At 39.2% G+C, this 119,025-nt stretch overlaps 2 protein-coding genes across 2 annotated transcripts in view; both read right to left on the minus strand.

Moving 5' to 3' along the window:
- Window positions 1-34,955, minus strand: part of PLA2R1 (phospholipase A2 receptor 1) — a gene marked incomplete at both ends in the record, with an annotated part of 79,257 nt that extends 44,302 nt beyond the window's left edge. The window contains 11 exon segments of the mRNA XM_083367369.1: window positions 4,303-4,472; window positions 6,376-6,485; window positions 20,257-20,355; window positions 21,404-21,564; window positions 22,812-23,000; window positions 24,895-25,038; window positions 27,423-27,536; window positions 28,682-28,855; window positions 29,256-29,429; window positions 30,946-31,326; window positions 34,850-34,955. Coding sequence (XP_083223495.1) covers window positions 4,303-4,472; window positions 6,376-6,485; window positions 20,257-20,355; window positions 21,404-21,564; window positions 22,812-23,000; window positions 24,895-25,038; window positions 27,423-27,536; window positions 28,682-28,855; window positions 29,256-29,429; window positions 30,946-31,326; window positions 34,850-34,955 — 1,822 coding nt within the window.
- A 17,423-nt stretch (window positions 34,956-52,378) lies between these two features.
- On the minus strand, window positions 52,379-99,178 carry ITGB6 (integrin subunit beta 6). Its single transcript, XM_083350824.1, has 15 exons — window positions 99,007-99,178; window positions 98,432-98,511; window positions 89,783-89,987; window positions 86,574-86,820; window positions 84,978-85,143; window positions 84,245-84,406; window positions 82,931-83,026; window positions 78,209-78,298; window positions 76,550-76,684; window positions 73,257-73,683; window positions 71,215-71,437; window positions 67,505-67,605; window positions 59,488-59,607; window positions 56,659-56,825; window positions 52,379-53,700 (listed from the first exon to the last, which is right to left on the minus strand). Exons 1-15 carry the CDS (start codon window positions 99,065-99,067, stop codon window positions 53,602-53,604), a joined length of 2,379 nt encoding a protein of 792 aa, XP_083206950.1. The 5' UTR covers window positions 99,068-99,178; the 3' UTR covers window positions 52,379-53,601.
- Window positions 99,179-119,025: the final 19,847 nt, after the last annotated feature.

Raw genomic sequence — 119,025 nt, forward strand, 5'->3', positions numbered from 1 at the left:
AGTCCCAATACCACAGATCTTCAAATACAGTTCCTGTATAGGCACATACATCAAGTATTTGTCATAAAAATCCCTATATAATAATGTGACTTGCGCACCTGAATCCAAAAAGGCCTTAGTGTAAATACCTTCCACCTGCACTGACACCATTGGAGAAGGGCCCACCAGCTGCTGGGAAGCCCCAGTAGTAGGAAACCCAGTGTCTGGTTCAACGATCCGCACCCGATTCTCCAAAGACTGTCGCTGGGGCTCCATGGCTCCAGGTTCTGTCAATTCAAGGGGACAGAGATTCCTCACTAAAGGGGGTACTCCCGTCACTCCCATTTCCGATGAGGGTTTCCAAGGGAACCCTCTCTTGTTGGGGCTGACTGATATAATCAGGCACCTAGCTAGCTCCCTCATTGGGGCCCTTGACGGTTTCCTGACTGCACTGGGTTCCCTGATCTTCTGTATGGTTTTGTACATGCACGCCTATAATGCCCCTCACCCCCATAACTGTAACAAACCACTGGTCTCGTTGAATTATTAACCAGGGTAGATGGGCCCATTCCTCCATCAGTTGGCCCAGCCCGACCTCTGTTCGGTGGCGGGCCACCCATTACTGTCTAGGAAGCCATTATGTTAGTTAAATCCAGTATCTGGGCTTGCATCATTGTTAACTGATCATCATCCTCCCTAGCCTTTCCCACTCCTGGACCTAAGAGCCATCCCACCGGCAACTCGGCTGTTGCCTCCTTAGCCTCCTCCACTACCTCAGTTGCCCGCACTCTCCTTATAAGCTTGTGATACCCCCAAACATTCCCTCTAGCTTCGACCTTTATTTGACTCCAGACAGGGTCCAAAGCCAAAGCACTCCGGGAGACTTGTTCTATCCTGGCTTGTTCCACTTTGGTTGGATCTAATACCCCCCTCTCCACAACCTGATATAATAGTCTATTCAGGTGCCTTATATATTCAGACAGCTTCTCACCGCTCTTCTGATACAGGTGTTCCAAACGAAACAGTAAGCTAGAGACCGTCTCAGCAGATCCAAATTCATCATGCAATTAGGAGAGATAGTCACGCAGGGTAAAATGTCCCCGACTCAATGTTAAATTTCTAATAGCTTCTGAAGCAGGGCCCTTTAAACTCTCTCTAACTCATTGCCTTTTCTGGGTGTCCGGTATATCCCATTCCTCAACTGCTTATATTGCCTGCTCCATCCAAGCTTCATACTCTTCTTCCCCTTCTGGCATTGGTTGCATCCCCGAAAAAGTATGTAATTTCCTATATCTGGCCCCTATGCAATAACCCCCCATCAGGTTTTGGATGGAAGTCAAATTTCCCCCTGCCTGTGTGAATCCTGCTTCTGCTATCCCTGCAGGTAAGGAAGCATGGCTCTCTTTCTTCTGACCTAATGGTTTGCTCGAAGGTGTACCTCATACAGTTGGAAGAATCACCCCTACTCTGACATCTTCTGTCAGTTGCAAACCCTCAACCTGGAAGTACTCCGGAATACTCTTCTTCCATTCCAGCAGTACATAAAAATGGAGGGGAAATCCCGATCCCCCATTGTATCTATCACATATACCCTCTAATCTGGGACAAGAAGCCTCAGTATCTATAAAATTCACTTCTCTGACCAAACATCGCAGGAACATCAATTACTCTGCTTCTCCTTACTTCACTATTCTGCTCTTCGCACCACCTGATAGCCATGTTAGAGTCCATTCTGTTCACCTGGCTCATATCCCTACACAAGACCAACCCTCCCTTGCTGAACGGGGGGGGGGAGGCAGGGAATCCCGGATGAGCCCCCCCCATGCAGCATTACTCCCTCAGAGGCCGCCAAAGCCCAGGCCCTTCCAGCCCCACTCCCCTCTATTGCGCTCAGCAGCTGTGCTCTCAAGGCGTTAATAAAGTGCCCTAAGAAGAGCGAGACGAGAGCAAGAGCAAGACCAGCGGAAAGTTATGGAATCTTCAAAGTGTGCTTACAATGAAGATGTAGGAGGAGAGCGGTCTAAAGAAGTTTTGGGGGTCATGACAGAGGTGCTCCAAAAGTTTTGGGGCGTTAAGATTGCTGGTTAAATTTTTAGATTAGAATGTCAATGGAGTAAAATTATTATAGAGGAGAAAGAAAGTTTTTTTTTCTTTTTTTTTAATATTTTATATAATTTAAGATTGATGTTATTTGCTTGCTAGAAAAGTATATTAGGGTTACGGACTTAAAGTATGTGTTGAACTAAGAGTGGGTATGTAAGCACCTAATTAATAACAAGTTGTCTTAGAGATTGCTTAAAATTTTTTTTTTATATATACTCTTTTTATTTGAACTTTTATTTGAACTTAAGGATGATTTGGAACTGTGAGACATTTGGCGTGATACACGCAAGAACTATTTTAGATTATAGTTTAGTTTGGTTGGAGATTATTAAGATTAACAGAGATAAGCGATTTTGGTGCGTAACTGAGAATTTGTTTGGAAATTAGAGAAAGGTGGGAGAATGCAAATAGCAGGTGAAAGTTTTTTTTTTCTTTTCCCTTTTTTTTTTGAAATTAATATGAATAAGGACTGGGATTAAGAAAATTTATTTTGAGTAAAGATCTTTTTTTGTTTTCCTCTTTTTCTTCTCTACTTTATTTGTAATATTAATATTGTTTGTATTCATTTTATATGAGCTAGAGAGAGATAGAATTTATACTTTATTGTTGATAATATAGGGGTGTTTATGTTTGTTTTTTGATTTTATGCCCTGTATTTAGCTCTGGGAAGTCGGGGGGGGGGGAGGAGGGAGTGGGGGAGAGGGATAGGGGTGGGGGAGGGGGGGATTAAAGTCAAAATGTATTGTAAAACTTTTTAAATAAAGTGCCTTTTCCAGTGGTAGCTCATGCGAAGTGAGGTGGCAGATTCTCATCAAAGGGGGGGGGGCTTGCATGAACGAAGATAACCAGCCCCTAACCCTGATAGTTATTGCCTGGTGGTGTTTAACAGCCCCCGGCAGTCATAGCAGCAATAGTCAATTATTTTACAGCAACTGTTTGGAAACAAAGGGGCAGGGAAAACCCTGGCTCCAGGCAGCACTGGGAACACGAACAAAGGTGGTCAGCATTTGGCAGTAACAGTGCGCCCTGTGAGGGCAACTCCCCACAATGTTTATAACTTGCACAAGTAACAGTATTCAAAGTCTGGGTGGCCGCTAGTCTGCAAAGCAGTAGCGACCAGCCTCTCCTTCTCTTCTATCATCACTCGCAGTCCCAGGTCTAGTCAGCGTCAAAAACCCCTCCTCCCTTTTCTTTATTGTTAAAATCTGAATTTAGCAACCCAGCAATTCTCTCTCTCTCCCCCTCCCTCCCTCCCTCTTTCTCTCCTCTGCTCAGAATATCTCCCCCGCGAAAAAAAGCAATAAAATTCCACTTTCTCACTCTCTCCTTCCGTCTCCTTCAAAGAGAGGGATCAGCTAAAACCTAAAATCCCTCTCCAACTTCACCTGGTCTCTCTCTGACAACAGCAACCACCCCCACCTTTCTTTCCTTTTTTTTTCCTTCTGCCTGATCCACACCCACCATGCCCCAAACCGGCAGCAGCTCTCCAAGCTTCCTTCTCCCTGGGCAGGCTCCCGCAAAGCCTTTCAGCCAGGTTTTTATACCTCTTTCTTCTACCTTCAGCAACAATTTACCTAACGTTCCTTGCTTCCATCTATCAAAATGATGTCAGTAAATTACTGAAGTTCTTGAGTTTAATTTCAATTTCTTCTAGTCCAACATTTCTCTGCATGTAAGTTAGATTAATAAAAAAGGTGACAGGATACAACATTCTCACACACACACACACCCAATTTTGAGCAATTCAGGTGTTACATATTCTTCTCTAACTGCTGCTTTCTGATCTTTACACATTTTTTTTCAATAGACAGAAATGGAGCTCAAGTACATCCATGTTTTTAAGAGTTCTTCATATATACAATTAAGAAGAGGTAACTACCACCCTTCTGATTAACTTGCTTAGAAACACCATTGTTTGTTCTCTTAGCTAATATTTTTCTTAAGTCACAGCTGGGCTGAAAACATCTCAGTGTCCACTTATTGCTAGAGTAAAACTCCCCTCAGCTATCACAAAGGGGATAATAATCAGGAATGACAGGCATTTTGCTTCTCACCTTTGAAGTAAAAAACAAAGCCAAGGCTGTCAAATACTTAAATCTGTTGTACTGTATAAAGAGAATGCCATTTTCTTTTAACTGTTGAAACAAAGTATTTTTTTGAATATTTGAATACTCATTTGACTATTACTTTAATTACCAATGGATAAAAAGTTCAACTCACTGGGTTGATACTTTCTCCAGTTTGTATAGATTGCAAGATGATGTTTTCTATCTTCAGTGAGCCAAGTATATTCCCCTGTATTATTTAAATCTTGAAGTGCTATCCAAAAATAAGGACTGTCAGTGTTCCCTTGATGATGAATCATACTGTTCAAGAAGCCTTGTTCAAACCTTAAAGGATTCAATATTATTAAAAGTAATTGAATACCTTGTATTATAAGTAGCTTTTGTCATCTTTTTTAGCAATAGAAAAGAACAGCAATTAATGGAATAACCTTTCTGAACAGCAATCTACTGTAAGAGACTAAATTCCATAGGCACAAGATATTCCACATACAAAAATATGATTTTAAATGGCATTTAGTACTCGAGCCATCCTGCTGAAATAAAACATGTTTCTAGTTACTCCAAGCAAGGCTACTAGATAGGAAAAGACCTAACCAGTCTGCTGCTATAAGGAACATCAATTAATACATGGCACAGACTTTCTAAATGTGTTTTGGAATATAACCTCAAATGGCAATTTGCCTACTATACAGTAGTATGGCTTCCCTTGCTTATTTTGATACTTTATTTGTAATATGTTGCTTTGAATCATAAAGCTTAAAGGACTTACTTATTACTCGTTAATAGACTATTTATTTCTATATTTCATTTCATTTCATTTCATTTATTTGATTTCTATACCGCCCTTCTCCCTGGGGACTCAGGGCGGTTCACAGGGCATATATAAATAACTATACAAAAATTAAAAGAAAATTAAACCAATGCCCAATACAACAATAATAGAATAATAAAAACCAATTAAAAACCCATATTCCCCCATCAGGCCAGACCAGCTAATTCAAATAAGTGGGTCTTCAACCCGCGACGGAAGGATCGAAGGTCCGATGCCATCTGGAGCTCAACCGGCAGTTGGTTCCATAATGCCGGAGCACCCACAGAGAAGGCCCTCCCCCTGGGGGCCACCAGTCGACACTCCCTGACCGGAGGCACCCTGAGGAGGCCCTCTCTGTGGGCACGCACAGGGCGGAGGGGAGTTGACGCCGGCAGCAGGTGGTCCTCGAGGTATATATCCAGTAGTAATCCCCAAAAGTTTTAAATAACTTGGTTAGTTTAAATTGTATTCTTCCACTCGGAAATATATAGATAGCAATTATTTCTTTGCACCCAGTTCTACTCTAGATAAATGCAAAAGGTCTGATTGGAGCATAGATCTGGGGGCACAGGTGTATTTAGTGCTTTGTCCAGCCCTACAATTCTGATCCAGATTGAGTCTCATATGCCTGACAATCACAACAGCAAAAAATGAACGATTAAAGTTATAAAAAGATTAACTTAAACATTTACTGGTAGACGCGCTCTGTATAATCCCCAAATTGCTAACTAACTCAATTTTCAATATAATACAAAATTAATTCAGTCAGAAGACCCCTTTTTAATTTAGATCAGGGGTGTCAAACTGGTGGCCCATGGGCTGGATGCATCATGTGCAGGCCACGCTTACCCCAGCTCCGCCAAGGCAAAAAATGTCGCAATACGTCACATTATGTCATGTGACGTGATTGAGTTTGACACCCGTGATTTAGATGACTAATCAAATGGATTCTTTCTTTGATAAATAAGTGAAAATTGTTTGCTTCCCTGCCCCAAGAGAAATCATATAATTACATCTAACGTAAGAATGAACATTCTTTCTTATTGCTTAAAACTAGTTGTTCATACACAATTTAACCATGTAAACAACTTGCATAAAACAGCTGCAACTGGAGAGAATAAGGATATATTTGTTAGGATTGTTAGCAAACATTGAGAAATTTACATAATGAAGATTTTGAAAATCAGCATTCTAAGAAGTGAAATATCAGAATTCTTTCATGGATGAATAGTTGCTTGTCACTGAATAATCCAATCCAGGTGATAGGTGATTCATGAATTCTATCCAATTCCATCTTGAGTCAAATAATGGCAAATTTGAGTATTTGTCTTCAGTTACTCTTACCCTGTAAAATAATTATTTCACCTCTGTTTCAATGCCACAGGAGTGTTTCTGTTGTTGATTAAATTTAGCTACCTGCTCGTTATTGTTGCAAGTGAAGGACAGTAATAGCCATTCGACGCATGTTCAAAGCTTCGAGGGATGGTATCAACCTTGTAGCAATATCCACCATGTCTTTCCCATCCCTTCAAAAATAAATTTGAAGTAAATATTAATTACTGTTATGTATACTGTAGAGTACTATTTCTGCATCTCTATCTGTAAATAAAATTTAAATATCATGCAGAGATTAAATCAGGAAGCTTGTCAGGCAAAATGTTCAGGGAAGGAACATAGCTCATTTCTAATGCCTATGCTCAGTTATGCCTAGTTTTCAAACCTTTGAGGCAAGCCTGATAAGGAAACAGACACCATAAGAAATGCTAGAACTATACTACATTGATATTTTTATAGAGTCTTGAAAACATGACTCGCCATGTCATGTGATGTGTCACGACGTATCGTGGCTGTTTTTGCAGTGCCGGAGCTGGGGTGGGCACAGCCTCCGTAGGATGCAACCGGCCCAGGGGCCGGCAGTCTGACACCCCTGTACTAAAGAGTCAAGGCAAGCAATGTTAAGCTTATTTCTTACACTTTCTTGTTTTCCTGGCCTAAGCTCATGTTTTGCTAATGGTCCCTGCATGTCTTCTCCAAGGTCACTTCTATATCAGTTCCACCGCTAGTGAAATAGGCAACAGCAGAACAGTTGGACACCAGTTTGTTTGATATAAGCAATTTTTGTTTCCATGCTGCATATCCACTTAATCATTGATTAAGACTGGAGAGAAGAATTTCTGGATTTTCTGAAGAGACACAGCAGGCTATCTAGTGATAGAGTGACTTCAGTGGAAAAGATAGAATCAAAATGTTTGGGCCTATTTTATGGAGAGCTTAGTAGGTAGGAATGGGAAGTCTCTTTAATTTCTACTTCTATATGTTCAGAAGATAGATTAGGCTACAGGTGTCAAACTTGCCATGTCACGTGACGTGTCATGACGTATCATGACTTTTTTCCGCATTGCCTGAACTGGGGTGGGCGCAGCCTCTGCATGAGGCAACGAACTTGCGGGCTGGCAGTTTGACACCCCTGAATTAGGCAATTTTAAAGAGATGGCTTCCGTGCATTTTCAACAACTGAGGCACCTTTTGGATGCTCTGTTCAACCAAGAAAGTAATAAATCAATACACAGGACCAGAGTGTTGAGACCCACTGAACGGTGCATATTTTATTCCATTGACAATCTGACTCATTTAATTTGTATGCTACCAAATCGTTTCAGAGAATCAATGATAAATTATATTTCTAAAAGGAAACAATCATCCCCCCATAGAATAATGCATAAAAATACAAAATAACAATAAATTGATTAATGTAGACAATTTATTGATTCAGATCTGCTACAAATATAGAAGTAGTTAACCTGATCATGGTTGTATGATCATGTGAAAAACAAAATTCATGCTAATTCATTAACCAACAAAATTTGGTACCTTATTTTATGGTTTGGTAATTGGTAAAGTATTTCTCAGCTATTTTTTCTCAATAAAGTTTATTTACTGAATTTTCAGGGAAATATTTGAATGATGCTAAAACTTAATCTGGAATTTTTCTGAATAAGCCCAGCTCAATGTTTTTTTAAATTTTATTTAATTAATTATGGAGATATATGATAGTTTAACATTCTGGGAAGCCTATCAAGCTTTACATATGCCAGTCAAGATATTGTTATGTAATTATATAGCACAAATGAGAATACGTTACTAAAAAAAAAACACACTGATCTTTTTAAAAAATGCAGAGTTGCATAATATTTTGGGTTAACAAAGAATGCAAATTGTTAAGTTCTCCAGGATTCCTCATTAGACAATATATAATTAGTACCCATGGGTTTTGTATTTTCAACATGTACTTAGACAAGAAAAAATAAGCACATTTTTGTTATGTTAAAAGTTGTAATAATATCTGGATATTATAAACCAAAAAGGGACACGGTGGCTCAGTGGGTTAGGACGCTGAGCTTGTCGATCAGAAGGTTGGCAGTTTCATTTTATTTCATTTTATTAAATTTATATGCCGCCCTTTTCCCTGAGGACTCAGTTTGGCGGGTCGAATCCCGAGTGCCGCGTAGAAGAGTGAGCGCCTGTTACTCGTCCCAGCTTCTGCCAACCTAGCAGTTCGAAAGCACGTAAAAATGCAAGTAGAAAAATAGAGACCACTACAGTGGGAAGGTAGCAGCGCTCTGTGCACCTTTGGCATCTAGTCATGCCAGCCACATGACCACGGAGACGTACTCAGACAAGCGCTGGCTCTTCGGCTTTGAAACGGAGATGAGCACCGGCCCCTAGAGTTGGAAACGACTAGCACACATGTGCGGAGGAACCTTTACCTTTATTATAAACCAGGCAATAGTGACCTGCTTCTGAAGTTAATCTACCAATATTGGTAGATTGATGCCCTGTCTCTCTGGTAATTCAAATTCTTTCAGGGTCTTTAATGCCATATGTATTGCTCTATATGGCATAAATGTTTATAGGTATCTAGAGAATGAGAATTGGGGACACTTACTTATAGCTTAAGTTTTGGAAAGAATCATTCAGTTGAGTTAGCAGAAACATTCTCACTCACTTTGAGATGAGAAAACATGTGTATGTTTGTTTGTACTGGCAATTGTATAAAAGTTAATTCTAAATATAAATGTTAAACCTGAGGCAACATTCTATGGTAAAGTTCTGTCCAGGAGCATTTTATAAACATGGAAACCTGAATTCACACATGCTCGTTCAACATGAGTTAACGTTTATGTTCCTTTTACTATAGGTAAAAGATGAACTAAATAGGTAATCATGCCTTTCTCAGATACTTTTATTCAACTGATGTTTTAGTGTTTTGAATTAAAATATTTGTGCAAAAATAATCAGTTAAATAGAAAGATGTCTCCAGAAAAATATTTAATTACTTAAAAAAATTAGTGTTTTTTTAAAAATAAAAAACGTGAAGAAGAATCATTCCCTTGTCTGGAAATTGAATATAGTTTTCTATTATCCATTTATTATCCATGTAGTATCTATTATTTGAAGTTGAATTTTATATTGATCCAATGTCCCATTTGAAGACTGGATTTTGTATTTTGATTAGGAGAGTTATTTAAAGTTATATTTAACTTTGGGAAAAAAGCAAAATAATTTTAGGCCTGTAATATTGACATTCTAAATTGTAATTAATATTACCAGATTTTTTTTCTTTTTCTCCATTTTCAATACTTTAAGCTATCTAAATAATTAGGATGTTATCCCTAATCATATCATATAGACATTGTTGTATTGAAACAATACTATGTATCAAGAGTTATAGCAATATAATAAAAAGGGAAAAAATGAAAACATACTTTTTTATTTTGTAGTTTTAAAGATACAGTATTTCTGAGTTACATTGCATTAGAATCTGTAGTGTTGCTTTTGTGTGTTCACATGTGTTTGCTATTGGCTGTTCTATGTTTTATGTGCTGTTTTTATTAGCCTATTTCTATAAACCAACTGACCAATTTCTTATTTGGTATTGATGATTAAGAATGACCTTCTCTTGCCCACAAAAAATCAAACCAAAGATGGTCAGCAGAAGAAAAGCTATAGTGGAGACATAAAACAGCATCAATAAAAAAACAGAAAGACACCAGTAAGACAGAAAGCTAACTGGACTAACAATGTTTAAATGAGCATTTAATTTCAGATGAAACAATGATGTAACTTTCAGGGTCAGCAACACATTAAAATAAGATTTGGAATGATTTAAATGCAGCATGCCAAGGATGATTTTTAGAGAGGTTGAGTTAAAAGATACAGTTCCATTTAATATAAAACAAAAGTAAATGAGGATAAAAATGATGAACATTTCATACAAACATTTCCTGATTGTTATAGAGGTAGTCTAGCATTTGGCCATAATGCTTGTGCAGAGATTTTCCTTTCCGTTTAAGATGCTTTGTGTTTTAGATTCAGAACAGCACCATGTATATCCTTCAGAACCGCAAAGCATGTAAATCATAACCAAATTATTTCATTTATTGGCTCTGTTTAATTAACTAAGATCTGTGGATGTTGATAGGCTTAGCTGCCTAGAGGCTGTGCTTGTTGTATGAAATACTGGCATTTCAAATGATGCTGTATAAATACTGTGACCTTCCATTTAACCCAATTTTGTTAGGTTTGTAAGGAACATTTCTTCTTTTCTTCTTTGTCAGGAAAGTGACAGCTTCATGATATAATTCCAAAATAAGGCTTGGGGGAATGGGTTGATCATCACTGCTGTAGTGTTTAGACAGCTAGCTTAAGGAATTTGACCTCAGTAACAAAACATTTGCTCTCTGTTAGCAGTTTATAGATTAGAAGGACCCAAAAAAAAGAGGAGTTGTTGAATTAGTAATAACATCACATGGCATATGGCCAGCTGAGCAATAAGCCCTTTGCTTGCAATATTTAAGAAAGATATGGGATCATCAATTCATTAGAAGTGTTGTAAAGACAAATAAAGCCTGGCAATTCTCTGAAGTCAAGAGCAAATGAAAACAACCACATATTATGAAGGAAGGAATGACTCTCATCATAGGCAATTAATTAAGGCAGGCATGTCAAACTCCCGGCATTACGTGACTTTTTCCCCATTGTCAGCAATGGGGTGGGCGCTGTTTCAGCTTGACGCATCCGGCCTGCAGGCCCGCAGTTTGACATGCCTGAATTAAGGGGTATCTAAACCTGATGGTTGGTGTTTGAAATCAAAATTAACTTTCAGCCAGTTGTTTGTTGACGTTAAAGTAGAAGGAACCTTGTGCAATTTGATATACAGTAATATTCTTCTCATTTTATGAACCAGAAATTACATAGCCCAGCAATGGCAAACCTTTTAGAAACCGGGGCTGAAAACCACCACCGCCCCACCCCACCCTGCCTGCAGGGCCACCCACCACCTCCACTGCCTGCCGCAGGTCGCCCAGGCGGCCCAGCAGCACCATGGTGGCCACACCCTCTGCCTGTGCCCCACATCTGCGTGAGATGGGGCGTGAGAGCAGAGTGTCCCCGCTGCCCAGCTGCCATGTCCTTGGCTGTATTGCTCTGTGCAGGCGACGCCCAGGGGCGACTCTCCTCCAGGGGGCTGCTGGTGAGGAGGGGGCTGTGGGGGAAGGCGTGGATGGGGCAACGGCATGTGTGGCCATGGAGAGGGCTCTGAGTGCCACCTCTGGCATGCGTGCCTTAGGTTCGCCACCTCTGACATAGCCCATGGACTCCTTGGGAAGACCCATTCTGCCTCTTTTATTAGTGAAATGCAGTTCACCCTTTCTCAACAATCCAAACCTTTCCCAAAATGACTTTGAGGGAAATTTGAAAAGCAGCAATTGGTTTGAGAAGAATTTCCCCATACATGGGTGTCAGCTCAAAACACATGGTTGTGTCACAAAACAGCACAAAATGTTTGCAGCTGGAACATAATAAAACTGTTTTTATACTTGTTTATTAAATTTATATGCTGTCCACCTCATGTCCCAAAGCAACTCTTAAGATTTGGAGTGTTCAGTAGGGGGGGCACTTTGCTACATTGGTTAGAGACTTTACTGTAGCAGACACAACATTTAGTAAGGGATTTGAACTAATAAGGCAACGTTGGTCAAGTGATATTGACAGAAAATGTGGTGAGAAATATCTGTGGTGATATAATTATTGTCAATTGTCACATATATTATTTAAATTAACAGTGATTACTTGAGCTGTTAAGTATTATACCAGGCACACTGATGGACATGATTTTAGCAGATTGTGTATTACTAAAACCTTAATATGTCAAGCTCAGAGCTTTAGTTAATAGCAACCATATGATTTTTCTTTCAAAGAGAAAAATCAGCAGCATCCTCAATCATGAATGTCAGTGCAACAGTGAAAAAGTTAATTTACCATATCAAAGAAATACTTTGTATACTGACATTCTCTAGAACTAAAACAAGTATGAAACTTTATCTAAAAGTTATTATTTGTCCAGATGGTCTACAGAAGTCCTCCCTCTTTTTTTTATTGAAAAGTTTTATCATACATTTTATCTTTAACAATCCCCCCTACCCCTCCCCTATCCCTCCCTCCCTACCCCTCCCCCCTCCCCTCCCCCCCCCGACTTCCCAGAGCTAAGTACAAGGTATAAAAAACCAAAAAAAAAAACAATCATAAACATCCATATGCTAACAACCATAAACTCTAAAATCTCTCTCTCTCTAGCTCATATAGGATAACTACAAACACTATTAATATAAGATATATAAAAAAGAGAAAAAAAAGGAGAAAAGAAAGGAAGACTTATTCAAATGCTACATGAAACTTCTTAGTCCCATATTTGTTCTGGATATACACAATCCATTTTCTCCACTCCATAACATAACGTTCTTGCGAGTGATCTTTCAAATAAGCCGAGATCTTTGCCATCTCTGCCAGGTCAGAAACCTTTAAAGTCCATTCTTCTATAGTCGGCAGTTCCTCCTTCTTCCAATATTGACCTACTAAGAGTCTTGCTGCCGTAATTAAATTCAACATCAGCTTAGTGTCCACAACCGTAGCATCTGTAATTATTCCCAACAAAAAAAGTTGCGGACAAAACTTTATCCTTTGCTTAAAAATCTTCTGCATATTCCACCAAATTTTTATCCAAAAAGCCTTAACCTTTTTACAAGTCCACCATATATGAAAATATGTTGCATCTTCTTCACCACACCTCCAGCATTTAGGCTGATAGTTCGGATACATACTTGCAAGCTTTTTAGGATCTAAATGCCATCTGTAAAACATTTTATAAAAATTCTCTCTTAAATTTTGAGCTTGTGTGAATTTTACGTTCCTCACCCAAATCCTTTCCCACGTGTCCATTGTAATAACTTCTTGGATGTTTTGGGCCCATTTAATCATACAATCTTTAACAAGTTCTGTTTCTGAGTCAATTTCTATCAAAGCAAGATATATCCGTTTAATATGTGCTGGACCCTGATTTCTGATTTGCTTTATCAGATTTTCATCAGTCATTGTAAAACCATTTTTCTGATCTTCTTTCCACCTGGCCCGTAGCTGAGTATATTGAAACCAAGTTTGAACAATCTTCTCATCTCGCAAGAGGCTATATGGTTTCAAACACCAGACATTTCTTTCCAAGCTTAAAATCTCCTTGTACGTAGTCACATCATGTTTAAAACCAACATTTATATTTTCTATTGCATATTTTGGGATTGCCCACAATGGTATCTTACAATCTAGCTTATGTCTGTACTTCTTCCAAACTCTCAACAATGCCTGTCTTAAAATATGCACTCTAAACACATTATCTTCCTTCTTATCATACAACAAATATGCATGCCAGCCAAACAACAAATCGTGGCCCTCAAGATTTAATAATCTCTCTTGTGTCAAATTGATCCAATCACTTATTCCTGCTAACGCAGCAGCTTCATAATATAATTTAAAATTAGGCATTTTAAGACCACCTCTTTCACGAGTATCCTGCATAATCTTAAGTTTAACTCGCGGCCTTTTCCCTGCCCAAACAAATTTATTGATACCTCGCTGCCATTCCTCCAAATTAGAATCTTTCTTAAGAACCGGTATCATCTGAAATAAAAATAAGAATTTAGGCAGGACATTCAATTTCACTGCTGCGATTCGCCCCAACAAAGACAATTGCAATTTTTCCCAGCTCTCCATTTCTTTTTGAATTTTCCCCCATAATTTTTCATAGTTATTTTTATATAACTATGGATTTTAGTTTTTTGTGTATTAACTTTAAATCCAGAAACCTTCCCATATTGTATTATTATCTCCATCAGGTCCACAACAGAGTTCTCCGGCTGGGTCACTGTAACAACCAGATCGTCTGCGAACGCTCTCAATCTATAATCCTGATCTCTAATTTGTATACCCTTAATTTTTTCCGAATTCCGTATTTTAACCAACAATATCTCCAATGTTAATACAAATAACAAGGGCGATAACGGACACCCTTGCCTTGTGCCCTTCTCAATATTACATGCTTCTGTCAGGCTATTATTAACTATTATTCGGGCAGTTTGTTTTTGATATAATGCCCTAATTGGTTGCAAAAAATTATCCCCAAAATTCATTTTATCTAAAACTTTCATCAAAAATTGCCAATTCAATTGATCAAAAGCTTTTTCAGCATCTAAAAAAATTAGCGCCGCAGGGATCTGGTTGTTCCTTTCCAAAAACTCTAACACATCAACTATATGCCTCACATTATTTTTCATTTGCCTACCACTAATAAACCCCGTTTGGTCCCCATGAATCACCTGTTGTAGAACCCTCATCAGTCTATTAGCCAACACCTTAGCAAATATCTTGTAGTCTGTATTTAAAAGTGATATCGGTCTATAATTTTTAACTTGAGTAGCATCTTGGTCTTCCTTCGAAATCAAAGAAATAAAAGCAGTTCTCCAAGACGGAGGCACCTTTCCCCCCCTCTGAATTGTCTGGAACAGTTCCTTTAACGGTTTTATCATCTCTAATTGTAGATTTTTGTAATAAGCCGCAGTCAAACCATCCGTACCTGGCGCTTTGTCCACCTTCAATTCCTTAATTGCTATAAGAATTTCTTCTTCTGTTATCAATTGATTAATCCCCTCTTTTTGTGCTTGCGTAAGAACCGGGATGCTAGCATTCTCCAAATATACATCAATGTCTTTTTCATTAATCTTCTCCTTAGCATATAATTTAAAATAAAAATCCACAAAAGCTTCCTTAATAAGATCCTGTTGAAACACAACCCTTCCCTTATACTCAATTTTATCTATATTAGAAGCCCTTTGCTTTTTCCTCAGTCTGTAAGCTAGCCATCTACCTGGCTTATTAGCATTGCAAAAGGTGTTGTGCCTGGCAAACCGCAAATTAGTTGCCACTTGGTCAGCCATTAATTTATCAAATTGTCCTCTTAATAGCTTAATAACCTCCTTAGTCTTCACATCCGCTGGATTCAAAATCAAAGCCTTTTCTTTTTCCTTAATTTCATTCTCCAATTCTTTCCTCCTGGCTTCCAAAGTACGTCTGTGTTTGTTATTCATATATATCAACACCCCTCTCATATAGGCCATCCCAAACCATGTCCATAGAAGTATCCTTATTCATATTAATTTCAAAAAAATCCTTCATCCGCTGTTTACATTCTTCCACATTTCTCTGATTTCTAAACAAATTCTCATTTACGCGCCACGAGCGCCTATCTCTATTCTCCTTATTAATCTCTAGCCAAACTGGGCTGTGATCAGAAATAGTTCTTGCACATATCTTCACCTTCTTAATCCTAGAAAAAAAATCATTAGTCAACAAAATAAAATCGATCCTGGAAAAAGATTGATGTCTGTCAGAAAAAAAAGTATAATCCTTTTCATGCAAATGTATATCACGCCAAATATCTCGCAGTTTCAAATCATCCTTCATTTCAAAAAAGGATTTAGGCAGTCTAGCATGACTTGGAACGCGCTTAAAAGAACCAGCCTTGTCCATCTGTACATCCAAAACACCATTCCAGTCCCCCATAAAAATAAACGATTTATAATCCAACTGAGTAAGCTTTGTGTGAAGTAAACTAAAAAAATCAGCTTGTTGTTGATTAGGAGCATATAATCCAACTAAAAGCGTCTTTTTACCTTCTTACAGCAACTCTACCATAACGCATCTTCCATGCTTATCTGCTTCAATTAAGTCCGCTGTTAAAGCACTTTTAACATAAACAACCACTCCATTTTTCTTATTCATTGCAGAAGCAACAAATTGCGTGCCCAACCTTGAGTTCGATAAATACTTTTGGTCCATAACCCTAATATGCATTTCTTGCAAACATATAACATCTATCTTGAATTGTTTTAAATATTGAAAAACTTTCTTCCTCTTCTGTGGTGAATTTAGTCCATTAACGTTCCAAGTTAAAAATTTAGTCGCCATGCATGTCATCCCAAAGCTGTTGGAGCACATCTTTAATAGGCCCACTATCTCCTTTAGGCCGTGCTCCTCCCACTGCTTGGCTGTAAGTACGTTTTGAAAGTTCCATAAACTTCTGCTGATCTTGTTCTTTTATTTTTTTTGCTCGTTTTAAAGCGTCACGCGTCACCCTCTGCTCTCCAGGATCAGCCAAAGAAGTTGTAGCTTGATCTCCTCCAGCACCATTCTCCTCTGTCTGTCCAGCTTCAGCCTCTTGAGGTTTTCCTTCTCCAGATCCCTTTGCAGCTTCCAGAAGTGGTAGTGGGGTTGCTTTTAAAACATTATTGTAAAAATCACGCGCCTGTGTCACAGTAACCAGACGGTACCTTTTGCCTTCATGCATCGCCACCAATCCAACTGGAATCTTCCATCTGAACCTTATATCACGTTGTTTAAATTCCTGCACAAGAAATGCAAAATCCTTCCTTCTCCTTAAAATCTTTGGAGGAATTTCTTTTAAAACCAAAACTTCTTGGTCAGCAATCACAACTTTAGTATCATAGGCAGCTTGAATAACTTCATCTCTAGTTTCCCTCTTTGCAAAATAAACCACCACATCTCTAGGTAGCTTTCTCTGTCTAGCAATCCATGAATTTACACGAAACACTTTATCCATGCATCCCTTTATTTCAGATGCTGGCTGACCCAATACTGCTTCCAGAGTCTCAGAAATCAGCTGCTTTAGGTCTTCCTTAATATTTTCTTTTAAGCCTCTGATTCTAACAGCATACTGCATCTGATGATATTGAACAAGACTCAGTTCTCTGTCCATTTTGTCTCTTAAATCTTCATTCTCCAGTACCTTTACTTCTAATATGGCATTCTTTTGAGTCAGGTCTTCCACTTTTTCATCCAGATCTTGCACACATTCAGCCACACTATGCACTGTAGACAAAATGTCTACCCTCATCGCACTGAACTTCTCTTCCATCCTCTCTTCTATTCTCTCCTCCAATTTCTCCAATTTCTCCTCCATCTTTGCCAATTTATCACCCAGTGATTCCAAAATTACCTGGGCTTGTTTTTCAAGAGCATCTTGTAAATCCTTCGATGTCAATGCAGCAGGAGGAAGCAAAGCTTGCAACGATGTCTGTTGCACCGGGGAAGTTCCAGCACTCCGAAGAGTTTTTGAGGGAGGTTTAGCCGCCATCTTTTTACTTTCACTTGTTGCGCACTTTCACTTTAAGTTTATAAAGTCCATTAAGCTAGAGAGTAAAAATAAAAGTCCTCTTCACCTTATCCTCCTGTACCGCTCTGCCTGCTCCTTTTATTCCATGGTCTTTCCTTCTGGCACGGGTGGTCGCAAACGCCTGGCTCCGCTCCAAAAATCCCGGAGCAGAGACGCTGAACAGCTGGGAGCAACCCAGGCTACGGGGGAGTTCAATCCTTCAGCCGCCCAAGCTTTAAGCTCAGGCGGCCCCGGAGAACTCAACCCCTACCTGGGGCCTCACCCCCTCCTCTTCTCCCGAGGAGGGGGCTTCCAATCCACCCGAACAGCTGATCGGCACTGTTTCGGGTGAAAACAACACAGCTGAGCCGCGGGCAGCCCGAAAAGGCTGTCTCCGGCGCCGCGCCGCCACCGGAAGTCACCAGAAGTCCTCCCTCTTTTGATGCATAAAGATATAGCAACTTCAGTCACAACTGCTGATAAGGAAGTGATCCACAAAATGAGCGAAGAATGAGAAGAAGTCACTTTATGACTTCACTTCATAGCTTTTTAAATGATCTAATATGTTGAGCAATTCCAAATAAAGGGATTTTATTTGGAACTGCTCAACATATAAAGAAATTCTTTATAATGAATGTTTTTTTTCATTCAAGCAAATGAGCATTTCTGTATATGTAAGAATTCATGTACATGTTGACTGTCCTTATAGTTCAACAAATTCTGGAACTGGAACGTTAATTATGGAACAAATACTTTTTCTGGAGTGTGTATATATACTTATGCTAAGCAATTTACTTAGAACTGTAAAAATATTAAACAATGTTGTGCACATTTAAATTTGTTTTTTCACTGAGTGATAAAACACAGATAAATTTTTCAGGGATTCTGCCTTCACTTTGCAGCCTTCTTGCCTCTAATTTCATTAGAGCAGGGGTCCCCTACTACAGACCCACCAAGAACTGGGCCACACAAGCAAGCAAAGCCTCATCCACACATGCACATGAAACTGCATCCTCCCTGTCCACAGAAAAAATGTCTTGCACAGAACCAGTCCCTGGCATCCAAAAGATTGGGGGCCACTGGATTAGAGGCATGATCAGAAAACAAAAAGTAGCCAATAAACTACAGAATAAACTGAAATATTTGCATAATCTAATGAACAGCTCTTGTGGGTAAATAGTGGAACAAAATAAAAAATACTTGCCAGTTTTATCTTTTGTTTTCTAGTAGCACAAGTTCTGACTCTCACTAACTATTAGAATTAGTGAGAATTATACATCAATATCCACCATTTGGTCTCTTATGGCCTCTTTGGGGAAAACCCAAGGATTGCGAGACTAAGGCAGACAGACAATTGCTGTGTAGTTCTGTCTTGAAAGTCTTTTTCCAACATGAGTAAAAGTCATCCAATAGAATCAAGGAGGTCAGGCCCTCAGGGCAGATATTTTTAGCCAGCAACTGACTTTGCTGATCCCCATTTGTGCCTCTATTGCAATAGATTCTGCCTCCACATGTCAGACAGCTCTAGGTACATAATAAAGGACCACAAAGATAGCTTTGCTTCCAGCATAAAAAAAACCTTGTCCATGCAAATCTATTTTTCATAAAATAGCTTTATGATTGCCTTCCCCTGGAAGGCTCAAATTCTAATATGGTAATATGTAAATCCCCACTGAAACAAAAATTGCAGCCACATATTAGAGCAGAGTCTCTAATATACTCAATCAAGGCTACTAGAAAGCAACACCAACACAGCTGTATACTGTATTTCACTTGCTCTGTCTTATATCAATCTGCCAGCTATGTTTTGTTTAGAAAAAAAAACTAAGACTTTTGATCTTAGAATAAATGATGGCACATTTTTCTTCAAAGTAGTAAGAGGCAAATGCCTGAAGGACTTTTATCTGATCTACAGCTCTACGCAACTGAACATAGAAGCCCACCATCCGCGTACAACAGAGGTCACCTTTCTATAGGACATAACTGGAGGACAGAAACTGGGGTCACAAACTGCTTTGCTCAACAAATTAATATGGAAATTAAAGAGAGGGAGGCTTAATATATAGCCCTGCTTCATCCTGGGTTTGAAAAAAAAACAAACACATTTTAGAAGGCCCTGAGGGCATAATGATCCTTCCTATGATCTTTCATACAGATCCATAATGAGCATAAGAAGCCAGCAATCTTCCTCCATAATATATTCTTTGGAATTTAGTCACTGACTAATATAAAATCAGTAAATCCTTTTCTCAGTGGATTGGCGTGCCACTGAGATATTGGTTAACTGTTAGCCCAGCCTAAAAGCCAGCTTGCCATGGTGGCGCAGTGGTTAGAATGCAGTACTGCAGGCTAACTCGCTGCTCAGTCCAGGACTCCAGGAGTTCGATTCTGAGTGGCTCAAGGTTGATTCAGCCTTCCATCCTTCCAAGGCCGATAAAATGAGAACCCAGATGGTTGGGGGCAATCTGGTGGCTCTGTAAAACCGCTTAGGGAGGGCTGTAAAGCACTGCAAAGCGGTATATAAGTCTAAGTGCTATTGCTACGCCTCCAAAAATATGTTTTTATTTTATAGTGCAGCCCAAAATTTCCAAGAAAGATGTCTTGCACACCATTTATATTAAGCAGACTGATTAATGTCAACAGAGAAACAATTTTCACCTTGGGTATACATCCTACTGATCCCAGTACAATTTACTTTTGAATGTAAAATGCATATATTATAGATGCAAAAGAAGTATTACCTCTGGACAGCCTGATTCCACTTCAGAAATGTGATTGCCTCTTCTTTTACAAATATAAAAATATCTGCTTTTACAATTTTTAACTTTCCAGCGTCCTTCCTGGTCAAAAACAGTAAGAAAATAGAATTACAGCAGAAAAACAACTGAAATAGCTCAAGTATCATTTTTTTTCCAGAAAGGCTTACTTATTTGGGTGGCCAATAAATTTAAAAACTAAATAAATTTCAGATGCTTTACTCATACGCGTTAGGCTGAGAGTATTACTAATATCTTTAGATCTTCTGCAGTCTCCTATTATTTAATGCATGAATAGGCTCTGTTGCACAGCTAGGTAGACCTTTTAAATGTACTGTAAATGTATTAAAATAAAACTTTGTGTAATAAAAACTCTAAAAACTAAAATATGAATTCATCATCTTTCTGTAGTTTATCTAATATTGTTGACTGCTTTGCACTTCTGCTATATATTGTTCTCAATAATTCATAGAACTATTGTGTGATATCATAGAATATTTATCAAGATATCTTCCAACTCAGAAAAAACATGAACATCAGCATTTTTTGCAAATTAGTTTGGAAAAATTCAAACGTGCGAGCAAATGAAAGGCTGTGAAACAAACTTGCCTCAGATAATGTAGTATGAAGAAAGCAGTGAAATGAGAAATTGATTGTCCTTCATGGAAAAAAATGACTATACTAATAGAAATGGATCAGATAGGTGAGATAGCTGTGCAGAGACACTGTTTTGTTACTAATTGTTGTATGCACAAAAGTAATTGTTTAATATGGGTCGTGCAGGCGCAGTGGCACAGTGGTTAGAATGCAGTATTGCAGGCTAATTCAGCCCACTGCTTTGAGTTCAATCCTCAGCAGCTCAAGGTCGACTCAGCCTTCCATCCTTCTGAAGTGGGTAAAATGAGGATCCAGTTTGTTGGGGGCAATATGGTGGCTCTGTAAACCGCTTAGAGAGGGCTATGAAGCACTGAAGTGGTGTATAACTCTAAGTGCTATCGGTATGTTGAATACCATCAAATATAGAAGGCTCACAATATTCTGTAATATCCATAGCACAGAAACACACATGTAACATATATACATAACATCCAAACTCATTCACTGAATTATTTAAAAAATAAATAAATCATACATGTTGCTGAGCCGAAACGCAAATTTGTCCTTTCTTCTGAAGAATATTTGGTTCTTGTTTATTCCAGTAGGTGAAGGTTATGGCAGATCCATCGGACCATTCAAACTCCACAGGAGGAGTCTTATTACAGCTTAGTCCAATCCAAGTGTCTGTCACATTTTCTATAGAAGATAACTAAGTGCATCTTAATACAACTTGAAAAACTAAAAAATGTTTGAGTAATAGGATATTTTTAAAAAGTTGTGCACACTTTAATTAGGCTTAACAAGAGTAGATGATGGCCCTTTGGCTGGACCTGAAAAAAAATGAGACTGCAAAAAGATTGAAAATGATTCTGAGACTACCTGTTGCTTATCCCTCTTATCCTATACGTTCATGATATTGTAAATATTTGTTTTCTTGACAGCTCAGCATTACATGGGCTCTCCTGTATCTTGTCAAAGCTCAGTAGTATTCTGTTGGCCAAAATCATCAAACGTATGTCCCCAAAATGCCCACTGCAAACAAGTGCTTTATAGGACATCTCAGTGTTGTTTTTAATAGCAGCTATCCAAACAAAACAAAACAAAATTACACAAAGGCACCGTGGCTTGCAATTATTTTATGAACTACCAAGCCTACCTAGCTTTGAATCTATCAAGACCTCTGAGACATTACACTCACTAGAGGTAATTTCAGTCAAATTATTTTTTCTTTCTTTTAACTTGCTTCCAATGTGGACTGTGCAATAAAACTCAGGGCTCGAGAAACTGTGATTCACCAGATGTTGAACTACAGTTCCGAGTATCATGTTAACTGATCCTCATGAAAGCTGTGATTCTGCAGCATCTGGAGGTCTACAGTCTGCTTACCCATGGAAGTGATTCAAGCTGATATGTAAATGTGATACATAAAAAAACAAATATCCAGGGTGCTGGTTATATTAATATGTCCACTAGAAATAAATGGAATGTTAAAAATGATTGTGTATCAGTTGTCCTGGAGTTTTTCAATGACAGCTTGCTTTTTGGTACTAATACTATAATGGGTAATATTTTACACAACCTTGTTACTCCAAGTTTAATGGATCATGTTCTCAAGTTGTTATCATCCCCAATTCAAGCCATCTTCCTCAGCATTAAGTCTTTGCCTACTGTTACCTCTGAGAGTTGGAGAGCCAGTAATGGTGCAAAGCAGTTGGAAACTTCCCAGTGTGACCCTATCAGCTTACAAGAATGCTGTTCCTGAACTTTACAAAGCTGTCTAATAATACTAAATTTTGAACCTTGAGGAAAGTTCCAAAAGAACTTCAGCAAAATTCTAGTACTGTAGTTCAAGTTAAACCAAAACGCGCTCTTAAGAGCATTAAAAATGCAAACGGCCTATATCGTAAGACAATGTTCAATATCAACTAATTATAAAATTTTACCGTATTCAAGGAGGTTAATAAGCATCTCTGTATCAGCCAAAGAGGTTATGCTAATGAGTGTGCTATTATCATCCTGGCAGGAGAAAAATGCTTCATTCCAGTTCTTTTCTTCTTTATGAAGTTTATAGCAGTAATTATTATATGGATACCAATTACTGTCACAGATAGTAGGATAAAATTTCCAGGAACCTTTTAATTAAAATATATAAAAACAGCTATATTAATAGATTGAATAACATCCTACTTTTATATAATTTTATTCCATATATATTATGTGAGAACATTAGCTTTTTCACATTGTTTTCTATTTTTCTTTACAAAACTAAAAATGTATTAATATATAAAAATACAAGTGCAAAAAAGAATAAGAATGTGCAATTACACAAATAAAAACTGCAAAATAATCCTTTGGCAATTTGATCTTTCATTACACTGACTTGATCACGCTCTGTGAGGCAATGAACAAATTGAAACTTGATCACGACTGACTCTCATACCTTCTAAATCTTGTATAATTATCTTTCAATCACAAATATATTTAAAAAACATTTTAGTGAAAATTTGTTTAGATATGTGCATGATGAGTAACAATGAAAAAATACACATTTAAATGCAAATTAAAAGCCAGAATAGGGAACGCTGTAATATTCGAACAATAATTTATTATACTATTAACCTGCCTGATAATAATTAGTTCACAAATGTTTACATGACAGTAAATTCTTCTAGCTTTTAAGATACTTTTGTTGCAATTTCGTTTTAAAAAACCTACAGGCTTAACTATAAATCGTACTGGAGTTTGTGATTGAAAAATAAGTCCAAATTGCACATTTGGACAATACATTTGTTAAAGTTAAGTAGTTGTTATAGTAATCATACATTTAAATAGACATTTTTATTTTACTTCATATGAAATGAGGGTGGATTGTGAGTAAATGTACAGTACGTCCCAAAACAGGACCAAATGTTGTTCTAAATTTATATTAGGGAAATTATCTATATATCTCTTTATATAAAAGCCAAGACTCTCTCTGAGAAAATAATAAAATTGTGTATGATATGAAGTGATGATATTTTTTGGTTTAAATTTTATTTTTAGAATGGTTGCCATTAACGTCTATAGACCCAAGAAAACAGAGGTAAATAACAAAAACAAAAACAATAACATTTAACTGGTGATTATTTTTTGCAGCTGTTTGGTAATGCAATATCATTTGGTTCCCCAAAAATAAGACAATAAAATTGCTGAGACTGAACTTTACAAGATTTGACGGTTTTACATGAGATCTTATCACAATCTGGTGATCTTGTAAATCTTCAGCTTTTTTCCTCTCTAGATATTAGTTTAGGAAATTGTGCATTGGTACCCAACATTTAAAAAACACATTGACAAACCCAACATTATGGATTATTTTTTCATGGACTATACCTAATATTAGTCAATACCTAAATTACAATCACATGATTAAAAAAAATGAGGGCATTCATTTACTTGGAAATTTCAATATGTTTCCACTGAAGAATATTATTTCATTTCTTAGATATACCAACATATATACATATAAATCAAATGCAACATTCACTCTGAGCCCTTGGCATGCAGAATAAGTACCTCTTTGTTGAACCAAACATACAAAAATTCTTAGCAGAGTTAACTATTTTTTATGGATTTTCACTAAGAAGCTCAGACTCCTGGTATATTTCCTGTATGTGGAATCCACAAGTATATTTCACTAGAGTTTATGTAATATAAACATAGGTTGTTTACTCCTGAAATCTACCAGACTAGACGGGAAGAAAATCTTTTGGCAACATTAATTTCTGTTTGTAAAAATTATGTTTTATGCCTCCAAAATGGCACAAGAGAATTCTTAGATATTCCACCAGCATCAATGTTTATTTCATTAATTTAAAAATAAGGGGGATATACTCTGTACTTTTATTATTTCTTTGCATTCAGAGCATATATACCATATATCAAACTGTCTAAATCCAATAATGCACTAATGTATAATAAAAATGTCATTTTATTGCAAATAAAATTAGAGAGTAAAATTGCAATACATTGAAAGTGGTAACTTACCAACTGCTTCATGGTCAGTAGCATTTAAGTATTTTTTGCATACATATGGTAGTCCAGATTCACATGAGTAACTTGGCCAATCATTCTGTATTTTTAAATTAAAAGCTTTACAATGAGCTGGTCCTAGAGAACTGTCAATGGGATCTGCAAACACATTTATAATAATTTATATCCTTACAAAAAGAAGCAAAATAGTCAAACAAAATACTGCAGTGGCAGAAAAACGTCTGTAACTTTTAGCCCCCATTGACAGGGGACTCTCAAGCAATAACAAGTTTTTTCTGTGTACAGAACACACAGACATCATACCATCCCTCAGGTGTTCTTACAATATACCACTCAGATTTCTTGTGTGATGACACATGGAAGGGTGATTCAAGAATTCTGGCATTACTAGTCATTGGCAAACCATGTTGCCTATAAGAAAAAAAATTATGCCTGAAGTAGCTGGATCAGCTTCCAAATCAATTATGGGTTCAACTGTTGATAATAGATTGATATCAAAATTGAATTACTAGCTACTACTAAGGTAGTCAATTCCTAGCTTATTCTATGAATGTTGAACGGAATGGGACAACTCGCTGCAGCCAACTCGCCATAACCAACTCACCATGGTCAACTTGCCACGGCCAATTTGCCGTGGTCAACTCGCCATAGCCAACTGGTTGTGGGACAATTCACTATGGCCAACTTGCCATGGGACAACTCACTGCAGGACAATTCAACAATTCAATTTAATTATTTAAAGTAATTAAAAATATTGTTTTGTCATTCACATTTAATTTTGTCTCTCCTTTGGCGTCCTTTAATGATTCTATTCCACTATTTCTTCAATATAAGTGTAACTCTTGTCCTGTGGCAAGTTGTCCCAGAGTGATTTGGCGTGACGAGTTGGCTATAACAAGTTGGCTGTGGTGAGTTGACTGTGGCAAGCAAGTTGGTTGTGGCGAGTTGTTGTAGAACCAATGTTAAAGGTTAAATGCACAATGCCTATGGCAGTGATGGCGAACCTTTTAGAGACCAAGTGCCCAAACTGCAACCCAAAACCCACTTACGTATCATCGGGTGCTGGGTGGGTGTGGCCAATTTTGTGGGCATGGCCCATTGGGTGGGCGTGGCTGCAGTGGTAATGGCAGACTGGGTGGGACTAAAAAGTTCAAGCAAGCAATTCCAACTTTGCGAGAACTTTTTTTCTTCCCACGAGAAGTTGAAATTGATTGATTGACTGAACCTCTTTTTTTTGCACACGGTGGCGGAGGCCTAAAGCGAAAAGGTTTTATAAAACCCAGCTGAAGGCCTAGGACTGGGCCGATGGCATGCGTGCCTACAGAGAGGCTCTGAGTGCCACCTGTGTCACCCGTGCCATAAGTTCGCCACCTATGCATGTTTGTCTAGAAAATCTGTGAATCCAGCTTCTGCATTTTTTTTCTGCAGTCACGTCTGATTCTTGGAGACTGCCTGGACTAGTCTTTGCATTTTTCTTGGTAAGGTTTTTCAGAACTGGTTTCCCATTGCCTCTTTCCTAGGGCTGGGAGAGAGTGGCTGGTCCAAAGTAACCCAGCTGGTTTTGAGTCTAAGAAGGGATTAGAATTGAGGCTCCTGGTTTTTAGCCTTAACCACTATAGCAAACTGGTTCTCTCTTGCATATTAGCATGCATTTAAAAATCACATTCAAGAAATAATCTCACAAATTTGCTGTACAGAGAAAATGACAAAGTTTCAAATTAGAAATCTTAGTATGAATTTCAGAAAATCTATCATCTTGCCACAGCTTGTTTATTTTGTGAACTGTAATTCAAAGACTGTATGTGGCCTTAATTCAATAATACAATAATTCATAATGCACCATTTTGTTGAACAAATATAGCACATCTAATTTTTCAAGAATAGCAAGGAAGTCCCTCTTTCGCATGTTAAGATATGCAAATATTCTAACATGCTATTTCACATGTTCTAAGAATTTTTTTTTCATATTTAAGACTATGCAGTGCTCAGATCATACCAGTAGCATTCCTTTCATTGGCACTTTGTACTAAAAATGTGGTAGGGAGGCAAATGGTAAGATATTTTAAGATATGTATTTTAAAAGAGAGAAAAAGAAAAAAAACACTAAACAATATCAACCTGTCAGGTGGAATTTATGAGAAATATGCCTTTATTCAAAAAGCAGCCATTTTCCCCTATAATAAACAGAATTAGTTGATTCACTCTATCTATAAAAGGGGTCTGCAACCTCAGGCCATGGACCAGCACCAGTCCGCAGCTCATCAGGAATCGGGCAGCGCAAGAAAGCAAAGCACAATCTGTGCATGCACAGAATCAAGGCACTTGTAAAACATGACCACCCAGTCTGTGGAAAAAACGCTCTCCACAGAACTGGTCCTTGGCACCTAAAGGTTAGGGGTACTGGTCTATAGGACTGATCTTATGGTTTTCCTAATCCCTCCCCGCTGGTACATTGTCAGCTGATTACTGATGTTAGTTGCAATACGCAGACATAACAGTACTGTAATAAATCCAAGTGATACCCATTAGCCAGTTCACCAAGGCTAGAGGTGCACCATCTGACCACTGCCAGCCAGCAGTTTCATCCAGTTGATTTAAGCCTGTCCATATCATATCTTCTTTTGTGTTCAGTTGCTCTGTAAAATATATTAAACACTCATAAACAGGTTGCCATTCAGATACCATCACAGTTTACTCTCAATGATGCAAGTCGCGAATTTTTAAACCAATAGAATGCATGGATCTCCCTTGCCAAGTGAGATTTCTGCAGATGTAGAAGCCAGCATTCTGTAATTATTGTTTTCAGAAAACATCTGGATTGTTTCTTCCTTTCTCCTACTCTCTTTATCATGTCAACTGTGCAATAAGGAAATAGAAATTAGCCAAAGCAGGGAACTTCAGATGAATTCAAAAGAATTGTTTATTTCATGGACTTCAAAAGCTAACAAGCAATCATTTAAGCAGTGCTGCTCCAGCCAAAAAGTATAAGCCCTTTTCACCAGCTGACGAATAACCTATCCCAGACAGCTGTATGCAACCTTTTCTTCTAAATCACTGTTTTTCAAAATTGGCTACTGTAAGATGTGTGGATTTCAATTCCACACAATTTCACAATTCTCAGAATTCCCCAGATACTGTCTACACTGTCTTAAGGTACTTAAGTATGAAAAACACTGTTCTAAATTGTTCCCAGAATGTAATCCATGTGTCATGAACAAAAAAAAATCATAGAAGGCAAAAAAAAAGTAGAGGTGACAAAGTAAAGAGAAATGGCAACTTCCTATTAAAAATCCACTGTCTTCAGCTCCAAATAAGATGCTGTTGAGGAAAATGTCAGGAAAATGGAAAAAGGATGGGAAATCAGTTGAGAAAATTAAGAAACTGCAATGTGTCCTTTTGAATTAACTAGCAATTAAGACTTCTGCCCCAGTGGACCACAGAAGCTAGCTAGAAAAATACATGTGTTCCTTTCCATCACAAAATTCCCATAGCCACACCAACATATTGCAGGAAAAAAGAATTTGCAAATCTAAAAGTCTCTGTTGTTTATTCATGTAGTGTTAAATTTTGGGTTTTTTTTTCAGCTTGATGCCAAATAACTTTTCTTGAGATGATGCATCTCTAAATCCCTAACCGCTTTCCAAGCTGACTGGAGTCATAACAGATTGTTATTTATGAACTCAGACAACTCAGAGATTTCTTAAACAAGAATCAGAATAATTGGGGCTTCCTTGAACATTCTTATATTCCAGACTTCACTTATAATGACTTTTAAACTTACCAATTAGACCACCAATATACTTCTGTTCCCTCATATCCGTGATACTTAGCAGTTCTGCTCCTTGTCCCTGACATGCCACACGTGCCTCATTCCAGGAGAGAACAGAAAGAAGATTGATCTGGTAACAAATCTGAGTATCTGTATTTATCTTCCAAAAACTATCACAGCCAGACCCTGTGTAGAAAACACAGCGTGATATTACAAAGTCATTAAGAAACATAACACTCCTAATGTAACAATCTAGATTAATTAACACCTAGTGGAAAAGTGGAAATGCTAAAATGATATTATTATGAGCATACTTTCCATATTCTGATGTCAAAACTAAGTCGGGAAATAGGATGCACTCTGAAATTCAAAATTATCTTTATACTTCAAATAACTTTTCATAATATCAATGAATAATATAATTTAACAATTCAGGAAACATTATTTTGAATTGATAATCAGCATCCACCCATATACATACCTCTCCACCCCATGACTACCATCCCAGTTATTAGTCTAATAACCTCAGGCCAATGTATGTATCATTGCTACAAACAAGTAAAGGAGTATATTAATTGCTACATACCAGAATTTGGGCACAATCCCCATTTTTCATCTTGTTCATAGTGGCTTGTTGTGGCACACCAAGGATAGCCATCTTCTCTGAAATCTCTGATACATTCATAGTGCCATTTATTGTTGTGTTTAAATGGAAAAACACAAGGCAAACCAAGGGAATTTCCCAACAGGGTATACATTTCTGAATGGAATAAAATACTGCTGATACATCATTTGGAAAGAAAATTGAAAAGGTACAAAAACCTTTAACGGATATTCCTCCCCCCCCCCTAAAAAGAAGATCTGGTACATTCATAGTTTTGTGATTTGCAACAGTACATGGACTTTCACCGAAAGGAAGGATTCTGCTCTATCAATTTTTAATAAGGCTTACATCATGATAGCAACAACTTGATTTGCACTTGATAATTTTTGTAATAGCATTTGCCATCAGTCAGTTAATAAAGCTGTCCAAAGGAGCACCCATACAAGCCTGCTGTAGTAGTAACATCTTAAAGTCTAACAAATTCATTACAATATAAGCCCATTGCTTTGTAATTAATATATTTGCTATTTGTATTTTTGCAAGTTCAGGACATGTGAGATTCATGGATTTGCAAGTACAGTACAAATTGCCTTTACTAAGTTTTCAGAGTCAAGGACTACAATTAGAGTATTTCTCAAGTAAAAAAAACTGAGCAGGAGTTTTTCAAGCCAGATATATTTTCAAGCCAGATATAAAGTTTAAAAGCCATTCCCATGTTATCATTTTCATACTATGGAATTTTCCTACCCTTAAGTCTTGAGACATACAAAGCATTTGTAAATGTGTCTTCTTGTATCATTATGCTGAACTATTCCTAGGATGACTGTGTATTTTGTAATTCATCAAGTTTCTTGATAACTTAACTAAGGTGAAAGATAAAGCTGATCCATATAGAAATGTAGAATTGATCTAAAAAGCCCCACCTTGCATTATGACTCTTTTCTTCTGCCATATACATCAACACTGTGTAATTGCAGAAAATCCAAGCAGCCACGTAATGTTGCTGAAGGCTAACTACTGGACCTTCCATATTACTTATCATGGAAGTTATAAATCTAACCAATTCATCTATTAACTCTATAACCCAGACATGTCAAACTCGCAACATCACGTGACGTCACACAACGTATGGGGACGGTTGTGCCATTGCCGGCAATGGGGTGGGCGCAGCTTCTGCATGACGCATCCAGCCAGCAGGCCGGCAGTTTGACACTGCTGCTATAACCCATTATAGATCCCTATGTGAATTGAGCCTACTCAAGTGTTCACAACTTGCCTTCTGCTTCGCTCCTTTCACGTATCCAAGAGTAAGCCAGAATTCATGTCTGTTTTATCCCATGGCTTGTTTCTGACCTGTTGAGCAACTAAATAGGCTTTATAGACCACGAATGCTGATTCACATGGAAGAAATTTCACAAAATATTTAACAATATGCCAGGCCCTGGATATATGGATGATCGTCATGTAAAAGGCAAGAATTATGCCAGCACAGTGTTTAGCATTTGAGATTTTTATACCTTCAAATTCTATGCAGCATAGGTTGCTGATGCGCCCAGCTGATAGCAAACAGAAGTAATTATCTTAATCATATAGCAAGATGCTGTTCTTATAACTCCCATGTTTAAGAACCACCTGTATTAAGGGAAGCATGATTAGGAAAAAAAATATTTACCTTCAAATGCATGTTCACAAAGGTCATCATGTGACATGAACTGTTTCCATCCATAGTTGGAAATCTTTTTAACTACAATAAATTTGCTATTTTCAACTGCTAATTTGAACTGTGATGCCCCAATAAGCGCCTTCCCATGGCACTGCCACTGCAGCAAATATTGAGGAGAGTCACATTGTGTCATTAGTAGTGATGGCTCCGGGTTACTGAGGTTGAGCCCCAGGCAACTGCTTCTGCCTATGTTGAAAAGCTGCTGTTTCGAACCCCATTTCCACAACATGTATTTAGAAACTGGATTGCAGTTTTCAAGGATGAGCTCGGATGTTTCGACAGTAATACATGTACTGAAATTCTCACTTTGAATAATAAATAATCCTTTTCCTAGAACAAAGAAAGTTTTGTTTCAGATTATGCATACAGTAAGGGCAGGTGTGTTCTCTTGGCAACTTTAAGACTTGTGGACTTCAACTCCCAGAATTCCTCAGCCAGCAAAGCTGGCTGAGGAATTCTGGGAGTTGAAGTCCACAAGTCTTAAAGTTACCACGGTTGAGGACCCCTGCTCTAGCTGGTTTGGGCTGTGAGAAAAAGGTCTTAAATTTTTGCCCACATTCCATCTAAGCAAACTCTTACTTTTTCTTTTTTTCCTGCTTTCTCAGTAAGTTGACTCATCTAACCAAAACAGGAAGGAAAGCCCAGAAGGCATCTGATGAGGATTAGGGATACATGCAGGGCTTTTTTTCTCATAGAACGCTCAGAACGGAGTTCCGGCAACTTTTTTGTAGGGTAGGCAAGGCAGGTTTTATGACATGTGCAAGTTCTGGCACCTTTTTCTTTTACAAAAAAAGCACTGGATACATGGCAAAGCAAAGCTAGAACCCTGACAGGACTTCTGCACTCTGGGCTCTCCAGGGAACCTGCTGTTTGGAGGACAACTGGAAAAAGTCTGACCTTAGTTCCAATTATACTGAAAACTTTGGAACTCAAGCATACAATCAGCTTCTATAAGTTCTTTTCTTAACAGAATGAGATGTACAGATAGCCCTCGAATTACAGCCATTCTTTTAGGGATCATTTGAAGTTACAACAACACTGAAAAAATGGACTTATGACTAATTTTTACAGCCCTGAAACAAAAATAGTCAAGTTGCTAGGCTTGGGGACAGATTTGGAATTTTGAGAATATTTCAAAAAAAGATTGCTCTAGCTATTCATGAAACACTAATTTTCTTGTAGAAAAACTAATGAGATTGTTTCTTCTTCTTCTTCTAACCCTCAGATTAGAACCTGCTACCATCCAGTTAAACTGTATTGTTTTTTCCCTGGAAATTTTAACAAGATATAGGTAGCCCTTGACTTACAACAGTTCATTTAGCGACTATTTGAAGTTACAACAGCACTGAAAAAAGTGACTCGTGAACATTTTTCACACTTCAGCATCCCTATGATAGGTGAACAAAATTTAGAGGCTTGGCAACTGACTCGTATTTATGACAGTTGCTGTATCCCAGGCTCACGTGATCCCCTTTCGTGACCTTCTGACAAGCAAATTCAACGGGGAAGCCAGACTCACTTAACAACTATGTTACTAACTTAACAACTGCAATGATTCACTTAACAACTGTGGCAAGGAAGGTTGTAAAAATTCACTTAACAACTGTCTTGCTTGGCAAGGGAACTTTTGGCCTCAGTTGTGATCGTATTTTTAAGCCTATGCAAATCTCACAGGCACTCTTGTAAATAGAGATCATGTAGAACAGGCATGTCAAACTCGTGATGTCACGTGACGTCGTGCGACGTATCAGAACTTTTTCCCATTGCCGAAAATGGGATGGGCGCGGTTTCTCTGTGACGCTCCGGCCTGTGGGCCGGCAGTTTGACACCCCTGATGTAGAAGCTAATACCTTGCTATGCACCTGCAGCTTCCAATTAAAAATAACAATAGTATTTTAAAGATAATTAAAATCAGGATGGTGACAAGGGAGATGTCCAAAAGCAACATTTAGCACGTATATTTTCTAAAATCCTGATCTCATTCAAAATCACAACAAAAGTGTTTTGTGCACCATGGTTTTTTCACAGCCATTCATACTTAGCTTTCAGTTGGACAAATCAACAACTTACACTCAGTCATACTTAGATTAGGCTTCTTCAGGTATCAAAAAAATACAACTATGAAGGCAGACATGGGTACCATGCTCCACCTTCAACCCATCTATCTCCAAAGTTCTCATGTTGTCAGGGAAGTGCTGAAAGTAGTCTCAAAATCATTTCAACAAAATGTGTGAATTACACCTAATCAGAAACTCAACATAGTGTAATCACTCTCCCTGTCTGAAGACAGTGGCAGCCTGCAGCTTCCCTTCTCTAGAAGGAGAAAAAGTATGCCTGTCTCCCCTCCATATTTGCAGTTTTGATTACATAGAAAAAAATTGGGAATCAACTGGCTGGACTTCATGTAGTTTAATAATCCCCAGGTATTGTTTCAGCTAAAAAGAAAAGCACTTTCTCTGAGGAAAAACTCCCCAACTTCATCTTTTGATGCTATCAAAATAGAAATTGAACAATTCTACACATGCCTGCAGCATTACATGATTTGCTTTTTTTTATTTTATCATATGTAAATGAAAGGATGGCAAGGGTCACTGAGAGAGGGAAGCAAATAACTTATGTAGGCAGTCAGAAATTTGGAAACTAAGGCATTTAGGGCTCTCTACCTCAACACAGCAAGTAGTATGCCTCATGCTTCGAATAGACCCAGAGAAAAGCTTGCAAAAGATTTTAAAAGCGTCTATACCAGTAATGTGTTCTGGAACAATGATAAGTTATCACTAGTAATGCAGATAGGTTCACAGTAAACACGAGAAATCAGTGTTACAGTCATAGACACTGCAGCTTAATACAAACAAAATGACATTCCCTCACATGAGAAACTGCCTGGAAAATGTTAAGATGCAGTCACATATAAGCAGTTAGCTGCACATGCCGGCTACATGCATAAAGCAGAGTTAAAACTGGGAAATGGAAACTCATTTTGTGGGACTGAAGCACAAATGTAAAGAGCTGGCCATGCGCAGCACACCGAGTTTTGAAAAAGTACAAGTAGTCCTCAACTTACGACCACAACTGACCCCAAAATTTACGTTGCTAAGCAAGAAATTTGTTAAATGAGTTTTGCCCCATTTTATGACTTTTCTTGCACATTTGTTAACTGAATCACTACAGTCATTAAATTAGTAACACGGTTGTTAAGTGAAACTGTTTTCCCCATTGCCTTTGCTTGTCAGAAGGTTGCAAAAGGGGATCACATGATACTGGGACACTACAACCATCATAAATGTGAGTCAGTTGTCAAGCATCCAAATGCAAATCATGTGATTATGAGGATGCTGCCATGGTCATAAGTGTGAAAAATGGTCATTAAGTCACTTGTTTCAGTGCTGTTGTAACTTTGAATGGTCACTAAGCAAACTCAAGTAAGTTGAGGACTATCTGCATTGTAAATTAAAGCCAAATTAGCCAAATTTGGCCCCTCGGTTGTGCGCACTGGTGGTTAAATGGGTTTTACGTAGTCAAGCCTAGCATAGAGCTAGAACTGACTGGTAAGGTCTCTGACCGACATTTCAACCGGGAGGGATAGGAAGTAAATTCCTCAGGAGGTAGTAAGTTTTATTTCCTAACTTAAGGATTTGGTTCCAGCTTTCCCCCCCATCCCCGGAGTGAGAGTTGTATCAAGCTAAAAAGCATTGCTCTTTATGCTAACCCGCTGTATATAATCAGCTAATAGCAGGAAAGGAATGAATTCGAGAGAGGGAGAGGGAGAAAAAGAGCGGGAGAAAGCAAACAGCGAAATCTCCCTCGAGACGGCCGTCCGACTAATCATGGCTCAGCCGCCCATCCAACTTACTCAAGAAGTAGGGCAATTGGTCCTGCGTCAACGCTGCAAGTTCCCTTTCGGCCAAGCAGGAGCAAACTACCAGCATGGAGCAAGCGAGGAACATTGCCCCAAGCATTTTCCACCGGACTGAAAGGCTCTCGACTAGCCAAGCCTTCGCAGCGAGTTGGCGGGGGAATTACGGCAGCATCCTTGGGACCCAGAGAAAGACAAAGGGGGCAGCGGAGGGAGCCGCCGCGACAGCTCCTCTTGCTCTGGGGCCGAGCCGGGAAGGGAGGTATGCTGAGAGACCTTCCCCCGTCGCTGCCTGAGGGAGGAGAGAGGCGTTTCCCATTTCCCCCCGTCCCGGTGAGGAGAAAACGCAGATCATCTTTGCTCTCATGAGGGGGAGGAAGAGGAGCGCCGTCGAGCTTGTACCCGGCTCGCAAGTAGGCTACCCGCGTACGCTCCAAGCTGGCTAGGTTGACTCTGAAACAAACTACGAGAGGAAAGAAGCCACCGGGCTCCTGCTCCGTTTTGTTTTCATGGACCCCTCTCGTTTTTCAGGATCAGGGCGGTAGAGTGCAGAGGTGAAAGATTAGCCTGGAGCAGGGGTAGGCAACCTCGGCTCTTTTATGACTCATGGACTTCAACTCCCAGAATTCCTGAGCCAGCCAAGCTGGCTCAGGAATTCTGGGAGTTGAAGTCCATGAGTCATAAAAGAGCCGAGGTTGCCTACCCCTGGCCTGGAGCCTTGCAGCCCAAAAGGCCCTCGTAGGGCTGTAGTCATGTAATAAGACACAGCCACCGCGATGTTTGTGGTTTTCACAGAGGTAATGCATGCAGTTCTAGGAAAGATCGCAGGGAGGTGAATATGGCACGTTGTTTTTCATTTCACTTTAGGAGGGATATTCTCGTGTTGTTGCAAGCCCCATCCCCCCATATTGCAATTCCAGAAGTAAACGTTGGCCATTTTCATGTTTAAAAAGTTCCTGTAAATATATGTTTTATAGCACTGCAGATCTTTGCCGATAGGGTGGAATGTTGCAAGTGAGATTTAGGCCTGATTACCTGGTTTATACTAAGAAGCCTTACGTGAAAACCTTGATTGACCCAATCCATGGTCAGTGGCAGAGCAATTCAGTATATACAAGCCCATCTAGTGACAGTCTCAGGCTATGGAAGATGAAATGTGAAATGTTCGAGGAATGAATACTAAAGAGCAAGGCTTAAGAAATAGGTTGGAAAGAATGTGTGTTTGTGAGGCGAAGAGAATGGAAGCACCAGAGATTTGAGGGAAATGGTGCAAGATTCGGATGAATACAAATTATTTTGTAGTGGTTAAAGACACAAGGCTCCCAAAAAGTTGTCTAACATGTATCCTAACCTACAGTCTAAATGCTGGAGATGTGGTAGTTTAGATGCCACCTACTTTCATATGTGGTGGACTTGTAGAAATATAAAAGCCTTTTGGATTACAATTTGTTGGAACATTCAAAAGATTTTTAAGAGAAAGATAAAGTTTTCTCCTTTTGGTACTGTCCATAGAAGAGGTGGCAAAATTACACAGAAGAACTATACAAGAATGAGCTTAACGTCCCTGATAATCACAATGAGGTGGTCACTGACCTCAAGCCAGACATCCTAGAATGTGAAGTGAAGTGGGCCTTAGAAAAGCTGAGCAACAACAAAGCTAGTGGAGGTGACAGTATTCCAGCTGAGCTATTCAAAATCTTAAAAGACGATGCAGTAAAATTGCTACACTCAATTTGCCAGCAAATTTGGAAAACTCAACAGTGGCCACAGGATTGGAAAAGATCAGTTTACATTCCAATTCCAAAGAAAGGCAGTGCCAAAGAATATTCAAACTATCGCACCATTGCACTCATTTCTCATGCTAGTAAAGTTATGCTTAAAATTCTACAAGCTAGACTCCAGCAGTATGTGGATCGAGAACTACCAGAAGTACAGGCAGGATTTCGAAGAGGCAGAGGAACTAGAGATCAAATTGCTAACATACGCTGGATCATGGAGAAAGCTAGAGAGTTCCAGAAAAACATCTACTTCTGCTTCATTGACTATGCTAAAGCCTTTGATTGTGTGGATCATAACAAACTGTGGCAAGTCCTCAAAGAGATGGGCATACCAGACCATCTTATTTGTATCTTGAGAAACCTATATGCGGGCCAAGAAGCAACAGTGAGAACTGGACACGGAACCACTGATTGGTTCAAAATTGGGAAAGGAGTCCGCCAAGGCTGTATACTGTCGCCTTGCCTATTTAACTTATATGCAGAGCACATCATGAGAAAGGCAGGGCTAGATGAATCAAAAGTTGGAATTAAGATTGCCGGAAGAAACATCAACAACCTAAGGTATGCAGATGATACCACTCTAATTGCAGAAAGTGAAGAAGAACTAAAGAGCCTCTTGTTGCGAGTAAAGAAGGAGAGTGCAAAACTTGGGTTGAAACTAAACATTAAGAAAACCAAGATCATGGCATCCGGCCCTCTCAATTCCTGGCAAATAGATGAGGAAGAAATGGAGGTAGTGACAGATTTTATTTTGCTGGGCTCCAAGATCACTGCAGATGGGGACTGTAGCCAAGAAATTAAAAGACGCTTGCTCCTTGGGAGGAAAGCCATGGCAAATCTAGACAGCACACTAAAAAGCAGAGACATCACCCTGTCAACAAAAGTGCGTATAGTCAAGGCTATGGTCTTCCCAGTTGCAATGTATGGCAGTGAAAGCTGGACCATAAGAAAGGCTGAGCGCCAAAGAATTGAAGCCTTTGAACTATGGTGCTGGAGAAGACTCCTGCAAGTCCCTTGGACTGCAAGGCGATCAAACCGGTCAGTCCTAGAGGAGATCAACCCTGATTGCTCTTTAGAAGGCCAGATCCTGAAGCTAAAACTCAAATACTTTGGCCACCTAATGAGAAGGAAGGACTCACTGGAGAAGAGCCTGATGCTGGGAAAGATCGAGGGCAATAGAAGAAGGGGACGACAGAGAATGAGGTGGCTGGATGGAGTCACTGAAGCAGTAGACATGAGCTTAAATTGACTCCAGAAGATGGTAGAGGACAGGAAGGCCTGGAGGAACGTTGTCCATAGGGTCGCGATGGGTCGGACACGACTTCGCAACTAACAACAACAACAAAGTTTTCTCCACAATTGTTTTTATTGGGTATTGTTGCAGATTGTGATACTAAAGAAACCAATCTGATGTTGAATTTGATAACAGCAGCACGGTTATTGGTGGGACAATACTGGAAGAAGGATAGTTTGCCTACTATAGAAGAATGGGTACTTAAAGTATTGAATCTTGCAGAAATGTCTAAGATTTCTGCTTATTTGAAGGATCATTCACAAGAAAGATATATTTCTGTTTGGAGAAGATGGATAGATTATATTCAGAATAAATATGGGGCTAAAAAGTTTCACTTAGCTTATGAGTAGATTTTAGAGGGATATTGTTATTAGTATTGATTATATTTTTGTTTAAGTTATTATTATTATGTTTTTAATAATTTGAATGTATCTATGTTAAAGGAGAGTTAAAGCACATTATGAATTTGGTTAATTTTATAATGGATAATTTTAGTTAGAATATGATTATTATATCTATAACCCTGTATTCAGCTCTGGGAAGTGGGAGGGGGAAGGGGGGTGGTTTGGGGTGGGTGGGTTTTGGGGATATGTATTGTAAAAAATTTTTTTAGAAAAACTCTTCAATAAAAAAAGACACAAGGCTAGAAACTGGGACACACTGAATTCTAGTCCCGCCTTAGGCATGAAACCAGCTTGATAACTTTGGCCCATTTACTCTCTCTCAGGACCCAAGAAAGAAGGCAGTGGCAAGCCACTTCAGAAAAAACAAGAAGACTGCAGGTCCAGATCCAGGCAGGAGTCAACAATAACTCAGAGGCACAAAAACCAAAACCTCAAAAGATGAATGTGTGGAGGAAGCAAAATAAGTGAATACAGAAAATGTAATCTGGCCATTCATGACTTGAGGTGACTTGTGAGCATCTTAGAAAAGGCCTATCGATTTTGAATGCTATACAGAATTTAAGCATGAATATATTCATACATCGGGGCAATGTGATGGCTCAGCAGTTAAGACACTGGGCTTGTTGGCTTTCTAGCTGACAGCCCAGGTTCGAGACCTGAGCACCACACTCCCGTCCTCATCCCAGCTCCTGCTAATCTAGCAGTTCAAAAGCATGCAAATGTGAAGTAGATAAACAGGTACCTCTTCGGTGGAAAGGTAATAGCCCTCTTTGATGTGTTCGGACAGCAGTAGCTCAATGTCCTTGAAACTGAGATGAGCACCGCCCCCTATAGTTGGCAAAGACTAGAAGAGTAAAATCCACGGGGTCTCCTTTATATTCATATATACATGAAGAATAAATCAAAAAGGATCTTGAATTTGACTATGATGACAGATTGAGACAATTAGCAAAGGATATGAAAGTCTTGAATATGAGAGTTGATTCCAACATATCTATAAACTAGCACTTGGCAAAAGTTACCTTGGATCTGATGTGATTCCCCAAATCTTCAAAGTGCTGGAAGACCAATTTTGAAATCTAGGAGAAAATGATGAACAGCATTAAGTAGGATAAAATTATAAGATTGGGGTCATTGCCTGATTTATTATTTAAACTGGCCATGAAGCATGACGATTATTATGGGCAGCTTCTTTTTCTGTTGAGCTACTCTGTTGCATTTTTAAAATTCTGCTTCATGAAATAATTTAAAACGTAAGGTTTTGTTCAACTTGCTCATCTAGGTTATTAAACAATTTTATTTAATTCTTGGAGAAGAATGGACTATGATTGTCTTTTCTATACTAGTATACAGTGTCTATTAAATTACTATTTTCCTATGTTTTTTATTTTCTTTCTGCAAACGTGTATGTGTGTACAGTATATCTTCTTTCTTGCTAATGTCTTCTTGTGATGAAGAGCTTGTTCCTTCTCTGTCTTTGACAGAGACTACATTCCAATTCGATCATACTTCTAAAATGTGCCAAGAGGATCTCTGCTTATATTTCACAATGAGATGTGAATGTAAGCTGAAATTGATTTGGTTCCATAGAAGATATCTGTGGTGTGTAATTTTTAGCAGATATTGCCTAAAACCTGCCTGTCTGTAAATCTTCACTTGTTTCTTTTCCAGAAGAAGGTCTATATTTCAGAAAATTTGTTTTCTGTATTAATATTTAGCACAGATGGGTATATATCTACAGAATAACTATTCATGTGAACTATGTATTATATTGTCAAAGTGTTTCACAAAAATTTGAATGTGTACATTCTGAAGCATAATGCAAATCTTCACCTGGGCATATAAAATATAACCCATATCTATTCCACATATAATAAAGTATTTTACTCTGTACTATATTTTCTCTTGCTTTTATACTAATCACAATTTCAACAAGATTGAATATTTATAGTAGAAGATCTTAGGATCAATGTGTGCTTGAGAAACAAATGCATACAAATTCTTTTAAAATGAAAAGTATCTCAGCTGTGGAAGGACATAGTCTTCTACTTACAACCATAATTGGAACCAGAATTTATGCTGCTAAACGAGGTTAAATGAGCCATGCCCGATTTTATGAACATGTTTCCAATATAAAGTGAATCACACGGTCAATAAGTAAATCTGCCTTCCCCCATTGACTTTGCTGGAAACTGGCTGAGAAGGTCGCAAATGGCAATCACATGACTCTGGGACATTGCAATCATCATGTGGCAGTTGCCGAGTGCCCAAATTTTAATCACCCTCCGGGTGAGATTCAAGGTGCTGGTGATGACCTATAAAGCCTTAAATGGCTTGGGTCCAGGATATCTGAGGGAACACTTGCTGCCGGCATCAAGTTCCCTTCGTCCAATGCGCTCCCACAGGGAGGGTCTTCTCCGGGTGCCACCGGTAAGAGATTGCCAGCGGACGACACCCAGGAATAGGGCCTTCTCAGTGGGGGTGCCTGCCCTTTGGAACCAGCTGCCAGTGGAGCTGAGGACTGCCCCTGACCTCCGTTCATTCCACCGGGACCTGAAGACCTGGCTCTTTGAGCTCTCTGGCCCAGGCTGAGGATTAATCTTATTTTAACTGGGGTTTTATTTATACAGGGACAAATATAATTTCTTTTTAAACTTGTTTGTATTTTGGTTTTTAGTTACCCTGTAAACCGCCCTGAGTCCTTCGGGAAAGGGCGGTATATAAATGTAATAAAATAAAATAAATAAATAGTTGCAGAAGAGCAGTTGTAAGTTGCTTTTTTCAGTGCTATTTGTAACTTCAATCAGTCACTAAACAAATGGTTACAACTGGAGGATTACCTGAACCTCAGGAGAGACGATGAGACTCCTGCAGCTTGGGGGAAAAAGTGAGGCCTCAGTTGAAGAAAATGTTGAGACGCTGTAACGATTTAAAATTGCCATTTGGAGGCAGGTTGTTGGAGTATGCAACAATCTTGACAGAAGGCGTTTCTTGATGGTATAATTTAATTAGATTCATTAGGCTTTAGAATTGATTATTACAGGACTGAAACAGCCTTTGATACTCTGATAGATGACTTTCACTGGGAAATGGATGAAGGAGGAACAGCAATTATATTCTTTGGCTCTCAGCATCTTTTAGTATCTGCAGGAATAATATTCTCTATTCTAGGTTTAGGTCCTCCCACATTTACCGTCCTCAGGAATGGTCTGAGGAGATAGTCCTGGCAATATTTTTGTTCCATATCATAGTTACAAGTTTGTTTTTTTAATAGACTATGATTGTTTGTATTTTTATACCCTGTATTGAGCTATGGGAAGTCAGGGAGGGGGGAGGGGGAGGGGTGGGAGGTGTTCGGGAGGTTTGGGGAGAGGGGAGGGGGTTGGGAGGGGTTCTGTCTTTTTAAAAAAATGTATTGTAAAACTTTTCAATAAAAAAAAAGTTTGTTTTTTTTAGGAGCCTAATAAGATAATTGGGAAAAATAACCTGGCTGTTTTCTTTGAAGTGTCATCAATATTCAGATAATATTCTGCTCTACCATTTTTCATTTCTATCTGCTCAACGGAGACTGCAGAACTTGCTTCTATATATGGTTTATGATGAGTGAGGGAGAACAAACTGAAACTTAATCTAAATGACAGAAATACTCTTAAGATGAAGATTTAATATTTATAAACATGGAAAAGAACATATGATCCATATTATTAAAATGTATAGTTATTAATAAGGGAAATTGTAAGGATTTCTCTAGCACTTGCTTGGGCTTCACTATTGCAATGAAATAAAACGGCAATGTGTAACAACCTTATCTTCAATGCTTCATGGCAAATAAGGAAAGAAAATATTAGGTATTGATTAGATATCAGGTTGAAAATAGGAAGAAATATGTTTCTGTCTAAATCATTAATTCAACTGGTTATTCTCTGATGCTCTAAGTATATACAATGTAATAGGATTTATGGAGAAATGCAGATAAGGGAGAGAAAAGCAAAAATATATTATCTCTTGAGAGATAGCCCCTACCCCAAATCAAAACATTTCAAATAAGAAATGATTGTATAACTATATAATAGGAAATATAGAGAATGTATTTGTAAATATGATTTGTATTTAATTATATCGACCTGTAAAATAAAACCAGGTTGAATCTTTTACTAGAAGCCTCACATTACAAGCATTGATATATAATATGTATTAATATATAGATAGTCCTCTAGTTTTGACCAATCATTCAGCAACTGTTCAAAATTATTATGGTGCTGAACTAATGGACCTTATGATCCGTCTTTGAAGCTACAGCCATTGCAGCATATTTAATGATCTGTAAACAGTATGAACAATCAAGGCAGGAAAGAAAGGAACTGAACAAGTACATAAATAGATCGCCCGTGAAGGTATTTCTTAAGTCCTCATGCAGTTGAAAGAAATATTTCTAACTTTACTTATACATTTTTATTTCCACAGAGCATTTTAGGCTTTTGACCTGTATCCATGGGCCTAGTCGCATTACTGTGTGAAGTCATATGTATTACTAAGACCTGTTAGGCCCAAAAGGGCTTTTGGAGTTATGCCCGGCTGGGTTTCAAGTATGACTCTGGTTGAGAACCTGGAGCAAGATTGGCGGTTGCTTACAGCTTTAAGAGGTGTTGCCCCGCAGGTCATTGGATATGAGACCCTATTCATTAAGTTGGGCTCCAGGGATCAGTTGGGATTGTTGCTGTCATACCAGTCTCCCTGCTGCATAGCAGCCTCCTTGTCTAGGCTCTTTGACTTTATTTCTGGATTCGCAGTGCAGTTCTCCAGTTGTATGGCCTTGGGGACTTCAATCTGCCTTTCCTGGAATTGCGATCTAAGACGGGCCATAGCTACCGTGACAGCCATGTGCCTATCCCAGACCATCCAGAACCTGACAAAGAACAGTAGTCACACACTAGATCTGGTGTCCACATCACAGCAGTGGCTGTGTGACTTGCAATTGGGAGAGCCCCTTTGTCATGGTGGTATCACACCCCGATTGCTATGAGATTCTCTGGCACTGCAAACCATTGCAGAGCAGCTGAACCCTTTAGACTGCTGTCTAATGGACCCAGAGAGGTTTCAGAGGGAGCTGGGTGATATTCTTGTTGGTTTGCTGCATGGTTCTTCAAAGGCCTTGGTTGCCATTTGAAATAAAGGGGCAGCTGAGGAATTAGACAGGATCACACCTATGTGGCCTCTCTCCCTGTCATGGATCCTGTCACTCCCCATTTTTACAGAGAAGTTGAGGGAGATGAAACAGGAGAAGATATATCTAGATCACTGCTGGCATTCAACTAAATCCAAACTTGACCTATCTAGGCACCCTACTCATAGTCAATCCTGGTCATTTCCCAGTTGGACTACTCCAATATGTACTGTGTGAGGCAGTTTCTGAAGAATATGTGGAAACATCAGCATGTGCAAAATGCAGTGGTGTGAGCAGTTATATATATTTCTGGTACAATGCATGTTACACCTCTGTGCAAGCTGCCTTAGTTACTAGTCTGCTTCCTGGTCCAATTCAAGGTGCTGGTGTTGATCTTTAAAACCCTTGTTGTTTGGTTCAGGTAGACAATGACTCAGAGTGGTTCACAATGAAAGGAGTTTATTCAATACACATAAGTCAACTGACAACTGTCAAATGTTTCAAGCTTTTATAGTAGAACTGTTTAAACTGTAACCAATCATCAATCGCTATTTTCCCGCTTCTTTGCTACTTTAACCAATAGTTGCACCAGAATCTCCCGCTTCAAGAACCTACTTTTGCAACCTGCTATTTTACATGTTTGCAACTATTTACAGACACAACACCCCTTACCCCCCAGTTGTTGTTATTTATTGACATAGTCTCTTAAATATTTGGGTGGCCTATGGACTCTTGAAGGATATCTATTGCTTTGGATACCTAAGTCATTTCTATCAGATTGTCTGCTTGGCTGGCTTACTCTGGTGGACCTGGACTCTTGGCTAATTGGCTCAGATGCTTCTCTGCTAACAAGTTGTGGTTGTTGTTGTGTTGATGTTCAGCTATTGCTGGCCTGCTTACAGGGGGCAGCTCCCAGTCAAATTGACTGTGTTGTTGTTGGTTAGCTGTGGACGGACTGGTTTGCATTTCTGCTTCCCCACTAACTGGCAAGGTGTTATTAATAAGCCCTGATGCAATGTTCCCCCCATGTATACTTTGATCCCCCTCAACTGGCATACAACCAATAGTTCTCTTCCTTAGCTGATCTATATGTCTTTTGCTAACCCTGTTCCCTTCCCTCTCAATAGTGTAAGACAAAGGTCCCAATATCTCAGTGACCACCCCTGGGACCCATTTGTCCCCTTGTGCATAATTCCTGGCCCAGACTAGGTCCCCAATTTTGAATGATCTGTTTGGAATGTCCGGTTCCGCACTTGATGGTAGTCTGTCAGGATGTAACCTGTCCAGTTTGGTGGTTAATCTTTTCCCCCACCTCATTTCTGCTGGGCTTTTTCCGGTAGCCGTGCACGGGGTCGTATGTTGGGTCAGCAAGAATTCTGCCAGTCTTTGGTGCCAATCGCCACGGATGATTCTCTTTAATGCATCTTTAGTGGTCCTCACATTTCGTTCAGCCAAGCCGTTGGTGGACGGGTGGAAGGGTGCTGATGTCGTGTGTTTAATCAAGTTGGCCCTGAGGAAATCCTGGAATTCAACAGAGGTGAATTGGGGCCCATTATCTGACACAATTACATCAGGTAACCCGTGAGTGGCAAAGAGGCCCCTTAAAACTTGTATTGTTTTACCAGAAGTCATTGAACTGACGGGTACTACCTCTAGCCATCTAGAGAAACTGTCTACTACTACTAGAAAGGTTAACCCCTGGAAAGGTCCAGCAAAATCAATATGAATCCTGGACCAAGGATTCCTGGCTAACTCCCACTTATGAGTACGTGTGTGTTGCAGCTCAGGCCTAGAACATTGACACAAATAGCAATTAGAAACACATTCTTCAATGTCCTTGTCAAGTCCTGGCCACCATAAGTGACTCCTAGCCAATGCCTTCATACGTACTATTCCAGGGTGCCCCTCATGTAGTTCTAATAAAATTGTGGGTCTGTGGATTTCGGGAATGACAACACGGTTTCCCCACAGAACACATCCCAAATGGGATGACAGTTCATCCTTTCTTCTAAAATAAGGAATGTACTTGGCATCCGGGTTAGTACTTGGCCACCCACTAAGGACCCAGGCCATAATTCTGTTTAGGATATGGTCATTATTTGTTGCCACAGCTATATTGTTAGCGGTTAAGGGCCAATCAGGAATGTCCTGTAAAGACATTATTTGTCCCACAGGGGCAGGGTCTTCCTCAGTGCTATTTAATGGCAGTCTGCTAAGGGCGTCTGCATGTCCCATTTCCTTGCCCGGTCTGTGTTGAAGGGAGAATGAATATGCTGAGAGGAAAATTGACCACCTCAGCATTCTGGGTGACATTATTTGGGGTGTCTGTTTATCAGTGGTAAACAGTCCCAATAATGGTTTATGGTCAGTGAGTATGGTAAAGTTCCTACCATAAAGGTAATCATGGAACTTTTTTACTCCTGCCACGATTGCTAATGCTTCCCTATCAATCTGTGCATAATTCCGCTCTGCTTTAGTAAGCGTCCTGGAATAATATGCGATTGGCTTTTGAACACCATGACTGTCCAAGTGGCTGATAACAGCCCCCACACCATAAGGTGAAGCATCGCAAGCTAAATAAATTGGTTTATTTTCAATAAAATGGGTTACTGTTGATTGGCTAGAAAGAATGTCTTTTAATGTTTGGAAACTAACTCTATGTTTGTTAAGCCACTGCCACGGGGTCTTTTTATCTAAAAGTCTATGAAGAGGTTCTGCTATGGCAGCTTTATGTGGCACAAATGTGTGGTAAAAATTAACTAAGCCAAGGAAAGCTTGTAATTCAGCCTTGTTTTTTGGTTCTGGTGCCAATTTAATTGCCTTGATTTTATCAGGGGTAGGATGAATTCCATTTTTGTCTATCCTAAATCCTAGAAATTCAGTGGACTTAACCCCAATGCAACATTTTTCCTTTTTTAATTTCAGTCCAGCCCTCCTAAACCTTTCCAATACCTGTTCCAGACGCTCTGCTAATATTTCTTCATTTCTTCCAGCTATCAGGACATCATCAAAATAAGGGCATACACCAGGTATGCCCTTTAAGGTCCTCTCCATCACTTCTTGAAAGATGCCAGGAGCTGCTGCAATACCAAATTGCAGTCTGTGGACTCGGAACGCCCCCTTGTGGGTAACTATCGTCTGAGCTTCAGCAGCCTCTTCAGAAACAATTAATTGCAAGTACGCCTGCGCCAAGTCTAACTTGGCAAATATGGCGCCGTCCTGTATCGTGGCGAGGACCTGCTTCACCGTCGGGACCGGGTAAGCGTGTTTTTTCATTCCAAGGTTCAGGGTGGCTTTGTAGTCAGCGCAGATCCTCACATCCCCGTTAGGTTTAAGGGGTGTGACGATCGGCGTTTCCCACAAACCACCCTCGACTGGTTCTAAGACGCCTTGGCCTACAAGCTTATCGAGCTCGGCCTCGATTTTTTGCTTCAGGGCGAAAGGCACCCTTCGGGCCTTAAGCCTGATGGGTTTAACCGACGGGTCTAGATTAAATTTAATTGGGGGCCCTTTGTATTTACCTAAAGACCCATCGAATACGTCTGCGAATTCATCGCAGACTGATTCGAGGGTCTTATTTTTAATAACTGTGTTTGTTCCCCCTATCCAAATGCCCAGGGCAGGAAACCAGTTAAAGCCAATTAGACTAGTCCTCTGGCCTTCAGTAACTATTAAATCTAAAGCTCCCTTAAACCCCTTAAATTTAACACTAAGGGTAATTTTCCCTTTAATTTTTATTGGGGTTTTTTGGAAGTCGGTCAATTGGATTTTGGTTGAACTAAGTGGAATTTTTCTGCCACTTATTTGTTCAATCATTTTCAGGGTTTCACTGGATATTATGGACACTGAGGCCCCTGAATCAATTTCCATTTTGCAAGGAACCCCTTGCAATTGGACTATGATTTTTAATTTTCCTTCCGGAATATTATTAATTTTTCCCTTCCTACTATGATTGACTCGCGCCACCTCCCCACGGTTCAGAAATTTAGCCCACGGTCTAGGGGTCTCTTTGCCACTATAGTAAGGGGTTACCTTATCTTCGGGCCAAACGTCGACTTCATGTAGGCGATTGTCGCGTGCACGACCCCTGCAGATGGCTTGGATGTGGCCGGTCTTCCCACACGATCTACATCTGGCGGTACGAAATCTGCAAGTTGCGCGGGGATGGTTGCCCCCGCAGCTGCCACACCGGTTGTCGTTGTCGCGCGGTCTCGTTGCGGTGTCTCTCCATTGCCGTTGGGTCGCTGTCACTTGTCGTTGTGGTGTTGCGGTTTGGACTCGGCGGTTCGGTTCAGGCCCGTCACTTCGGGATGGTTTTGGCGCCATTTTCCCAAATCGTCTGGTGACCTCGGCGATGTCTTCTTCCCATTGCTGGTCCACCTCCCCGCAGTCCACAAGGCCTTCTTGATTGATTTCGGCAGACACAGCCATGCTACCACGGGGGGGTCGCGATACCCGGTGGATTCATACGTTAATAGTTTGTCCAGTACTTCTTGCAAATTGCCGGTGGGCTTGGCGATTATTCTATTTTGTAGATGCTCGTCTCGCAAGCCCAGTACCACTCGGTCCCGAATTCTGATTTCCAAGTTGTCATACTTGCATCGTACTGCGGCTTCTCTGACTGCCGCAACGAATTTTTGAATCGATTCGCCTGGCCTCTGGTTCCTTTTTTCGAAAATACGACGCCAAAAGAGTTCGGATCTCCTTGGCGTGAAATGTACTTTTAGTTTAGCTAACAGATCGGCATACGGAACACTTGAGAGCGGCTGTAGTTGACAAAGTCCTACAGCGATCCGATATACTGGTGTGCCGCAAATTGTCAGTAACGCCGCCGCCTTTTTCCGGTCGTCCGTTATCCCGTTAACAAGCAGGAAACCTTCGACCTGTCCTACATATTCTTCCCAGTCCTCTGGGAAGCTTGGGTCGAATTCTTTTAAGGACCCGATTTGCGCCATTCGGAGGATTGTTGATTCCGCTGCGGCCGCTTATGGTTGACTGTGACTCTTTTCAAATTTGCCGCCTTTGCGCAGCTGTTCCGCTGAACCTTCTCTGTCTGCCGTCTATCCCACCCTCGTCGCCAGTTGTTTGGTTCAGGTAGACAATGACTCAGAGTGGTTCACAATGAAAGGAGTTTATTCAATACACATAAGTCAACTGACAACTGTCAAATGTTTCAAGCTTTTATAGTAGAACTGTTTAAACTGTAACCAATCATCAATCGCTATTTTCCCGCTTCTTTGCTACTTTAACCAATAGTTGCACCAGAATCTCCCGCTTCAAGAACCTACTTTTGCAACCTGCTATTTTACATGTTTGCAACTATTTACAGACACAACACTTGTGGTGTGGGGCCATGTCTTAGCTTCCATAGGGACTTCACATCAAATATCTGATAGCAAACAAACTTCTAATTTCATTTCCCCCAAATTCTAATCCTTCCTTATAATAACACAGATATAACACAGATTACATATACAGAAGATAAAGTAGCTATGATTTGAGAATATTTAAAGGTCTGTGGCCTCTGAAAATCCATTGGGAATTGGGTGGCATATAAATGTAATAAATAAAAAGAATCCCTTTCACACACTGCAGAACTACAAAAAAACAAATATTAGATTTTTAAAAGTGTCTTTTAAAAGACCCTTTCCCAATTTTCCAGAAGTATAAAACAGGTCCATACAGCTTTCCAGTGTTGCATATAGTTCAAAGGGTCGTTAAAAAAATATCAGTTAAACTGTAATTTTTAATACCACAGAGAAATTATAAAGGGATAATATTTCATTCTATTTAATTGAATGGTTATAATTAAACACCTATAGTATATTTAGATTTTTGGAATATGGCCTTTGGCATGCAAAGTGGTATTTGAAGGAGGAGCTATGTCTTATGTTTCATATTTATAAAACATAAAAAATACTTCTGCTGGATCTATGAATATAACTCATCTCTGTCTCACATTAGCTGGCTCTCCCAACATACCAACAGTGGGTTTGCATAAAGCTAAAATTAAACCACATTATGGCTTAGCAAACACATGCAAAATGGCCAAGTAGAACACCAATTGCCTTTAAAAAGAGTAATATAACATTTATGTCACTATGGTCTTACTGGAGCTACTGGCATACTGTTTTTATAATTTGATATGTATAAAATTACAAATAGCATCCATAGATAATTCACTATGTTGTCTAATCATCCTGTTGAATCATCCAAAAAAAAAAGATACTTGAATGCTGAGATGAGAACTTCTGAGAATACATTTTGAGAGAGATGGTGACTTTTCACACTTGCTGTTTCTTTAGTTTTGCTTGGATGTTGGTGGTACGAACTCTTCTCATAACATGCATATACAAATTTTCTGTGTACACCTATTCAGAGGCATGTTAGAACTGTCAAAATATGGAGTTCCAGTGGAGGCATGGTGAACTAAGCATGCCTCCTTAGAGAATGGAGATGAAGACCACAGCAAAGAACCAGTGAGTAAAGTGGTTCTTTGGAGCCTATTTGGATAAAAAAAGGACAGAAGATCACCAACATGCTCCAGATGGCTGTTCCTCCTGAGGAGACCACAGGATAGATGTCTCCCATGGGTCTGAATGCCGGGAGAGGAAGTAAAGTAAGTAAAAGGAAGTATAACGTTATTTAGTTGATCAAGGTTAAAATAAGGTATGTTTTTATCAAATTTTGGCAACTGTTTACAGCAGACATGTCAAACACAAGGCCCGGGGGCCGGATCCAGCCCACAAAGTGGTTTCATGTGGCCCGCGGAGCCATCCTGGAAACAGTGAGGGAACGGCCCCCACTGCCTTGGCCCTGGCCCAGAGACCCTCCTTCTGCCAGAGACCCTCAGATCTGTCTCACTCCTGCCCAGGCCCCCATAGGCACCCTTGATGTGAACGATGTAGAGCTGGCCACGCCCACCCAGTAGGCCATACACACTCTAGCCACGCCCACCCAGTAGGCCACGCCCACCCTGGCCATATCCACCCGGCCCCATGAGGGCAACCGCAATGCTGATGCGGTCCTCAATGAAATTGAGTTTGACAACCCTGGTTTACAGGCTTGTTGTTGATACCAGAATTAAAAAGTTGATATTTTATGGATTTGCTTACAGATAAAGGATGAGTTAAGGGAAGAAGAAATATCTGATGGAAAACCTATAGGGGTAAAGAGCTACTGTCTTCCTTTCTGTGTCTGAGATGAGTTTTTATTACTATAGCTAAACGTTTTCAGTAAAATTGTGTGGGTTTCCTTACTATACACGTGCATAGAAATACGATATACAACGGATGTATATTACATGTTTCACAAAAGTGGATAATAATTAGCTCATAAATTTAATCACGTGTTTTTAAACATACGCATTTATTTTTATCAAATGCAAACTTAATAATCATGTTACAGAAAACCACTCGGGTAATGTATTTCTTCGTAGCATGAGGAAAGGCAGTCTGATGTACAACCCTGCTTTCTTCCCCCTCATCCTTCTGACTCATCAGCCTTATTTCACAAAATGTCTCTGAATCAGTAATCTGAAAGATAGCTCTGGGCTGCTGAGGAAAGAAAGACAGGAGCCCTCTCTGGGAAATTTACATTTACCCCCTAAATCAGAATCAATAAGTAGACAGTTTAGACCACAGGTTACCAGAAGAGAATAACAGAACAACAGAGTTGGAAGGGACCTTGGAAGTCTTCTCATCCAACCCCCTGCCCAACCAGGAGACCCTGTGCCATTGCAGTCAAATGGTTGTCCTGTCTCTTCTTAAAAACCTCCAGTGTTGGAGCACCCAGAGCTTCTGAAGGCAAGCTATTCCACTGATTAATTGTTTTCACTGTCAGGAAATTTCTTTTTAGTTCTAGATTGTTTCTCTCTTTGATTACTTTCCATCCACTGCTTCTTGATGGGCCTTTAGGTGCTTTGGAGAAAAGGTTCACCCACCCACCCCTCCTTTGTGGCAGCCTCTGAGATATTGGTACACTGCTATCATGTCACCCCTGGTCCTTCTTTTCATTAAACTAGACATACCCAATTCCAGCAATCATTCTTTATATCTTTTAGCCTCTGGTTCCTTACCAATGGGAACAGTAAGCTGACCAGAGGAGGCGGGTTTAAACATCAATTTCAAGGTGGCCAAATGGTTGTAATTGATGTTTAACCTTAGTGTAATAAACCATAGTTTACAGGTAGTTCTTAACTTATAACCACAGTTGGGACCAGGGAATTTGCATTGAGTGGTACATTTGTTATGTGAGGGATCAAATGATTGCACTTGATTTTACCTTTTTAGCCACAGTGGTTAAGCAACACACTGCAGTTGTTAAACGAGACCTCATGTGATCATAATTTGTGACATTCTTTGCTGGCTTCCCTATTGACTGCTTGTTGGAAACCAGCTGGGAAGGTCAGATATAGTGATCGCATGATGCCGAGACACTGCAGTGCTCATAAGTACCTGCCAGTTGCCCAGTGCCTGCATAGCACTCAAGTAGTACCGTGAGGCCACTGCACTGGACATAAATGCAGCCATAAATCACTTTTTTCAGTGCCATTGTATCTTCAAATGGTTGCTAAATGAATGGTCATAAGTCAAGGACTACCTGTAAGTTAATCATACCACCTGGTTCATATAACTTGCACAGGTAAAATGTAGGCTAGTCTCTACATATTAGGGTTTGTAAAAATTGATCTTAGTCAAAATATTTGACTTTCTTTTCTGTATCCATTTTATATCACAGAATCTATGTGAAAACAAATCAATTTACATATCAACAAATTAAAAAATGTAACAAAACATTCCTTTTTTTAAAAAAATGTGCCATTTGCATATTATAAAATAATGCCAAAGGACTCCAATGAGTAATAATAATATTATGGTACTGGAAATGTTTTGGCCTTGTTTTAGGTCCAGCCTTGGGTCAAAACTATTTCAGTAAAAATAACAAAAGACGTTTGCAGTGTTTTAAATTCACAGTACATTCATAGTAAAAACTCCCATCACCATTACCAAACATATTCTTCAAGATAAAACACAAATAGTCTGTTTTTTTAAAAAAATCTTTAGAAGTATGCGTTATTAAAAAACAGATTTGCAGCATAGTAAGACCCACTGTATTAAATCTTACTTATATATTTGGAAAAAAGCAACTCCATTAATCATAGGTCCCCAATGCTTGGGGTCATTAGATATATTGTAATTTGGGAAGGAAATGGTACGTATTCTGATTGCCCTGAAGGGCAAAATGTCTGTTCACCAAAGAGATGCCACTGGATACAGTACAAGAACCAAATGGGTGAGGAATCTGAAAGATACCAAAGAAAAAATCTAGTGGCCATACATATCATGTTCTTAGCAACATATTCCTCACCACCACCTTGATTCATCTGTAGTCAACATGGCCCTCCTCAATCCAGAGGGCTTTTGCTCCTCTAGAGGGCTAAACATTTCATAGGAAATTGTCTCATTTAACTTCATGGGACTTCAAAACAGAATACATAAGATTGCACCATGGTTAAGAATACAGCTGTAAGCGCTGGATATTTTATTAATAATCAAGAACACTTTTCTCTCTCACGTTTTCTTTCTTGGAAAACTGAAATCTGTTCCTTTATCTGGTAATATTTAAGGTGCAAATATTCTAAAGGTGTATCTTAAACTTGCAGTAAAATGCTGACCGGGACCGACAAAACTGGCTGAACTGTACTCCTTAGCAGAGATGGAGAAGATGGTTTGTTCTAACATCTTGAATTACTTTGAGATCAGAAGGAATACTTGAAATGGGTTTCTTGAAAGGTCATTGAGACCAATTCCCAAATCTCATTACAGCAAAATCACACCAGATATTATTTTCATGTCATGCTTAATTGGTGCATTCCTACAAGCCCAGATGTTTCTTTGTCATTCAATCTCCTGTACTGCTGCTCAGTTCCCTTCTTGATTCCAAAACATTCCAACTTTTAAAAGCACATATGCTGTCACCTTAAAACTTTCATACCAACTTAGTAGTTTTACTAGATCGATTCAAACAGATTTAGAAAAAAAAATAGAGCAAACTTCCTTTTTTAAATAAAAGTTTTCCAGAACTGTTTTCTTCATAATTTTGAATTATTAGTATGCATTGGCAGGACTTCCACGTTGCCTTTCTTTTTGCTTGTATGTAACATTCTTAAAAGTTGTTGTGGAGCCTTTGTAGAGGGGGTTTGTTCCCTAGAAAAGAAGAAAAACACTATATGTAACAGAATATTTCACATCTGATTTTGTAGCTTAATTAAGCAGACCTAACATACCAACTGATTTTGGGGGTGATATGATTCATTCATAATCTCCTGAATAATGTGGCTGTAAGAAAAAGCCTTTCACCGTCTTCACAAATACTTAATATTGATTTAAAAATTATTAAAACCAAACAGTAATATGGACGTAGCTAGACCTTATCTATTCCTATTATTCTGTCACAATAATTAAACAGCAAAATCTTAATCTGAGCCTCTTGACACTAAAAATTGTTCACAAAATGGATGCTGATCTTTCTTTTCATTCCATTGTTGTTTGCACACCATTGCCTGGGAAGCAACAGGTATAGGATGGTGGGAATCAGCCACTTAGCAATAGCAATTAAAAAAACAACAACAGTTGGTGCAGACTTTCATGTCCAGTATCTCTTGGGCAGTGTTGAGCTTCAGGGTTTAGTGCTTTGGTCTATGTAACAGATTTCCTGATGTTCTATGAGCAACCAGCTCCACTGAAAACCTGTCAGAAGTCAAGTTACAAAGACAGAAGCCAAGTCCGTGCCTGCATAACAGACCACTTTGCCTCTGAAGATGCCAACCAAAGTTGCTGGCAAAATGTCAGGAATTCTGTTGTCTAGACCAGGGGTAGGCAACCTCGGCTCTTTTATGACTCATGGACTTCAACTCCCAGAATTCCTGAGTCAGAGCTGACTCAGGAATTCTGGGAGTTGAAGTCCATGAGTCATAAAAGAGCCGAGGTTGCCTACCCCTGGTCTAGACCACAGTCACTAAACCCTACAGTTGTAGCAGTTGTAGCAGCTGCCAACACTTAAAGAATAGGAAAAATGGCCTTTGGGATCCTGGGGGCTCTTTAATCTCAGCCCCTTCTGCTGTGTAGCTAGATATGTGGGGAAGGTATTCTTGTGTGTGGTTGGAGGCCTTTGTTGGCAAAGACTACATGCATGTATACTAAACATTTACCAAGATAAAGCACTTTTTACAGCAACTGTGAATCCAAAATAAATACTCATTTTTTTAGAAACAACCTATCTCAGGTTTGGTTTCTATTAATACTACTGACTTTTGCCATGTGTGGAGCAGTTTTATCACAGTATTGCAAGCCATCTTACATGGCTGTGAAGTGTGAGGTAGACATAATAGCAGAATATTGAGAATTCAGTTTCTTGGGAATGATTGCAATGCGTTCTTGCATCTGTCCAGCTGGAGGCATTATATCACCTGGGACTCTCAGGTCTTTGAAAAAGATTGAGTGTGGGAGATCAGGTTCCAGGTTTATAAAACCATGCATGGCATAAAGTGGACAGGGATGTTTTTTGTCCTTTGTCATAACAATGGCCATTGATTACAGCAGATAGGAGACTTAGAATAGACAAAGGAAGTTCTTTGCATAGAACATAAGCAAACTTTGGATTTACCAGTATTTTGGTATTAAACATGGTGATGGCCACTATTCTGAATGACTGTAAATGATTATAGAAATTCATCGAGGACAGGTCTTATCGATGGCTACTGGATACCAAGGGCTCTACTGTGTGGCAACATTAAAGCAGTTATTCAGCATGGAACTGGAAGAAAGTTCTGCTGGCTTAAAGAAGAGTGAACTGTGCTTGCAAGTCACCCACTGTTGGCCAGAAAGCACAACAAAGCACAAATTCAGGGGTAAGAGCAGGGCTTTTTTTCTCATAGAATACTCAGAACAGAGTTCCGGCACCTTTTTTGGATGGAATCTTGTAGGGTAGGCAAGGTGGGTTGTATGACGTGTGAGTTCCGGCACCTTTTTCTTTTACAAAAAAAGCACTGGGTAAGAGAGAGGTAGGGCAGAGAATTCTTTCTTTGATACCAGTCCTATTGCAACAAAGGAGCCATTGTCCCCTACTTTTCTTCCCTTCTGTCTGTCCTCTGCTTCCAATTTCCTAGCCGGACAAATCTGTTTCTAAGGGAAATGTCTTTCTGTCTATGTCTCCCTCTGTCTTTCTCTCTCTTTCTCTCCTAGCATTGGCATTAGAGTTAGGGTTAAGATTCGGGTTAGTGTTCCTTGAAGTTCGGCCCAAAGGTCAATGGTAGATTAGGGTTAGGCTTCCCTGATGTCACAGCGAAAAGCCAACCTTAAGGATAGAGTCAGGGTTGGCACTGACAGTGTTAGGAATAGAGTGAGTGCTAGGTTTAGAATTGGCATTAGATTTAGGATTAGGTTTAGCCTAGGTGTTAGGCTTAATGTTGGCATTGGTGTTAGGATTTGAATTAGGATTAGTGTTTGGGTTAGAGTCAGATTTTGTATTGGCATTATATGAGTTGGCATTAGGGTAAAGATTGGGGTTAGTAATAGGGATAGGACTACTATTGATGTTAGGGTTACTGTTAGTGTTAGCATTGGCTTTAGGGTTAGGATTGGCATTAGGGTTAAGGTTGTGGTTAGTGTTAGGCAGGGCTTTTTTTCTCAGAACGCTCAGAATGGAGTTCCGGCACCTTTTTTGGTTGGAACCTTGTAGGGTAGGCAAGGCGGGTTGTATGACATGTGTGAGTTCCGGCACCTTTTTTTTTTTTTTACAAAAAAAGCACTGGTGTTAGGATTAGGATTAGAGTGAGCATTAGGGTTAGGGCTGGCATTAGGTTTAGGGTTGGGGTTAGCGTTATATTTTGACTTCCCTGATGTCACAGCCAAAAAGCAACATTAAGGTTAGGGACAGGGTTAGTGTTCAGGTTAGTGTTGGTCTTAGGGTTTCTGTGAGGTGCGTTGGACTGAGTGAGGGAGATTCTAGCCAGCTTTATGTCTAAATGGGGCTATGACGCATGGTCCCCTAGGCCAGCGCTTTCACCACTACACCAAATTGGCTCTATCATGGTACAGTAGCAATTTTTATCTTGCAATTGTCTACAATAATATTGTCCTGAATCTTGTTTTTTTTTAACATACCGTTTGCCATTTGGCCTTTGACCTCTCTGCTTCAAATTTAGCAACTTCTTTACGGTCTTCAAATGAAATAAACAATTTCCACATGGAAAGTAATACAATCCCGGTGACCACTACTGCAGTAGAGACACCCAACATAATCTTTGTAATATTTGGAGATTGTGGATAATCTGTAGAAAGAAAGTGTAAATGGTGAAAATTGTTAAATAAATAAACAGCTATTTCTATGGGGAGTGGGAAGAAAGAGACATACAGTATAGGTAATTGTTGCTTTCACCTATAATCAGAATTCTGGAAACGTTGGAATGCAAAATTTGGAAAGTGTCAGAAAAAGTTGCTGTGAACTTCTCAGTTTTGTATAGATTTTGTTTAAAGATGGCTCAAACACCAATGAGTTCTTTTGTACACACTTAGCATTGGCATGTATGAAAGCTGCCTTATTCATCTAGGGAGGGATGAGTTATATATAAATCACACATAAAAAGTAAGTGGGTCAGCCTTTAGGAGATCTAGAACAAATGAAAGATTGAACGTACAATAGCTCAGCATTGACTACCATGTTCTTATTCTCCTTTATTTTGCCATATTTATGAATGACCACACGAAAAGGCCTGCTTTAGGAGGCAAGCTACCTCTCACATTTCATTTTATTAAAATATTTTGACTTGGAATCTGGGAGCCATAAGCAGAAAGATACTGTAGAAGGAATTTGCTCATCAATCTTGAACTTTATGTGCCCAAACTTCTTAACAATATTAAATGAAACAGAGACTTAATATTCTACAGAAAAACTTTCAGGAAAGGAGTACAGGTAGTCCTTTACTTACAATCTTTCATTTAGTGCCTGCTCAAGGTTACAACAGCACTGAAAAGTGACTTAAGACTGTTTTTTACACTTATGACTGCTGCAGCATCCCCATGATCATGTGATCAATATTTGGATGGTGGCCAACTGGCTCATATTTATGACCATTGCAGTGTTCTGGGTTATGTGATCACCTTTTGTGATCTTCTGCCAGCAAAGTCAATGGGGAAGCCAGATTCACTTTACAACTGCGTTACCAACTTAAGAACTGCTGTGATTCACTTAACAACTGTGGCAAGAAAGGTCATTAAAAAGGACAAAATTCACTTAACAACTGTTGCTTAGCAGCAGAAATTTTGGGCTCAATTGTCGTAAGTTGAAGACTTTTTTAATAAAAGTTTTTATTGAATTTTATAAGGTTGGGGAAGGGGTTCGAACCAGAGTAGGGATTGAGGTTCAGGGTGGGGTTAGGATCGGGATTGGGGCAGGGGTGGGGGTGGGGTTGGGAACAACATTGGGGTTGCCCCCCAATAACATTTTCAAGCTGTAGCAAACAGACTATTGTCCGGGTACACATGTTCAGTTAACGCTAATTAATATAATAGTAAATAGCTGTAATATGATAGGGACGCGGTGGCTCAGTGGGTTAGGACGCTGAGCTTGTCGATCAGAAGGTCGGCAGTTTGGTGGGTCGAATCCCGAGTGCTGTGTAACAGAGTGAGCGCCTGTTACTCGTCCCAGCTTCTGCCAACCTAGCAGTTCGAAAGCACGTAAAAATCCAAGTAGAAAAATAGGGACCACTACGGTGGGTAGGTAACAGCGTTCCGTGCGCCTCTGGCATCTAGTCATGCTGGCCACATGACCACGGAGATGTCCTCGGACAAGCGCTGGCTCTTCGGCTTTGAAACGGAGATGAGCACCGGCCCCTAGATTCGGAAACGACTAGCACACATGTGCGGGGGAACCTTTACCTTTACCTTTAGCTGTAATATATATGCTAAACGATAATCATAAATGGTATCAGTTGGTCAATACATATCATTCTCCTTACTAATATATATTCAAAATAACAGATTCATTTCTCGCTAGTTCATTTTCCTAACCATTGGTAAAATTTATCCCATGTTTTAAAATAAATTGAATCCTCTCTCTTTAATCTCTAAGGTTAATCTATCCATTTCTGTACACTCTAAAATTTTCTTGATTAAAATCTCTTCAGTTGGTAAGTTTTCATTTTTCTAGTATTGGGCAAATACTATTCTTGCTGCTGTCAATACATGCAATATTAGATACTGATTCTCCTCATACTTAGCTCCTAATATTCCTAACAAAAACAGCTCTGGTTTAAATTCTATCTGTATTTTAGTCATCTTTTCCAACCATGTATGTATCTTAAGCCAGAACTTTTTCGCTTTAGGGCATACCCACCAGCTATGGTAGTAAGTGCCTGGCTTTTGTTCACATTTCCAGCAATTATTCAAAGTATTTTTGAACAGTTTGGCTAATCTTACTGGTGTCATATGCCATCTATAAACATCTTATACAAACTTTCTTTATATAAAACTGTTTTAGTCAATTTAATATTTTTATCCCATAATTTTTGCCACTTCCAAATCTATAAAATATCCAAAAAAATTTGCCCATGTTATCATTATTTCTTTTACTTGTTCTTCCATCTTCAAGTTTAGCAGAAATCTGTAAATTTTCTTAATCAGGTTTTCATCAGTTTTTAATAATATTTGATGAAATTCTGTCTGTTCTTTATAAAATCCCATTGTCTTTGCATCTTTTCTGTATCTTGTTTAAATTTGAAATATGGCCACCATGCTAAGTCAACACCTTATCATTGTCAAGTCTTGTCTGTCTTTCAGTGTAAATTGAAGACTACCTGTAGGTGGGACAATCTTTCTATAACTGCCATCCTAAACCATATTTCTGAAAGCCCTTTTTAGAACTAGATATACGCTAGGAGGATATAGATTCGTGTACACCAAAATTTCTTAGCTTACCAAGATTAAACGTCTTACCTGTTTGCTTTATGTTGTGAAGGATGACTTTTCCCTGTTCATTAGCTGTCATCAGAAATGTGATAATAGATTCATTTTTCCCTTGTAACACACAACGAATCCATTTATCCTCCATAGTATCTGAGGATGAGGAAAAACCCATTTTACAGTTCAGAGAGAAACATATCAAGCAGTTCTTACGAAGATTAAACAACATCAGGTTTTTTTTATTAAAAAGTTTTAGAATACATTTTATCTTTAACAAACAACAAAAACAAAAAAAAGAAAAAGAAACCCCCCCCAGCCCCCTTCCCTCCCACCCTCCCCAACCCTCCCCAACCCCACCCTCCTTTTCCCCTCCCCCCCACTTCCCAGAGAATACAGGGTATAAAAATACAAACAATCATAATCTAGCTTACGCAAACAATGCTGAACTATATATAAACTCCATATATATATATATATATATATATATATATATATATATATATATATATATATATATCATATCAATAATTATTCAAAAACAAGATAATACTTTTCAATCTACCCAATAAGAACAATCACAAATAAAACAATTTATATCAATTGTCTAAAGCTGTTCTTCTTCCCAACTAAGCTTTAAATTCATATTATCCTGATATATTATACAAATTAAAATACCATAGATTACTTCCAAACTTAAATTTTTTTTATATAATCACATCATTCTTATATTCTTATATTCTATTACCTACTCCAATATTGCCCATAAAAGTATTACAAATTAATTTCAATCACACATAAAACAATTTATATCAGTTTTATAAAACTATTCTTCTATCCAACTAAACTTTAACATACTAAAACCAAGTTTATACAACCTTTCCTTCTCCTAATATATTATACCACTTAAAATACCATACATTACCTTCCAGGCTTAAAACTTTCCATCCAAATAAGAAAGCATAACCTACAGAATATCAATAAACACTACTACAAATCTTCCCAATTAAATTTTCATAATCATCTTAAAACTAAAGCAACACAAAATATTATATAATTATTTTATAAGGGTGAAAAATGAATCCCCAAATACTTAATCCTTCTAGCATCCCAGGTTATTTTTAACAGGCACTAAGAAACAAAACTGGAAATATACTGAAAAATTTGCAAATAATTGTTCTACTGTTAGAGGGGGGATTTCCTTGGGGTTTTTTTTTTTGTGTTTGTGTGTTATTCTTTGCATTGCTCGGATGAGGAGGTCCAGGTGTTGCCAGTCTATGTGGACCATCAAGTTGGTCAAATATGGGAAATTTATTGAATTGGAAATGCTTCTAAGGAAGCTGCAAAAGCTATCGGGGGAATATAGTACAGGTACTACTTGACTTACAACAGTTCATTTAGTGACTGTTCAAAGTTACAGCAGCACTGAAAAAAGTGATTTATGACCATTTTTCATACTTACAACCATTGCAGCATTGCCATAGTCACATGACCCAAACGCAGACTCTTGGCAACCAACTCGTATTTATAATGGGGTCCTGTGTGATAACCTTATGTCACCTTCTGACAAGCAAAGTCAATGGGGAAGCCAGATTCGCTTTACAACTGTTACTAACTTAACAATTGCAGTGGTTCACTTAACAATTTATTTATTCGAACAAGCCGGCCTGGTTTGATGGGTTTGGGGTTTTAATTATTGATTTTAACTAATTTATTGTATCGGGCACAATTGTTTGTTTTAATTTTTGTATTTTGTACTTTTGGTATTTATTGCCCTGTACACCGCCCTGAGTCCTTCGGGAGAAGGGCGGTATATAAATCAAATAAATATAAATATAAATATAAATATAATTGTGGCAAGAAAGGCCGTAAAATGGGGCAAAACTAACTTAACAAATGTCTCATTTTGGAACAGAAATTTTGGGCTCAATTGTGGCCATAAGCTGAGGACTACATATAAACTTCATTAGAGTATACATGGTGTCTTTATCTTTTCCCTACTAGTAGAATGTCTAGATCAGGGGTGTCAAACTCAATTTCATTGAGGGCCGCATCAGCATTGCGGTTGCCCTCAGGGGGCCAGGTGGGTATGGCCAGGGTGGGCGTGGCCTACTGGGTGGGCGTGGCTAGAGTATGTATGGCCTACTGGGTGGGCGTGGCCAGCTCTACATCGTTCGCATCAAGGGTGCCTATGGGGTCCTGGGTGTCGGGCGTGCTCGGCCCGACTTTGTCCCGTGTAGGGGGTTACCATCAGCCCGTCGTCTAGCTTGGATGTTCCTCACGCACGTATATCGACTGCATGGAGTGCCGCGGCGTGTGATTTCGGATAGAGGGGTGCAATTCACCGCCCGGTTTTGGAGAGGGTTCCTGCGTCGTATCGGCTCGTCCCAGGGATTGAGTACCGCCTATCATCCCAGTACCAACGGGGCTGCAGAACGAGCCAACGCTGCTGTAGAACGCTATTTGCGGAGCTATGTTTCTTTCCGGCAGACGGACTGGGTAGACCTGATAGCGCTTGCTGAAGTCGCATACAATAACGCAGTGCACAGCAGTACCGGCTTCTCTCCATATCGAGTGGTCACTGGTCACGAGTTCGTTCCTTTCAGTGAATGCCCTCAGGAGGAGGCGACTCCGTGCTCCCCGCTTGACTGGATGCATCAAATCACGGCTGCCTGGGGGGCGGCGAAGGAAGCGTTGGAGCGGTCCGCCATGGCGACTAAAGCACAGGCGGACAAGAAACGGAAACCCTTCGCTACACCGCGGGTGGGGGACCTGGTGTACTTGTCCACCAAGTATATACGGTTACAGGTCCCGTGTCGTAAGCTAGGACCCAAATACCTCGGGCCGTTCCGGGTGGTGCAGGTGGTAAACCCGGTGACGGTGCGGCTACAGTTGCCTAAGTTTTTGGGTAAGGTCCACCCGGTGTTCCATAGTAGCCTGCTGAAACCTGCTCCAGCGGCTACCGCGGCAACAGGGGAGGGGGGTCCCGGGCCAGTCCACGCCGACCAATATGAGGTGCAAGAGGTCTTGGACTCCAGAGTACGGAGGGGCGCCCTACAATACCTCCTTCGGTGGAAGGGGTACCCGGTGGAGGAGGCAACGTGGGTGTCGCGGGAGGACGTCCATGCTCCCCGTTTGATCCGGGCGTTCCACCGAGCCCACCCTGGCAGGCCGGGGGGGGGGGGTTCTGGGGGTGTGTGCACAGTAACTGATGCTATAACCCTGTTTTCTACTTCTGCAGGAGGACCCTTGGTAGGGGGGGCGGCATGTCGGGCCGAGCACGCCCGACATTCGGACGGGCCGCGGCCGCGGGGTGACTCACCGCGTCACCAGACTCACGCAGAGCGCTCCATTAGGCCCCGAAGCCTCCCGCCGGCGCCCGTCATCTCCCGGAGGGCCAGGACGGCGTTCGGCCCTCCCCAGCGCTCTGGCGACCGCGGCAACCCTCCAAGCCCCGAAGCTTCCCGCTGGCGCCCGTCGACCCGCGGCAACCCACCAAGCCCCGGAGCCTCCCGCCGGCGCCCGTCGACCCGCGGCAACCCACCAGGCCCCAAGACTTCCCGCCGCCGGCCGTCGACCCGCAGCAACCCACCGGGCCCCAAAGCTACCTGCCGTCGCCCGTCGTCTCCTGGAGAGCCGGGTCTGCACGCGGTCCTCCCCAGCGACCCGGTAACCGCACGGAGCGACTCACCGGGCCGCGAGGACGTTCGCAGGCTCCCTCGCCTCTTCTCCATGCTGCCGGGATCCAGAGACGATTGGCCACGCCCACGCCATTCCGACGGATCGGGGAATGGGCCAGCAAGAAGAACGGTGCAGCAGCGGGCCGCCTCCCAGCTGGGGAGGCCGCGGACCAGCCAGTCGGGCTACAGGGACTGCTTACGGGCCGGGAAGGGGCCGTGCGAAGGACTGGGTGGTGGCTGCCCGGCGCTTGAGCCGCGGGACAGGAATGGGTGCTTGGGCGGGTCAGGGAGTGACAGAGACGACCGGCGGGTCGGGAGGGGGTTTAGCGAGCAGCTCACGGCGGTCTGGGGTGGTGAGGGGAATGAAGAGTCATGGCAGGAACCTGGGGGAAAAGAGGGAGGCTTAGGCTGGGGGGTAACTTACCGACTGCGTTGGTGGTGGGACGGGAGCCAAAAGGAGGGGACCATGGGAGGCGGGGTTTAAGTAGGGTGGGGGCGTGGTGGTGCAAAGTAGGGTGTGGTGGTGGGAGTCGGCCTTGCCGGCTATTTAACCAGCGTTGACTGTGCTGTAAAGTCAACGCTGACTTCATTTGTCTTTGAGCGAACGTTTATGTGGATAATAAACACGGCTTAGAAGAACCAGCTCCCGTTCCGGTTTCACTCCTTGGGTGCTTCGTCGGACGGGGTCTGAAACTGGGCAGGAGTGGGACAGATCTGAGGGTCTCTGGCAGAAGGAGGGTCTCTGGGCCACGGCCAAGGCAGTGGGGGCCGTTCCCTCACTGTTTCCAGGATGGCTTCGCGGGCCGCATGAAACCACTTCGCGGGCCGGATCCAGCCCCTGGGCCTTGTGTTTGACATGTCTGGTCTAGATGATTTTCAGTGTAGAGGATATTCCCTTATAAAGATACTAATCCTTTTCAAGAGGAATGCCATTTATTGCTGACAGAATGCTGCTGTTAAAAAAAATAGTATCATGTACACATGTCTAATAACTAAAAAGAAATCATGATAGGAATAAAGAATGCACCTCAAGGTAACATAGATAAAATGTAAGGTATTCCCAGTTCAGTAATCAATGCTTTCACCTAGATTTCCTCAGGCACAGTCCTTTTGATGTTTATTCAAGCAGCTTTAAAAAAGGTGGAATATGCATGAGGGAGCAGACAACATAAATAAGAATGAAATCTGAAAATGTAGACCCCTAGGCCAATCATACCAGAGGCTCCATGTCTCATCAATATTACTCAAAATAATAATAATTGATTCTGAATTTCCTGTGAAATCTATAGCCATGTTAGAAAAAGGATTCTATGGGGAGCCATTCCAAATAAAGTGATTTGTAAGTTTCACATTGCACCATAGCTTATCTGTATTTTTATAATATATGGCATTGTTCTCATTGCCTGCCTACATTATATTTTTTTTCAGAATAAGCTTTCACCAAAGTTATCAATCATGTAGACATTTTATTAAAGTAAGCAGGATATGTTTTTGGAAAAGTGAATAGGAAATAGTTGTTTAATTCCGCCCCCCCTCTTTTTAAAATGGTATCTCCCCAGGGAAAAGGATTTTTTCTAAGCTATTCTAAAGACATCCCCCACCACCACCACCAGTTTTTGTGGAAGAGGTAGTATGTTAGGCCTGTGAAACAAAAACATGCAGATGTTTTCTAATACCAGAATTAAAACCATTTTTTAAAAGATAACTTGAAAAATCAGATTTTACTTCATTGCTTTAGCAAAATCAGGCTATCTTGTATTTGTTCTCACACTAGGTTTTTTTGTTTATAAATTATGCTGATCCGATTAAATAGTTGAGAGTAATATCCTGTAACAGGTATATAACATGATATGCAGGTCATATAAACACTCACAAGGTTATTTTACCCCAAGCAGTTTCTGTTTCTCCAAATATTCTCAAGCTCTAAAATAATACTTTTTGTCACACCCACCATATTTAAAAATTTACATACCAGCACAACAGAATGCATATGTTTTTGGGTTGTTTCCATTTTTGAAATTATGCTTTGCTATGTTCTTAGCAATTTGTGGCAATCGGTTTCAAGTTGCAGTTGGTCTAGCAGCTGATTTGAATGTTGCACATTATTCTGTTTGTCTGAATTAAAAGTGAGCTCATGTCTGCAGAGTGTGGATAGCAACTTTGATTGTTTTGCCTGTGATCAACCACTACAAGTTACCGTTAGTGTTCATAGTGATCTCACATAGCAGATAAAAAGTTCTCCTTTTTCTCATCATTTAGATAATTTAGAGCAGGGATCCCCAAACCCCGGTCCATTGCCCAGTACCGGGCCGCAGCATGCCAGCAACCAGTCCACACAAACAAGGAAAGCCCTATCCAAAGGATGCAGGCAGCACACAAAACCACACCCCCTCCGGTCCATGGAAAAACCTCTCTCCACGTAACCGGTCCCTGGTGCCCAAAAGGTTGGGGACCTCTGATTTAGAGAATTATATTTCTTGATAGGCAGCTTAAGGACATATTTGTCTGGGAATCTCTATTGACATCATTAATATAAGAACTGATGAATTTAGCTTACATAATTTGAAATGCCCCTTAAATTGTGAAAGATCTCAAGAGAGTAGACAAACATCTAATCTATTAGATGTTTGTATTATATTATATATAACATAACAAAGATGTATATTATAAAACCCATCTTTCTATGTACCATGGAACATCATTTTAAGGAGGCTGTCACTAGATAACTTAAGCGATAGTGGAACACAATACTGGAATCTTTTTGTACACTATAAAACACAGTAGCCTCAGGATATTAAAGCAGTTCAGTGTGTTTGGATTAAGATTTACTGAACGGCTGGCTGTTATGGCTGCTGGCACCAGAACTAGATTACATTTTTAAAAAAGCAGCTGTCATGTAGATTGGAACCAAGAGGATCTTTCAATCTGTGTGGTCCTATACAAAGCCTCAATGTCCATCTCCCCAGAGGAGAGGCTGACTTAGCTGAAACTTCCCAGAAACATTGTGGCTGAACTGGATCTTTTTTATTACACAAGAAAGTAAAAGCCACAGACAGTCTCGGATTATTAAGGCCAATTCCTATGTTTATATTTTCGCTGAATTACAAATCTATATCCTCTTCTCATATTTTCCCCTGTGTTACAATGGCTCGCTAGTAAATGTCCATTCCTGGTTTATCTCCTTTGCATTTCTATCTGGGAATCTCTTGCAAGAAATGTAACACTGATGCCAAAGATAACTTCTGAGACAACCTCTAGATGCCCCCAATGGAATAATTCAAGTAGGGTAATTAGCCCTGAGGGTATTGTGTTTGTTGGGCATCAAATGCATACATCAAACTCCTATTGCCATGTGTATTCTGACTTCATTCTGTACATCTTTTAAATTGTATTATTTATTTTCTTATTCTTACATTTAGTGGTTTTGACTTTCACATTGTGGGAGAGTTTCAGTTGTTTAGGTGGTTTAGAAATATATATCAATAAGCACACGCACGCACACACACACACACACACACACACAATGAAAATTTTCTTTGTTCCCTTTTTCTTTCTCACTAATACCCAGCTGAATTCTGGTCAATCTGGGATGCTGAGAAGAAATATTTACTGTTTGAAACGTGGAAATAAAACCCTGAGGATCTGCCAGTAAAGAAAGATTGAGAAGGGAGGAAGAGCAAATAAGAGTAGATGTAATAGCTTCTTTCCCATCTTTTATATTGAACTGAGTTTTCTGTGTACTTCTCCCTTTAGTAACAGTCCAGCTTCACAGCCAAGGATGTTCATAGCACAGAGATAGGAACAAAACAGGACCAGACTGATTATTAGGAAGAGTAGTGCAACTACTTTATGCAAATATATTCTAAACACAGTTACTGATTCTAACTATCATTTCAACTATTCAGCTGTACTTAGTATGCAATCCACCCTTGGATATCTATTCCTACTCTGTTGTCTCAGGTGTGGAGGACACTATTTTATCTTATCAACACAGTTAATTAAAAAAACCCTCAATTGTCAGTCTTGTCATCTTTTGTAAGGCAGACTGAAGAGAGTAGACAGCGTTGAAGCCATTACATCTTCACTTTCATTGTGATAAATTGCAAATAAATCACAAAAGAACATCAGCAAACAGACAAGCAAATGCAGTATTGGAGCCCTGACCCTGAGTAGCTTTAGCTTATTGAAAAATTTCCAAGAGGGACAATTGTAAATATACATATAATCATATAACCTATGCGCACACCACACACACACACACACACACACACACACACACACAGAGAGAGACACACACACATATCCCATGCAAGCAGCAAGACCTAGTAAACCTATTGCTACACCTAATAATAGTGAAGCAATAAAGTACAGACCTTCATCATGACTGATTATTGCGTCAACCAATTTACATTTTTCAGCACAGTCTTCCTGATCCAGTAGATCAGCAGAAGCTAGATAACATTCCACACAGCTCCTGAGAAAGATGGTGCAATGATTTATCAATTTCCTTTGCATTAAGAATAAAAAGAGAATACATACACAGCCACCATTTTTAAGCACATTATGAAATATCTGCAGTAATGAATAAGTAATTCTCAGCATTTAGAATATACCACACAGAAAAGGAAATAAAAAAAATCTGATGGTAAAAATAACTCTTATCCCTTTTCTCTCTTTGGATGCTCACCAGATAAAAAAATAGCTTCTCATGGGAACCATGAGAATTATTTTGGTTATCTCGGCTCATAACAATGATGAGCGAGTTTTACAATTTTAAAAGCTGGACACTGGAGGGGTCTAGAGATTCTAAGAAGAAGAAGAAAAAAAAATGCAAGTCTGCCTTTGTGTTGATTAACTTGGATATACCAAATGATATAAACCATCATAAAATTGGAAATATCAAAGGAGATTATTGAAGGATGGAGCTACAATTTAGTAGCTACAGTGCCAAAAGTGTCAAGTGATATCTGATTCTATGGATAAACTACTGTATATCTAACAGGTAGTAATGAAGGAGTGACAGATGTAGACCAAATTTTGTTTGGCAAGGTATAGAAAGTACAGAAGGTAGAATTACAAAGGACAGGCCAAGAAAATGATTTGGGAAAGGATGTTTTATTGTTTATATAAACAATAAATTGGCTGAAGTTTTAAAAATGAAAGGGAGAATACAAATAATAGAGTGACCTGGAAAATGGTTTTTTATTGGCTCTACAAAGAGGCATATTAAATTCTTGAAGAAGTCTGTGTGATGGGATAAAGAAGAATTGAAAAGAAATCAAATTCTACAACAATATTTGAATGAACTAATGTTTAAGACTTTTAGAAGTAAAAGGAAAGAATATAAAATTGATTACTTTGAATAAATTTAAAATAAACCTTTCTCTGCAAAGTTTTGTCCATTCTTTACAGAAATTTTGCTGACACCAGGATTCAAAAGTTGGATGTTTTATGGATTTGTTTTATAGATAAGGGATGGGATATGGGACGAATAGATACCGGTTGGTAACTTATAGAGAATGAAGAGTTACTGAATTTGTCTATACTTGTAATTAAGGTTGGAAGTCACTTCTTTATATATTTCTTTTTCTTTATCATATTCTTTCTTTTTTCCACTTTTTATTCTCTCTTGCTATTGTTTTTCCCCCCTTTAATTTAGTTTGCATTAGCTTTTAATACTGAAATCAAAATGTTTAATAGAAAATTATATGCCAGAGCCCAGTCACAGCTGTGTCAGCAAGTTATTGGTCGAGGAAGCATGCCAGAGTGTATTTAGATTCTGTAGAAGAGGAAAAAGACTATTTAAAAAATGGAACAGCTTAAGGTGACTTTAACCTTCTACAGTATGAGCTGGTGATGAGAAGAAGGCAATTTCATGAGAACATGACAGGAACCCCCCCCCAAATAACCCTGGCATATTTGTGGTTTGGTGCAGAATAAAGAGGAAACTTAATATCTGAGAAGTTAAAATTTATATATATATATATATATATATATATATATATATATATATATTAATAGATTGGTACACTACAGATATGTAAATCAGCTGAATTATTTGAGCAGTAATAAAAATCCCTGAATTGATCAGATACCTAAACAAGCTGGTCAGAAAGTTTAGTTAACGAGCCAACTGAGGTAGGAGCTAAGCCTGAGCTTTTTGGTTGAAAAAAGAAAAAAGACCAGAAAGTGGGCCAAAGTTATTCTCCCACAGCCAGTCCCAGAAATGACTAACAGTAATTTCTGGGACTGGAGGTCAAAGAGGACGGTCTTTGACTTCCAGCTGGAGGTCAAAGAGGACAGCACAATCCTCTCACTTTCACAACATGTTTCACTTGTATACCACCCAGAGTCACTCTGTGAGGGAGATGGGAGGTTTCTAAGTGTGATATATAAATAAATAATCAGCAGCTGTACTAGCAAATGTGCCTCACAAACCTGGCTGACTTTAAATGTGCCTTGAAAGTATCCTGATATCTGGCATTGCCATGGTTTTGCAAATCAAGCTACAACATTGTAGCAGCACTGGCTGGTGTTTAGCAATACAGTTAAGATGTAAAATGAGTAATTGAAGTTTGTGGTTTTGATTTAACAACTGCCTTTATTTATAAAACAACTGCCAGGCAACTTCCTCTCAGCTTGAACAGAAATAGATATCTGAAATTGTATCAGGACATGTTCCCAATGCTTCCGGATGTTTTCGGGGAAAAACAGCTTGGATATAGATGGAGAATGTAAAGTTCAGACAGATTTAAAAAGGTTAGTCTGATTAATTATTATTGTGAATTTGGCAAAGTAAATAAAAAACTTTCCTGGGAATGTACACAGAGAATAAGGAAGCTAATGATAAATCAAGAAGGACCCAGGTTCAATTCCTCACACTTTACTGAGGAAAAAGCTCAAGTGAAATCAGTAATAACAGTTAGATCATGAATGTAACTAGCAATCAGACTGCTAACATAGAGAAAATGAAATTACTAATCCTTTTCATAGTTCACAGCAACAATAAAATGAAGCCTTTAAAGAGCATTTAAAGAAAGCAAGTACTGTAGGACTGCTTAGAGAGGAAGATTAAAATATCTACACTGAGAGTCATCATCTTCATCATAAAAGACCTCTGGTGACATGGACAAAGCAACAACAGAATAAGCCTTTCTGAAGGCTACTTTGGGCAACAGACTACAGTAAATTGGCCCATACCCCATTCATTTTACTGCTGCTTATCAGAGTAGTTGCTTCAACCGGTCTAGGTTTTGGGCTTCTTGTGCAGCCATTTGTTACCCTAACATACTTTGAAGGGTCCTCAGAATTAAGTGGCTGGGCTTCTGCCTATTGCTGGAGAAAGAACAGGTGGGAAGTCCTCATGGATGAAGACAGCAGGAGTGGGTGGATCCTCCTCTGACCTCAAGCATCAGGTCTTCTTGGGTTGTGTTTGTTCTTTTTAGAAAGTCCACAAAGAGAGAGGAAGCCAATCCCAGTATGAGAAAGAAGTAAAACGCCCTCTTGCTGAATTGGTAAGTAGCAGGTGACAGGATGTTCTCCAGCCATATTTTTCAGGCTGAAAGTGATTAGCATGTCAAAGCCGAAGTTCAAAGAGTGGAAGATTAAAAATTACAGTTTAGCAGCAATATTTGGAAGGTCTCTAGTATTTATAACCAAGTTTTGATAGGCGTATATGGGCCTGGGGAGTTAGGTCATACACACTGCTACTTTACACCACTTCTCATTTTCTGACACAATACTTATGCATTATTGGACATTTACACTAATAACCAACCTCATTGGAATTCCTCAGATTACAGTATCCTTTCAGGGTCAAATCACCCTAATTGAGGAAGAAAACGATTAACATGAACCTCAGCATGAAATTATTGTAAATAAACACAAATGTATTAAATGTATAGATAAGAGAGCATGTAGCATAATGAAAGGGATACAAAATGTATTAGGATTTAATGGACTAGGGAATACACAATTACCAATAGAAATAGTGAAGAATGTTCAGTTCCTCTGAAAACCTATTGTACATTTAGATATGTGACAAAAATAGACTTTTCTAATCATACTCAAAGAAACAGCTTACCATTTGGAGCTGCAAGGATCATCATATGTAGGATATTTTTCACAGACGTTGCCTGAAATCCCAGGATTTGTGCATATACATTTTCCACACATACATTTGCCTCTCCCACTGCAGATGATGCCATCATTAGAAATACAAGTCTTGGTATCTGTGGTACAGTTACAGTATTCACCTGTCCAGCCATGGTGGCAAATGCATTGACCACAGTCACAATCCCCATTACCTAAGAAAAAAATAGGGAAGTCAACCCTACTTCAAATGCTTCCATCATTGCCTTTGATTCCTAATTCTTGAAAATTGCCAGCAATCTTCTGTAGAATGTTGTATGAAGACATTATTTTACACAACTGGAAAGAAACGTTCCAACTAAGTACCATATTAAAGTTCTTTGTTAGGACTACATAGAATCACAAGGTAGGGAGCCAGCTGTTGAGTTTCAAACCCATAGTACTTTATTGGTAGAAAGCATGACAGATGTCTCATCAGGTAGGTAAGTAGGTAGGTTGATAAATAAGAGATAGATAGATAGATAGATAGATAGATAGATAGATAGATAGATAGATAGATAGATAGATATATCCTAAGATATAAATGAATGAAAATAAAACATAACTCTTTATTCCAAACACAGAACTCATCATGTTTCATTGCCTCACTGAAATAGCCTTTCACAATCTTTTGCCTTCCAAATTTCATTGGCTAAAATAGCCAGTGATGTTGAGCTTTATACTGTTAGCAATTCTAACAGTATAGAGGGAATTGTATTTCAGCCCATCTACCAACCTCAGGTACATCTACAGTATCTTTGGTGCTAGCTAAGGTCTTTCCCACAGTTTACAGACTAATTCATGTGATTGCTTACTCAGAATAACAAAATTCCACAACCTTCAGAGAACTTCAGATCTTCCCAAAGAAATGTGCACAAATGCTTTTGTTTCTTGTGGAGTAGTTGTATAACACTACTAGCAAAGTGCCACAAGAGAAATGCATTTGGAGCTGACATGAGAAAAGAGGATATTAAGGTTCAATCCTTAATCTTCAATTCAGCCAACATATCCAAATATATTTTGCAAATTACTTATCAGTGCACAAATGCATTTTATATTCTCTTCCCAATGACCTTTGTACCCCTCCTGTATTTTAATTCCTCCCCATGGAAAAGATTTGAATACAGTGTTTTGTCACTGTAATGATGGCATATTCCTATAAATTCCACAGAAAGATGGTTGTATTATTAGTTTGTCATAATGTTTATCCAAAAATAAATTCTGCTAGATTCTATGGAGTTTATTTACAGGTAGGTGAAGGGAGACTAAATTTAGAAAAGCTTTCTTTAAGAATATAAATCAAACAATACTTCATGGTTTCCAATAGAAAAAACATTAACATATTGTCTATTAGAAGGTTTAGATCTTTGAACATTGCCTTTCCTTCACACCTTACATACATCATTTTAAATACAATAAACTATTTAAAACAATAAATATTTACAATAAAAGAAGAAATCCTGGTTCAACTGGAAATGTTTAAAAGCAAAATGAAGAAGTATATTTCTTGATTTCTTTAAAAAAATGTATTATAATTCAAAAGAAATATGCTGAGAAATTTCATAGTGGCCCTTCCACAAATGCATACACAATGATTTAATGGATCCTTATTTAGTGGACTTTATGGTAGAATAACCCAAATTTCCATCTGTACATCATCCCCGAATGACCAAAAAAGAAAGAAAGCCCAATGCATGTGGAACAGTCTAGATGAGGTACTTAACTTTATGTTAAATTGGGTTACGCTTACATCAAATTAGGTTATTTGTGTAATGATGTATGTAAGGTATGAGTGATATGCTTTCTGATTATCAGACTTTTCAGAAGCATGAACTCCCATTCCCTGAAAGAATCCATTTAATCAAGACTGTCTTCAGCATGTCCACATGCAGTTGTACATGATACACATCATTGCATAATATATAAACACTTTCAATACCTTACTGTATGCCTATTATGTAGTTACAAGGAAAATACAATTTAGAGCAGACTTACCTCCACAGACCTGCCCTCTAAGTCTGTCACAAGAGAAATCATCACATTCACAGTATGGGCCATATATCTTTCCATATGCTGAAAGGTGGCAAATACATTGTCCACAATAGCAGTCACCTCTTCCATTGCACAAAATCTGTTCTGGGAAACTTTTACAGGACTCTGTACTCAGTGCATCTTTTTCGCTACATTTACAGTCTGGACCCAGGTAGCCGGGGTTACACACACATACCCCACACTCGAAAGAACCATTCCCGTAGTTGCACTTGGAGTTGTTCACCTCCACTTCCTTCTGACAATGACAGCTGCATTCAGGCTGGATCTCAATCTCCAATGCTTCATTTAGACCAGTGGGCTTGATTAGGACTTTCCTTCTCCCTTCACTGCAATCTGAAGGGCTTAAACCTAAAGTCACATTGAAAGTGACCTAAAGAACGGAGAGGAAAAAGCACCCGTGTGAATGACACCCTTCATCATTTTAGCATTAAAAAAAGGTAAAGGTTCCCCCGCACATGCGTGTTAGTCGTTTCCAACTCTAGGGGGCGGTGCTCATCTACGTTTTAAAGCCGAAGAGCCAGTGCTTGTCCGAGGACGTCTCCGTGGTCATGTGGCCGGCATGACTAGACGCCAAAGGCACACGGAACGCTGTTACCTTCCCACCGTAGTGGTCCCTATTTTTCTACTTGCATTTTTACGTGCTTTTGAACTGCTAGGTTGGCAGAAGCTGGGACGAGTAACAGGTGCTCACTCTGTTACGCGGCACTTGGGATTCGACCTGCCAAACTGCCAACCTTCTGATCGACAAGCTCAGCGTCCTAACCCACTGAGCCACCGCATTTTAGCATACAATGCACAAAGTAAATATTTAAATATAAACTAACTTGGAAATATTAACTGCCTCCGTTCATGAAATATAGGGTAGATATGTTTGACATACTGTTTTATAGCATAAAATCTCAAAGCTGAGAAGCTGGAAGAAGGCAACTCTTCCCGTCTTGCTGCCAACAAAATAACATAGATGTGTCTTCAGGAGTTGAGATCAACTCAGGGACCTATTTACCTTCATTGGAATGTTTCTGGATAAAATATGAAGTGTAAGTGCTTTGAATATATGGACATAAACCATAGGTTTCCCTGAAATCATCTGACACAGGAGACTTGAATGAGGATGACGAAGTGTAGCTCCTGCAAAATTATGCCTTTTAATAAAATTTGTTGGTTGTAAACAAATATAAATAAAGGCATAGAATCGGAATCACATGAAGTGTTAGTAATACTTTATAAATCCTTAGTACAAGTCGTCCTCAATTTACAACAGTTTGTTTAGTGACCATTCAAAGTTACAGCAGCACTGGAAAATGTGACTCATGACCATTTTTCACAGTTACAATCTTTGAAGCATCACGTGATCAAAATTCAGACGCTTGGCAACTGCTTCATATTTATGACCATTGCTGTGTCCCAAGATCATGTGACCCCCCCCCTTTTGGGACCTGACAAGCAAAGTCAATGGGGAAATCAAATTCATTTAACAACTGGTTTACTAACTTTCAAAAAAATGCAAAGAAGAGCCTGGAGACAAAAACATATGAAGAATGGTTGCAGGATTTCGGAATGGCGAGTCTAAATAAAAGGAGGACTATGGGTGAGATGATAGCAGTATTCCAGTATTTGAGGGGCTGCCACAAAGAAGAGGGGGGCAACTTATTTTCCAAAGCACCAGAGAGCAAAACAAAAAACAGTGGATGGAAACTGATCAAGGAGAGAAGCAACCTGGAATTAAGGGGAAACTTCCTAACAGTGAGAACAATTAGCCAGTGGAACAGCTTGCCTCCAGAAGTTGTAGGTGCTTCATCACTGGAGGTTTTTAAGAAAACACTGGACAGCCACCTGTCTGAAATGGTATAGGGTCTTTGCTTGAGCAAGGGATTGGACTAGAAGATCTCCAAGGTCCCTTCCAGATCTATGCTGATTAATTGAAATAGTGCTACTAGAGTCCTGAATTTAGGTGACCGTACTGTATGTAGGCAAACTGAATTCCTCTTTTGCCTCCATGAAACTTCAAGTGAAGCAATCCATAAAGTAAAACTACAAGCAAAGCAACTCCCCACCCCATTTCTAAGCAGTGGAGAATTTTCACTAATATTGATTAAGCAACGTTATCTATCAAGACCCATGAACCATACCTTCTCTGTTGTGATATTTGCCTTCTGAAATGAGATCCAGCGAAGATTCATGATCCCATTCTGATGATGTTTCATAAGGCCTTGAAAACTTGGTTATTCTCTCAGGCAAGGTGGGTGTGCCCTCCCTAGTTAAATATGTTTCAATGTATATAGGCTATTGTTCAGACAGATGCTATTCTGTTTGTTTATATTGTACCGTGTATTTTCTATATTATTTGATTTAAATTGTCAGCTGCTCAGAGTCCTCTGGAGTCATGTGATGCCTAAATCTAATCAAATAAACAAAAAGAAACCTTCCATCCAAGGAAAATAGCTGTTCTCCATCATGATGTTCCAGCTGATTTGAAAGGAGCAGCTAACTAGCACGTAATCTACAGCCCTGCTCCCTTTTCTTTACAGACCATATGATCAATATAAGGGGGAAATCCATGTGGTATAATGGTTAAGGTATTAGAGTAGGACTGGGGAGACCTGGGCTCTAGCTTGTTCTCAACCATGGAAGTCCAAAGGTTGAAGACGGACTAGTCACTATCTCCTAGCCCAGGGGTAGGCAACCTTGGCTCTTTTATGACTCATGGACTTCAACTCCCAGAATTCCTGAGCCAGCCATGCTGGCACAGGAATTCTGGGAGTTGAAGTCCACGAGTCATAAAAGAGCCAAGGTTGCCTACCCCTGTCCTAGCCCAACCTCCTTTGGAGAATTGTTATTCATAGGGAAAACAAAGCATCACACATGTTGACTTGAGCTCTAGGAGGAAATATGCAAGACATAGAAGAAGCCTTGAGCCTGCCAACTGATGGCTTGTTTCAATGAAAATGCATTTTAATATCTCAATATTTGCCATGCCTCTTGACCACTAATTTATACCAATTGGGAGTCCATATTAAGACTGGGATGGAAGGCAATTTGTAGTTTTTCAGAAGTTGTTGAACTCTGGTGCCTAGCAATCCTGTTCAAGATAGCCAATGGAGGGAAATCCTGGGACTTGGAGTTTACCAATACAATACTCAGCAGGTCACAGGTTTATGCCAAATCCCATTTAGGGATCCCAACAGCAATTGGCTTTGCAATGGGGAATTACACTGATGAAATCATAATCTACTTACCTGTTCTCCCACTTTAATATGAGAGCATTTCTTCTGGTGTGGAAAGGCAGAGCCATGGCTGCAGATGGCAGTGAAAGCAAGTTTCAATCCAGCTGTGTCCCCTAGCACCTCCAGCTCTATCTCAGACCTGAGTGACTTAGACACAATAGTTGACACCATGTCATTGGAAAAGTAATGCCTGATAATTGTAGAACAGATAACATCCCTTTATAGTCATGAGTTGCCATTGTTATAGTCTGATCTATACCATCTGATAAAATATGTACATGTACAGCTACAGTGAAAATAAAATTCTCCAATATTCATCCTAAAATGTTGTATAAACCTCAGAAAAACTGTCAATACTTATATCGGTCTTCTTAGTATTCTCCAGATGTATTGGAATACAATTTCTATTACCCACAACCTTCATTACCATTTGGAGGGCAAGAGGCTGAGAAAGGCTGCTAACACATGCAAATGTGTGAGAAAGTGGATGGTTTCACAAACTGTACTAAGCCTAAATATGACTTATTTGGCAAGGACCATGTGAGAACATATTGTTTTTTGTAAACCATAGTTTTATGGGTATTTTGGGTGAATCTCATCAATTTTGGTTTATTCAACAAAGCAGGAGTAGAATGCATTGGCATTCTTTTGAACATTAACTGCTTAGTAAAAGAAAATGTGGGAGTAGCAATCTTGCTATTTTTAATAATTTGATTTTCTGACAGTCTGGAATTTTATATAGGGTAAACTTTGAACACTTTGAAGACATCAAACATTTGATTAATGTTCTTTATAGTTTTTGATTTCTCAAGGCGTGTACTTATATGCTTGGTAAAATCTATGACAGGGAATATGAAAAGGGAATATGAGAAGACTGTACAACAAATATTTTGACAATTCAGACTTCCTTCTTATGCTTATTTTCTGTGGAATATTTACAAGTCAACACATCTGTGAATAATAACCTCTTGAATTTCTGCCACAATTTTAAAATGCTTCCATCATTGTAGCAATTTTAAAATGGAAACCCCTACCACTTAAGAAACTTTAAGTGAATCTCTTTTTTGAGTGCAAAGGACAATTGGGATCATATTTTTAGTTCAACAAACTGCCAGACCACCCTCTGATCAGTATATTCTAAAGAAAAGCAGAAAATTCAGCCATTCTCTAAAATTTGACATTTTTACACACACGTATTTAAGAGCTCATACCATCAGGATATTCTTCCTAATATTCAGCCTAGATTTGTTTTCTTCTGCTTTCAACCAACTGGTCTAAAACATATTTTTAAAAAGACTAGGCTGAAGCAGTCATAAGATAAATGTGTAGTGTAGAAATAGGATTAGAAACTTATTGCTGTGTAAATACACTACATTAAGCATCTGGCTAAAATCGTATATTATGAAGAGAAAAGACTCTTTTTTTTTCTAACCATGATCCCCGCAACAAGCCATAGTGATCTATGCTTGTAATCTATACTTTACATTTTTTATGACTTTGTCTGAGTTTTTATTTGCTAATAAAACATTAGAGATAACCAATATTTCAGAGAGGGAATAATGCTATATCCAAATTAATTTCTTTATAAAATTACAAAAATATGAAACTTTACTTGTGGTATTATCTTATTTATTTTTTCCCAATAAGGCAACTCTTATTAATTTTACATACCTTATATGCATCTATAATCAACTGGAGGACATTTCCAGAATCATGCTGTAGTCTTCCAACAGTAGCTCCAGGAATAAGATCTGCATATTGCTACAAAATAAAATTATAACCTTCCCTCAGGAAAAAATGATCAAATATATAAGGTCACCTGACAGATGGTAAAAAATAAATATGCATCTTGGCCTCTGGTAAAAATATCAACATTAATCCCTTCATTTTAGGGACTTGTATTATTTTTCCCCAATAATTTTTTTATTTCCAAAATTAAAGTACAAAATCAAAAGAAAAAGGAAAAAGGAAAGAATAGATAATAACTACAAAGACAAAAAAGTATATAAAACAGAATGTCAAACATGCACATAAAATATCTTCCTGGTTGAATACTAATAAATATGTTTCATCGGTAATAATTACTATTCCCCTCCTTGCAAAGCAAGTTCACAATTTATAACCCCTTTTAACTCTTTTTTTTTAAATTCCATTTATATCCCGCCCTTCTCCGAAGACTCAGGGCGGCTTACAAGCTTAGCAGTAGCCTTGTTGTTAGCTGCGAAGTCGTGTCCAACCCACCGCGACGCCATGGACAACGTTCCTCCAGGCCTTCCTGCCCTCTATCATCTTCTGGAGTCCATTTAAGCTCACGCCTACTGCTTCAATGACTCCATCCAGCCACCTCATTCTCTGTCGTCCCCTTCTTCTATTGCCCTCAATCTTTCCCAGCATTAGGCTCTTTTCCAGTGAGTCCTTCCTTCTCATTAGGTGGCCAAAGTATTTGAGTTTCAACTTCAGGATCTGGCCTTCTAAAGAGCAGTCAGGGTTGATCTCCTCTAGGACTGACCGGTTTGATCGCCTTGCAGTCCAAGGGACTTGCAGGAGTCTTCTCCAGCACCATAGTTCAAAGGCCTCAATTCTTTGGTGCTCAGCCTTTCTTATGGTCCAACTTTCACTGCCATACATCGCAACTGGGAAGACCATAGCCTTGACTATACAGACTTTTGTTGACAGGTTGATGTCTCTGCTTTTTAGTGTGCTGTCTAGATTTGCCATGGCTTTCCTCCCCAGGAGCAAGCATCTACAGTCCCCATTTGCAGTGATCTTGGAGCCCAGGAAAATAAAATCTGTCACTACCTCCATTTCTTCCCCATCTATTTGCCAGGAATTGAGAGGGCTGGATGCCATGATCTTGGTTTTCTTAATGTTAAGTTTGAAGCCAACTTTTGCACTCTCCTTCTTCACCCGCAACAAGAGGCTCTTTAGTTCTTCTTCACTTTCTGCCATTAGAGTGGTATCATCTGCATATGTTAGGTTGTTGATATTTCTCCCAGCAATCTTAATTCCAACTTTTGATTCATCTAGCCCTGCCTTTCTCATGATGTGCTTTCCATATAAGTTAAACAGGCAGGGTGACAATATACAGCCTTGCCGGACTCCTTTCCCAATTTTGAACCAATCAGTGGTTCCGTGTCCAGTTCTCACTGTTGCTTCTTGACCTGCATATAGGTTTCTCAAGAGACAAATAAGCCACAGTTTGTTGTGATCCACACAATCAAAGGCTTTAGCATAGTCAATGAACTTTTAACTATATTTGCAAAATTACTACATAACATTAAAAAATATCACAAGTGTAGAAATCTATTCTCAATCAACTGTTTTGATCTATCATCTATCTACTATATAAAAAAGCAATCAACAGGTAATTCCAAGAACAAAGGTAAACAAACTTCAAAGCCCTCTGTTAACAATCTATTATTGTACTTAATTCACAGAAAATCCACAAGCAGCTTCTAATCTCCCATAAACCCACTATAACCATTGTCTCTGATCCATCCAGGATCAAATACCATAGGTTTATTCTTAATGGTTAAAAAAAATCCCTCCAGTTTACCATCCATTTTCTTTAAAATTATAAATGGGACCTTTCTAAAAAACTGCTTCTCATTTCTCACAAACATTATAATGCTTTAATAGAATTGGATTCGGAAATGGAATTAGTTAAAGATTGTATGGTAAAGTGGGCCCAAAATATTCAAGAACCGATTCCATTGGATACATGGGAGGTAATTTGGGCTAGAAATGTAAAATTTACTCAGGCCCAAAATTTAAGAGAAAATTTTTATAAAATGTTTTATAGATGGCATCTGGATCCTAAAAAGTTGTCTTGTATGTATCCTAATTTACAGCCCAAATGTTGGAGATGTGGCAGTTTGGATGCTACTTATTTTCATATTTGGTGGACTTGTAGAAATATAAAAGCTTTTTGGATTAAAATTTGGTGGAATATTCAAAAGATTTTCAAGAGAAAGATAAAGTTTACTCCACAATTATTTTATTGGTACAGATTGTGATATCAAAGAAACTAACTTGATGTTGAACTTGATAACAGCTGCAAGGTTATTGGTAGGGCAATATTGGAAGAAGGATAGCTTGCCTACTATAGAAGAGTGGACGCTTAAAGTGTCAAATTTAGCAGAAATGGCTAAGATTTCTGCTTATCTGAAGGATCATTCACAAGAAAGATACAGTTCGGTCTGGAGAAGATGGATAGATTATATTCAGAATAAATATGGGACTAAAAAGTTCCATTTAGTTTATGAATAAATTTTAGATTGTTATTATTATTAATAGTTTATTATAGTGGAATTCTTATTAGTTTTAATTACATGGTATTATTATTATTTCTATATTGTATTGTTTAATAACCTGGATATTAATTTGTTTATGTTTTTACTATTATTATTTTTACTTTTATTTTGCTTGTATTTGTGTTAAAGGGGAGTTAAAGCGCATTACGAACTTGGTTATTTATATAGTTGGTTAATGTTAGTTAGATTATGATTATTATATTTGTAACCCTGTACTCAGCTCTGGGAAGTGGGGGAGGGAGAGGTTTTTTTTTAGGGTGGGTTGGTTTTGGGGATTATATTGTAACTTTTATAAAACTTTTTAATAATAAAAAAAAGCTGGAAGTCACTCCCACTGCCACTAACTTTTTGCCTACCTACAGTTATTCTGTTTCTCTGTTTAGGTAAGAAAATATCTTTGAAAAGATGATCCAATGGATCATGGGCTGTCTAGCATTCTTTTAAAAGTACAAAATCCAGGAGCCACTAGATAATTGTATGACACATCCCCCGTTAGCTATATTAAATCCACATTGGGAGCCACATTTGAGTGAGTCTTATTCAGTGCCTTGAGATTGAGGAGATTTAACTAAGGCTGTAAGATTATATCTACTTTCCTTGAAGTTTCACTGAACTCAACAAAAACTCCTTTCATACAGATGTGGATAGGAATGTGCTGTAAGCCGCACATGGCATTATTAATGGGGCAAATGTGGTTTGACAGTTTACTCTGAAAGCTGTTTGGAACATGACTGAACACTAAGGGAAATGCAGTCCATTCAAGAGATGAAAGGTTGGGGGTGGGGGTGGAGAACGGATGGACAGATTCTTAGATAAGGACTTTCTGGCTTTCTCTATCTATTATTTAATCTTGAGATAGTCACCACTCACTGATCACAACGTCACATTTTCTTTGGAATTCTACACCCTTTGCTATCTCTCTGTACTTCCCCTATTATATGAACAGTTTCACATTACATTATTTCTATTATCACCTCAGAGTTCCCAGGTGTTTTTGTTTGTTTCCCAGGAACATTAAATCAGGTTTTGTCATATTCAAAACTCCCATTTTATTGCTTTCTTTGGATAGTTTGTTTGTTTCCCTTTTTTAAAATAAAATCCCTGCTGTTTTTGTGTTTCTGCTATATCACTTTGTTTGCTACCATTGAGTGTGGAATTAGATTAAGTACCTGCACACGTGCTAAATTTATCCTACTTCAATGAGATTAGGATTCTGAATCTAATAACATTTCTGATTAGAACATTGAATTAATTTTTGGGTTACCATCTATCCCTTTCATCTTAATATTTATTTATTCGACTTAGAAGGCCACTTTAAGCCTCTCTGTGTTGTGTGTAACATTAAAAAAGTAGGAAGAACTTCAGCTGAAATACACAGTTCTTCTGGTAATGCTGCCTCTGCTTCCTCAGCTCCCCCCTGCCTGACGCTCTGAGCTACTCCTTATTTTCAAGCCAGTTGAGAACAAAGCTGTGCTAGAGCGCCTTGTGAGCCAATCAACTGTTCTGCAGCTAGTAGCACAGCCCAGTGGCAGCAATGGAACTGGCAGACCTCCTTTTAAAACATTTACCAGCACACCACTGAGTTCAGGAGTTCAGGAATGTGCAGGGACCATATCAGTCCAACGTACTCTCCTCAATGTAAAAAAAAAAGCCAACCAAATTTCTTGATGGACAACAGAAGATAGTCACTAAACGATGTATTACTGGATCCGGATATGGTGTCACAACCAAGCACCCACACCAAGGGCCATTGCAGAAACCTCCACAGTGTCCAGGCTGGCTGGGTCACTAGCTGAAATGGAGATCATGTTGTGCCAGCCTTGGCATTGGCTCCTCAATCCACCAAGATGGTGGACTTCCCCGCAACTCAAGTGGGACAAGACTGTGGCCAGTGCTGCCAAGCCTTTTGGAGTTTCCAAGAGTTCAGTTCAGCCCCAGCAATTCTTGAACGTCAGGCAACAAACAGTATGGCCCAACTTCAAATAACCTCAGTCTCTTCATCCCAGAGCATTTTTCAGACACCATGTTGAATGGGCAATCTAAGAAGAATGTGAAAACCAGGAAGATTTAGATACCTTACCTGATACAAATGAACTTGTTCCTTGGTGACTGCAAAAATTAACAGAATGTTGTTTTGCACAATTTTCTCTTTCAATTGTCCTAAAGTTGGATATTCCTGAGAAAAACAAAAAGGACAATCCGTCTTAACAGAGATATATCAACTTTAAGTTAAAAAATAACTTACAAGTGCACAGTAAGCACGTGAACAGTGCCAGATAAAAGACTCACATACTGAGGGCAGACAGCACACAGTAGGTTAATCAAAGGATAGATCCTCCATAATGCCTTTTTTCACCTTGACAGAAGAAAAATATTAACCCTTGAATTAAAGGTTACTCTTCCTTTATGGAAAATGTAAATTCATATTTAAGAAAATGGGAATGGAATAGAATCTTCATTACTGCTTTTGAAGAAATGGCGCCTTGTGGTGGGATAAGGCTCAACAAGTTGCTGATTATTTGGTGGTGTTTTTGTTTTGTTACATATTATGTATTTTACCTTCATCATGAAATTAAAAGGCTTTGATGGGAGTGACATGGAAGCTTAACAAATAAATAAATACAGCTGTGTAGACAGAAAGGCAGGGAGCAATACTTCGTTTGGAGTTCATCTGCGTCAGCCACACAAAATTATGAAGCCCAGGGCACAGAACTGGGGAAAGGCTGCATTCAGCACTTTCACACTTTCACAAATTTGAGGTGCTCATTCAAACAGACTGTGTGAAGAAAAGTGTCTTCATCACACTTGGATAAGCATCCACACTGGAGCAAGGAATGGCTTATGTTGAGGGCTCTTCATCTAACAATAAACTGTGTTTTTAAAACATTCTTTGAAACCCCAAGAAAACCATTGAGCAGTGGAGCTCGTATGTAAATGAATATGTATTGAAGGATCAGAAAAATAGAGCAAGAAATACAGTATAGGACATCCCCAACTTTTAAGAATTCATGATATAGGAATGGAGTTAGAAGCCATCTCAATTTGATATAACAAGATGATGCTTTTTAAAACAGTTTTGGAATGCCTCTTATTCAGAAAATTAATGTCCCTGTGGTGGCAAAAGATTTTATTGCTTTCCATTCTCCTAAAGTAGTGCAGGATAGTTTTCAAAGAGGAGATGTCCCTAACCCTGCATGAAATAGAGTTCTGTGATAAAAAGTAATTTTATTCTAATTCATGTGAAAATGGCCTTGTACAAATTATATTTTCTATGTTCATTTTAGAATAGTTTAAAAGGCATAATCTATGGAGTTATAGAAATGTAATTTCTAACACGATGAAATGTACAAGACTGGAGAATGGGAAAGGATTGAATAAAATAAGACGCAATTACCAAAACAGTTGACATGGAGTATTCATTCTGTTGATCCAAATGGCATTTTCCATCATTTGGAATAACTATTCCTGCTAATTTACTATCCATCCCAAAATGAGAATCAGCATCACTCACAAACACTAACAGATGTAATGAATCATTTCTCCAGCCAATTTTTTCCTGCAATAAAACATTAATAAGCGATGACAGGGAATATGAGATAAAACAATATATACAATATTTTGATATTATATAGAAATACGAAATATGATTTATCTTATGATTAAAAACATGCCAAGGTCTACTCTATAAAAGGATGGAAATTAGTATTCAGATTTTGCTGCCTGAAGTGAAGTAGTAAATACCACTCCTCAGTAAAACTGCAGAGCAATTAAAGTCAACTATATTGTCTGAGTACTTGAGGTAGAGTATAATAAATGATATACATAATCAGCAATTCAGAATATTATTTATTGGCTTTACAAGGCTGCCCAACTCCATAGCTTTTAGAGAAAACAGTAAAACCACAATTCACATAATCTGCAAAAGGTAATTCTTTAAACAGATTAAATCCTACAGGGAGCTTAACACCCACCCTAACCCAAGAGTTGGAGGAAAAGCCAGGTTTTTAAACCCTTCTTGAATATTGTGAGGTACTTTCATATGGGATGTTCTGATCTAAGGTGAAGCTAGCAATTTAGCTAGTTCATTTATCCCAAATCAACATGAAACACAGATATAGTTTCTTTACCTTACAAACAGCTGCCTGCATAATTGCGTCAAATCCTCCTTCTGGAGTATCTAAATTTGCAGTGATTTTCTGCTTTTTCACAATTTCATTGAATCTTTCTGAGTCATTTGTCAATGAGAGAACATGCTTGTATCCAAATGTTGGCAAACAATCAAATGCGTAATTTCTGTAAAGAAAAATGCTTATGTGTTTATAAATAACAACGAAGGTCACATAAAAAAGCTTTAGGGTTGAGGTGCATTTGGTATGGCCCTTTATTCTTTTCAGAATTCAGCAATATGATCTTCAGATGAATTATAGTTTATATGATTGGTATCTCCCTGAAGATGTGTTCAGTATGTTATAGCTGAGTGATGGGATTTTGAACCCACTATTCCTAGGACAACTGATTATATATTGATGCTCCAGAATAAAGCACAATTTACATTTGGTGAGAAGCGTTACTTGCAGAGAAGCCACTATTTCCTAAAATAGCAATAGTATTTAGACTTATATATCCCTTCATAGTGCTTTACAGTCCCCTCTGAACAGTTTACAAATATGTCGCGCATCCTTGCCAGATCAGAAAGTGGAAGGTATTTTCCTGTTTATTGAGATCAGTGAGAATATAATTAACCAGGATAATTCTACAGTTGTAGCTTTGTATTCCTATTGTAGCTTTGAGTATGTTGAGGAATTCAAGAAATCTTGTTAGTTCATAGATGCTGGAATGCCCCGACACATGTTCCACCAGTAAAGTTTCACAGTGCTTCATGGAGTAGCCTGGTGCTACATATGATAAGTTTTCAGTTGCCCTTTCAAGGAGCATAGCATCCTTAGCTTATTTGCCAGAAGTCTAGATAATCATCATCCCCACCCGTACATAAATGAATAGTATGGAGAAACTGAAATAAATAATATCCAAACTGGATTCTCTGGAATCTAGGCTAGAGACCATTCCCCAGCATCCAGTCGGAACTGAAGAAGCTTCTTGGATGAGAAGCAAAACGTCTTCAAGGAAAACAAGAAAGTCCAGTTGCCTCATGAAAAAAGCACCCTTGGAAGGACCAGAATGATTAAAGAAGGACTAGAGAGCCCATAAGGCCACTATATCTGATCCATCAAAGCTTTCTTCAATCCTGAAGTTTCGGAAAGGATGATGAAAGGTGGGTCTAGAGCAGGGGTAGGCAACCTTGGCTCTTTTATGACTCGTGGACTTCAACTCCCAGAATTCCTGAGCCAGCTATGCTGAGGGGAAAGGGAGAGTTTCCAAGCTGAGCCATGCTGGCTCAGGAATTCTGGGAGTTGAAGTCCACGAGTCATAAAAGAGCCAAGGTTGCCTACCCCTGCTCTAGAGTGTTGCCTTGAAATGAATTGATTTAGTATGCATTGTCTGTGTGCATAAGATGGGGGGGGCAGGGTTCTGATTGCATGTGAAAGGACTACTGGAGGCGACGTCTCACTTTCAGCAGTCCCTGATCTGTTCCCTGGGTGGGAAAAAACCCCCTATTTCTATATTAATGAATTCATCGAACTGCATTTAAGGAGAAATATCTCACTTAAATTCAAACCATGTTTCTAAAGAGTCAGAAGAAACGTTTGAACTATTCTACCAACCGGCAAGGATTTTGTAGCTCTTCCGTCAGAGTATTGATGAATGGTAAAACTGGTTTTTCAACAAAAGACCCAAAGCCTATCTGAAAGCTACTTGCGAGCTTAGACATTTCTTTGGATAAGGTAGACCCCAGCTCCTTAATGGATTTCAGATCATCATTCATAGAAGCTGAAAGGTCCATGAGATAGTAGAGATCAACCGGATAATCTTCAGTCTGACGAACATTGATCTGTATCGTTTCTTCATTTCCTTGTGGAGCCAAAGGGAAAACAGGAAACAAATCAAACAACTGTGGTTAAAAGGGGGAAGAGCAAGTACAAGTATTGACTGGGCCTCTGTATTCTCCATGCTATATGATATTATTCTGTGACAAAGAATATCTCAGCAGTAGCATTAACTCTATTAATAATTAATTGTCTGATATGGATAGTGAAAAACAACTGCAAAATATAATTGAAAAAATATGCTTTATGGACAGACTACTACAAGAAACAACAAAGTAAAAGTCGGAATGACTAGCTCAAGGTAAAAAAAAAAATAACAGCCCTGTTTTTCCCATCCCATTGGCCGGGGATGCTTCATTCCTGTAGAAGCATCAGAAGTTTTGTTTTGCTACTGATATTTTTCTTCTAGTTTTGAGAAGGGGTGGAGCCACTTTTCAGCAAACCTAAACTAAGCACTGTACTATGCTTTGAAGCTTTGCATCCTCATGTGTCATTCACTCTGTGTACAGTATTCATTCATTCATTCATTCTGGAGTTTCCCATATTTCCAGAAAATAAGATGGCAGAGAATTCCACCCAGCCTAATGCTGTTTTGCCAAAACAGTTCTGTGAAGCATGGCATAAAGCCTGTGGCAGTCAATGCACAAAAAAAGAAAAAAGAAAAGAAATTGGGAACACACTTTTCAATAAGGCTTGGGCCACCTGAGATCACATATCTACTTTTTTGAAAATATTTACACTTCTGATTGTCACAGAACTGTATTTGGTCTAATACTGTATGTTATTGGCAAAGTCCAATGCTACTAACTATTGTTACACAATAATCTTTGTGGCATTTTTTATCTGTCATGTGCATCACCAGGAGAACACCTGAGTGAAAGCAGTGTATACATACTTCTAGGCCTGAGGGCCCCATATGAATTTTGAGCGACCTTCACTCATCTGTGATGGGCTGTGATGACCCAACTTGCTAATAGGCCACATTCGAAAAAGTAACGGATGAGGCCAGAACAAAAATGTAATGTTACATTTAATTTCAAACTAGTGTATTTCATTTAAATATTAATGCACATGTGATTCATTAATATTACATTAGAATACAATAGATATGTATATGTTTAATGTTAAGCTAGTTAAATATTACCTTTGTACTCCCTAAATTCATATACTAATATAAATCATATTGAAAACTATTTTCTGGTAATGTAGTTAAGGATTTCCTCCCTGTAGCACATACAAAAATTACACTGTGCTAATGGCTTCTAAATGTTGCTGGAATAGAGCTGGTAGGGAACTCAGCAGCCATCTTTGTTTTATATAAAATTCACATCTTGTTCTATGTTCCCTTTTACCCCCACTGGCTCTTAGTGGTCTGAGGCTTCCATACTCAGTTTGTCTTATGGTCAAACTTCTCAAACTACCATCAGGATTAGAAATCATCAATCCAAGGAATAAGGACCCATGACCTCAGATTAGCAAGATTTCTTAGGAGTTGGAGTGACAACACAAGGATTCCAGTGAATAACTTTACTTTCAAAAAAAAATAATCCATATATCATGTTCAAGAGAGCCAGTTTGCTGTAGTGGTTGACTGCACTGGCTAGAAACTGGGAGGCCATGAGTTCTAGTCCTACCTTGGGGCATAAAGCCAGCTGGGTGACCTTGGGCCAGTCATTCTTTTGCAGCCTTAGAGAGAAGGCTATCTGTCTGTCTGTCTGTCTGTCTGTCTGTCTGCCTGCCTGCCTGCCTGCCTGCCTGCCTGCCTGCCTATCTATCTATCTATCTATCTATCTATCTATCTATCTATCTATCTATCTATCTATCTATCTATCTATCTATCTATCTATCTATCCATCCATCCATCCCTATCCCTATCCCTATCCCTATCCCTATCCCTATCCCTATCCCTATCCCTATCTATCTATCTATCTATCAATCAATCTATCTATCTATCTATCTATCTATCTATCTATCTATCTATCTATCTATCTATCTATCCATCCATCCATCCATCCCTATCCCTATCCCTATCCCTATCCCTATCCCTATCCCTATCCCTATCCCTATCCCTATCCCTATCCCTATCCCTATCCCTATCCCTATCTATCTATCTATCTATCTATCTATCTATCTATCTATCTATCTATCTATCAATCTATCTATCTATCTATCTATCTATCTATCTATCTATCTATCTATCTATCTATCTATCTATCTATCTATCTATCTATCTATCCAGGGCTATACCTCTGATCCATGAGCTGTATTGGTTGACAGTTTTCTTCTGGATCAAATTCAAGGTGCACTTTTATTTTTATTTTTTTGAAAATTATTTAATGAGATTTAGTAATGTTGGCAAAGTACAAGAACATCACTTATTGAGGAATTATTTGAAAAGACAGAGAGTCTCTTTTGCAGAAGAACATTAGTAAATTGCTTCTGCTTTCACCAATTACTATTTCCCCTGCTACAAACCTGTATATTTTTCAAATCTATTCATCAAATATGCTGCAATCATAGCTAAACAAATATACCTATCTGGACTGAAGTAGCATTATAATATGTTCAAATGATAGATCTTTGCTTGTAAGTTATGATGGATTCTATTGTTCTGTGCCATATTATATTGCAGTAGGGGAAAAAAGGAAATTGCTGAAGCTATTGTGAACAAAATGTTAACTTTAGAGAAATGGTTCTGTGTCTCATACAGCCACAGGTGTCCTTTTATTACTTGATTAAAAAAACCCCAAGGTGTTTATTCACAAATAGATTTCTTAAGCTGAACAAAGCTTACTCTCTAGTAAATGAATTCAGATATCTCCTTTCAAATCCTTACCGTATTTTTTGTAAACCAAATTGTGCATTGACTTTATTGCCACAGCTTTTTGTAAACTCTTACAATTCTTCAAGATGGAGGCAGTTCATAAATAAATAAATAACCAGACTATTTTTTAAAAAAGTTTTATAGTTACGATGATGTAACTTACCTGGCCGTAGGAAAACAGTTATCTTTTGAGGAGAAATCTGAGTAACTTCTGAACCATTTATTTGTGGCCCATCACTCAACTGCTTGTTTTCATGGATCTCTACTTTGGAAATGGGAAATTCAATTAAATTCAATTGGCATCCCTCTGAAATAAGCTTTTCAAGAGTGTCACACCTTTTATGAATTCCAGATGGGTCAGTAAAATTCTACAAAGGAGTGGAAGAACAAAAAACAAACCAAGTAAAATACAAAATAGGTTAATTAAATGGATGGCTCTAATTATAAAGAGAATAAAATAATGCTTTTTCCATGAGATGTGTCACGTTAGATGTGTATGTACTTGAGAGCATGGGGCAAACAGTGTTAAGATGGATCGTGTTGAAATCATCTTAATCTATAAATTTGCATATGGGTAGTCCTTGACTTACGACTGCAACTGAGCCCAAAATTTCTGTTGCTAGGTGAGACATTTGTTAAGTGAATTTTGTCACATTTTACAACCTTTCTTGCTGCATTTGTTAAGTGAATCACTGCAGTTGTTAGGTTAGCAACACGGTTGTTAAGTGAATCTGGATTCCTCATTGAATTAACTTGCAAAAGGTGATCACAAGACCCCAGGACACTGTAATTATCATAAATATGAATCAGTTGCCAAGCATCTGAATTTTGATCACATGCAGTCGTAAGTGTAAAAAACAGTTACAAGTCACTTTCTTCTGTGTTGTTGTAACTTTGAACAGCCACTAAATGAACCATTGTAAGTCAAGAACCACATGTAGTTTTAAATTGCCTTTCTCTATTAATAATGAGAATGTGTGCTTGCAGAACAAAAAATAATTCTTGTGATGTGCATACATTGCATGATATTTCATCACTATGTTTTGGGACTTCCTTCGGGTTTCCTCTCCTTTGTAGATGTAATGGGATGTGGGAATGACCTTGGAGGATGGGGGGCGGAAGGGGGGGCAAGGCAATGGTAGGATCAGAGTCTGGAAAAGAAGTCCGTGCATGGCAAACATTCTAGTTTTGGGGTTATAAAGATGAAAGGGGACAAATGTAATTTCAGACTTGCCAAATTCTGTTAATGTATCCTTATAATAAACTAGAATTAGTTTGAAAAAAGAAAAAAAATGGGATTTATGGATTTGATGTTGAGAAAGGGTAGTTTGTGGAAAAAAGAAAATTATGAAGTAACACACAGAGAGAAAGAATAAAATATAAATAAAACTGCTGTTAAGAAGATTGAAAGCCACTTCTTCATTACCTTTTCATTCCCCCCCCCTATTTTTTCTTTTCTACTTCTCACACACAGGTGACTCTGTGTGGCTTACAACATTAACATTTTTCACTTTCTTATTACTTTTCCCTATTCTTTCTCTATTCAGTTCAAAAGTATTGTTTTTATTTTGTTGAATTTTTTTTAAATAAAAATGATAAAAAATGAACGAACTGTAAAGTAGAATTAACCTATTTTGTCATGCTTTCTGCCTGCGTGCCTTGCTAGGCTGACCACAGATCAAATCGGATATCCTCTTGACTATTCAGGGGCTTCTAATGACATTAAGCTACATAATAGGGTGCATGGAAAGCTTCTGTGTTTCTTAAAAGTAATTTATTTCTTTTCCATATTCTACCAACAACATAATGGAATTATTTCAAACCATTTTGGAAAAGTATATGTTAAATCAATTATACTGCAGGACAGAAGTTCACTTTGAATCCAAGGGCAATTTCTTGAATGATTCAGTGGAAAATTCCAACATACTGCTGGTTGGGTATCTTTCATTAATAAAGACGATTTTGTTTAGACAAAAATGGTAAATACTCCATTTATCATAGAATGGCTAAATAGAAATAGTGTAAGCTAGTTTAGAAATAATATCCCCACTTTAACATTTTGCATTAAAGCTCATAAAACATATATGTTTCTGGAGTCTTTTTAGGTAATCCTGGCTAGTGTTCCCATATTTAAATCATTTAGGTCTATATTTGAAATATGGAACAGAATGTCCAAAGTATTTATCTGTGTAAGTTTTTAGAAATGATGCAACAAATAAGCTGGAGGAAACTAGTGTCTCACTCACTTGTCTTTTCCTGAAAACCCATGGAATCAACCCTATAATGTAATTTTTTCCTTTAAAAAGCAACAATGCCTTTCCACAGGAATCTTTGTACAGTAAAAACTTACGATGACCTTACAATAAAAAGAACAAGAACAATATTCTGGCTTCCTGATTAACAGTTCCACTTGATTTGAAATCTGAGGGCTGTTACTTACACCTGCTCTAATATGGCCATACCTTGTCCCTGCGCTCACAGAAATATGTCAGCTTACTGTGCACCACCTCATTGCTGTATTCTAGTCTGCCTGAGAAACAGGCCTGGCAGTGGTTACCTAGTCCGAATGCAGGACAAGTAAAGGAAAGTGATTGGCGGATTTACCTGGCTCTATTTATTCTCCCATTGGGTATCTCCTGGAGGTGGGGAAATATCTGCCAATTGCTCACTTAATCTGAATGGACTGGGAGGAAACATTCCACATCCACCTATTTTCTTTGGTAAGCAGAGTCTGTCAACATCACTGTGTGGATGAAGGGCATGATTATTATTAGACCCTTTCTGGTTTGGTACAAGTTTTCTTGTACAAGCAAAAAAAATGTAGTGTTCTGGAAGAACACTAAATTCATGTCCAAAAGTAGTCCAACTATCAGCTCATATCAACTGATAATCAGATTCCCTTTGAAAGCATGCACACATGGCGATAACACTAACCTTGATGTTTTGTACGTATGTCCTTTTGGGGACAGATGAAGGTTAGTTCCCCCCTCTCTGATATTTTCCTACTAGGGCTGACATCCATCTATGAGCTTTCTTGGAAGTAAGCTATTTTAAGATCCATGGAGGACAGGTTTCAGCAGTGGAAACGTGCCTCAGGCTACACAATCACAACATGGGCAGGCAAAATGTTTTTCCTAGGCAAACAATGCAAGCCTTTGCATGCCTACTGAGGAATGAACTAAAACCAAGGATACAAGCACTACACAAACTTCAGTGAAGGATTTTTAATGCTATCCTGGGAAGGTTATCTATGGAGCTGCTAACAGTTAACACCAACTTGATGGCATATAATCAACGTTTTAATGATGATGATAGTAGGGAGATACAGAATCTTGAAAACTTGACGAGGAATTTCCCAACCCCAATTATTTTGAGTTAATTAAGAAAGAGTCTCTCAGAATGATAAGCTATCGTCTGACTTGCCTGCAGTTTCTTGTTTGTTTTGTCACCTGTCTGTTTCATTCCTTTCTCAGCCACCCCAAAATCTCTCAGGCTGAATGTGCTTCTTCCTTAATCCCCAGGTGCAGCTGTGGATGCCAAGGTCTCTGGCTAGCTCTATGAAAGTGGGAGGCAATATCAAGCAAGCAGAACAGAGACAGTATGCCTGCAACCCCTTCAAATGCCATCTCCATTCCTGTCAAGGAACCATACCAGGTCATTCACATGAACCTGTGTTTGAAGAAGAGGGAAATTGCCACTTCCAAACTGGAACAGCTACATTTGAATGTATATTATCTGCACGGTGGGTTGCGGAAGAGACAAAGCCAGTGCCAGGAGAACATGTCATGTCCTTTAAAAATAATTAATGAGGCATCTTTAAGCTGCAGTTAGCAAGGTGTGAGGATAAGCCCTAAGAAAATCACATTAATCCCATGGGGTCAGTGATGGGATTCAAATATGTAAACAATTGGTTCTCCGTGTGGATGCCACTTCCGGAAGTCGATTCTAGGCCTGGGCAACAAAAAATTAGCTACCGGTTCTGCCGAAGTGGTACGAACCGGCTGAATCCCACCACTGCATGGGGTTCTAGTCCTGCCTTAGGCACAAAGCCAACTGGGTAACCTTGGGCCAGTCACTCTTTCTCAGCCCTAGGAAAGAGGCAAGGGCAAATGATTTCTGAAAACCTTGTAAAGAAAACTGCAGGGATTTGTCCAGGCAGTCGCCACGAGTTAACATTGACTCCAAGGCAAACACACACAGAGAGACAGACTCACAAAATTCTTAGGTTTCTTTCTTGAAAAGGGGAACTGAAGAACTATCCCAGCATGCTTAGTTACATTTATAGCATTAAGGTCTGCCTTGGCTATGGATCAGAGAAAAAAAAACACAGTTGCTCCGGTGAAAAGGCACAGTGTATAATTATATGAATAGAATATAAATATACCTTTACCAAGCTTACTTTGTCAACATGATTTCTTTTAAATCAAGATTGCCATTGCTCTTATTCACAATAAATGCAAAATTGTTTCTGAATTTATTCAAAATGGAAGTTGCCCTTTAGTTTTAGAAATCAGACTTTCAAAAAGGCATCAGACCAAATTACCTACCGTTGGACTTGGAGGGAAGAAATAGAGAAGTGAGGACAGCCTCTGCTAAAAGCACAGCCAAAGACAACAGTGGAATTAAGAGCCAGCAAGTACAGCAGCTCTTCATAATTCGTCTCTGGACAAAGAGAGGACTTGCGATTACCCACAATCGCTCCTAACAATTGTTCCTTGCAAAGACATTGAAAGATAGTAGTCTCTGGCAGGCTTAGAGTTCTCAGAGATGAGAGAAGAGCCATATTTTTGCTGGTTAGCACCTTCAAAAAAACACTTGGCTCACATATTTCCTTTTCACTTTTGGAAATAGCAATAGCAGTTAGGCTTATATACTGCCCCATAGTGCTTTATAGCACTCTCTGGGTGGTTTATAATGAAGAAGCATTATTTCCATATTGCCCTCAACAATCTGGGTCCTCATTTTATCAACCTCGGAAGGATGGAGAGCTGAGTCAGCCTTGAACTGATAGAATCAAACTCCAAGCTATGGGCAGAGTTTGCCTGCAACACTGCACTTTAATCATTGTGCCATCAGAGCTCTAAATGACTTATTAACTGGTTTTCAGCTACTAAGAATCTTTGGAATGACAAATTTTACAGGTCTATCAGAGTTTCTCTCAATCCTTAGCAAAATAAATTTTAAATTCAAGTTTAAGGACTTTTTTTGAATAAACAGGGTGATTAGAACTTTAATTGTAGAAAGCTACAAATGGACCAGGAGTCCATGTGGATTTGAAATAAGACTTTGGAATTAATTATAACAATTCTTCCTATGGGAAAATGCTTTTATTTTGATTTCTCTTTTTAAAAAAAATGAAAGGATGAGACTAAAGGTTGGAGACTAGGAGGAACCAGAAGGAACTGAAGATTAAAATTAAAGGAGAAGCGCTTAAATTTGGCTTACTAATATAGAATAGAGCAAAATATTTTTAATATTAGACATGTTGAAAGATAGTTTTGGACACTAAACTCAGAGGTTAATTTTAAGATTGTGTGCTTCTATAAACTGTTTAAAAGATGATATGGAAGAAATACAGGTTTTATTGGACAAAACTGAAACTGATCTGAAACTGGATTTAAAAATGACAGGCTACAAGAATGACATGGAAAAAGATGTCACACTGGACATACAAAAGAAACCAGCTGATGTCATAATAATTAAAAGGTGTAAACAAACAACAAACCAAGGGAGTGACCTGGATAATTTTCCTACATGGGTTTTAAAAAGGCTTGTTAAAATTTTGAAGAATTTTGTAAGAAGTAACAAAGAAAAAAAAAGAGAAAAGAAATCAGGTTCTAGCACCTTATTTGAGAGGACAATAGATTAAGATTATTAAAAGTAAAAGGAAGGAATATAAGGTTGGTTTATTTTCATCAAGGTTAAAATAGATATGTTGTTATTTCTGGTAATCCTTAATGGGCTTTTGTTGATCAGAACTAAATTATAGGTTTTAAGGAGAGTTGTTTTGAAAGTGGAGATGAGTGGCATATAAAAGAAAGAAAAAGAAAGAAAGAAAGAAAGAAAGAAAGAAAGAAAGAAAGAAAGAAAGAAAGAAAGAAAGAAAGATGTTGAGATTCTAGAAAGAGTGCAGAGAAGAGCATCAAAGATGATTAAGCAACTGGAGGCTAAAACATATAAAGAATGGCTGCTGGAATTGGATATGTCTAGTTTAATAAAGAGAAGGAGAAGAGGTGACATGATAGCAGTGTTCCAATAACTCAGGGGTTGCCACAAAGAAGAAGGAGCCAAGCTATTCTCCAAAGCACCCGAAGGCAAAAGAAGAAGCAATGGATGGAAACTAATGAAGGAGAGAAGCAACCTAGAACTAAGGAGAAATTTCCTGACAGAACAATTAATCGGTGGAACAACCTGCTTCCAGAAGTTGTGGGTGCTCCAACACTGGTTGTTTTTAAGATAGATTGGACAACCATTGGTCTGAAATGGTATAAGGTTTCTTGCCTGGGCAGGGGATTGGACTAGAAGACCTCCAGGGTCCTCTCCAACTCTGCTATTCTGTAAAATAATAAAATAAAATAAAATAAAATAAAATAAAATAAAATAAAATAAAATAAAATAAAATAAAATAAAATAAAATAAAATAAAATAAAATAAAATAAAATAAAATAAAATAAAATAAAATAAAATAAAATAAAATAAAATAAAATAATAAAATAAAATAATAAAATAAAATAAAATAAAAAAATAAAATAAAATAAAATAATAAAATAATAAAATAAAATAAAATAAAATAATAATAAAATAAAATAAAATAAAATAATAAAATAAAATAAAATAAAATAAAATAAAATAAAATAAAATAAAATAAAATAAAATAATAAAATAAAATAAAATAAAATAAAATAAAATAAAATAAAATAAAATAATAAAATAAAATAAAATAAAATAATAAAATAAAATAAAATAAAAAATAAAATAAAATAAAATAAAATAAAATAATAAAATAAAATAAAATAAAATAAAATAAAATAAAATAAAATAAAATAAAATAAAATAAGGATTTATTTAGATCAGGGGTCTTCAAACTTGGCTCTTTTATGACTTGTGGACTTCAACTCCCAGAGAATTCCTCAGCCAGGCACTCTGGCTGAAGAATTCTGGGAGTTCAAGTCCACAAGTCATAAAAGGACCATTTTTGAAGACCCCTGATTTAGAGCTAAGAGATGAGATATACCATGGGGCCAGTTTACGTATGGAACTATCTTCGTCTCATTACATCAGTCTGTCCCATCTGGTCAGGCAGGGAAAGTAAGTTGTGGATCTCATCAGCCAAAAAGTTCTGAGTGCAGGAAGAGAGACTTCTCTGAGGCTGCTTTTGTTGGCAATGCCACACTAGAGAAAACAGATCTCCATATAGACCACCAGGTCATCTTGCCATAGAGGTAGTTTTTGACTTATGACCATTCGTTTAACAACCATTTAAAGTTAGGACGGCTCGGACAAAAGTGACTTATGACTGGTCCTCACATTTATGACCTTCGCAGCATCTCCACAATTCCAGTGATCATAATTCATCCAATTTATTCCCTCATCATTGAAGTTCCTGAATTTTTTTGCCCTCACCCTCAAAAGCAAACTGTATAAGCAGAGTTTTATATAACCAACTGTTAGTTTCTTTCACAGGGGCAGGTTTGGGATTTACCAAAACAGCAACAAATGCTAAATAATGGAATGTGGAAACAGGACCAAGCATGATTTCTTCACTTGAAAAATTTCTGAATATAAGAAAAAGTTTTACTGCTTTCTGTAAGCACAACAAAGATACATTAAGTCATATGGTTACTTAGAAACAGTCAACCTAAAGTTACTAATTTTCTGCAGTTTTGAGCATGCACAATTACACCCAGAAGCTGGTGTCTGGCACCATAATTATATTATCTCATGAGTTCTGTTTTCACTTGCAAAGCAAAGGAGGTGCTACAGTCTTGCTACATGAAGCATATTCCGTTCTCTGTGATTTGGGTTCAAGAGAACTGGCTCCTGCTTGAATCACTAGGTCAGCTGAACTGAGCCAGAAATTTCTAATCTCTTTACTGGCAGAGACAGATTTGAAAATATTAGACAATTTCCAGGCTACAGTTAATAAATCTTTCAATGAGACAACTGTTTCAATGTGTGTCCCCCTGGCCAGGTAATTAGATTTATTTCTTCTCATTCCTTGTTGCATATTTTAATGGATGCAAGATAAGTTTCAGAATATTATCTGTCCAAGAAAGATGTTCCTTGGTAGTACCTCTTTTTTGGCTGCTATGTAACTTCTCTGTAGACTAGCTTTGCTCCTATTATGCCCTCTGCATTTCCACTGTCTCTATTTCTTCCATAAGATTCGTCTTTGCCCCAAACTGGTTAATTATACATATGAACAATCCTTTGGAAAGTGTATTTGAATGTGATTAATCAGCCTGGCTAATAATCCTTAAAGCACATCAATATGGAATTCAGGGTTGCTTTTCTTAAGCAGCTGCTAGGTCACGAATTAAATTTTTTGTTAAATGGAAAGTTGTATAAAAAGCTTCTAAGATTGCTTAGAAATCAGAGTTAGGGCCTAGAGATTAAAACAGAAAAAAAAGTAATGGATATGCTAATTTCAACTGATTCTCAAGGTGATGCTAGAGAACCACTCTTTGAATTACTTTTCTTCTGAAGAATGTGGTTTGGAGCAGAGAATTCAGAATATGAATAGTATATTATTTAACAAACATAGTTTGTAATTACATCAAGTCATTATTTTTGTGTGTTTGAAATAATTTACCTCTTGGAAACACCAGTGGCAGCTTGGTCCAGAGAGCAAACAATCTTCACAGTTCATGGCACTCCCTGAATCACAATTTCCTACACGGCAAATCAAGGAAATGTATTAGATTAGCTCATACTTTAATTATGTCAGGTACATAACGTTCTGGGCAGCATTCTGATTTCCTTGAAAATGGTTTGTCAGAGAATCCATTTTTACTTGTTTGTTTGAAAAGCCCTTAGCTATTTACAAAAGAGATGGAAACGATCATTAAAATTTCAATAAGAAATAAACCTTGTGGAGCAATAGTTTTAACTGGAGTCAGTGTCCTGCTTTATTCAAGAGGATAATTAGGATAAAGCAGCTGTGAATATTATTTTATATTAATCCGTGACCTGGTCTGTCCACCTGACAGGGAAGCATTCTTCGCGAAGTCAGACAAAAGTCCTTGAAAAAACTTTTTTTTTTTGCTATATTTCTTCAAGGTATATTATAATTATAGAGGTCAGATCCAGAATTCACAAAATCACACAAACTCACACCAACAAATAAACACTCTTAAGTTTGTATTCCATGTATAAAATGAGCCTTACCTTGTACATTTTTATTCCTTTGTAGAAATAGGAAAAAAAGGCAGAGAAATTCAACCCCCATTCGCTTTCAGTTCTGGCTGCAGGCACAAAATATATCAAACATTAATTAAGCTCAGTAAAAAGAAAAGCTCGGAAGCCGCTAATGTACAGCTGAAGGTTTTCAAGCTAAGGAGGTTTTCGAAGAATGTAACAGAAGGCTACATGTAAAGGGTGTAAACAAATCAAAACAAAACAAAACCCTGGTACCCAGGCAGGTAGGTTGATAGAAAGGCAAGCAGCATGGTTATAGAACTTAGCACAGTCCTTTTACTTCCTGGTTTGCCTTATAAGGAAGAGAGGTACGCAGCAAAAGGTGGAACAATTCTCACAGGTGAAATCCTGAACGGTTTCATTTTTTTTTAAAGATCCGAGATTCATTTTACAGAACTCTGAAAGGTACGTATTTGCTGCACATTGTAAATATTGGAATAATAATACACTTACGGTAATTTTCTTACATAGGCTTACATAGGCTTTAAAGCTTAATACGTTAGCCGAGATCTCTAATTTCTTAGCTGAACACCATTCTAGGGATTTTATTTCAAAAAGGAATCTACACCCAATCCGTATATGCAATACAGATTTTAAAACGTAAAATTATAAAATCCTATCGAGTTTTGTGTTATTTGCACATTGGATAGCCTTCATTGTCAAAGTCCACAAAAACGTGGAAAAATGCCAAAGCTAGGACCGAACATTGTAAAAACAAGAACAAGAGAAAAATAAAAATCACAAACCATACATACCCTTAATCAATCAAGTGGATTTGTACACTTAACTTAGCACCAATGGTGGGATTCAGCTGTTTCATACCACTTCCGCAGAACCGGGAGCTAATTGTTGTTGTCCAGGCCCAGAATGGACTTCCGGAAGTGGCATCCACACAGAGAACTAGTTGTTCACATATTTGAATCCCACCACTGCTTAGCACCCATCATGATCCAAGGCCTGGTAGAAGAGCCAGGTTTCTAGAGGCTTCTTGAACATCATCTGGGTGGGAGTCATATGAATCTCTGGGCCGGATCCTGTCCCAGAGGACAAGCATCTCAGCAGAGAAACTATGTTTTGTGGGTGCCAAAGACATCATTATTTATTCAAAAAGTCCTGGAGCCTACCTTCTTTCCCCGATCATACAGACGGGCAATTGGAGACAGGCAGTTCTGTGGAACCAGGTCCTACCTACGCCATGACTGTAACAAGCACTTTGAATCCTACTGGGAGCCAAAAGGCAACACAAGCTGCTTGTGGAGCAGTGGTGCCGCATGGGCCTACTGAGACATGCCCATGACTGCTTGTGTTGCTGCAGCTGGACTACAGCTGAGGCATCCACGTGGACTCAGAGGTAGCCCCATGCAGAGTGCATTGCACAAAAGATAAGGGGGTGAGTGGCCATTTTGACAGCTTCCTAGAAGCTTTCCCCCCCCCAACTTTGTGACTTTGTTAGGTTGCATTCACTCTTCCTTGCAAGAAAGTGTATTTCCAGCCAGATTCCAGCGAGATAGCAATGGGACTGGGCTGGTGTTCGGTAGGGACTATTGCCACCGAGCATTGGATGTGTTGTTTCTCTGCTTCTTGCCTACCTATCCATGTAGGGAAACCTTGTTGGCTAGCACCTGTGCAGCTTTGTACAGTGTACCAGTACCTGCCCTTTTCTTTTAGAGATTTTCACTAGTCTTGCTTTTCCTTTTATTCCCCGTGATTTTGCCCATAGAAATGTCTTAGCAATCTCCTTTGATACTCCCTAATGCAGAGCCTTTCTCCCACCTCACCCCACCCCTAGCATCACTTGGCTCCAATGCGACAGGAATCAAAGCCATAGGAAGCAGGTTGTTTACTCATTCCTAGTTTCCTCTTTAACTCCCTGGGAGCTTTCTAGCGAGGACAACTGGTATATCACCTCCACAGGAGCAAAGCGGCAGCCTTCCTGGGTTGCAGCTGAAATGTCTTTTTTAAAGATAGGAAAGAGAAAGAAAACACGCAGAACAGTGATCAGGAAGTAGGAGAGCAAGGAAACCACGCTTCGCCCCAAATTCCATCGAAACTGAAAAGGTTTTCCCCCTGGGAGGTATCAGGGCTAACTGGAGCACAGATCTCCAGGACTGAGGATGTGATTCAATTGCAAGATTTAAAACATTGCAGAGAACATAGTAGTCTGCACAACCCAGGATGAAATGGCTGCGTGGGAGAATTACTGGCCCTTAGCAGAATAACAGAGTTGGAAGGGACCTTGGAGGTCTTCTAATCCAACCCCCTGCTCAAACAGGAGACCCTGTACCATTTCAGACAAATGGCTGTCCAATTTCTTCTTAAAACTCTCCAGTGATGGAGCACCCACAACTGCTGGAGACAAGTCTAATCCAAACTGGGGCTGCTATTAAATGAAACAAAGCACTGGAAATGCCCTACAGAGTGGAACAGTAGCAGTTTTGAATGAGAGCTGGAAACCACAAAGGAAGGATGGATTTGCAGTGCATTGGGAGAGGAAGGAGGAGATTGTCAAGAGTGGCTCATACTGGTGAAGGATCAAGCAGAAAAGAGGGGTCTACCCTAGATCTTTGAAAATATGTTATAAACAAAGCTCTTAAAAACAGCTTTACTTCTAAATAGACATCTTTGCTGATATCAACAATATCCAGTTAGCATTATTAAATGGCAGGGTCTCCGAAGTCTCAGCATTTTTTTTCCTGTCTTTGCCTACAGAGGCCAAAAATTGAACTTGATTTTCAGCTTCTAAATAATCTACTCAGCCTTTGAGTTATAGTCCCTCATACATCTCACGACTGATCCTTTAGCAAACACTACATATTTTTAAACCTATCCAGAAGTGAATCCAGTAATTTGTCTTGGATCTAAAGGATCACATTATTCTGAAAGCTCCTTGATCTCCATTTCCTTCCAAGACACCCTGCTATTACAACTCCTACTTCATGTATTATGTCAACCTCTAAACAATTCTTTTGTCACATTTCTTGTTTTAAAGTTAAAGTTATTCATATCATATTAAACTTGTTTTCCCATAATATTGCTCTTGACTCACCCATTGAGGCCTGAATAAATAAAAGACTGGAGTCCATTGGAGGCTCTTCATGCTTTAACAGGCTGAAGGTATCTGACTTTATAGACTGAGCAGGCATGAGTCGAGGATCAGTGTCATGATAAGACTCATAGCTTACATAGCTTTACTGTGAAAGTCCCTTCAAAGCATCATCCATCAGTCTTGCTTAGTTTTTGATCATTCATTTATTCGTCACTGGTTATATTTGCAGTCTATCATATACCCCAAGCTGCAATAATTCCTAGGCAATTCATAATAAAACAAACATTCTGTAGAAATAACAACATGATCAAACAAACTTTTGCTTGTTCATAAGCTTTCTCTTCTCCTTTTCCCATTTCAGCTCCTCCCAGTAATATGAGGGGTCACACTTTAGATCCAAAGTAAAGAATGAACCAACTGTTCTTTATTTCTCAATGAGAAGTGGAAGACACTAAATAAACACAACCTTATTTATTTATCTTTTGTTTTACACACCACATTTCTTCCAAGTCAAGGTAATGCTTGCAAACTTTTCCTCTCCATTCATTTTATTTTTTGCAGGTAAGTTAAAATGAAAGATAAATTACTAGTTCCAGGTTATCCAAAGGTCTGGGGGGGGGCAATTTGAACCTGACTTTCTGAGGTTCTCTGCAACACTGTTCATACAAATGGTACAATTTACTGAATGATATACCAGCCCTATTGTTTCATTCAGAACAAAGGTTAGACTGGTAGGGATGTGAAACGGCCTTCTCTGTTGTAACCCCTTTTGTAGAACATCCTTCCCTAAATCATATCACCAACATTCAGTGGTAAAATTGGCATCATAATTTCAAGCCATTTCAGTGAATATGGTAGTGTGTTAATGGGTATGTTTTCCCCCCCATGTTTACTATGTCATGTTTATTTTACTTCAAACTAAAATAAAAACTGCACTAATATATTTCTCCCTAAATTTTGGTGGCATGAATTTCATGATATTGGAGGACAATAAAGAGAATGCTGGGAGTTTGACTTAGCTTTATATCAGTTAAATGAAACTATTTTTTACTAATTAACCATTTTTAATTAAGAGGTAAGATTCTCTAGTTAGCAGGGAATAAACCCTAGGAACAATGAAGTCTACTGCTTAGGTTAATTCTCCATCTAGGACAGTGATGGCGAACCTTTTAGAGACTGAGTGCCCAAACTGCAACCCAAAACCCACTTATGTATCGTTGGGTGCCAGGTGGGTGTGGCCCATTGGGGGGGCAATTGGGTGGGTGTGGCCAGTTGGGAGGGCATGGCTCATTGGGTGGGCATGGCTGCGGTAGTAATGGCAGACTGGGTGGGACTAAAAAGCTCAATCAATCAATTCCAACTTTGCGAGATCTTTTTTCCCCCCGCAAGAAATTGAAATTGATTGATTGAACCTTTTTTCCCCCCACATGGCGGCAAAGGCCTAAAGCGAAAAGGTTTTAAAAAAAACCCAGCTGAAGGCCTAGGACTGGGGTGACAGCGCACATGCCCACAGAGAGGGCTCTGCATGTCACCTGTGGCACGCGTGCCATAGGTTTGCCACCACGGATCTAGGAGGACGGGCTCTGAGGATGGACTAATAATACTTAGCATTCCAGTTGCTTCCAATAGCAGATTGTCACATTAGATTTTCCATCTATTACTGCACTCCTCAGAAGATCTATTGTGCCACAGCAAAAAAAATCACTAATAACTTCTTCAAATATGTATTTTCTTATCATATGGGGAAAATGTCAAATTTGAGTGAGAGATCTGTTAGTTCAGGGATGGGGATAGGGGCTCCTCCAGACATTGTTAAACATATCATTGTTAACACATCCTCTAGACAGTTTTCATCATCATTGTCAACATGACCATTGATGAGAGATAACAGGAAGTCCATTTGAATATACTCTGAAAAGAATGAATGCCTATAGATTATGTTCCTACTAAAGATACAAGTTAGAGGGGGGGATTTTCTAACAAAAATCAGACAGTGTGGTGATTAAAAAAGAGATTGAGCTAAAAGGGAGAAAAGTTTTTTTAAGTGTGAAAAAATCAGAAACAATAAGGTATTCCTTTGATGTGGGCTTCTCCTGTCTGTGTGTCAAATTGCAAGCTTGATTGAATCTACTTTGCTAACATAGTATGCCTATGCCACACATTTTCAATAGTGATGCAAAATTGCCCCAAGTGATATTTATAATTACTAAAAACAGCATAACAGCAAAAAGGCAACATATTGCTTGCAGCCCCTCTGCCTATTACAAATCAACACCCTGAAAAAAAATATCAGAATCTGAAAAAGCAGACATCAGGTGTGAGATGAAACCAGACAAAAATATATCCTCAAGGCATGTCTTTTTAAAGTATCTGATCTCCAGAGCTACCTGTACCTTCCCTAACAAGCAAGATCTTGTTTTATTCATTGATTCAACACCATTTGAAGCAGCAGAAGGTTGCATGCATTAAACTTCTAAAAAAGAGTGTTTATTTGTTCAGGTACTAATTGCAATGTGAGAACATTGACCAGGTGCTCAATTTTCTTTTGTGAAAATAAATGTGATTTAAAAAGTGTGCTCTGGTTGATTCATTGTAATGTAGATAAACTAGCGCTTTATTAGCAATCTTGGAAACAGTTGTAGTACTGAATATGTGGCAATTCACAGAATAAAACATGCAGCCGATAAACTAAAACAAGCAACTGAACAAGAAAGCAAAGACTGAGGGGGGAAAAGGGAAAACTAGAAAAGATGCTTGTTATAGACTTAGTTATACTTGAAAATTTCTTAACTGTTCACAAACAGTTAAGATGAAGTCTCACTGAACTTAATGTGGTTTACTTTTAAAGAGAAACTAGGACTGCTTTTCAAACTTTAATCAAGGATAGCACTTTTCACTTACAATTCTACAGAATAAAATTAATGTTTTACTTTTGATAGTTGAGCATTATTACAAGAACTGGAAAGAAATGCTTGTATATATGTATCTCTATCCAATTTATCAAAATATTTTTTTTCTAATTTGAGTATATAATGGGGAAAAGCTCTATTCATCTAAGATGAATGATAAGCAGTATACAAAGGAAAGCATATAAAACTCGTTAAGGAATAAAATTATGACAATTGATTTGAAAAGCACAATTTCTTTAGAAATAGTTCCTTATAGTTTTTTTATTTTCAAAATACGGAAGAATAGAGATAGTTGTTCATGCTGTCTCTATGGCTTCATCATTCAAAACTGCAGAAAATCATGTAGTTGAGGGGTAAGCTAGGCGAGATATTGTCTTTGGTGCTGGTGAGATTTCCTTGCAATGCAAACAACAGCTTTAATAACACAATAGAAAGTTTTTCACCATTTCCTCCCTAACAATAGGACTGTGTTTGGGAATACACTCCAATCAACATTATCTCTGCATAACAAAACCTGCAAGCCATTTCAGTTTTGCCCGCATTCAGCTATAATAAAAAAAAAACAGCTCATAGATGTCAGTAGACAGATAACGAAGGTAAGTGTGAAGTATATTGAGCACCAAATCTGCAAAAATTGGGCATCCACTCCGTTGAATCTGACAAGCTTTTTGGGTCCTGAGCACACTATCATGCCAACAAGGGCTCTCATATACAAAAACCATGGTGCAATCCCAGATGAGATCACAAAAAATCAGTGACACTACTGAGATTTTGAGAATTTCTGAAATTTGGATGATGACACTAGAATGATAAAGCATGCATCATGTCATCATTGCCTCAGCTTCACCCTTGCATGCTTGTGTTGCAACATTCCACAATAAGAAAGTGAGGAGTTTTCATTGTGTTTCATCCTATGTGTGATGGTCTACCATCAGCTTCATGCTATGCAAGTTGCTGGGAGAATTGCTATCTGATTAAATTAAAGCTTCTCTTCTAACATTAGTTCCTTTACAGCTTTTCCAGCAATGTTTATATATTGTTTATATATTTGCAAATCATGAGTGAATGCTAGCTTCACACCTACTAGTTGCAGAGCAAGAGATGTAGTAGTAGTAGTAGTATAGGTAGTCCTCGATTTACAACCATTGATTTAGTGACCATTTGAAGTTACAACAGCACTGAAAAAGGTTGTTAAGTGAATCTGACCATTTTTCACACTTATGACTTAGCAATGGAAATTTTGGGCCCAATTGTGGTTATAAGTCAAGGACTTCCTGTATAATAAAAGAGACAAAATAGGAGGAGGAGGAGGAAGGCTGACTAGTTATTGCTAAGAGAAAAGGCTTTAATTATCCTTCCCAGTTTGACAATTTACAGAATAACACAGATGGAAGCGACTTTGGAGGTCATCTAGTCCAACTCCCTGCTCAAACAGGAGACCCTATACCATTCCAGACAAGTGGTTGTCCAGTTTTCTTAAAAGCCTCCAGTGTTGAAGCACCCACAATTTCTGAAGGCAAGCCATTCCACTCGTTAATTGTTCTAACTTTCAGGTAATTTCTCCTTAGTTCTATATTGCTTCTCTCCTTGGTTAGTTTTCATCCATTGCTTCTTGTCTTGCCTTCTGGTGCTTTGGAAAATAGGTTGACCCTCTCTTCTTTGCAGCAACCCCTCAAATATTTCCATTATATTTCCAGTACATGGGATAATTTCCATTATATTAGCTTATTATATTGGCTTGGAAATAATAATTTCCATTATATTGGCTGGAAATTTTGGAAATCACATCCCCCAGGTGTCTGGGGTTCCAGACTAGAGAAGGCCTTCTGGCTCAATGATGGAAACTGAAGTTTCCCTGTATCCCTTCCCTGAGAACATATCTGGTGGCTAGCATTGTTTGGTTCTGATAGACGAGGACTCAGAGTGGTTTTACAATGAACGAGTTTATTGAATACACATAAGACAACTGTCAACTGTCAAATGTTGCAAGCTTTTATAGTGGAACTGTTTGAACTGTAACCAATCATCAGAGTCTCTTTTCCCGCTTCTTGCTTATTGTGACCAATGATTGCACCGGAATCTCCCGCTCTAAACCCTGCTTATTTGCAATCTACTCTTCTCCTTGTTTGCAACTATATACAGACACAACACCCCTTACCCCCCAGTTGTTGTTATTTATGTACAAAATCCATTAAATATTTTGGTGGCCTATGGACTCTTGAAGGGTATCTATTGCTCTGGCTGCTAGGGACACTTCTTTCTGGTTGTTTGCTTGGCTGATTGCCTTTGTTGGGCCTGGACTCTTGGCTACCTGACTCTGACGCTTCCCTGTTGCTGTTTTGTGGATTTGGTTGTGTTTGAATGTTAGCTGTCGCTGGCCTACTCTGAAGGGGTATTTCCCAATCAATTTGACTAAATTGTTGTTGTTGGTTACCAGGGAATGAGTTATTTTGTGTTTCTGCTACCCCACTATCTGGCGTGTTGTTATCACTGAACCTAGATGTAAAGTTCCCCCCAAATATACTTTGATCCCCATCTACTGGCAAACATCCTATAGTTCTCTTCCTCAGCTGATCTATGTGTCTTTTGCTGATCCTATTCCCTTCCCCCTCAATAGTGTAAGACAGGGGGCCCAATATTTCCGTAACCACCCCAGGAATCCATTTGTCCCCTTGTGCATAGTTCCTAGCCCAGATTAAATCCCCCACTTTGAATGTTCTATTTGGAATGTCCAGTTCAGCACTTGGAAGCAGTCTGTCAGGGTGTAATCTGTCCAATTTGGTGGTTAGTCTCTTTCCCCACCTCATTTCTGCAGGGCTTTTGCCGGTAGCTGTACAAGGGGTCGTATGTTGGGTCAGCAAAAATTCAGCCAGTCTTTGATGCCAGTCGCCCCGGATGATTCTTTTTAAAGCGTCTTTGGTGGTCCTCACATTTCGTTCAGCCAAGCCGTTGGTGGATGGGTGGAAGGGTGCTGATGTCTTGTGTTTAATCGAGTTGGCCCTGAGGAAATCCTGGAATTCAACAGAGGTGAATTGGGGCCCGTTATCAGACACAATCACGTCAGGTAACCCATGAGTGGCAAAGAGGCCCCTTAATACCTGTATTGTTTTACCTGAGGTTAATGAACTGACTGGTACTACCTCTAGCCATCTAGAGAAGCTGTCTACTACTACCAAGAAGGTTAACCCTTGGAAAGGTCCAGCAAAGTCAATATGAATCCTGGACCAAGGATTCCTGGCTAATTCCCACTTATGTGTCCTAGTGTGTTGTTGTTCCGGCCTGGAACGTTGGCACAAATAGCAGTTGGCAACGCATTCCTCAATGTCATTGTCTAGTCTTGGCCACCACAAGTGGCTCCTAGCCAACGCCTTCATACGTACTATTCCTGGGTGCCCTTCATGTAACTCTGATAAAATGGCTGGTCTGTGGATTTCGGGAATGACCACACGGTTTCCCCACAGTAAGCATCCCAAATGAACTGACAGTTCATCTTTCCTTCTAAAATAAGGAATGTACTTGGCATCAGGGTTGGCATTTGGCCACCCACTCAGGACCCAAGCCATTATTATTTTTAGAGTATGGTCATTGTTTGTTGCCACAGCTATATCTTTAGCGGTTAAAGGCCATTCCTGAATGTCCAGGATGGACATTATTTGTCCCACAGGGGCAGGGTCTTCCTCGGTTATATTTAATGGCAGTCTGCTGAGGGCGTCTGCATGTCCCATGTCCTTGCCCGGTCTGTATTGGAGAGAAAATGAATATGCTGAGAGGAAAATGGACCACCTCAGCATTCTGGGTGACATGATTTGGGGAGTCTGTTTATCTGTGGTAAACAGTCCCAATAGGGGTTTGTGGTCAGTCAGTATGGTAAAGTTCCTACCATAAAGGTAGTCATGGAACTTTTTTACTCCTGCCACGATTGCTAGTGCTTCCCTGTCTATCTGAGCATAATTCTGCTCTGCTTTGGTTAGCGTCCGGGAATAATATGCGATTGGTCTTTGTATACCTTGGTTGTCTAAGTGGCTGATAACAGCCCCCACACCATAAGGTGAAGCATCACATGCCAGATAAATTGGTTTATTTTCGATAAAATGGGTTACTGTTGATTGGCTGGACAGAATGTCCTTTAAAGTTTGGAAGCTAACTCTATGTTTATTCAGCCACTGCCAAGGAGTCTTTTTATCTAAGAGTCTATGGAGGGGTTCTGCAATGGCAGCCTTGTGTGGCACAAATGTATGGTAGAAGTTTACTAAGCCAAGGAAGGCTTGTAGTTCAGCCTTGTTCCTTGGTTCAGGAGCTAATTTGATTGCATTAATTTTATCAGGGGTAGGATGGATTCCATTTTTGTCTATCCTGAACCCCAAGAAATCAGTGGACTTAACCCCAATGCAACATTTTTCCCTTTTTAGTTTCAATCCAGCCCTCCTAAATCTTCCCAGTACCTGTTCAAGTTGCTCCACTAACATTTCCTCATTTTTTCCAGCAATCAAGACATCATCCTTCAGGGCGAAAGGCACTCTTCGGGCCTTAAGCCTGATAGGTTTAACGGAGGAGTCTAGATTAAATTTAATTGGGGGGCCCTTGTACTTACCTAGAGATCCATCGAATACGTCTGCAAATTCATTGCAGACTGATTCGAGGGTCTTATTTTTAATTACTGAGTTTATTCCCCCTATCCAAATGCCCAGGGCTGGAAACCAGTTAAGGCCAATTAAGCTAGTTCTTTGTCCCTCAGTGACTATTAAATCTAAAACCCCTTTAAATCCCTTAAATTTAACACTGAGGCTAATCTTCCCTTTTATTTTTATTGGGGTTTTTTGAAAATCAGTTAATTGAATTTTTGTTGAACTAAGTGGAATTTTCCTTCCACTTATTTGTTCAATTCTCCCAAGGGTTTCACTAGATATTATTGACACTGAAGCCCCTGAGTCTATTTCCATTCTGCAAGGGACCCCTTGCAGATGGACTATGATTTTTAATTTTCCTTCTGGAAAATTGCTAATTTTTCCCTTTCTACTGCGATTGACCCGCGCCACCTCCCCTAGGTTTGGAATTTTAACCTTGGGTCTAGGGGTCTCTTTGCCACTAAAGTAAGGGGTTACCTTACCTTCGGGCCACACATCGACTTCGTGAAGGCGGTTGTCGCGAGCACGCTCCTACAGATGGCCTGGATGTGGCCGGTCTTCCCGCACGCTCTACACTTTGCGGTACGGAATCGGCAAGAGGCGCGGGGATGGTTGCCTCCGCAGCTGCCACACCGGTTTTGGTTATCGTTGTCGCGCGGTCTGGTTGTGGTGTCCCTCCATGGTCGTTGGGCCCCTGTCGCTTGTCTTTGCGGTGTTGCGGATTGGTGACGGCGGTTAGGTTCGGGCCCCTCACTTCGGGATGTTTTTGGCACCAATTTTCCGAATCGTCTGGAGACTTCAGCGATGTCTTCTTCCCACTGCTGGTCCACCTCCCCGCAGTCCACATAGCCTTCTTGGTTGATCTCGGCCGACATTGCCATGCTACTGCGGGGGGGGTCGCGATACCCGGTGGATTCGTACGTTAAAAGTTCATCCAGCACTTCCTGTAGATCGCCGGTGGGTTTGGCGATTATTCTGTTTTGCAGCTGCTCGTCTCGCAAGCCCAGTACTACTCGGTCCCGAATTCTTATTTCTAAATTGTCGTATTTACATCGTACTGCGGCTTCCCTGACGGCAGCGACGAACTTTTGTATGGATTCGCCCGGTCTCTGGTTCCGTTTCTCAAAGATGCGCCGCCAGAAGAGTTCAGATCTTCTAGGTGTGAAGTGAACCTTTAATTTGGCTAGGAGATCAGCATAAGGCACACACGAGACCGGCTGCGGTTGACACAGTCCGACAGCGATTCGATAAACCGGTGTGCCGCAGATTGTCAATAACGCTGCCGCCTTTTTCCGGTCGTCTGTGATTCCGTTCACTAGCAGGAACCCTTCGACTTGACCGATGTATTCTTCCCAATCTTCTGGAAAGTTTGGGTCGAATTCTTTTAATGACCCTATTTGCGCCATTCGGAGAATTTTTCTTTATTCCGCCGCGGCCGCTCGGTTGACTGTGACACGCTTTCGAAATTGCCGCCTTTGCGCAACAATTCGCCAATTCTCTGGTCTTCTGTCTATCCCACCTTCGTCGCCAATTGTTTGGTTCTGATAGACGAGGACTCAGAGTGGTTTTACAATGAACGAGTTTATTGAATACACATAAGACAACTGTCAACTGTCAAATGTTGCAAGCTTTTATAGTGGAACTGTTTGAACTGTAACCAATCATCAGAGTCTCTTTTCCCGCTTCTTGCTTATTGTGACCAATGATTGCACCGGAATCTCCCGCTCTAAACCCTGCTTATTTGCAATCTACTATTCTCCTTGTTTGCAACTATATACAGACACAACAAGCATGTCTAATTTTTAAAAGCTAAATGATTTGTTCCAGCATCCTTTCCTAATATAGGCCATTAGATTTAAATTTAAATTTCCTTTAAATTTCTTAAATTTCTGGGAGTCTACCTCTGTGAAGATCTGACCTGGAAAGTTAATGCAACCCAGGTGGCTAGAAAGGCCCAACAGAGGCTTCAGTTTCTTAGGGTCTTGCGGAAGAACAGGGTAGAACAATGGCTAATGACCCTCTTTTACCAGTCTACTATAGAGAGCGTCCTCTCGTATGGTATTGTGGTTTGGTATGCTGGTCTGACAGCCGCGGATAGGAGAGTATTACAGAGGGTGGTGAGCACAGCACAAGACATTGTGGGCTGTTCCCTGACACCACTGGATGACATCGCCAGGCTCGTTGCCTTGGAAGAGTGAGGAAGATTCTCAGGGATGACTCACACCCTGGATGGTATCTCTTTACCCTCCTACCATCCGGTAGGAGATATAGGAGTATAGCCAGCCGTACCAACAGGCTGAAAAATAGCTTTTATCCGTGGGCTGTTAGGCTTTTAAATGGGACATAATCCTGTGAACTTATGCAGAATTGACTTGGGAGACCGGTGTACGGTGTAGTTAGTTCACATGGTGTGGTAGGATGGAGGGTTTGTTGTCACTGTGTGTTGGGGGGAGAGAGCACGGGAGGAGGCTCAGCTAATCTCAATGTACACATGTTGTACTTTGACAATAAAGGTTTATTTATTTACTCATCAGTTTTACATTTGCTGTACTTTGAAGGTAAAAACTGAATGCTCGCAAATAGCAAAACATAATATATTAGGAATATTATACGGAAAAGAAGGCCATAAACATATGAAAAAAGAAACAAGGGGAGAGAATATCATCACATTTCTATGCTGTCTTCTTTAAGGGCCTTCTAGCTTTCATAAACCAGCAGGAGTCAAGATGGAACCCCTTGGTCTCTGCTAAGATGAGTAATTACACCTTGTCATCCGGAACCTGCTGAAATGGAAGAATATTCACATGCTCACTGAACCTCACAGTGGTAACACTACATCATTCTCTAATTATTTTCATCTCAATTGATTGTAAATCTTTTTGGGGTTTTTTTTGCTAATTGTAATATTATTGTAATTTAAGGTACACCACATTGAGATTGCCTTTGTTGATGAAAAAGGTGATTTAATACATTTTTGTGTAAAAAAAAATCCTCCGTGCTGATGAAGAATTTAACTGAATTATAACTTCTTCAAGAAAACTTGCAAGTCAAGAAGTAAATCAGAACTACAGAACTCACAATAACACTCTGTATCATGCCCTCCCTGGAAACTAAGTTGATAAGGAGTGAAGATCACAATCCAGACACCAACTGAACTTGGCAAGCCGGTTGTCAATGTCTCCTAGGAAAAGAGCCTCCTTCCTCATTTACTATGAGCTGCAGGAAAGAACCTCAGGAAGGAACCATCTATTGTGGTTTGAGCCATGTAAATGATTACGTTAATAAACACAATAAGACACAGAGTAGCCAACCACATTTTGACTTCATGTTTTGTGTTAACCAAGCCCATGTGGTTAATTTATGGCTCAGTCTGTGGCGTAAACCCAGAAAATTCAGTTAGTTCACTAAATCGTGATTCAGTGAACTATCAATAAACGGGTCACACAAACGTAGCCAAGGAGAGATGAGCAGGGATGAGATAATTCTGCATCGAAGGACATTGTGTGATAGTAATGAATTCTGTAGTGCTTTGAGTTGTGAGCCACCCAGATGGGCGGCTATAGAAATCAAATAAGTAAATAAGGTTCAAACTTTCAGACCTGAGAACCATTTAATTTCAACTTATTCTACGGAATGCACATTTTTGGTTCTTTTTTTAAAAAAAAGTTAAATGAAACGTTACAGCAAATCATTTTTCTTCCACGTTTTAATTTTGGAGTTCTTCCCATGGAGGAAAATAGCTATATACGGGCTTCCAATTAAAATAAAAGGACAGCAGGTTAAAAAAAGTGATATATTGCAGTACAGGTAGTCCTCAGCTGCAACCATTCATTTTGTGACTGTTCAGAGTTACCATAGCACTGGAAAAAAAGTGACTTACAACTGGCTCTCACACTTATGACTGACGCAGCATCCCCTCAGTCTTGCGACCAAAATTTGGGCACTTGGCAACCGACATGTATTTATGACAGTTGCAGTGTCCTGCGGGGGTCAAGTGATTGCCATTTGCAATCTTCCCTCCGGGCTTCCGACAAGCAAAGTCAATGGGGGGAAGACAGATTCACTTAACAACTGCATGACAACAACATGCAGCAATTTGCTTAACAACCATGGCAAGAAAAAAAAAGACTGCAAATTGCTATTCACTTAACTATCTTGCTTAGCAACAGAAATTCTGGTCCCAATGGTGAGCATAAGTTGAGGACTATCTATAGCTGTAGTATTTGTATAACAAGGGGGAAACTTGCTCATTCTTTGCTCCTTGCAGTTGTTCTTATACTGTAGACTACCAAAAATTTTGAGGTTGTAAGGAAAACAGCTGTGGACAGTGGTGGGATTCAACCCGTTCACTGTGCGGATGCCGCTTCCAGAAGTCCATTCTGGGCCTGGGCAACAAAAAATTAGCTACCAGTTCTGCTGAAGTGGTGCGAACTTGCTGAATCCCATCACTGGTATGTGGACCTTTATTAGAGCATTCACCTTTTCCTTTTTCCAGTGATCCATTACTCTACATTCTTAAACCCAGGGCTTTTTTTCTCATAGAATGCTCAGAACGGCATTCCGGCACCTTTTTTTTTTACAAAAAAAAAAGCTCCATCTATTGGCTTTCGAAAGCCTATTGGAGGGGTAAATCTTGGCTCTTTTTTAGGACTCGTGGACTTCAACTCCCAGAAATCCTGAGCCAGCCACGCTGAGGGGAAAGAGAGAGGTTTCCAAGCTGAGCCATGGTGGCTCAGGAATTCTGGGAGTTAAGTCCTTGAGTCATAAAAGATCCAAGGTTGCCTACCCTGCACTAGAGGAGGACATTCAAATTATTTACAAGGTTACTTCTTTAGGAATTAAACTTTTAGAATCTAAAACAGCTAATTCAAAAAAGCCAACATGCAAAGAAAAAAAAATCCAAAATATCTGTATTACATCCAGAAATGCCAACTTTGCAACCAATATTTCTTATCCATAACTAGGTCACCCTAAGGATACCTGCATACATGCAAATGCTTCTCTGGGATCAGTAACGCAGTTCACACACTCACTTACTGCTTCGACGCTTCGAAACGCCATTTGCTCATTCACTCACTCACTTACTGCCCCATCGCTTCCAAACGCCACTTGCTCGCTCACTCACTTACTGCATTTGGAAGTGATGGGGCAGTAAGTGAACGAGTGCCGGTGCCGGAGGCCATCAGCTGTTTGGCGCCAGAGACCACTACCATGAGGAACATAGCTCTGGGTCGGGGTTTGGAGCAGCTCCGGGTGGGGGCTCAGCGGGGAGGGGAATCCCCACGGCGGCTGTGGGGAGGGGAGTCCCCATGGCATGTGGCTCTGAGCCGCAGGGGCGGGGGTGCAAAGGATGGGCGTCAACACCATAGCAAGACACCGGCATCGCTCCCAGTGACAGCACCTCTGAGTTCCGGCACCTTTTTTTTTTTAAAGCACTGCTTAAACCCCTGAGCCTTCTGCAAAGGTTGCTCTGAATTACAACTGAATGACCCGCAGACAATAGGCTTTTGGTTATTTCAAAGAACATCTTGCTATATTACTCCATATACTCCATATAGATATAGCTATTTATACAAAGGACTGCCTTCTTCTGATGGCAAGATTGCTGGGCAGGCAAAAAAAATAGGATGTTGTGTGGCATCCTTGTCAAGTGTTATTTAAGAATTTACAGACATAACCAGCACATTCCTGGAACATTCAAGTGCTCTGCTACTTCCACTTCTGTTTCCACCTCTTCCTCTTCCATTCATCATCGTCGTTGTCATCATTGTCAATTTGTATCTCACCTTTCTTCCCAAATTAAAAATCTTTCTTTTGAGTTTAATATCCTTCTCCAGTCATTGCTAAACCGAACAGTCGAAACAAGAAGTGGGAAACCTGGCATAGGGATTGTTACTCTTGTAACCAGCAATTGTTCTTAGGATAAGTTTTCTGTTATAATTAGTTAGCAGTTTGCCTACAGTGGTGACTGCATCCAAGTAATTTTAGGACTAAATAAAATATTTATTTATTTTTCACAATTCTATGCCCTCCATCATCTTCAAAGAGGAACTCTGGGCTGTGTACAATAATATGTTAAAATAAAACCGTGTATATATAAAAATGAAAAACGTTAACAAATTTTTAAGAGGAAGCCGGACCTTGTAAGCCGCCCTGAGTCTTCGGAGAAGGGCGGGATATAAATGGAATTAAAATAAAAAATAAATAAAAATTAACATTATTTAAAAGGTGAAGAGAGGGCTTTCAGGGGACTAACCATTCCACAGCTGCCTGCTGCTCTGGGGCTTCCTATGTGAGGCTGCAGAGCCATATTTTAACTCCTTTATAAAAGGCCAGGAGAATGGGGGCCCGCCTCAACTCCGAAGGAAAGATATTCCACAGGAAAGAGCAATTCCTCTCCCAGTCAGGAGATCCCAGTGATGGGATCTGCAGCATACCTTCCCTGCTTGATCGGTTAGGACGGATCAATGTAATGGTTCTCTAGGTAGCCTGGCCCCATGCCAGGTAGGGCTTTATAAGTCACAACCAACACCTTGGACCAGGAAGAAAATTGGCAGAACAGAGGTGTTAGATACACTCTTCTTTGGGAGCCTAAAATTGCCATTGGGGCCACATTTTGTACCAGCTGAAGCTTCCAGATACTTTTCAAAGGTAGCTTCATGTAGAGCCTCTTGCAATAGTCCATAATGGAGATGACCAGGACATAAATGATTCAGTAGAGAGCCTCCCTATCTAGGAAAGGGCATAGCTCTCCGAGCAGGAACCATGCGGGAAGTCCCCTGGACTCATGGTTCCTGCTGAAAGAGCCAATGGCAACCATGGCTAGGAGGTTCTTTGCTCAGCTTCATGTTGTGTGCCAGTTATGCACCGGTTATGCACTGGGTCTGTCTGGCATAATGCAACCCCAGCCAAGACCAAAGATGATAAACTCCTATACAAAGAAGGGCTCAGCCACAGCCACGACCTCTTACCAGAGTTTAGCCGAAGTCAGAAAATTAACCAAATATTCATTGGGTATAGTTGAAGAACACACACAAACCTGTCCAAACTTCACTGTCTTCGCACCGCACGTTTGTAATTATGAACGTGACAGCATTCATAAACTATGTCATTTTTAAAGTCCATTTTGATCCTGTTACGGCTAGCCAAACTCAACTTGGTTCAAACTTAACAAAATAGTTATTAATAGCCAATTTCACAATCCATTGCACATGGTGGATGCAATCTAATGTGTTCGTGGCTTTTTGCTAATGAAAGCTGGCATTCCTTCCTGCCTCCCCCCTCTTCTCTGAACACCCCTAGAGAAGCAGGTGACTGCAAGAAGGGGAACTGATGATCTTCTTCTATCACTGCAGAAGATATTCCCTTCACTCAGTGTAAATAATGTGTGGTATGCCAAAAATGTGGATTATGAGACCTTTATCTTATCTCAAATGCATATTTCATCCATCAACACTGCATTGTATCCTGCCGCTACATAGAGATAAATCAGACGTGCATAGACAGGTGCGAATTGGGTATTCTGGAACCCCCAAATAACCTGAAACAATACATTTCACTGCAAGTTTTTCCCCCCCTGAAAAATATGGGTAAAGTCCTTCCTTTGAGCTGCACATCACACAATCATGCATACTTTATTTTCAAGTTGTGGTAAAAAGGCAACTCTCTAAGCAACATTTATTCTTAAGCTGTACAATTGTTTTAAACATTCCGCTTAGACTTAAAAGTTTGTATATAATGTTTATTATTTGTTTTAAAAGTATTATTTATTTTAGGGATGCTTAAGATACTTCTTTTGGGTTCACAATGTATATCCTATTTGAGAGACACATAAGAACAAAAAATATTCACACCATTAAAAACTGGGTTCATAAGCAATGTAAGTGGAGTATATACTGTATCATTTGCTTAATAAGTACTGGGGCTTAAACAATATTCATGTGTCTTAATAGCTCTTAGCTCTGGCGATAGCTCTTAGACTTAAAGTCTTGGATATTAATGAAGAAAATAACAATACCAATTGTTCTTAGGTTGCTTCTTGATGGTACAAGTAGTTTGCTATGCTCTCCTTTGGGAATTTTTCCCCCTTCAGTTTGCTAATCTATTTTACCCCTGCAAATTTAAGCACTAATGCCCTAATCCACAAAAACAACATTGTGCAAATCAATTATATCTGCAATGGGTGAAAACCTTTAGGATGTGAAATTTTATCACTAGTGAGAGGCAAAAAGAAAAAAGAAAAGCAAAGCCAGTGGGAGCATTATATTCACTATCACCTTCAGTTATACAAAATAAAGGTGGGATATAAATTAATTTAATAAATAAGGAATAACATATTACTCACTGCAGCTGTCCACAGCAAATGAACAAAGCATTTGCTTCTGACCTACTTTGCAACTCCTTCTCTGTGTTTGAGTTTTTCTTTCCAAGGATATAGTATTTTTTAAATGATATGCTATGCGTACAATTGGAAACTTTGATCTGTGACTGAATTCAAAATTTTATTTTGCTTCTTGGACAAATTCCATGGACTGCATGATTAGACCAACCATTAGCATTTTTATGACATGATCTCGCAAAGAGACTGCATCGGAATATCTTTGAGGGCAGAGGGCTGTTGCCTTGGCACTCACAGGTAGACAAAAATATAAAGATTCCTAAAGGTGGTAGTCAGAGCTGAGGTTTTTTCTTGATTTAAAAGATGCTATTAAAACAACAACAACAACCAAACCAAATCTGAAGCTATCACACAGCAACTCTTCCTTTGAGATCCTGCTTGGTATCAACAGCTATTGTCATGTTGAGGCCTAATAATACCGTAACAATGTACCATCTATGGATATACTAGTAAAACTCTCGTATCTGTTTGATAATTTGTAACCTTCAACTGGGCATAACGAAGCACCAAGTACTAATAATTTTTAAATCAATCTACCTCAAAGGGGCTAACTTACAGAATGCATCCAAAATCTGGGAGCCATAACTCCTGTGGAATTGGAGTTTGGCAAAATTGTGGCTGCTTCAGTGCCACCGTGCCTTCGGACTACACTTCACACAACCCATAGGTTGTATGGCACAAGGAAAGTTGGGGAGACACATCCCGGCCTGCTTTTCTGCCTCCACCTGACCCTTGCACCCAAACAGCTGGTGGCAAGGCCCAATGGGTGAATGACCATTAATTGCTTTGGAACCAAGGCTGAAATTTGAAATGTCCTAATGGCAGTGGACGCTGAGGGAAGAACAGGGGAGTGACCAGGATGCCTACTGGCAAGGTAGGGCTGGCTGGCTGTGCTAATATCTGATAGGTAAGTTCTGTTCCTCCCTGAAGGGAGGGGGGTCCTTGGGGACAGGCCAGAATGGGAAGCAGGGTGAGTTTTCTTTGTGGGCTGCCATTCCCTTTGTTTCAGCA

Source organism: Vipera ursinii (genome assembly GCF_947247035.1).
Source record: "Vipera ursinii genome assembly, chromosome: 1".
Classification (NCBI taxonomy): Eukaryota; Metazoa; Chordata; class Lepidosauria; order Squamata; family Viperidae; genus Vipera; species Vipera ursinii.

Excerpts from the sequence above, each read along its gene's own strand:
- ITGB6 (XM_083350824.1), bottom strand. The coding sequence starts at position 99,067 with ATGGGGGTTGAATTTCTCTGCCTTTTTTTCCTATTTCTACAAAGGAAT. Across the intron at positions 98,512-99,006 it reads AAGGAATAAAAATGTACAAG|GAAATTGTGATTCAGGGAGT; the intron begins GTAAGGCTCATT and ends TTTGCCGTGTAG. Across the intron at positions 59,608-67,504 it reads AATAATCAGTCATGATGAAG|ATACTATGGAGGATAAATGG; the intron begins GTCTGTACTTTA and ends CCTCATCCTCAG.